We start from the raw sequence: 118,700 nt of genomic DNA on the forward strand, positions 1-118,700 counted from the left end.
TAATTGGGGAAGTTTGCTCACAAGACTGAGTTCCTGGCACAGGAGAGCAGTTGTAGATCTCTACATCACCCTCAGGTCAAATTGGAAATCATATAAAAACAGAATAAAGAAGGCATGAGACCAGGGATGGACGGGGGACGTATCCCACGGGATAATTAAGGATTACGTCAGCTGCAGAGTCTTGTTTTCCCACTCTGGCTTTCCCTGTACATTCCACCCCCTTGCTCATACATTCTTTCTGGCAGAATCTTCTTCAAAGTTCCCTGAGTGGCGTAGAAGTGGTTTTGTTAACATGGAGGTGTCAATGAACAATCTACAAGAGCACTACAAGCACTCCTTAGATGTTCTTGTTAAAATGTTTTACAAAACATATCTTAATGCAAGTTAATAAAGCTTTCCAATAACTAATTCATGTGGTTAAAAACTAGCTCAAACCTTGTTCTCATCTTATCAACAATAGTTATAAGAAAAACATCAAATTAGGAACTTATGGTTCACTTGAAATTTCAAAGAATTTAAGTTTTTACATACCCCATTAGAAGCATTTATATGTGATATATATTATTGTCTGATCTTATTGCTTTCTCAAAATTTTTCCATTTCAATTAATTCTAATTCCTTTAGGAGGATCAGATGCTATTAAAGACTTAATTCTATATATGAAAGTATAGGTAACATCATTCTTTGCAAATAGATGCTTTCTACCCCTAGATATAATGATTACACAAATGAATTTACTTATAAGAGGCTGATTTTACTCCAATTGTAACAAAAGTACTTATAAGGGGATATGTGGATACACTAAATAATAAATTCCCAGTTAAATATAGAAAAGAATATATATCAAATGAATTGTCTATAGTAAAACATGTTCAGTTTGTTAACTATATCCAAATGAAATAGACATTACCCAAACATTTATTCTTCAGTAGGATCACTGATTAGAATGAAATTCAATTCCTTAAAACAAAGTAGATGTTTCTGACTTTAACCTCATACATTAATAAGTTTATATCTTTGTTTCACAAGTTTTTAATTTTTTTTAACCTTTGTCCAACTATTCCCATAGCATTTGAAAGAATGAGATACTTCAGGAAATTAATCTTATATACATGACTATGTAACTAGTAACAGGCAAACGACAGGTCCAAGTACTAATTTGCTTAGTTGTTTGAGATGTGTAATGGCTATATATTCAGACTAAAAATAGTAAATTCTTACATAATAGCATTGTGCTCATATTTTCTACTGATCACCTGCCCTGATGATAGAAGTATGTTATAAAAGGAAAAAGCGAGGAAACGATTGTAACAGCATCCAAACGAATCCTCCAGGTCTAAGTCTAAGGGCATAGAATGACTCAGCTCATGTGTTCCAGGATGAAGCATCCTTAATTCCATTTGATTTCAGGTAAGAGTCACAGCTGAGTTTTTGGTACAACCCATCATGTAGCAAAATTCTGCCTCTTTTATTGCCAGACTCTTGATTAATCAGGTGGGAAATATTCCAATTCGAAAGGAAGTGATCCAATGAGGAAACTGAGTCAAGAGGATACTACTCTGGGCAATGCCAAGGTCATCCCCTCATTCTTTTCCCCAAGTTCACATTTCTTCTCAATAACTTGTAGCAAGTCTCTTGAATGATGGATTTCTAATGTAATAATCCATCAGAAAAATAAAAATAAAAATAAATTAAAAAACAATAATCCATCAGACAATTATACCTGAATTCAAAAAATGATATCCATTACAATCTCAAAAAATTTTACCTCAAATAGCAAGTTTCATTAATCATAATATAGGGGTGGACAGAAATATTATAATTCTCATAGTGATGCACTAAGCAATTAAAGTTTATTAAGAATCTGTCTCTCTCTCTCTCTCTCTCTCTCACACACACACACACATACACACAAGTTTTTATTTAACATCTTATTCTTTCTTTTCCTATTCGAGTTTAAACACATTCTGGTGTAAAGATCAATCATAGAAATCACTTCTACATCATAAACAAACTTGAAAATTCTCAGTAATCTAATTTGTTGTTTAAGAATTTTTTTCTTTTCTTTTTTTCTTAGCAAATAAATCTTGTTTTATTATATTTCTTGGATAATATTTATATCTCCAACTCAAGAGTTCAGTCAGAGCTAATCTTGGTATCTTATTTGCCATTTGCCTCTCCATCACTAACAGCTGCTCTAGAGTCCGTGACCCCATGAGCAATTCCATTAGAATCTGGACCATATCTTTATTGCCTTTCCCATGGTCCACATTTTGATGAGGAATAACCAATTTTGATTGCCAGTCTTTGCAGTTTTAGGCTGGATTTGCCTGGTAGTCCTTCCTTGGGATGATGGGAGGCAGTGCCATTGGCAGGGGTTGGGAGCTTTGGCCAGGATCTTACAAACCATTCCCCCTCATCAGTGGTACGTCACTAGGGGTTTGCTTGTGTAGTTGACGGTATTCTTAAGCAGGGGGAGCCCACAGCCATTCGAACTTTGTTCCATTTTGGACCTTTCTTTAAGATGCGGTTGACAGAGTGTTAAATCATGTCCATCGTGTTAAATACCAATTGAGCTGGAGTTTCTTCTTGGGAATAAATCCTTCTGGCAGCTTAGACCTATGATTTGGTAGCAGATCTGACCAGTGAGCATCTTTACCCACTCCTCCACTTTGTGATGCTCTTCCAGGCACAGACCTGTGACTCTCCAGGGCAGCATTCCTCCACGGGGGTGAATAATTGACCAGCAGAAGGACGTCCGTGGAGTTATACTTGTGTTTCAGGTTCCAACAGTTTGGGCACGGCCCACAGGGATTAGGAGGCTCTGTTGACACCTGGGAAGTTTCCATGATTCGTCCTTCAATAATAGTTGTCTTCCCTTCTTGGAGACCTTGGACCAGAAGCCAAATCTAACTGACTTGAGCAGACCCCTGGAGGAAACCTCAGAGCAGCTGCCCACAGACAGATACCAGTGCCTGGGGCGGCCATTGTGAAATTCATCTTGTTTCATAACTCAAACAAGTTCTTTCATGGGGCTGATGACCTTGCCCAGACATGATTTCAAGAAACCTGGAAATTTTACAAATAAGGGGATTCTACAAGGTCTTTTCTATGTGCCTTTTCCCACGAAGTAACCTTTTTTCCCCCATAATTTTTTCCAATCCCTATTGAATCTAATCACTCAGTAATAACTCTGATTGACAGTATTTTTCCCAAGTTACTGCAGCTCATTTATCTGGAAGTTCTCAGAAGGGCTCTGGCTTGCTCTTTCTGCTCCCTTAAGTTTCTCTTTTTGTGGAGAGGATATAAGATAGTTCTTAAAATTTAAAATGAACAGAACTTACAACACATAAGGTAGAAGTCGTATAATTTACAGCAAAATTTCTTTCTTTTTTTTTTTTAATTAAAGCTGTTTATTTTCCAAACATGCACAGATAATTCTCAATGTTCACCCTTGCAAAACCTTGTGTTCCAACTTTTTTTCCTTTCTTTCATGCACCTCCTTTCCTAGACAATATCCAATATATGTTAAACATGTGCAATTCTTCTATATATATATATCTCCACAATTATAATTCTGCACAGGAAAAATTAGATCAAAGAGGAAAAAATAAGAAAGAAGACAAAATGCAAGCAAACAACAATAAAAAAGTGAAAATTTTACAGTTCCCACAGTCCTCTCTCTGGGTGCAGATGGCTCTCTCCATGGCAAGATCATTGGAACAGGCCTGAATCACCTCGCTGTTGAAAAGTCACTTTCGTCAGAATTGATCATTGTACAATCTTGCTGTTACAGCAAAATGTCTAATTTCAAGACATACCAACCAAAAAAAGTTTTTTTAATTGATCTAAATACTTAATTTTCATTTGTAAGATTCCTTTAAGTATTTAATCAACTATTCCAATCAAATTCAAATACTTTACAAATTTATGCAGTTCATAGTTGCTTGGCTAGAATATTTGTTTATGAATTAAAAACCTTACAGAAAAAGATGACATAGATAAACAGAGCCCTCTCTCTGTCTCTGTCTCTCTCTCCTGAGTTGAACATTAGTCCAGGGACACTCATTCAATTCCAACATTCTCTATTCTGATTCCAACCCAAACTGCTCCCAGCTCCCACTAAAAAGTACCCATATAACAGGTTCTCTTCAGCTCAATCCCTTGCAAAGGACCCAAAAGCAGGAATCACACCAAGGAACCTCTCTCTCCTCTTGGCATAGTTGCAACCTTGTGCCCGTTGAGAAGACATTCTCTTTCAGTGTTATTCCCTTTTTATCTTTCTCACCTATTTCCCTAACAGGACCCTACCCTTCTTTATTTCTCTATTGGGACCCTACTACTAAGGAAGTCAGCCTGTAAAACCTGACTTCTTAGTTCTAATAATAAACTTCTTTTGCCACTTTAACTTTTTGGGTTTGTAAATTCATTTATGAAGGACCTGCACCGACTAGAAGGGGGTTCCCACAACTCCCTGCCCTGAGCCAAACCTCATCAGTTTTTGGTTCCCTGACTGGAAAGAGAGGGGAGGGAATCTCATCATTTGATTCCCTGACTGAACCCCTAAATCTGGACAAGATTAAAAAAAAAAACCTTATTTACCCCCTATTCTGTAGTGGACACCCAAACCCTCTGGGTAGGTTTGGGTCATCGAAGCCCCAGGCTTGAGCAGAATTCTCGGGAGATGCTGCATTGGAATTCCTGTGTTCTGACAAAAGGTCTCCTTTTGTTGCTCTCTATCTCTACAGATATCTAGAGACGGGTGAGGTGCTATAGAATTTGGGGAAAACTGAAGCTTTTTCCTGTCAAAAATGAGAACACCTCTGCTTCTAAAAAAAAACTTTCCTTAAGCAGAGACCAATTCGGCTTGAGAAAAACCCCAAAACTTGAAAGCTTAAGATGCTGATTAGATTTGCTGGAAGGAATCAGACTCCCTCTATCCAGCTCCTCTAGAGACAAAGGAGCCTTCTTTTGCACTTCAATGCACTCCTAAATCCCTTTTTCTCTCACTTGAGCTGAATCCTGGAACTTCTCAGGATCATGATTTTAAGCTCCGCCCTCGGGCAGAAGAAATGGAGGAGACAAAGCTCCCCCAGAGTGAGGAGAAAACCTGTCTATTCTGGGGGCCTCGCCCCTCTTTGAGGGGTCCAAGGGCAATAATTGGGGGATTAAATAGAGAAAACTGGAGGAGCCAATTTTGAGCCCTCATGTCTCTCCCACTCTGCTTTTACATACAGCTATTGGCTCTTTAACTCTTTCTCACCCGAACTAAAATCTGAGACTCCCAGTTATTTTTTTCTCCTCAGGGCAACTTCTGCCTCCTGGGAAAGACACTCAGAGCAGAGGTGCCTCTTAAATGCAAATCCCTCCCAGACTGAGGCTGTGAACCCCAGAGGTTCGGGCTGTAGGGGCCATGGAAACTGTCCAAGAAGACCCCAGTCCCTGTCCTGAGTTTGAGCAGGAGGAGCACTAGAGGGACTGTCTTTCCAGCAAGACAATCAACACCTGGTGGCTGCTTGGTACAGGGGTCAAGCCGTCCCTCTCCCCTCTGCCCTCTTCGACATCCTGCCTTCTGGCAGGAATTTGGGGCCTGATCACCTTCCCCTTTGCTCCACCAGCCGGACACCTGGCAGCTGGTAAAATGGGTGGGGCTTCTCCTGCACTCTCCCTCTGGCACTCTGGTCTCTCCATTCCTCCCCCATAGAGTGGGGATGAGGGGGAAGAGGGGGCCAGGATCTTGAGATCTCTCCTCTGTCTAAGCCAGCTTGGTGATTTTATGGTGAGATTGAGGAGCCAATTCTCTCTTCTCAAACCTCCAGAGGAAATTTTTTTAAAGTACAAACTTTTAGACAGTTAAGAGATTTGGAGAAGTTTAACTGCATTCTTATCTGGATCTGCAGCCCTAGCCTGCAGTGCCTCACCCCTCCCCCAGACCCTGCCCCACAACAGAGAGCAGTGGCTGTTTTTAATTGAAAAGGCCTCAAAATTAACCCTGGGGTAGCCATTAACCCCGGGGTTCAGAACATTTTTAAAAGCCAAAGGACATCAGTGGCTTAGTAAGAAACCTAATAGCCATCAAAGCCTCCTACCTGACCTGACTGTCTGGGTCCATCACACCCTTAATCTCTCCACCTGCTCCCTGACTCCACCTCAGGAGAAATCAGCTTTCCTGAAAATGGAAAGAAAAGGTGGTTTACTCAGTGGTGGTTTTCAATGACACCCTAGATTCTGGGCTACTTAACACTTTTACTATAGAAAGAACTTTTTGCTCCTAGCATTTTCTCTCCTACTTTTCTTTGATTGTCGTTCTATACCCCTGCCAGCAATTAACTCCTTAACTACCTTCAGCTGGGGAGCTCTGTGGCCATGGGGGCATTCAGTGGTGTTAGGTGGGCTTTCAGCATTCTTAAGGCAGCCCACAGATAAGAGCTGATGCATTTCCTGCTAAAGGCCCCATTCTCAAAAGTCATCATCCCAACCCTGGAGGACACCCCACTTTCAATCTGCTCCTGACATCTCTTCTCTCTAGGTTTCAAGCTTCGGATTTTCAACTGTCCTTCAGCCTGGAGAACATGGGACGACTGACTGGGACAAGCACCTCTTAAATATCCTGCTGCCGGTTTCAGACCTCACACCTTCCCTCCTGGCATGAACCCCAAAGGAACTAGGAACATCTCTATGACCCTTGCCAGCTTGAAGCAGTTTCGGAAGTTTGCCCTTTATCCCAAATGAATTTGGGGTGACTGCTGCAGAGCGGGGGAATGACGAGGGGAGCCTGAAACTCTCTCTCACTGTCTCTTTCGGACTTTGGGGGGAAGCTTGGGAAACTTCCTCAGAGAAGCTCTCCCCTGAGAGACCCTCCCCAGGGAATCACGATAAGTGTTTTCATTCTGTTATCTGGGTGGGACTGGTTGAGTCCAGGACCACTCCTATTTAGCCTGAGTTGGAGATTCCAACTCTTTTGAGTTGGAGATTAGTCCAGGAACACTCATTTAATGCCACAATTCTCTATTCTGATTCCAGCTCAAACTGTTCCCATCCCCCATCACCAATTGTCCATAAAACAAGCTTCCTCCAGCTCATTCCTTGCAGAGGACCTAACATGGCATGCCCAGGAACCCCTCTCTCCCCTTGGCATAGCTGGGACTCTCTGCCCTTTGAAATGACATTCTCTTTTCAGCACCACTCCCTCTTTATCTCTCTCACCTATTTCCCTAACAGGACCCTATTTACCTCTCTGTGGGGATTTCTCTGCTAGATCTTTACTTCTCTGTCAGGACCTGCCATTACGGAAGTCAGCCTGCAAAAGCTGACTTCTCAGTTCTAATAATAAACTTCTTTTGCCAGTTTAACTTTTCGGGTTCATAAATTCATTTATGAAGGACCTGCGCTGACCAGAAGAGGATTCCCACAACTCCCTGCCCTGCACTGAACCTCATCATGTGTATGTGTGCGTGAACAGGAAAGATATTAATAGGCAGGCAGTTTCTAAGAATCAGATCTGTTCCAAAGAATAAGCTTTCCCCCCTTCCCCCTCCATTCACTTTGAAATTTCTCAAATCAGTCTCCAAATCTGCCTCTTGATAATCATGCAAATACAGGCCATTTCCTCCTAGAGCTTCAGATTACAGGGCTAGTTTATTTTCATCCCCCTCTTAGAGTCCATGAAACTTCTTTTCAGTCGCCAAATCCTTTAAAACCTTCAAATCCTCTGTTCACAGTTAGTGCAAACAGAATATTACTTTCTTAACTTTCTACCCATTCTCTTCTCATTTCTAGTTGCTTAAATTCTCTCTTTCTCCCATATATATGTATATATCTCCTTCTAGTGGACACTGATTAAAGCCCATTTAAAAACTGCACATCACATTCTGATCCAACTCTTCTCTTACTTTCTTTTACCAATCATATCCCAAATAATCTTCATTTAGTATTTTCTCTTTCTCTCTTATTTACTTCTCTGATACCAGTCAGGAAGGGAGACAGATTCCATTTCTGTTTCCTCTGTACCAGCCTCTGAATCTTCACCTTTATTGCTGACCTCCCAGGAGTGTCTTACCTTACAATTGCTTTTACAGTTACTCAAAACTGCAATCAGAACAGTTTGCTCCCTCCCAGGTGAGCAAAATAACAGGAAAAGGTTTCTAACTTTTCCCTGAAGTTCTCCTAATCACCTCACTTTCAGCTTCTGACCTGGACTTGGCAGCTCAACACAGAGACCATCACAGTAGCCAGCCAACAGGGGCAACACACCATCTGCTCTCCTGGCTAAAGTGAGACGCTGTAAATTTTATTTTTAGGTTAAAAATTTTCAATTTTTCTAAACATATTTCCATATCTGTCACGCTGCACAGGAAAAAACAAATAAAAAGGAAAAAACACAAGAAAGAAAGAAAAAACAACAACAAAGGTGAAAATGTGCTTTAATCCACTTCAGCCTCCATACTTTTCTCTCTCTCCATCCCAAGTCTATTGGAATTGTCTTGAACCGCTCCATCATAGTGATCATCATATAATCTTGTTCCTGAAACACTCCAATTCTTTCATGAAGCAGCACAAGCCAAACTACAGTTTTCCAGTTCTGAACTTAGTCAGCACATCTGGGATTGGCCCCGCCATCCCTCCGCCCATAACCCACGTGGAGATGCCCCCTTCCTTGGGCCCAAGGCAAGCATGGAGCACCCCTCTGTCTAAGGATGTGGGGGACCAGTCCTGGGATTGTCCCTAGGTAAGGTCTCTCTCTGCCCCCATTTCTTTGGTATGACTACACCAATTGTGTGTATAAAAACTGTCTGAAAGAACAGTCTTTCTGTAACAGAAAGCAGAGCAGTCCAGGCCAGAATGGAAATAAAAAGATTTTGTGGGGGGTTTTGGGGGTAATTTACTCATAAAACCTAGTCCTTGGTGACGGGAGGGCCAGGTAGGACATTATACAGAAACAGAACATAAAGTATGGTACCAGGGATGGATCAGGGGCTCATGCAAGGGTATTCAGAGCTTCTTTGCTGTGTATATAAAAGAGAATTTGCATTAACTGTGGAGGCATAGGTCAGCTTTTCAAACTCTGGCTCCCACTGGGTACTTCCTTTTGTGTTATAGCTGGGATGAGTGAGGGGTGTTCCTGGGTATCTGCGCCTGTCTAGGGTCAGAACTAATGGTGTGTCAGAAGCCACAGAGCCCACCAGGAGGGCGGGAGAAATGCTACCCAAGACCTGAGCTAAGAGTCTATTACTATCCTCAGAAACCAAGGTGATGTGGGGGAGAGTCTTGGGGACAAATGGTCACATTTGTTTCTTCTATGTCTTTGAATAAAATATCTTTTTGTACAAGTGAACTGACATTAACTAGTGAAACAGAACTGGGGTGCTTGTCACTTGTACCTATTAGTGGAGGAACACAGCCAATGGGAACTGGAGCTGATGGTAGTAGTGATGAGGGTTTGTGAACCCCTCAAAAATTCCTAATACCCTTAGGGGGTTTCAATTTTTCTAAACATATTTCCATATCTGTCACGCTGCACAGGAAAAAACAAATAAAAAGGAAAAAACACAAGAAAGAAAAAACAACAACAAAGGTGAAAATGTGCTTTAATGGCTCTAGAATGATGAGTACATGCTTTAGAAAAAGAAAACAGAGGGGGACACATATTATGCTACTATATTGCTTAAAATCAATACATACATTTTTAAACAAAATGTAAATACTTGGATTTGTGTATGCTTTTATTTGGAATGTTTACCTTGAGGACAAAACCTGCGAATTAGTTATATTTTATTTTCTTAGTTTACTAATTGTCATCTACAGGGCAGGCAAGACAAGTTAGCAATGGCCCTTAAGACTGGAGGGACATGTCCCAGACAAGCCATACCACTATTTGTGCTCTGGATCTCCTCAAACACGATAGAGACAACCCTTAGAACCTTGATCCCAAGAGCCCTGAAAAGATCAATGTTACCTCCCTCCCAGACACTGGTAAACATCATCTGCAGCCATCACTTAGAGGAGCTTTATCCCCAGTTGAAATTTTTTCTTTTTCTTTCTTCCTCCCTCCCTCCCTCTCTCTCTCCTTCCTCCCTCCTTCCCTCCTTTCTTCTTTTCTTCCCTTCCTCCTTCCTTCCTTTCCTTTCCTCCTTCCTTCCTTCCTTCCTTTCTCTCTCTCTTTCTTTCTTTCATCTTTCTCAAACTCCAATTGGTTCAAGCCCCTACCAGCTATGTCCCTGTCTTTCTAGTGGCCTAATGACTATCCCCCCAGTTCCAGTTAGCCACTTAACATTGGAAAGCTTTTATAAAGAAATAACTACTACAAAGATATAGGTAAATAAATAAAATTTTCCCCAACATCACAGAGACGTGCTTTACCCTATAATGTGTCATTGGAGTGTTATTGGGAAAGATGAGACTCAAAAATTTCGCTCAGTTCCAATTTAGCAATGGTCCTATTAATTTCTTTTCTTTTCTTTTTTTTTTTGGCTAAGGCAATTGAGGTTAAGTGACTTGCCCAGAGCGACACAGCTGGGAAATGTTAAGTGTCTGAGGTCAGATTTGAACTCAGGTCCTCTTGACTTCAGGACTGCTGCTCTATCCACAGCGCCATCTAGCTGCCCATGTCTGTCTTTTTATAACCATTTCAGAATTTCTCAGCAGAGATACTAGTCATTTGCCATTTCCTTCTCCAGTTCTTTACAGATGGGGAAACAGGCAAAGAGGATTAAGTGAGTTGTCCAGAGTCACAGAGCTAAGAAGCGTCTGAGGCTGGATTTGAACTCGTCTTCTTGGCTCTAGTAGCAGTGTTCTATCCCCTGTGTCACCTAGCTGCCCTAATCTGCTGACAGATTGGTGTCTTTTGTGTAATAATCACATGGTGGAGACATGTATTCTTCAGTTTAGTGACAAGGGATGTCTGGCTGTTTCATGAGCAAGATACTCTGTCTCTCAGCTCTGGGCATTTTCTCTGGCTGTCCCCCATACTTAGTATGCTGTCTCTCTCTTAATGACCTCCCTGATATCCTTTAAGTCCCAGCCAAAATTCCATATTTTACTCTAAACTTTTAATTCTAGGACCTTCTCTATGTTAATCATTTCTGATTTATCTAGTAGATAGCTTGCTTTGTATATATTTGTTTGCATCTTGTTTTTCCCCATTAAATTTTAAGCTCCTTGAGGGCAAGGATTCTTTTTCACCGGTTTTGAATCCTTGGAGTTTAGCATAGTGCCTGGTGTTTAATAAATATTGATTGATTAAATGATTGGTGAGAAGGAAAAATTGTTCTGGTTGAGATTAAGCTATTTACCCCTCTAGATATGATGCAGAATTGATATCTCTCCTCATTACCAGCCATCAGAAAAAAAAGTGACTTTTATCCTGAATCTCTCTCCTCTGAAAAAAAGTATTATACCCTAGATCTTAAATCTCTGATATAGATATACTTCTTATAATACAGAAATTTCTTGTAAAAAGGAACAAAGATATGCTCATCACTCAGGCACATGTCCTCCTCTTTCCCACAAAAGTGGAAATCGGTCTCTTCAGGTTATTTTAGATTGCTCTAAATATCCAGTTATACTTTACTGCTTGTGTCCTGTTACTAGGTGTCCTCATACTGAGATTAAATGGATTCTGTTCCATGTTTATTGGACCTATTTAAAGTTAATTGATTTTGTCTTGGAACTGCCTTAGTCATGATTCTTTTTCTTTGAACTTAGTGCAGAAATTCAGCTGGCCTGTAATGAGTTAAGTTGAGAAACCGGTTCTCCTGTTAATCACTGTTCTGTTCTTGCCTCAAGGAAATCTGCTGTCCCCAAGGGATGTGGGTGGACATCAAGGAGTCTGCCCCAAGTTGTCCTTCGAGGATTTCTGCTTTGCCGTTCACAGAAGTCTCGGCAGGTGGATTCAAACAAACACATCTTTCTTGGTTAGGAACCAACCTCCAGCCAGCCATATTGTCTGCCAGGTCTCAGCTAGGAGATATGTAGTGCTTGAGATGTCCCCCACCTCATAAGAATGTCCTCACTTACCCCAAAAGCATAAAAGGAGAGCTGTTCTTGCGGGGGGGGGGGAATGGCAAATCATTGATCCCTTTATTAGGGCTTGTGCTGTTAATAAACTATTAGATCGCTTGGAGAACATGTGCTTTACTTCATAGAGCTTCACTTATGGCAGTATTATCTCCTCCTATTAGAAACATGAGCTCTTTGTTTTTCTGTTTGTATCTTCAGGGCTTAATGTAATGTTTTGCAAGTGGTAAACACTGAATTTCTTTTTCACTTATTTATTCATATATGAGAAGGGGGATAAGTAATTATTATGAACCAGGCACAAAAACTGTACTCAATACTTGGCACATGATTCTGTTTGATCCTATCCTGGGATGTAGGTGCTATTATTATCTCCATTCTATAGTTGAAAAAACTAAAGCAGACAGAAAATGCACATTCATGTAGGGTCAGGTAGCAAGGAAGTGTCTGAGGCTAGATTTGAACATGGGACTTTAGGCCAGTGCTCTATCTGTTGCCCCACTTAGGGGCTTCCTGTCTTTGATGATATACTTGTCTATGGTTTATCATCCCTTTTCTATATACCCCCATCTCCCTCTCACTGCACTTTGAGGGACCTTCCATTTCAGCTCTCCAGAGACCATTGAAGATGGTCTGGTTGGGAGATCATTATATACCTCAACAATGATACTGTATGAGGATGTATTCTGATGGAAGTGGATCTCTTCGATAAAGAGATCTAACTCAATTTCAATTGATCAAAGATGGACAGAAGCAGCTACACCCAAAGAAAGGACACTGGGAAATGAATATAAACTGCTTGCATTTTTGTTTTTCTTCCCGGGTTATTTATACCTTCTGAATCCAATTCTCCCTGTGCAACAAGAGAACTGTTCGGTTCTGCAAACATATATTGTATCTAGGATATACTGTAACCTATTCAACATGTAAAGGACTGCTTGCCATCTGGGGGAGGGGGTGGAGGGAGGGAAAGGAAAAATCGGAACAGAAGTGAGTGCAAGGGATAATGTTGTAAAAAATTACCCTGGCATGGGTTCTGTCAATAAAAAGTTATTTAAAAAAAAAAAAAAAGAAGATGGTCTAGTTGTTTGGCAAAAATCAAGGGACCACGTGCTGCATTCCTTTCTTCATAATGCAGGTGGATGGATGTGAGCTAGTGGTGAGATACTGGTGACAACTGCTTAGGATGGCAGGCAGTGACTGCAATCATTAAGAGAGAATATCCTAATTCAGAGGTGTCAAAACATGTTGGTGACATTGCTGTCCCCCAAACTTTCACTGGATCAGATTAAAAAGCGACTGGGGAATAGTTAACAAAATAAATAAAAACACAATAGGACATAGTGTTAATACGCTTTTCCCTAAGTCAACATGCTGCCAGCAGGGCATTATCTGATTTTAGTTGCCCTTGTTTTTATTTGACTTTGGTGCCCCAATGTCATCACACTTGATTCACTAGAAATGTATTAGAATATTTGCATCTTCTAGTATGTTGCATATAGTAAGTGCTTAATATTTGTTGAACTGAATTTAATTAAATTAAGATATACTGATTGGAGTTCTTAATCATAAAACATCATTAATTTTATAACTTTTTAAGAATAATTAGAGAAAATGCCCAAGTTGAGAAATGGAGTATCATGTTTAAGGAAAAGTAAGGAAGCCAATTTCACTGGACAGAAGACTGTGTTGGGGGGAGGTATAAGATATAGGTGGTTTTTTTAGGGGTCAGGTTATGAAGGGTTTGAACCTCAGTATGGTGACTATGTGAGTGAAAAGGAGGACATTTATGCTATCAACATTTCAGGTGTGATGGAAAGGGACCTGGACTGGATGTCAAAAGTCTGAGATTTGGTTCCATCACTTAGTAAAATTAAGGTCTCAGTCTGCACCAAACCTAGAGGATAATAGCTTAATTTCAACCAGCTTAACTTCCCCTTGCCACTGTAATATTATTACATAAAATAGTCTGTCAGTTCAGAAAGAACTCCCTTTTCTCCTGTCAGATGCTTATGTGATGAATTTCTGTATGTTTACATGATGTTTAGAGCTAGATGGCACAGAGGATAGAGTGGCAAACCTGGAGAAAGACAACTTGATGAGTTCAAATCTGGCCTGTGACTCTGGACAAGTCATTTCACTTGGTTTGCCTGTTTTGTTATCTACAAAATGAGCTGGAGAAGGAAAGACGAGCTGTTCCAGGATCTTTGCTAAGAAAACCTCCAAAAAAGGAGTCCCAAAGAATCAGACCCCACTGAAATAAACAACACAATCACAATGGATTTAAGGTCTATCTCAGTAATGATATTGTGTTTCTTTATTCATTCCCCAAAGGGGAAGATAAAAGAATTTCAATATTGGACAAGAGGGAAACATGGATCTTTGGGTTCTTCTCAGGCAGTGTGCAGATTCTGGGATCCCAAACAAGTCAGACTGCCAGCCAATTCTCATCAAATAGGGGTCATTTTTGGAGGAACAAGTTTGTGGGTGGGGCCGGTTCCTTTGTCTGGGAGGAACTTCCCCTCTAATCCCAGTCCTCTATAAAGATTATTTTCCTATTGGCCTGGTAGAGTGGAGAGGCCGTGAGCCCCATTAGCTTTATGCAGAGGCTGCCTCTAAGGAGCAGTTGGAGAAGCAGAGAGGGCAGCTGTCAGAGTGCGGACTCGAAATCAGGAGAACATCTTCAAGACCAGATCCGGCCTCAACACTGACTAGCTGGGACTCTGGGGAGGTCATTTAATCCAGTTTGCCCCAGTTTTGCCATCTGCAAAACGAGCTGGGGAAGGAAATGGCAAACCTCTTCAGGTCTCTGCCCAGAAAACCCCAAGTGGGGTCAGAGTCAGACAGCTGGGAGAGGATTGAATGAGAACTAAGCTCATCTCAAATCCCAGTAACTAGCTGTTTTACCCAAAATGCATCTGCGAAGGAACACAGACCAGCAGCCTTAACCTACACTCTATTCTACCCTGTCCTCCCCACTTCCCCTGTTCTTCCCTTTCTCTTTTCATATTGTGGTAGCAAACTAATATCTGTAGCAAAAAAAGAATGATTAAAACCACAAATTTGATTCTGAGACAAAAAACTTCTGTGTGGATGTGATTGTTTTCAAGGCTTCAGTTTTCTCAGCTGTAAATGAATTTCTAGGCTGAAACTCAATGATTCAATGTTAATGGATAAATGACTTCCAACATTAAATCTATAGTCCTATGATCCTATGAACTAGAATAAAGCCCAGCTGTTACATGGTTTTGTTTTTTGTTTTTTTTTGCTGAGGCAATTGGGGTTAAGTGACTTGCCCAGGGTCACAGAGCATTAACATAGAGTGTTAAGTGTCTGAGACCAGATTTGAACTGAGGTCCTCCTGACTTCAGGGCTGGTGCTCTATCCATTGTGCTACTTAGCTGCCCCATGAAATAGGGGGGTCTTTTGTCTGAGGGTTAGAAGGAACTCTAGAAAACTAATGGATTTGACCATATTATTTCACAGAAAATATAAACTAGTGTGTCAACTCTGAAAAACAATGTTTATTGTATTTTTTGAAGATGGTCAATGTAGGTATTTGTTTTGTTTAACTACACATATTTATTATGAAGGTTTCGTTTTTTAGTTATTTTCCAGTGAGAGGGATGGAAAGAGAAAAACATCAAATTTTGTTAATTGAAAAAAAAAAAAATCAAGAGAAAAAAAGCCGTCTTCACTGATTGTCCTTATTTTCTCTAATCTCCCTTCTCACTTTTGCAATCTGGGTTTCTGATTTCACCACTCATGCTACTGAACCTTACTCTCCAAAGTCACCAATTTGCCAAATTGAGAGACCTTTTCTCAGTCCTGACCCTTTTCTTTTTTTTTTTTTTTTTAACTTCTCTGCAACATTTGACACTTCCCGAATTCTGCCACCTTTGCAGTAGAGGAGTATGGGGGAGCAAATCAAACCTTACACATTGCTATATGACTGTGCACAAGTCACTTAACATTTGATTGCCTCTATAATCCCAACTGTAAACTAGTTACAACAGCACCCACTTCCAGAGTTGTGAAAATCAAAGGGAACTTCACACAGGTGCTTTATGAATGTTCCCTTCCTCACATTCCCCTTCGTTCCACTGGTGACATTTACACTTCTTTTCTGACCTGTCTGGCTGCTCCAATGCTCCCCACCATGCATTTCTTCATAGAATTTCTCTCCCACATGTACTCTTACATACATTACCTCATCCCCTCTTTTACCTATCTCTGGTAGGATGTTAGAGAAGGTATACAAATCCATTCACATTTAGGTCATAGATCTCATCCTACAGAATTAGTGATAACTTGAGAGGTCAATTTGTCTCCTGAACTTAGGTCCATCCTGTCATTGCCGTATTATTCTGGACAACCGAGATCAGGGACTTTTATAGCTCCTTATGAGATAAAGTGGGGGGCCTCAACAGCAATTCTCCTACACCGTAGTTTCTCTATGGTAGCTAGCTTGGTGGACACACACAGGCAACTTTCTCCTTCCCTGACCCTCCTCAGGATTTCAAGCTGTAGGACACAGGGAGGAGGTAGTATTGGGTTAGCAGATGTGAGGGGATGGAGAGACTTGACAGACTATGATTAGAGAAGGGGATATTTCAGCGCTCAAGCTCTGTGGAGGTAATGGTGAGAACTAAGGGTTAAAGATTGTTTGGCTAAGGCAGCTAAAGGGTGTTGAGGAGACTAATGAACTAGGAGGTCCAGGATATATCAACATGAATAGTGAAGTCTTCAAGTATGAGGGTAGAAGTTGAGGTGAAGAGAACCATAGGCTGCCTCTCAGCTACTAGAAGATCTTTGGGAGAAAGCAGTGCTTTAAGTCTGTATTTGCATCTCCAGGGCTTAGTACAGTCTCTGATACATAGTAAATGCCATATCAGTCTCAGAAATTTTGGATAACTGATGGGAGAATAATGAGTTTTATATTCGAATGTCAACAGTGTAATGAATGACATATAGGATACCCCATATTAATATATTTATTGCAATCCCAAACCCAAAGAAGGGCAAACAAACAATTCTCTGTTCTATTTTCAAATATTGAAATGTTTCTTCTGTTGCAGTGTGATATACCTCAGGTTAATTACTCAAAAGAGACTGTGTTCAACTCAGTAAGTTTCTATACAATCCATTTATTTGAAATGCCAACTATATGTAGGATAAAGTCAGTGTTACATGCTTTTCAGTAACAGTAGAAAAATAGAACCAGTGAAAACCTTTGTACAACTGTAATGGTACTCAAAAGAGAAATGTATTGTTTTACAATGCATCACACAGACTGGAATTCAAGTTTGAAGGTACCTAAATAAAAATACTATATATATATATATATATATATGTATATTTTTAAAAAACACTATGTACAATTGAAGCGTAAACAAGTTTTACAAAGTACTGGTTATGCAGGTTGTAGAAAACACTTGCATAGGACATGAAATCGGTTTAAGAAAATTTTCTGAGCCTTTAACATTGAAGGCACTTGACTTTATACCAGTAACAGCACAACACCAAGAAATGCAGTATTGTAGAATATCCCACCTCCAGAAACACAGGTGGGTTACTATATGCCAACTGTAGATTTACCTTCTTGATCTTTCAGGTACCCCACATCCATGGGCAGGTTTTCCCACCACCTGCACATTTTGAAACAGATACACGGTCATGAACAGCCAAACAAATGATGTTTCCACACCATGTCTAATCTCTTAAAAAGAACCACATAAAGACAAGCAATTACTTTCAAGAATTTTCAAGACAAATAGAATACTTAATAAGTATCCTTTCTATTACAAGGGCCACAGCATCATACTATTCAGGATTATGGAATAAATGACAGGATTTTTTTGCAGGGAGGAAGGGGTTGAAGGAAACAAAGGGAAAAACAATTAAGGGCTTGCCAATACAAAAATTATAAAATAACTAGTGTTATCTATGAGACAGAAATGATAGTTACAACTTCAGAAAAAAGTAATTCTTAGGGCATTAACAAAATAAGAAAAATACTTTTAAGCAGTGTGTACTCTAATCACTTTCATGTGTATTTGTGATGAAGTTTTAAAGTAATTAGTAAACCATGAAGAAGGGAAATTAGCACCCATCACACTACTTTGATTTAAAAAAAAAAACACAAGCCTTTTTCCTTTTGAATCCAATATTAGATTGAAATCTTAGAATTCCTAAACCATCTCATAAGTGCTTCAGGAAACACAGATTTCTCTCTTCTTGCTTCCCCAAATGGGTAAACTTGAATTTCTTCTGTAATTAAACAAAGTTTAATAAAGAATAGTTATTGAGCAAACTGAATTCTGTGTCTTTGGAGATTGAGGTATTAAGAGATTTATTAACCTAAGTTTTTGTAGATGGATACTGTCTCTCCCTCCTCCCCATTACAATGTTTCCAGTTTATACAAATACTGTGACCACTCAAACTTTAGTGTAAAACCTCTCCCTCCAATAAAACAGAAAAGAAAATCCCATAAAAGAGCACTATGATAATAAAAAGTGAACAAAAACTCAAGGAAATTCATACTACAAGAATTACAAGAGTTTGGGAAAGTTTCACACATAATTTCTACAAAATGACTTAATTACAAAGAGCTCTTAGCAAAGCCCTTAATGGTTAGTGATAAATGAAGTGTTGCAAGAGTTTAGACCCAAGATTTACTTAGGGAGAGCTTATGGGCATAGTGTGAAGACTACATTATGCCAAAGGTTTAAAAATATTAAGTTCCACAGACAATTTTTATGCCACCATACGTTGCCATTTCCCCCCTAATGATTGTTTAATAAAATTACAAAATTAAACTAAGAAGGAAACAAACACTAACAGCACTTTCAGGAAGGTAGTATTTTTTCTTCCACATTGAGAGCAACTCTAGTTGTTTACCCATTCTTTAACATGCTATGAATATTGAAAATGGAGATTGTCTGATCGGCCGATTGTCTTATGAAGATCTGTATTTTTGTGATTTGGTTATTTCAAAATGCTTCTGTATCATATAAAAATACCACTGTTTGTGGCCCTTAAATATATACTGTTTTTCAAAAGCAATCTTTTGCAGTAATCTCATTTATCTTATCACAGCATACAAAGATTTAATAGTTGTGTTCAAAAGCCATTGGCACACAGCTATTCAATTGACTCTACAAATTACATACCATAAAATACAGCAAGATAACTGATAATTAATCTAATAAGACACATGCATCACAGACATAGTATTCTTCTGCATGTTATATCACTCTATAGTACCATACACTAAAGCGGTTTTTCCCCATATGAATATTTTAGTCAGTTATTCAAACTAATTCTTAGCTGAAAATGTAGATTTTTTAAAAAGTAAATCAAATATTGAGCAGTGGTCATTTCAAAATAACTTCGGTGATGTGAAAAGAAATTTGTATTAAAAGAGAATATGCAGGTTTCTGTATTAGCCAAAATAATGCATAATCTGAATGGAGACAAGGAAGATTTAAAAAACAACAACAAAAACCATCAGGGAAATGGAACTCTCATTTGCATTACCAGTACAACTCTGGTCTATTTCAGAGCAGCTACTAATAATTATATCCAACTGATTAATGTCAATATATATAAATACACACTAGAGAATAGACTGGAATCACTAACTCCTGTTTTTTGATTAAAGCCAAACTTGTTGTTAGACCTCTAAAGATTATATCATCTACTATATGGTTTAGACCCTTAAGTAAGACAATTAACTGTTATAATTATGTAAAAAAAAAAGCCTGTAAGGCAATGAGTAGGTCTACCTTATAAGTAGGTTAGTGTTTACCCTTGGACCTCTCAAATGAAATATATAACATGACTGAAATCAAAACTTAATAGGAGCAGTCAACTAGACAGCAAAACAACTTGGCAGCGTTTTAACTGGGTATAGTATAAGCACATGTTCCTGTCTTTGTGACTATCTAATGTTAGCATTAAAAAAATGTCAAGAGATATTCCTGAGTGTACATCCACAGGGTATAGTAGGAAAAAATCTGCAGGAAGAACTACAGTTAATCAGGAAAAATCAGAGCTGTTGTCACCCAATAAAAATGTATGTACTTAAAAGTGCATGTAAGTCATTTACATGGTAGCTTGTAAAGGCCTCCTAGCCCTGCATAGTTTAAGAGTGAGTGTGAATGAGTGGATTCATATTTGTAACATATTATATATGATGGAATATTCAGGAAGCCTCTTTTATTTATCCAAATATTACTGCTGAATGTGTGTGTGTGAAATACAAAACTGACACAAATAATATTGAAGAATTGATTAAAAAAAAAAAAAACAAACCTAAAATACCAGTTTATTTACATGGAAGGTTAGGGGGAAAAAACAGTCCTTAGCTCATGTACTGCTCTTCCTAGGGAGAGGATCTTAAAATATCCTATGTGCTGCAATAGTTTGGTAAATGTCCAAACCAGCATCCCCAGAGGAGTTCAAGTAGGACATGTAGTGTGTGATTTTTTCTTTTTTTTTCTTTTTTTTTTTTTTTGGTGATTTAAAGCATTATGCATCACACAATTTCCTTCACATGACATCAAAATTCATTAGACATACATTAAAAACATTTAAAAGTATACATATGCTTATAAACATCAAATGACATCCTTAAGACTGAAGCCCTTTTATTTGTTCCCCATTAGGCAGCAAGACCACTGAAGGCAATAAGCAGTCATCTCACCCCTCTCAGCTGAAGAATTTGCTCTCAGAATCAGAAATCTCGTTAGCAGCGTCTCATGTTAATCTGATAATTTCAATGTTTCAAAATTGGAAGGACTCTGATTTGATTAAGACCCTATTTAGTAAAATTCTCACCTTTTACTTGAATTTATATCGATTCAAACTTAATTGTTCACACAGAAAATAAATTAATAGTTTTAGATTGGGCAAGAAAAAGCTTTTTTCTTCAGCATTCTTCACTAAACCAGAAAACTTCAGGACCCTGGGTGGACACTAGCTGGAGATACTAGCTCCCACAACTTATTTAAAAAAGGATGACAACAGATTCTTTTAGCAGAGACTGACCAGGCAGATTTCTGAACTAAAACTACTACTAAAAAGAGAGGAGCATTTTGATGTGCTGTTCTTTGGAATTCCTATAATTAAAAAATAAACACATTATAACTATTTCATAAGAAAATACATTTCAGTGTGCAACCCATTGCACATGGAAATTGGTAGGTGAAAGGTAAAATGCAAAAGAAATATGAAAATACAGTCCTTTAAATGTGGCAATAAAGTTTAACACGGTGATACAAAAATTAACATGAGTAAAATAAATGTACAGGTGCAAAAAACTCTATCAATTTGTTTTTAAAAAAGTGCCAGCTTGGTTTCTCTTAAAAGGCTTCCTCAACACAACTGCTCAAAACACAAAATAAAACCAGATGCAGCATTTATAAAAACAAACAAACCCTCATAGCATGCTATGTCTAATCAAGATTGTATATACAAAATCTTGAGCAAAATAAAGTGAAACTGAGTTATCTGCTGGCTTTAAGAAACTTGTCTGAAAGTTGTCTGGTTGTGTCATAAAATGGGATGTTTCACATCTCAGGCACAGACCATTTGGAGGTTACTTTTAGAGAGCAGACTTTTTATATAAAAAGTCTGGTTTGCTTGGAGACCTCCTTCCTCTGCTTACTGAATCTTGCCTTTCCAACTCTGTATTTCTCTGGGTTCCATGTTCCAAGGACTCACTGTCTGCCAGTCTCCTCCTGGACCTTTCTTCTGGAGTTTCAGAGCTACATGCAGAGAGTGAAGTTCTATTAGAAGTAAGCCCATATGTCAAATCAGTTTCCATTTTTGTTCGTCCCCTGACATGAGCTGGACCATTACTAGGATTTTCCTGGACAGCTAATGCCAAATCCAACCGTTGGGATGGTTGCTCTACAACATCAAGATGTACTGGCTCATTCTTTTGTCTCTGTTGATGCCCATCTTGAGAAAGCATATATTCTCTCCTAGTTTCTTCTTGCTTTTTAGGGGAGATCTGGTTAGGTAGGTATGCTGACTTTAAGCCACTTGGTGATGCCTTACTGTGGCTATATAAATCTGGACCAAAATATACACTTTGAGGAGGTGAAGGGGTGTGCCTGGTAGGAGCTGGAGTAGAAGGTCTGCAAGCAGCATTTGAGAAATCATAGAAATCGGGGTATTCTTGCTGATTGTCTCTAATATCCGTTTTCTGTTCTAGTGTGTGTTTCTTTCGAGAAGTGTTCATGTGCCTCTGCTGGATACATGCTATGTTCTGGGGAGGTCCCGGTCCTACCTCGGGCACTGGCTGGCTAAGTTCGGTGTCAGCAGCCAGTTCAGGCAGTCTCCTGTCCTTGAGGGAGAGTGTCGACACACCCATGGCAATATCTGGCATCAGCTCATTGAGCATCGGCTGAGTGCACTGCAGGGAAGAGCAAGAAAAAGCCCAAAGAAATGATCCTGTTAGAACTAATCTTAGTATGACAGACACTTCATTTAAGCTATCTGTATTTCAATTTCTTTTTCTGTAAAACGGGAAACTTGGCTTAGATGACTGCTAGGATTTTTTTTCTAATTCTAAGATTGAACAATTTTATGTTCTACTATTTCAATGGAAAAATGGCTTCAAATTAACTTGTGAAACTTGATTATGATTCTATGTTTTAGAAAGAATGACTAACAGAATCTTTTATAGGTTTAGAACTGGGAGGAAGACTGATACACATATTACAAGCTAATCATATTGTATCTTATGTTTTTCTATATGAAGTTTTCTTTTATGGGTCAGAGAATCATGTTTTTAGCCATTAAATGTTCTAATTAAATTCATAAGCCTAATAATGAGCTACAATATGATGTGGTACTCTGTCAAATATATTTATAACCACCTCTTTGAATAAATTTTACTGATAATGTGGCAGTAAGAGGCAATACTTAGAAAAGTTTTCCAAGTTTTTCTTATCGTATGACCTAAAGTAAAACCAATTAGACTATTACAGTACAAAATTCAAAAAGGTCTCATTTTTTTCAAAACATATTTGACAGTTTCAATTACTTTAAATTTTCAAAGCAAATTGATCATGCTGATGAAAAAGCATGCCTGAGGATTTAGAGAAAGTAAGATCTTTTGGATAAAGAATCAAAGACATATATAGCATCATTTAAAATTAATCTTAAATCACATCCTTCTGAAGTATAAGTAGAGAATAGATTAAATTGTGCTTAAAGACCTTAAGGAAATAAAATTTTTAAAGTGCAAATGAACAGATTATTAAAAAAAAAAAAAGCATCTCCTAATGTTCATTTTTTGCTCCTTCTAGGTTAAACTGTAAAACTTACTTTTCTTTAAATAAATGCATCTTATTTTCCTCTCTTATTTTTCCTTTTCTTCCTTGTTAATCCATTTCCTTTCTCCTCTTTTCTCCTCTCCCCCACCCCAGAAGGCCTTCTGAGCACAGTATTAGCCTACTAAGGGCCTCAAAAGGACTTTTAGCATTCTTTACATCTATCTACCCTTCAGGATGTTACTTAACATGACTCACCACTTGCTTCTCAGCTGTCATCACTGTTGGGGATGCAGCGACTGTTTGTCTCCCTGATCCTGTATTGTTAGTGCAGTCAGGTGGTTCGGCTTTGACACCAGGTAAATAGACTGGAGGAGGAACAGCTTTGGGAGCTGTTCTTGTATGAAATAGCGAATGGTTGCAAGGATAAGAAAAAGACCGTGAAGGATGTTGACTGGGGGCTCTTTGCTTCCAACCAACTTTGAACTGGCTGTGAAGTGGAGTAGCTGGAGGATGGTAGGGGGGTGGTGGAGGAGGCAAGGGTGGATGAAAGGCCACAAAAGTATCTAGATCTGTAAACATGGTTTCTGCAGTGGGAGTACTGTTAACGCGACATCGCCCAGACTGTTTCACAGTCAATAGTGGACTTTCATCTCCAAAACGTTCATCAGGAAAAAACTTGTGAGGATTCTACAAAAGAAAAAAAAAAGCTAAAAAATTTCTGGCAATTACTAAACTTCTGAAATAGCTTTATACATCAAATTATAAAAACAAACAACTTAAGAACATTTATTAGGCACTCACAGAAACACAAAACTATCATAAAACAAGCAAAATAAAACAGAAAGATTTTCTAGGTCAAAACCCTAAGAAAAAGTATCAAAAGGAGGTGTATAAAGGGACATTGTGTGGCGGGAGACTCAACTCCTCCCCTTCTCCCAAGGTCAATTACATTGAATATTTTGGTAAGCAAGCCAGCTGTTTTGTTGTTGTTGCAAGATCATAAAAAAATGCTGAATCATTCAAAAACAAGCAGTTCACATTCCAATATAATCTTTGCAAAGATAACAAAACTAAGATAGTACAAAGTTACAGTAAAGAAAAGCACAAAATGAAGAATGTTCCTAAGACTTTCTCTAAACTGAGCACTGACATAAATACTTCAGAATGACATAGGAAAAGCACAAATATGGTATTTGCTACCAAGTTCTTTAATTGGTTTGGACTAATATTTTGATAAATAAAATATGGGAATGCTGCTCTACCGAACTTATTTTCAAAATTTCCAATGTATAACTTTTGTTCAAGTTTCACAGACAAATATTAACAGACTATGTCATTAAATGAACAGGAAACCATAGAGCACATTTAAGATGAAGCACAGATCCTTCAAAAGAAATAAGGAAAAAATTCTATGAAAAGCTCTGAAGAATAAAACTCTTTAGATAGAATGAGAAATAAGTACAATGGAAAGGGAGAAAGTAAGCAGACTAATAATATTTATGCACAGGGAACTCACTAACCAACTTAGGTACTGAAAAAGCCTGGAGTTGGCAAGAGTGATTTCAAATATGACTCAGATATTAGCTTTATCATTTTTGCATAGTCATATAACCTCAATTGTAAAATGGCAAAAATATTAAGGCCTTCCTATCAGAGTTGTTATGAGGACCAAATGAGATAATATTTGAGAAGTGTTTAGCATAGTGTCTGGCACAAACATAAACAGAAGACAGAAGCAACAGTGAATGTAAAAGTGTAACACTGAGAAAATTTAGAATAGGGTTAAGAATGCTGAAATTCAGAATGAATTGGAGGAAGGGGAAAAAATGTTAAAAGATGATACTGGGGAAAGGATCAAAGAAAGAACTACTTAGCATTTAACTTCTTTTATTTTTCTCTACCAAGGAGGTTGAGCTTTATATCGGAAATGATAAAACAAAAGTAGTTTACCACGTCTAGTGTTTTGAAAGCCAGTAATTATGACTGTTGTCAGTCAGTATGTCTGTAATTATGCCAGTAATTATGTCTGTATGTCAGAGACTTCTGAAGAATTGTGGAGGAAGGACCACAGGACTGGAAGGCAGATGTCCCAATATTTAAAAAAAAAAAAAAAAAAAAGAAGAGTATGTACTCTGTAAACTACAGACTTTAATTCTCAGCAAAGCTAAAAGTACAGTTAGTGAATATCAACAAAAGGCAATAGTAACCAAAAAGAGCTTCATCAAGACTGGATCAAGTTAGACTAACCTGATTTTCTTTTTTGACAATGTTACTAGACTGGAAATGTTAAAGATATAGTTAACCAATATTTTAGGAAAGCATTAAACAAAGTCTCAGAGGGAGATGTGGGGCTAAAATAATAATATAGTTAGATGGAGTCAGAACTGGATAGTTATTAATGAAATGAAGTCACTAGTAGAATATTACTGGAATCTGTGCACAACCCTATATTGTTTAAATTTTACTAGTGATATGCATAAAAGAATAGATGGCATTCTTTCAAGTTTGCTTAATAATATAAAATTAGAAAGAAGCTAATACATTGGATGACACGTTCAGGATCCAAAATGACCTTGAAAGGTTTAGGATCCTATGTTCCAAGGTTGTTGTAAGGATAAAGGGAGGTAATATTTGAAAGCTATATAAATACTAATTATTATTTTACGCCTATTCAGCTTGATAGAACCTTTTGAAGCTTGAAATTCAATAGCATTGTCCTTGAGATTTCAGTACATTTCCAAAGCAAAATTAGACCAAAAATGAGGACACAGTGGAGGTTACTGATTATTGAAGAACTGCTGTCTTTTAGTCAAATTAATAACTTTGCTGCAGTTAGCTATGATATCTTTATTCCACCACATGACAGAAAAAACAGATAAAAAACTATGGTTTTCTAGGAAGGCTGCCTGAAACTTATACAATAATTATCATAGTTTCCTATTTTAAAAAATAACTAAAATATTGCTTTCTACCTGTAAAAGCTCTGCAGCAGCATCTGCAAGACCAAACTCTCGCAATACTCTAATCTGAATTTCATAACTGACAGTAGCACCTTCTCCACAGTTTAGAGCATATGCTCTCTGCACTTGCTCAGTGTGACGTAATTCCTGCAGACGTTTGACCATCTCTTTCATAACAAGGAGCCGAGGAACTGAAAACAGAAGAAAATTGGCTTAATAATCACACATATTTTACATGAATTCTCCATTCAAAAAACCGTAAATCTGACTACACTTTGTCACTTACAGGTGGCAAAAAAATAAAACAAGTTTTTTTTTTTTTTTTTAAATGTGGATTTACTTCTTGAGCAATATAATATATATATATGTTTTGGGTAAACTAAAATGGCTCCTTAATTGTGGTATTACTTTTCCAATCAAAACATTATAGCTAGATTCTCATTAGGGAGGATAATGAATCTTGGGAAGTGGTCACATTATTCAAATTTGCTCCATATATTTCCATTGATCTAGAACCATTACAATATTTTACATAATTGTAACTTTGAATAATGTGAATTCAAATACATGAGACTACTTCAGAGGATTCAGTATTCATATGAATCAGCTAGATTTTTTTTTTTTTTGGTGGGGGCCCAACTTCTAATTCTATGTTTTTATTAAAATGTGAAATACATGAACAATTAATTCCTGGGTCCAGTTCTACATCTATGATTCTATGAGTTATAATTTTATAACTCATGCCAAACAATTACCATGACTATATCTTTCCTATAAAGAACATAAATTTTTAAAAATAGATTTGTTTCAGAATCAAGCCTTAAAATAAATAGGTATACTTACAGCTGTATACTTAGGTATACTTACATTCATTCTAAAAATGAATACCAAATGTCACTTGGTCCCCCAAAGAATGCAAGCTCTTTGAGGGTAGAGACAGTTTTGGTTTTGCCTTTTGTTTTCATAGAAAACAACAGTATCTGACACAATACAGGCATTTAATAGATGTTTAAGCACCCACACTTTCATAACTATTTATGGAAGCCAGCAACAATACAAAGGAAATTTGTATAGCTTAAGAAACATAAATGAGTTCAAAACTAGTTTGGATAAACTTATCTAAAATAGAACTAATCTTAAAGGGTGATTCCAGGGAATAAAACTATATGCTGTCACAGCTAGTTGAAGGGAACACCTATCATTGTATGGAGACTTTATGTGTCTAGGAATATACTCTTTTGGTTGACATTCTGGATATATTAAGACAACTGTACTTAACTTTTGTTAACAGAAGTTATGTGCCATAGATAAAAGCAATTTGAGCCCTCCCCATGATAGGTAAAACAAATGACAAACCTCAAACCAAAGACCTGAAGCATCCTGATTCCTAAACTCCCTCAGTATTCCTCTTTCACCTCCTACCCTCCTAGCAGCGAAGCTATATACTAGTAGATCCAAGGATCTGACACAAGCCTACAGCAACACCCATCCCTGCACCCCATTCTTCTCTTCCTCTAAGGCCAGCTTTGAATTTTAAAAGTGAGCAATTTCACTAAGGTTAACAAAATTCATGCTAAAATTAAAATTGGTTAAAGGATAGAACAGACATAAATAAATAAATAATTTCGTTACATATGAATAGCGACATGTAAAAGCTTTACCTGGAATTTCATTGGCTACAACTGAAGGAGGACTGGACTGGTTACTGCTTATTTGCTGGTGACTGATCATATGACAACACTGTGGTACTGCATTGTTTACCATATAAAGTGTGTCAGGAACATTGGACATTCTAACCATCCGTAATCGAACAAGATCTGTCTGTTCCACCATCATTTCATCTAGTACTGACTGAAATAAATCATTCAAAATGAATCAGAATTAATCAAAACATTATCATCACTTAAAAATCATATTTTCTGGCAATTACTCCAGTTATATAAAAAAAGGAAAAAAATATTTTTAGTTTATAAAATTTAACAGCTTTACTAAAAGGTGAAACCACCCCCAATTTCTTTCATTTTAAAATAAACCTTTTGTATTGCTTAGAGAATAGAATTTTAATTCTATTTTTTTCTTCAAAGATGAGCTGTAACTTGAGAATTTGAATACCGATGGATGAAGGAATAAAAATAAAATTAACGAATAGGATGTATAATAAAAATAGGATCAATCATGCAATGGTAGTTTTAGAGCTGGAAAAGGCCTTAAAGCAGTGGTCAGACTTCAAATGATGGAGTTAAGAGATAATATTTTTGCTTTAGCTCTTTCACAATGACATAATCCAAGTATACTGGACTGAATTCTAAGTGAGAAAGTGTCATAGTGAATTATTTTTCAACTCTAGAGGCAGCTGAGAAAGTTAGAAAGTTCTGCAGACACTCTCCTTGATTTTCTTGTTCATCTCCTGCAAGAAATCCCCAAATGAAAATTCCCAGCAATATTATAGACAAAATATGTAACTTTTAAATCAACAAGAAAGCTCTGCAAGCAGCCAAAGAGAAAGCATTCAAATACCATGGAGTCAGGAACATTTAAACATTTATCAGCTAAACTGCAAAGGAATGGAAGGCTTGGAATATGATATTCTGGAAGGCAAAGGATCTCTTATTACAACCAAGAATAATCTACCTAGTGAAACTGAGGGGAAAAGTAGAAATTTAATGAAATAGAAGATTTTCAAGCATTTCTAATGGAAAGACCAGAGCTAAACAGAAAATCTGACATTCAAACACAAGATTAACACAAAAGATATACATGGAGTTAAAATAAAGGGTTAGAATAAAAACTACTACACTTGAGCTTAAGTAAAAAAGGCAAAGGTAGCAATTGTAATCTCAAAGTAAAAATGGCATAGCATCCAAATTCTTGAAAGAAAGGTTAAATAAGTTAAAGAAAAAGAAATTGAAACTATAATATCAAGGGATTTCAATTTGCCCCTTTTAGACACAAAGCTAACCACAAAATAAACAACAAAAAAGTTAAGGAAATGAGTAGAATTTTAAAAGTTAGATATCACAGACATTTGAAGCAAACTGAATGGGAAAGGAATATATCTTCAGCTGTATATGTCACTTTCAGGAAAACTGATCTCATATTAGGACATAAAAATCTCAAAGAAATGAAGTAAAATAGATACATTATTAAATGCATCATTCTCTGTTATGCAATAAAAATTACACTCAACAAAAGATCTTAGTAGAGATGTTATTCTATGTTTTCTACTCATTACAGTATTTCATTTTTATTTTTTATTATATATTGCCCATAAGTTATTTAGCCAATGTCACAAACGGAATAAGTGGCAAGGTTGGGATTAGAATATATGTCCTTTAATTCTAAATCCACTGTGCAACACTATCTCTATACCTAACATAGGAATCAAGAGTAGGAAATATACATAAAATTACTATAAAGAAAATAATATTTTTTGCGTCACCTTTCAAATTTTAATAAAACCTAGCAAAATACAAAATTAAAGTTTATATTAAAACTAACAAAATTAGACTGAACAAAGTTCAGTCTAAATCTCCAGAGACAGTGAAAATTAGTAGAGTTAAGTAGAAGTCAATTTCATTTTTAGGAGCATTTATTTTACTATACCCTATGGGTAACATGAAGACAGGATCTGGCTGCTCTATTGTCTACTTCTGAGACTGAGAAGGAATACAAAAAAAAAAAAAAAACCTGTGCTCTATTGACCTTTGAAAGAGGAATTTCTCTTGAGGGATGGAGCATTCTTTTAATAGACTCCAGAGAAGACTTCATGATCTTGCTTTTTTCTGCAACAGATCAGACTGAATAATTATTTGCTTATCTATCTTAAAATTGCTAAACTATGGGGGAGGTCCAATGAATAGAGCACTGGCCTTGAAGTCAGGAGGACTTGAACTCAAATCCTTCCACAGACACTTATTAAGTATGTGATTCTTTCACTTAACCTTGACTGCCTACAACCCTGCCTTCCCCAACTATAACATTAGTACTATTTTTCATTCTAGTCAGTAAGATAATAGATTTTTTCATTTAATAAAGCCTTTTATTTTTCAAAATACATGCAAATACAGTTTTCAACATTCACCCTTGCTAAACCTTGTGCTCCATATTTTTCTTCCTCCTTCTCTTTCCCCACTCCCTCCCGTAGTCAGCAGTAATCCAATATAGGTTAAACATGTGCAATTCTTCTAAAGATATTTCCATATTTATCATGCTGCACAAGTCAGATCAAAAAGGAAAAAAAAAAATCAAGCAAGCAAACAACAACAAAAAAGGTGAAAATACTACATTGTGATCCACATTCAGTTCCCATAGTTCTCTCTCTGGGTGCAGATGGCTCTCTTCATCCTAAGTCTATTGGAACTGACCTGAATCACCTCATTGTTGAAAAGAGCCAAGTCCATTTGATAATAGATTTAGAGCTAAATGTAAACTTAGAGGTCCCCTAGTCACCAGCCCCTTCATTTTCTTTCCTTTCCTTTCTGAGGCAATTGGGGTTAAGTGACTTGCCCAGGGTCACATAGCTAGGAAGTGTTAAATGTCTGAGGCCTGATTTGAACTTAGGTCCTCCTGACTCCAGGGCTGGTGCTCAATCCACTGGGCCACCTAGCTGCCCCAAATCCCTTCATTTTCAAGATGAGGAAGCTGAGGTCCTGCAAGGTTAACTGATTTGCCCCATACGGGAAGTAAGTGGTACAGCCAGGATATAAAGCCACAGCCTTGGACTCCAAATGTAAAATGCTTTCCAATATTATCACACTACCTATAATTTGTCAAATGGAAATTCTCTTGTCTCTTTTGATAATATAATGCTAAGTAAGAACTCTGATGAGTATTGAGAATGATTTTTTAATAAAAACACAAAAAATTACTCCCAAATATATTATACTTTTATGCTTTATACTTTATATTTTTGTACTTTAGAGAGCTTAATGACTAATATTTAGAGGTAAACAGTCCATGTTTTCTATTCATTACAGTATTCATTTTATTTTTTATTATATTTTGTCTATAATAACTACTAAATGACTAAAGTGAAATTCTTTCCTACTATGAGTACTTATTTGGGGAATAAAGAATTACCAGTAGCTTGCTTTTTAAGGAAAACTTCACAGACAAGTATTAGCAATATATTTCTAAATTTAACAAAGAAGAACATATTGAATAGGGAACCTGCTTAGAGTTGGGAAGACCTAGGTTCAAGTACCACTTCTGATCCATAGTGACTATGTGATTCTCAGGAAGCCACTTACCTTCTTTAAACCTTAGGCAACTTTTTTTCCTTTTTAATTTAAATTAAAGCTTTTTATTTTCAAAACATATGCAAGGATAATTTTTAATATTCATCCTTGAAATATCTTGTATTCCAAATTTTTCCCCTTCCTTTTCCCCACTGCCTCCCCTAAATGGCAAATAATTCAATATATGTTAAACATGTGCAATCTTTTTATCCATATTTCCACAATTATCGTACTGCACAAGAAATATTAGATCAAAACAGGAAAAAAATGAGAAAGAAAATGAACTTAGGCAGCTCTCATGTCTATGTAATCTTCACAGAAAGGGGCAGAAAGATCTGCACTAGTGGAAAAAAAAGTTCTTCTTTGGAAGTTCTCTATAGTAATTAATGAAATTACAATTTTTTCAAAAATGAAGAAACATTTTTTCTACTTTTGCATACTCAAAGACAAAAGAACTTTCTTAAAATTTAATTTTCTTAAAGACAACAATTTACAAAGTAACTAGAGTTGTAATTAGAAAAATGGTTTTTTTGAAAAATCACCAAAGTATTTATAAAAGCCTAACAGATTAAACTTTTCTACAAATTATAAGTAATCCAGCATTTAAAAAGTTTTTCATTACCTTTGCTTCATCAACATAAGGAGAGAATAGTCTTGGTCGAACATATATTCCAGCATTTTTTTGTCGTAACCATGCATTTGACTTTCCACCTTCAGCTGTAGGCAACATATCTGATGGAGGAGTACTAATCAAGCTTCTCTTCAGCTTTTTAGAAAGAAAATTAGAGACTTCGATAAATTACAGGTACTGTAAATGTACCATATAAACTATTTTTGAACTACTGAAATGATTCAAAATTCAGCCATATAGATTTAAAAATATTTTTTAACAAGCAAAGGATGTACCTTAAAAAACAAACATATCCCAAAACGGTTCTTTGGATCTTTGTTTTTTTCTTTCAAATAAGAAGTGAGCATACTTTTAAAATGAAAGAAGTGAACTTTTAAGCAAAAAATGAACTGGAATAACAATTTAATTGATACTCACTTTTTTTTTTTTAATGAATCATGAATGAAACCAAACTTTCTGTTTAAAAAAATGTATTGAATTGGTTTTTGTAACTAAAAACAAATCTATTTGACTAAACCATCAGAAGTTTCTGAACCAAAAATATCATTTTATTTGGTTTCAGTCTGATTTAAACATATAAATCCTCTGCTCCTCCAACCTTACTAAGCAGTCTTTGTAAAGTATGAGTTTTCTTTCTTAGTTTAATTATTTTTTTTTTTTTAAAGAAAAGTCAATTCTTTCCCTTCCATACTCCTCTCCTCCAAACAGGATTAAAAAAGAAAATGCATAAATTTTTATTTATTTCAAAACGTGAAAATGTTTTCTAAGCTATAAAGCACCACAAACTGGGAGGTGGTATTAACAGTAAGTATGTAATAAAATAAAAACTGACATTTAGGTACGACTTTCCAGGTTAGGTCAAATTTTAGTATTCATTAATTTTGAATTGAAAGCATCTCAGAAATCATTTAGTCAACTCCTACATCCTTCCTAAAAATAATTTAGTTATTTAATATTCCCTCCCTGTTAACATTCAAAACAAAAAGAAAATTTTTTTACATGTTTTTAAAATTTTTGAGTTCTAGATTCTCTACCTTATCCCCACCTACAATTAAGAAACCACTTGTGAAGTTATGCAAAACATTTCCATAAAAGTAAAGTTATGGGAAAAAAATCATAGCTCCCACCTTAATTAAAATAAAAAACCTCAAGAAAAAAAATCTGTATTCAGAACACAATTAATTCCTTCTTTGGGTATGAATAGGATTTTCATCATAAATCCTTCAGAATAGTCATGGATTATTATATTACTGAGAACAGCAAAAATCATTTACAGCTGGTCATTCCAGAATACTGCTATTACTTTATATATAGTACATTTCACTTTGCTTGAGTTTATGGAAGACTTTCCAGGTTTTTTGTTTGTTTGTTTTCTCCTGAGAGCATCCTGCTCATCATTTCCAAACAGAAGAATAATATTCTATCATAAACACACATTACAGTTTATTGAGCCATTCTCCAATTGATGGCATCCCTTAATCTCTAACTCCTCTGACTTGAGAAGAGCGTCGCCATGAACATTTTTTGTACATATAGGTAATTTTCCTTTTCCTTTTCTTTTTGAATCTCTTTTGATATTTATGCCAAGTAGTAGCCTTGTTAGGTCAAAAGATATGTGTCAATTTATAGCCCCTCGAGCAGAGAGCATATCTTTTGATCATTTATCAATTGGGGCCTTGACTCTTATTTTTTATAAATCTGACTCACAGTTCCTCGATTCAACTACATCTTCAGATAAGAAAACTGAGGTACAGAAAAGGAAAGTGATTCCTTCAAAATCAGAGTCAATTAACAGGATAAAAATTTTTACCTTCTTATACAGAATTAAATCTTCAACCTAGAGCCAAAAATCGTAATAAAATTTCCTTCATTTTTTAAATTGACCTTACTCATCCTTGAATTAGAACTTGAGCCTTAATGTACCATTAATACATCTATGTACAAGATAAATCACATTCAAGTTGTATTTTAGTTGATTACATTAAAATCTATGACCCATGGGATTAAGAAGAAATTAGCTTGTATTTCTCTCTCTCTCTCTCTTCCCTACCAATGAATGGATCGATGAGAAGAAAATTGACTTACTGCATCACTCAGGACTTCACTGTTCATGGGTAAAATATGTTCAATTCGGACAAAGGGTAATAGAGAAGAAAGTATCTCTCTAAGTTCCTCAATGTCTAGGTCTCTTCTCTTCACACCTCTCTTGTTCACACTATGAGCAGTACCACTTATTAAGTTTGGTTCTGTAGGAAAGAGAGGAAGAAAATTAAAGTAATATTAAAGTAAATCAGGATTTTCAAAAGATGAGATTTATATCTTTTCTAGGGCTTTTATGAAAGAACATATCTTTTAAAGAAAGTACAATGAAGTTTTTAATTTATAAAAAAAAACATGTTAAATACAATGCATGACAAGATGTTAACATGTTAGTACAAAGGGAAAACAGTGTGAATAGTAAAAACTTTAAAAATCATTTTATATTTTATGCGGATTTTGTTTCTTTGCTTTCATTTAGAAAAGTAAAGGGCTCTATCAATATAAGAGAAAGAAAAACTGCATTAGAGTTTTCTCTTCCCCAATGCCCATTTCTGTATTCGAGTTTTACTGAAATGGAAACATCATGGTATGTTTAAATTACTTGAAAATAGAGATAATTGTGTCCCCAGCACCTAGCTCAGTGTCTGACCCTAGGTAGCTGTTTAATAAGACGCTTAAAAAAAATTATCTTTGGACACTGTAGATGTACCAACATAATTCTTAACTTGCCATCACTAATAAATATTTAATATTAGTAAGATATACATTAAATGCTTGTGCCAACTGGAACAAAAACGTCTTTACTGACACCCAAATCATTAGACAGAAATCTCAAAATGTTTATAGGACATCTCATTTCTCAAATGTTTAACTATCCATTACTCTAAAATTGTTCCTTCTTTCAAGTTATCTATGACATCACCATTCGTTCACTGTCTCTAACTTTGGGGTTGACTCTTCACTTCTCAGATTGAATAATAACTTCCAATGATTTCAATTTTGTAACAAGTCACAATTTGTCTCACTGCTCCCATCCTAAGAGAGGGTTTTCATTCTCATTTCTACAGATTATACATAACAACAGAGTTGCAAAAAGGTCTATTGTCTCTACTGTTATCCTTCTTACCATCTATACTACAAATTTCTGAGGCATTGCCATTTGGTCTGTCAATGCAATTACAGGACACTCCTGGGCAGTGCCATCAGCCCTGTTATGCCTTCCTCTATATATTATTTCCCCAAAATGAAATGTAAATTTCCTAAAAGCAAGAGCATAGCTTTTCTATTTATACCTCAAGTTATGGTAGGAGATATATATTAAACCCTACTCCCAAAAAAAGTTAGTCTAGTTTTTCCTTAAAAACCTTTTTCTTTGAAACCATTCATCAGGCTCAAGGGGCTAAGGATACTGATTACCTAAGTACTAAACAGTTACAAGGAGCTCCAGGAAATCTTAGATGTTTGCACAAACTATGAGAGGCAACTTAGGCAAACTCAATGGGAATCAATTCGAGATATTCTAAATGTATATCCTTGTTGAACACTATTCTTTTGCTATGGTTAAGTAAATCTCCTTAACTATCAAATGTCCAGTTTTGTTCCAATATCAAATATAAACTACCGGTAAGCTCTGAACTGGTAGGCACATTAATGTTTAACAAATGCAGTTTTTTCTTTCTGCAAATTACTCCAACGAGCTTTTTCTTAAAGAAAAACAAATACCCCCCCTTCCCCTAACCCAACTAACCAACCAAAATAGATTTGGTTATGTATCTCCTGTGCTAAAAAATATTCAGTGCCTGTTACTGCTATTCAAATAGTCAAGTACAAGCTCTTTTGCCTGGTATTCAAATCTTTCCACGATATGAAGCAATCCTATTAGCCTTTCTAGTCTCATCCCGTATTACCACTTGCCACATTTTATGTTCCAGTCAAATGCTTCAAGATATAAACTATTCTTATACAGTCCATGTCTTAGCTCATACTGTTCATTTATTTGTTCCTGCTCCCTCTTACTTTCATCTACTGATATTATCCATTTTTAAAAGATGAACTCAAATGCTCTCTCCTCCAGGAAGCCTTCCCTGCCCCAGAAATCATGCAGCACTGTTCTGGAATTTTTAATGTATTTATTAGGAAAGTTAGCGATATACAAATATCTCCTTTTCCTATTAGACTAAAAGCTCTTTTAATGACAGAAATGATGTCTTAGTTGAACTTTGTATCTCCACCAGTCCGCAGCATAGTGATCTACAGATCATAGATATTTAATGTAAAATGTGAATATTACTTTATGAACAGAACTCTTTGCTTTATAAAATGGGATATGGAATGCCAATTTTATCTGGTTAGGAAAAAAAGGTTGCTCTTTCCTCATCATGAGAAAATGGGCATTCCAAGAATACTTGAGCTTACAAAATTCAAGGGAGATTAAAAAAAAAAAAAGATGCAACAAATTTGGGAAACTTTGTGTTTTTAATCTACAGGCATGCTTTTTCTTTTCTTTTGCTGAGGCAATTGGGGTTAAGTGACTTGCCCAGGGTCACACAGCCAGGGAGTATTAAGTGTCTGAGGTCAGATTTAAATACTCAGGTTCTCCTGACTTCAGGGCTGGTGCTCTAGCCACTGTACCACCTAGCTGCCCTGGATGTGCTCCCCCCCTCTCCAAAAGGGGAAATATTAATTAACAGGATCTTTGTCTCTCAAGGCTCTTGCAAATAATAAAATTCTATTTTATAAGTATGCTGGATAACTATAAGAGAGGCATTTTTTCCTTTAACCATTATCTTTCTTAAGAATCCTTAATATGAAATTGTGGCAAGTGATCTAGAAAATGCTTTTTGGGGGAGGTGTAGGAGTGGGGAACAAAGAGATGTGGGAAGAGAGGTTTGCTGAATTTTGACCCAATCCAGATCCTGGTACCTATTATTTACTAATATTCAGAACATTTTTTCCTCCTTTCTCAACAACTTCACTGCTTGATTCAGTTTTCCTCTCTACTCCAACTCCTTCTCTCATTCTAATGGACATTTATCTACCCTATCTGTCCTGATGTTCTTTAACATATAATTTTTCTCACTTTACTCAAGATTTCACCTATTCCATTTTAGCAACATACACACACAGGGATGGGTCATACCCTTGACTATGCCTTCACTCATGAGTGTTTTATGTTCTTACTCAGTAAGTCTGAATTTCCATTATATCATCATAATCTTTTGAGCTCTCCCTGATTCCTTCCTTCTAAATCTACTTACGACCCTTAAAGTGACCTCAGAGCCCGCTATCTCCCATCACCGTACTAGGCTTTCACTACTGCTCTGACTATATTCTCCTCCCTTTCCAGTCTTGACTTTTAGAGAAACTAGTTCAATTCTAAAGTCCTTGGTTCCTTTGTCCCGTTGCTGCTTATCATGTCTTGTCAGGCCCCAAACTTGGATTATTTCTGCTGTCTTTCTCCTTTGCTTCTACTTGTACGATGCTAAAAGGGAGAAAATCAAAAAACTTCTAAATGGGCCCACTATAATTTTATGCTAGCTAATCTCAAATGGGATTTGACTTCAGCAAAACAATCCTACTACTCTTGTAATGGACTCCTTTAAATATCTCTTTCCTTTGTGATCATTTTAGGTTTGTCTGTTGGCCTTCTAATTTTTAAAATGTACATGTGATTTATTAACCATCTTTTTTTCTTTTGCTAACATATGCTTATATGTATGTGATTTTTTTTTTTTTCTCCTAGCATTGCTTTAGCATGCCAGAAATTTTAGTATGTTCTTTTTGGTATTAGTATTTTCTTTCACACAATTAGTTTCTATGATTTGTTCCTTGACTCATTCATTATTTTGGATTTCATTGTTAAGTCTTCAGTTGGGTTAATAATGCTTTTTATGTATTTCCTAAATTCATTATTCTTTTTTATCGCATTAGGCTTGGTAAAAGAAGTATTACTATACCTGTTTTTTATATCTGCTTGCAGCATCTTTGTGTTCTGCTGGGTAATCAATTTTTATAAAAGTTTGACAGAGGTGCCAAGGAATATGTATATTCTTTTAACAGTGCCATTTAGAAGATGCCATATGTATTTTCTCTCTAGCTTCTCCAGCCATTTGTTTAATTCTGTATTTTCATTAATTTTTCTGCAAGACTTATCCAAAACTGAGGACAGTGAAATCTTTTGATACTATTCTATTAATATTGTCTTCTTGTAGAGTTCAGTTAATTTTTTTCTTAAAAAATTTAGAAATTAAGACATTTGTGGCATTTAAGTTTAGTATTGCTTTTGTTGTCTATGGTTCCTTTCGCCATAATTTAGTTTCCTTTTATCTTAATGTGGTGGATGTTTTATTTTTGCTTTGACTGAAAGTGTGATGGCAACTTCTGTTTTTCTGGGATTACCTGATCTAGAGTAATTTTCCTCCTCATGCTCTCAATTTTATTCTATGTATTTATAGGGTGGCTTTTTTTTGTTTGTTTGTTTGTTTCTTGTAAGCAACAGACTGTAAGATTTAACTTTCTTAGTCAATTGGTTACTCTTTTTTGTTTTATTCAATTGTTTAAACCCATTCACATTTAAAATTATGAGTTAGGTTTGTATTTTCCTTTATTTGTATTAGTTCTCTTCTCCCCCTCTCCCTTGCCTCCCCGCCCGCCCTCCGTCCCTTCCTCCGTAAATAATGTATTTTTGTCTTTTTCTCTTGTTTTAGTTCAATCTACTTTAAGGCAACCTTATTCCCAAAGGGTCTCTCCCCTTCAACTTTACTATTTTCCCTTCCCATTTGTTACCCACTTCCCTAAGCCTAACTAGCCTAACTCGACTCTTATTTTCTTTTTCTATCTTTTTTTTTGATCTAGTTATTTAATTCTTCCTTTTTTTCCTTTAAGTTAAGAAGTTACATAAAACTCTCCCTTTCAACTTGCTTTAAGCTTTTAAAAATTTCATTTTCTACATGTTTTTTCTTAAAAAAAATTTTTTTCTCCATCTTTTTCTAAGAAGGATTTTTTCCCCCCTCATTCTTTTTATTATTTACCTTCCCTTTTAGTCTATACTTTTAATCTTTGATTTATGGTCTTTATACTTACCTTGATCCTTCTTCAGTGTCTATTACTCATAGAATTAAAGCTTCTGAGGTATCTATTTTGGGTTTCTTCTTCTACACAAACAGTTTCTATGTTATTGCCTTGTAATCCTTCCCTTTACCCGCTTGTTCTTTTTTTCTGTTGTGCCTCACTCTAAGAGATACAATTCCTGCAGGTGACAGAGAGAATATTGCCTCATGGTAGGAGTTTTTCCTATGTCCCTAATTGTGCCGTTTATTAATTAACCTTTGCCCTCCCTATGGTAATTTCCCTCCCTCTATGCCATGAATTCACTTGCTTTGGTACACGGTCTTCCCCTCTTGTGTGTCAGCTGCCTCAAGAACTCTAATTCCTCTTTTTCTGAGGTAGCATGGATGGTTTAAGGATAAATCACAACAAATTATACCCATTTATACAATAACTATTATCCATTTATAGAATATCTCTCTATAGGAGTGATATATCAGTGATGTTTTCTCACTACTCACTACTGAAACAAGATTTCATGATTTCTTTCTGTTTCCCTTCCCATCCATTTTCCTGTAGGCTCTCTTCTTCCTAACTGACTCTAGAAGTTATTTTCTTTTCTGTTGTTAACCTTTGACTTGATGATTATGGCACATCATAAATCTCCCTCTGTTTTTTTCTCCTCCCCACTTTTATGTGCCCTTTGATTCTATAAGTTAGACCCTCAAAAGCAATAGTTCACCTGTAGGTGAGAATGTTTTGAGGATCAGCCCATGTGTCAGATTTGCTTCTACACTTATTACTTGTATACTGATTTCCCCCCTCCATCCATATCTCCTCGTGTAATTTTAGAAAGAAATCTCTTAATGGTATCTCTGTTGTTATCTTCCTGTATTTAAATGCTGGATTTGTTTACCTTTTAAAATATTTCTATCTCCTGGAATAATTGCAAAGCAAAAAATCTGTTCAGGTCTGATTTTCTTTCTGGGAAGAAAAAATTAAAAATCTTTTATCATTATTGGTTAGGCTACCCTAGGTAACATCTTGAGGTCCTTTGCTCTTCTAGCACATTACTACATTCTATCCTGCAGTTTCTGGTGAGTGCAGAACAATTATGTGATATTTGAATTTCTTTTCCTTTATATTTGAAGAGCTTCTTCCTGCTTATTTACTGAATTTATTATAAAGAAATTGCTAAATTTAACCATTTTGTGTCTTGGAGTTTAGAACATAAGTATTTTTCTTTTTTTCTAGAGGCAATCTGTGAATTCTTTCATTTGGCACTTTATTTTCTATATTCAAAAGTATTAGGAGATTTTCTTATATTATAGAATTGAAGGTTTTTTTTTTTTTTGACTCAATTATATTTTTCTGAAAAATTGATTTTAAAATCCTTAAATTATTTCTAAACACATCCTTGTTTGAGATCAGTGTTTTATTTGTATGGAGATGATGTTTTCTTCTAACATTATTGACTTTTTCCTTTACTTATTCCAGACTGTCCTTTACTTCCCAAGCAATTATTATCTCTTTTGTTCCTGTGGTGAGACTTGACACTTTGGATTCAAATTTTTTTATTTTGCCCCCTTTTTTCCCCCCCTGCTCTGTAGTTCATAAAATTCTGCTTCCCAATTTTATTTCTTTTTTAAACCATTCTGGAACACACTGTTGTACTTCCATTTTCTGTTGGGAATACAGAGGGCTCTATGTCTCATCAGGTATTGGTTCATTTTCCTTTGTTCTGATATATTTATTCATAGATCCATGGACTTTTTTACCTGATTCTCTTTTGTTATCTTCTCTGTTGATTTACATTATGAGATTGGGCCTGATGGTCTTGAGCCTACTATGATAGCCATTATGATGGTCTCCCCTTAACAAAAGCTGTAAGTTTATAGAACATATTCATGAAAAAGATAGACAATAATAATTTTCAAATGCTTGGTACATGTACAGCAAACATACTAATGTACAGCTGTGTCCCCTAAATATCACTGTCAACCACTAGTTTGTTTTTCTTCCTGATAATGAAGCCCTAAAATATTTTCTCGTATTGATATGGACAGTGACTAACTGCAAGGGGAATATCCAGAATCAAAGTATAAGAACCCCAGTCTTGGAACCCATGTTGGAACACACTCTCCTCTCTCCAGTGGGAGCATAACTTTCTGCTGGAGTTGATGAATGGACCTATGTCCCTAAGTTGCTCAATGCCGTGCTACCCTTACATAAGTTATACTCTGTTAGTGTCTATATCTGAGTTATATATGGGGTTCCCTCTTTTTTTACCCTTTCCGCTCTTCTCCATTTTCTGCAAAAAAAAAAAAAAAAAAAAGATTTGCATTGAACTGATTCTCATTGTTTCAAATATTATTCTCAGCATTTAAACTCATTAAAAGGTTGTTTTCCCCGATGTCTCTAGTGGATCCATGGGTTTCTCCTTGGACATAAATTGGGTACCTGGACAAGTATTTACACCTATTGACAGCTGCACTCACAACACTGAGGGAATATGACAGTGTAAGTCCAATCATAGAAAGCAAAGATTAGTAGGAGAACTCTATGCCTTCCAGGAGGGACTCCCTTATGCCAGAAGACTGTTACAAAAGTTTATCTGTATGCTCAAGATCTTTAGCCGAGATTTCCTTTTGAGACTTTCAGTTTCTTCCCCCTTCTTATATTCTCTTATTGCTCACTTTCAGACTACCTTCCCTTTGACACAGGTTTCCTTGAGAAGCTATCTTATATATATATATTTTTTGCCATAAGACAACTCACATTTCAGTAGCCTGTCTGTCCCAACTGACTTCTGGGAGGAGGAAGGCCATATAACTGGCTGCAGCTAGATAGATGGTGGCCATTCTTCCTTAGGCACGATGCAGTGTCACACAGTTTCCCTCATTCCCCCTCCTGTGTCCTCCCATACTTCTCTCTGTTCCTCAGTTTTCTCTTCTGTAGCACACTTCTAGCCTGGATAAGCTTCTGCTTTTTGCTTTTCCAAACTCTAGGGGTAGAGGTAGAGTTGATTTCTTTTGCAAACATATGGGTTGACTTGTGTAGCTCTGCACAAGTCGGGGAGGGGAGGAGTTGCTGAATGAGCATGTTAGGGGCTAGTGATTAGTTTTTTCCTTCTAATTTATCACATTGTTATCTCCTTAAGATACAAATGAAATTACTTAATTTCCTGGGCATAATTTTATTTTGGAGAAATTTGAGCATTTGATCTGATCTGAGATCTAGAAAAATGTTGTCATGTGACTGACTCCTCAATCCTACCTAAAACAAGAGTTGTTCCAAACCTTTACTTTTCTCCCTAAGTAGTGTCATGGAAAGTGACACGATTATTTTATGTCTACTGAGAAATTTACTGTATACTTTACTGAAAAAATTAAGGCTATCTATCCCCTTTCATGATTTCATTAGTTCCAATGAGTTTAACCATCTTCTCTCTGATGGTGATTAACAAGATACAGATCTAGCTTGAGTTTCTCTCCTCAAGTCCAATTCCAAATCACCCAAATCACCAATTACTTGAAATGGATATTCTGATATATCTCAAACCCAATATATCCATAATAGATTATGCTCTACTCTCAAACTCCCTTCCCAACCTCCTAGTACTTTTGAGGATATCACCATTCTTTTTTGTTGTGTTGTTTTCACTGTGTCCAACTCTTCAGTGACCCCATTTGGGGTTTTCTTGGCAAAGATACGGAAGTAGTTTGCCATTTCCTTCTCTAGATCATTTTTATAGATGAACTGAGGCAGACAGACTTAGTGACTTGTCCAAGGTCACATTGCTGCTAAGTATCTAAGACCAGATGTGAATGCAGGAGGAAGTTTTTCTTATTTCAAATCCACTGCCCCATATAGCTGCCCTCACCATCCTTCTAGTCATCAACTTTTGCAATTTTGGTATAATTTATGACTTTTCTTTCCTGATCACTCCAGATATTCAATCAGCTGTGAAATCTTGATTATCTCTCACATACTTCAGGAGTATGTTCTTGGTTCTCAGGGTGGGAGTGGGAATAAGGGGTGGAAATGCATGCATACACTTTTAAGTTTAAACTAAACTATTATTTTCTCTATCACTTTCTTAAAACAATGAACAAAACACTAAATCATATCCTTACTTGTAGTTTTTGCTAATTTCCTTGTCTAAATGTTTACACTGAAAATTTAACAATTAAGTCTTTTGTGAACCAGTATGAGCTGGTTCCAATGTACCCCTGCCTTTCTCTCAACTAATACAATTACAGCTAATATTAACACAATCACCACCCTAGTTTTGATTCCTAGACACTTATCATCACTTGTTTGGGATGAGCAGTTTTGTAAAGATCTTCCTCCTCAAGGGTCTCTCTGCTTTTCTACACAGCTGCCAAGGTGATTTTTCTAATGTGCTCTGATCCTCTTCACTGAGTGCCACATTCACTCTATTCTATCCTTACATTGGATGTTTCCTGTGCCTGGAATTTTCTGCGTCCTAATCTCTGATTTTTAAAATTTCTTGTTTCTGTAAGATTTAGGTTAAAGGCCATAACCTCTAGGACACTTTTCCTGGTTCCCCCATACTCTCTAAGGTTATCTGTCACCTATGCTTTCTTTATCTTGTATGTTCTGATTTATATATGTTGTCTCTGTTATAATGTAAGGTTCTTGAAGGTAGGAACTGTATTTGCTGTTTCTTGTTTTTGTTTAAGCACAATGTCTGGATATATATATATTTAACAATAGTTGTTTATTTATCTAAAAGATTACTTATGGGATACTAATTAATAGATATGAGACATTTTCAAACATTCAGAAAATGTCTAGAATATTCTCACAGTATATCTGAATGAAGAAATCAATATTTACTGGAGGATCAAGAGGATATATAGAACTATATACAATAAACTCATAACTTGTCAATCACTGAAAATATAAGAAATTCCTCCATTTTTTGACAAACTCTCTGTGATAGACAAATATATTAGTACCTATATCAAAGACTGATATACAGCATTAAATGTCAGTATACTTCTGGAGAGAACAATAAGGTTATTTTGTCAGCATATTTTCTCAAAAACAAATAAACAAAACCAAGAAACCTCTTACCTCTGTCTGCAATTCTTTTCATCAATTGATGCTCGCCCCATTTAATAAGATATTTAAGGATATCTTGTTCACTTGCCTACAATACAAATATATAGAGCATTTTCATCTAAGTGAATTTCCTTAAGACATATACTTTTTACCTTTTTATGACATACTTTACTATTACAGAAAAAAAAAAGAAATGAACAAAAAGTCAAGATTAGAACAAAGGTAAAACAAATGTTTTGAGAAAATAAAAATCAATTCCAGAAAAATAAGGTCAAATGTATAGAGAGTGGAAGAAAAATGGTCCTCATAGCCAGTCACAGTTTTAACTGTTATTGGTGACTTTACTTTTTTCATCCTCAGTAGCAGAGACTACTTTCCAAAAAGGTATTTTAATCTGATAAGTAGTAAAAGGTTCTTCACGTACTGGATGTTTAACAGAAATCTACCAACTTTGTATGATTTATTAAAAGTTCAACCTATTTTCCAATTTCTGTACTTTTTAGGAAAAGCGACCCATTCTAAAATCAACTAACAAGAATAACAGACTATTCATATCTCTGACATACCTGATGTCATTTGTACAAAATATCAATGGATCGAGAAGTTACTGAACAGAATTTTCAATAGATAGATACAAGGTACAAATAATGAATGACAGATTCAAGACCACTGAATAGCTGACTAACAAGGCAATTTTATAGACTGAGTATAAATATATAGCAAAAACTCCCAGAGAGTTTACTATAAAATTTCAATAAAATTAGTAAAACTAATTAGCAATACAAACAATGAAATGTTATGTATGTACTGTCAATATTAGATAGGGTACAAGGAAAAATAAAATTTTGAATATTTGTTTAATCATTACCTACATGAGTAAGAAAATTTTGTTAAAAAAGACAAACTAAAAGAATTAGTAGGATAAGACAGGGCAAAATAAAAATTGTGTATTTTAGCAAACTAGAATGAATTGGGAATTTCTAGTATTAATTGATTTGGTTATCTTTATTCTAAACCAGTAACAATCATATAAAAAGCCTAAATCTTCTTATTGTCTTAATCCTGGTAATTTATGTTACTGTAAAAAATTTCCTACATTATTCTAAAAATAGGAAATTGCTGGGTATGTAAAGCAATAATTGAGTACTACAATTCCTTTTAGGGTTACATTGATCAGACATGTGTCTATGCACAAGGCTTTCCTTTAGCAATGGAAAAAATGCTCTCTTTGTATAAATCTGCTAAGAGTATATTTGTTACTTACTGATAGCTTGTGGTACAGAGAACATTGGATAGGATATCTGGACAGTATTCTAATCTAGGCCTTGCCACAAAGCAAAACATTTGACTTTTCTAGCCTTCTTTTTAATATCTTCAAAATAAGGATGGTTAGCCTAGACTGTTCTTCTAGCCCTAAAATTCTAGTTATTGCAGGAGTATGAAATTAGGTAGGGTAGGACAGTTTCTGAAGAGAAGTTTATAAGGGTAAGAAATTAATTAATTACCTGTAAGTAGTCAGATTGGATAGTAGTAAGAAGATGATCTTTGTTGAGTTCATAGAAAACATCTGAAGTCATGACTTGAATAAATTCCTCACAGAGGAAATGTAAAGCTTGTCTGTGCACCCACTTAGAGCCATATGGATGAGAACTCCACTTGAGGATAGCAATTAAGGTATCTAATGAGATGCTCTCAGCAATAATATCCTCACAGCCTAAAAGAAAATGTAAATATTTATTACTGATCATAACTACCCTAGGTATTGCATATAAAAATACAATCTTTAGAACTGGTAATAGCACATAAAACAAAAAGTTCCAATAAAACCTAATTGGGTAGATTTCATTGCTTTAAAATGGTCAGAAAAGTTTACCTTGTTCAAAAGAAAACAAAAGGGGGAGGAGGAGAATAATACTTTATATTAAGAAGGTAATCTCCTATTTGAAAGTTCACAGACCTGAGAGCAAAGCATATCATAAAGTATTTAACAGAAATAAATTAGCCTTTTGGGAACATACTTCAGAGTGTTTGGTTAATGAAGACAAAATAGATGATACTTTGTGATTATAAAATCAATATAAATAAAAGCTATCATAATATTAAGGGAATAACACTATTTGGATATTTGCTGTCTTATTCTAGTTAAAAAAAAAATGATGTGATAAATTCGGAGAGACCAAATCAGCAATATGACAAATCAAAAAGAGGAAATGAGAAGAAATGCTACCTTGAACTTAATTCTAATTGATAAATAAAAACTGCTGGATATATAAATATAATTTAAGGAAATCTTGGGGAAAAAAGGATCACATCTGCAACAGTTGGAGGAAGATAAACACTGAGCATGATCAACAACATGTGAATATACCTTAGTTTTTAAGATCTCAAAAAGTTCTGGAAAACAGGTTAAGATCTCTGATTCAAAGATTTATTTTAATTCAAAATATTCACTAAATGCCTTCTTTATGCAAAAATGCAGTACAAATGCAACAGTGAAGAATATATTATCCCTGTTTTCAATAGGCCTATAATCTTTAGGTAAAGATAATATTTTCAACACAAGAATAAATCTGCTATTAAGAGACACAAAGTACAGTTTTCTAAAAGTTTAGAAGACAGTTTCCACCTGGTGGGAGGTCACATCAAGTTTTAGGAAAGATTAGGTATTTAGGCTTTGAAGATTTTATAGGCAGAGATGGGATTAAGGAATGATATGAACAAAGGCACAGAGCACATTCCTGAAAGCCACTGCATGATCACTTGTGAAAAGCATATGCTCTATCTTACTCAGGGATTAGTGTGAGATAAAGCTGGAAAGGCAGAATGGAAACAGTCATGAGGGAGGTAATGACCACTTTGGGGGCTGTTGGCTTTCTTGATTGTTCATCATTCACAATCCTCCCTCTCTGGCTTCTGGGCCTTCCCTTACTTTTAGGATCAGTTTAAAGTGCCTGAAGCCTTTCATGACCCATACAGCAGCAGGTTCGAAATCTCCCTCTGACCCCCAATTGCTATGTGTGCATTTACATAGGTATATCCTGTACATATCTCAGTCAGTAAATAAGCTGTTAAGACAGGGACTGTTTTCATTTTTGTCTTTATATCCTTTATGTCTAGCATATGGCCTGAAATGTAATCAGCACTTAAAAAATGCCTGTTATTTTTATTATCTTATATTTTATTATATATTATTAAAAAAAATGCTTGTTGTCTGAATGGAAAGCTACTGAATTTTTTTTCTTAGCATAAATTTAAAAAAATAAAAAATCATCCCAGAACATTGCTATTACTTTGTACACATTACATTTCATTTTGCTCAAGTTCAGTGAGAACTTTCCAGGTTTTTCTGAGAGCATCTTGCTCTTCATTTCCCATAGAACAATAACAATGCATTATAATCACATAATACAATTTATCCAGTAATTTTCCAATTGATAAATATTCCCTTAATTTCCAAATTTTGCTTTGAGAAGAGATCTGCTACATATGTATATCTTTTTTCTTAAAAACAAAAACAACAAACCCCCGCCAAAAAACTCCAACAACACTCTTTTGGGAATAATAACTAGTAATGGTATTGTGAGATCAAAAGATATGCATGATTTTCTAAGTCGTTCGGGCTTAGTTCATAACTCTTGATCAGTTATCATTTGGGACATGGCTCTTATTTGACTCAGTTTCCTCTACGTTTGAAAAATGAGACCTTATTGCGAAACTTGCTTTAAGTTTTTTTTTTTTTTTTTAACAATTACTACTTAGCATTCATTTTTGCAATATTTTCTGTTCCAAATTTTTCTCCCTTACTACCCTCCCCTCTTCTGATAAAGTTAGACAGTTTGATGTAGTTAATATATTAAGCCACGAAATTTTTTGAGAAGGCTATCAAAGTGATGGCATCAGGAACAGTAAAGAAGGAACAAAGGCAAAAGAAAATTTGGAGAGAAAATCTGAGGCAGTGACAGACTGAACTGAGGATGAAATAAGATGAAGTAAGTCAAAGACAAATTTAAGCTTTAAGACTGGTTATCTGGCATCACTGACAAAAATAGAAAAGATATGAGAAAGAGCTAGTATGGGATGAAGGTGAGGAAAGGAGAAATATGACATTGGTTTTGGATCTGCTGAATTGGAAATGCCAGTGGGAAAGTCAAATTCAGTCGTTCTGCAAAAAATACAGAACTTGGGACAGCTAGGGGGCGCAGTGGATAGAGCGCTGGCTTGAAGACAGAAGGAGCTGAGTTCAAATGTGACCTCAGATGCTCCCTAGCTGTGTGACCCTGAGCAAGTCACTTAACCCCAATTGCCTCATCAAATAAATAAATAAAAATGCAGGAGTAGGACTTGGAAAAATAGGTTGGTACTACAGACAGTTAAGAGGCAATTGGAAATCAGGAAAGAGCTAAATAAACAAATCTGAAAATTATTTGCAGAGATAACTGAATAGCTAGGAGCTAATACTATTTCTAAGGGAGAGTGTGAAATAGGGATAGAGCTTTGGCAAGAATACCCATAGTTAAAAGACAGGATCTAGTAAAGGAATGGTCAGACAGTAGGAGAACCAGAAGAGGGAGTCCAGAAGTGGTTTAAAACAGTTAACAGGAGTATGTGGATAAGAAGCCAACAAAAGGACTGCAGAATATTAGTAAGGTATAGCACAGCAAATCAGTTGAGATTCCATCCAACAATGATGAGCAAAAACAAGAGGAGTATATGCAAGACTAGGTATAGGCAAGATAAGAGAAAATAAGAGGATGAGGGATTCTACAGTAGCAGTAAGTACATCATGGAAATGATTATGGAATCCCTAGGCTGGATAGCAATAAAGAAATGAGGAACTTCTTAGAAAGAAGCTGAAAGACAGGAGAATATAATAAAAACAAAGGTTCAGCAGTAGTGGCAACAACAACAACAACAACAACAACAACAACCCAACAACATGGAGGCTGTGATTAGAAAAGGGAATGAGATTTTTGGATTGAAATGCTGATCATTAGATCCAAAGTCATAGTTAGGTAGGTAGAAGAAATGAAATTAAGGAGGTTAAGCATTCAGGACATTAGAAGAGACCCATCAACAAGGATGATATAGTCAAAAAAACAAAACAAATAAAAAAGACCGCAAGCAATGAGATCTAGAGAGGAAGACTAAATTAGGTGATGAAAATTTATAATTTGGATTTGGAAGTCTATATATGAAGATAGACAAGAACTGTACGAGAATCCAACAATGAAACATTTTACAGAAATAAAGACTGAAATAATAGCAGAAATGTTAATTGTTCATGGCTATATCGAGCTAATATAATAAAAATTATGATACTCTCTAAATTAACTTATTCATTCAGTACTATAACAGTCTAGGAAAGGATTTTTTTCTAATGGATTTAGAAAAAAAAATCAAGTTTAATAAGAGGATCTAAAGTCAAGAATTTTAAAGCAAGCAATGAAAAAAAGGAGAGAAAAGAAAGCTAGCAGCCCTAGTTTTCAACTACTCATCTTCTCAAAGAATTGATGGATCTAAAATAAAGAATGGAGTATTATACCTTTTAGGCATAGTCAAAGTGAACATTTGTTTTGCTGGATTTATGTTTTTTGTTTTTGTTCAAATTGAGAGTGTAACCAACTTAAATTTAAGACTGAGAAAATGACCAAAAAGATCAGAGAGAGGAGAATGGTGATATATCTACAGTGTAGCATGACACATCTATGTTTTGGACATGGCCAATGTGAAAATTTTGTTAATTAAAATTATTTTTTAAAAAGCTAGAGTTAGATATCTAAGGGCTTTAAATGCCAGAAAAATTTTAATTTTAACCTAGACACACACACACACACACACACACACACACACACACACACACACACAAACTCAAGAGCTACCGAGGATTCTTAAGGAGACAAGTGAAATAGTCTTTAAAGAGAGGGACTATTTCATATTTCCATGTATTTCTATCACTTAACAACATGGTAAGGACTTTACAAATGCTTGTTGACTGACTGAAATTGCAAAGAGCAGATTTTATCTGATGTAATGAAAAAATCTACTAACAAGTAGATACATTCAACAATACCCATCTCAAGAGACACCTCTAAGCAAAGCCATGGGACTAATTTACAGAAGATATTGTAAAGAAGGTTCCTGTTCAGATATAGGTTGCAATAAATAGCTTGTGAGGACCCTTATACTGATAACATTCTATGGTTCTGTGAATGTAAGCAATTAACAATCTAGTCAAGGAATATATCAAGGGATGAAATGAAATAAGCTTCATCAAAAAAGGAGGCTCAAATGTTCAAGCACAGGTTGACTGAGAATGTATTAACAATGCTTTAGTTATTTCTGTTGCCAGGGGGCCATTTCAAAGATCCCTTACTGCTCTATAAAAAACAAAATTAGACTTACATAGGATATTAATCTATAACATTAACTAAAATGCTTAGGAACAGATAATTAATATAATTTGCAGGTCACTTACCATGCAGATTTGTTAATTTATGACTACATGGACTATTTCCTTAATCATTTTGTCAATAACGGGACAACAGATTGAAATGATTAAATTACTACTTCCTAGGCTAGGCCACTCTTCAGACAAAAGACATTGTTAGGCTCAACTTTAGGTCGTTCCAGCTTAATAGAATCTAAGAGAGATTAGGCTCTGGTCTAACAGCTTTCAAATCTTAATATAACATTGGAACAGTACTTAGTGGAAAGAAGAGATGACACACATCCATAAAAAAAAATACAATTCCCAAATTATATATGTCAAATGAGTGTGAAGAGATGCTTAATTTTTAACTATTGTTTTATAATCCTTAGTTTTGACACTTGATTGTGGCTCAAGATCATATCGTGTCTCTTGGAATCCTGTTATTGTGTTAAGCTGGGGGAAACCACTTGAGGAAGATTCAAATGAAAACACATGTTCTCAACTAATATAGGAATACGACCACAGAAATGTGAATTATTTAAGTAAGGAATATCATCAGATAAGAACATCACCAGATAAGAACACTGGCTGTTCTTGACATTTGTGGCTTTTAATGACAGAGTAGCAAAATGAACATGTTTGAGTCAATCCCAGTTCTTTAAATCAGAAGAAAATAGCTTAATAGAGAGATAAGCAATATAGAACTATCATAATGAATTGAGACAAAACATACAACTTTTTTTTTTCATTTGCTATACTTGATAATTGTTGGTTTACCTGTTTACATATATAAATGTATTTATTTTAAATTTTAGGTAAATTATTGATCTGAAAAAATTTGATAATTTCTGTAAACATTTCCGCTTATTTAAGAATTTCATTTTAACAAAGAAAAAGTTTAGTAAAAATAATCAGTACACTGATTGCAAAGGACAATGTATACAGTGTATACAATATTCTGTCAAATAAGACTCTTGCACTTCTGCCAAAGCACATTTCATTATCTTCCCTCATGCCACTCTTACAATGTGGCATACAGAACAATATGCATATTGTTCTCTTGCTTCTGCTTAATTAATTCTGTACCTATTGACATACATTTTCCTGCTTCTTTGCAATCCTAATGTTCAACACTTCTTATTGCACAATATATCCTGTTAGATTAATGCATCAATTCAGCCATTCACCAACAAATGGGTGGCCATTTAACTAATTATTCACTAACATAAAAGATGCTACTATGAATATATAAGATCTTTGTTTCTTTTTACATGTTTGTAGGGAACATACCTCATAGTGAAATAGTCCAAGTTTAGTCACTTAAAAAAAAAAATCATAATTTCAAATTGGTATCCAGAATAGATAAACCAATTCACAGCCCCACAGACAAAAGGAATGAGTGTGTCAGACTTCACATAGGCTCAACTTTGCATGGCTATTTCTGGTTTTGGATCATTTTTACCAATTTGCATTATATAACATGAAATCTCAGAGCTGCTTTCGTCTGTATTCCTTTAGCTATTAGTAATTTGGGGCATGCTTTTATGTAGTCACTTATGATATTAAATTCTTTTGAAAAGTATATGAACTGCTTCATATTTCTGATAATCTCTTGGAGAATGCTCTTGGTTATAAATTTGTGCCAATTCCATATATGCATATAATCATGCTATCTCTCTCTCTCTCTCTCTCTCTCTCTCTCTCTCTCTCTCTCTCTCTCACACACACACACACACACAAACAAAAGTATTTTGTTTTAATCATCCAAAACTCACTTTCCTATCTCCAAACTCTATTTTTACTTGAGAAAATAAAAGCAAAACCCATCACCAACAAGTCAGATTAATCAAAACAAATTTCCATATATATATATAGCTAATTTTGCTTTCTGAGGCCTTCACCTTTCCATCAGGCAATGGGTAGCACTTTTCATTATTAGTACTATGGGCATCCCTAAGATTCCCATTGTTTGCCACCTCAAAAAAGAAATACAAATACTTCCTAACATGGATTTGTTTAGGATTAATCCCTCCTTTAATCTACTATCCCTCTAATTCCCTTTTCTATTTCTTTTTGAATAAAATGTACTTTTGTACCTATGTCTGTGTTTATGTAATTTTCTTTCTTTTGACCAGTTCAGATCAGAGTGAGGTTCAAAGGTCAGCTGTTCCCTGATACATCCTCCTTCTTATTTGCTTACAAATATACTTGTGTACTCTTGATTATACGAGAGAATTTTTCCTAATCTTTTCCTTCTGCCCCATCTCTAGTATATTCCTCTTTCCTTAAGAGCATGAAGGCATAACAGAATCACTACTAGACCTTGTCCAATTGAACTCTCTCTATGAACCCTGATGATATTAGAATGTAAGCAGTTTATCTTTGCTTGGTTCTCTACCTTGTTTCCTTTGTATCTATTTGTATATGTTTCTCTTTCTTCTTGCATTTCAACTTCAACGTTTTTCCATAGCTCTGTTCTTTTTACTCTGTAGTCTGGATAAGTTATTCTTGGCTGTAAGCCTATATATTTTGTTCTCTGGAATATCATATTCCAAGTATTTCACTCCCTTATAATGATTACTGATTAATCAAGTGATTGGTAGATTTTTTTTTTTTCAATTTCCATTTTGCCCTCTGGTTCCAAGAGATTTAGTGAAGCTTACTTTGTTGTTTTTTCTTTATCTAGCCTTTTTTTGGTCATGGTAGTAATACAGTCCTATCAATGATTGCTAATTTGTTTTTCCCCTTGATCAATACCTTCAGTCAGATTTTTTCCAGAGATATTTTAGATTCTATCCCCCCTTCCCCCAACTTTTTGACTTTGTTCTTAATATTACTTGTTGCCCCATGGAGTCAGTGGTTTCTCTAATTTTCAGGGAGTTGTGTTATTTGGGCAAAGTTTTGTATGTCTTATGTCAAGCTATTAATTCCCTTTTCAATTTTTTCTTCCATAAATCTAATTTCCCTTTCTAATATTATAATTTTAATTATGTATTTATTACACTATAGATTATATAAAAATACATATTTTTTATTAAAATATTTTAAAACCTCTTTTTGAATTCTTGTTTCATTATCTTCCAGATATTCAAGTTTGTGCCCAACTTGTATTTTTCTCCAAGTACTGTTTATTGATACTTGAAGTCATTTTCTTTTCTTCTTCTTTTTTTTGTTAAGGTAATTGGGGTTAAGTAGTCACTTAACTTTTCCCCAGGGTCATTTAGGAAGTATTAAGTGTCTGACGTTAAATCTGAACTCAGGTCCTCCTGACTTTAGGGCTGGTGCTCTATCTACTGTGACACCCAGCTGTCCTGAAGTCATTTTTCTTCTTTGCAGTTGTATCGTTTTTCAATTAGTTTTTTGTTTTAGTTTTTCCTGATTACATATGTATGTTCATTTTGAAAAAAAAATATATATATGTTTATGAATGTTGGGAGGAAAAAAATCAGAACATGAGAGAGAAAAATAAAAGTGCACCATAGCATGTGTTGATTTACATTCAATCTCCATAGCTCTCTCCAGATGCAGATGATGTTTTCTATATAAAGTTTAGTGGGATTGCCTTGGATCACTGAATCATTGGGAAGAAACAAGTTTGTCACTGTTGATCATTGCACAATGTTGCTGTTACTGTGCACATTGTATTCTTGGTTCTGCTTGTTGCATTCAGCATCAGTTCATGTAAATCTTTCAGACCTTTCTAAAATTGGCTTGCTCATAACACTAATATTCCATTACTTTCATATGAATCAACTTATTCAGCCAGTGTGAAGGAGTTTTTAATTTTAAAAGCAGAGTGTGAAGACGATGCTTCCCCCATCACTTCACCATCCAACTATTTCCCCCCACTCTTCTCTTTTCTAGTTCTACCTTCGCTGATTCTGTTTGTGCAAAAATTTTTTTCTTAAATAACTGAAAGATCTGCATTTTTTCTTTTATGATCAATTTTTTTGATTGAGAACTCTAGTGATAAAGTTCTAATTTGTGGCAATGTTTTAACTAAATGTGGATCATTAAAATTATTTTAAGATAAATGCCACATTAATATTTCTATTTGTTCCACTTTATCTAATTATATGCACATATAAGCAGTTACTATCCAATGGGAAAGGCTTTGAGTATGAGTCTCACAATGAATAATTTTTCTGTTGTCTTAAGACTGGCCTAGCTAAAGTCCAAAAAGTTTTATCACTAAAAAACTGAATATCAAGTGACTAAAAATTAACTGGAATTATAACTAATGAAGACTATATTTCCTAAGTCATGAAGAAGAGGATGGTGATCAACAGGCTTCCCCACTGATAAAATCATGACTCCCTGAAGTACATAAAAATACTGATAATCTCCAAACAAAAAGTTTTCTTAATCATTAATTATGAATAGATGAAGATAGAGGAGTAAGATGTAACCTAGAATTCATCCATTCCTTACTACCTCAAAAACAAAAAACCAGAAAAAACAAAATAACGATAGCAATAAGAGAAATAAATGAAGTTACAAGATAATTCTTATGGAAAAAAAAGATCGTCTCACTATTTCTATACTCTCACTCTTGGGGACAGCTCTGAATTCCTCCTGGTGGTGGTAGCATTAAGGTTAATCTCTTGGTGAAGGTCAGGATCCCCTATTCTCCAGGTTTGCAAATCAAATTAGCCCCAGATTTAAGTGGGAAGTGGGGCCCAAAAAAGTCTGTTGTTGTTATCAATATAGTACTTTGAGGGAGAAAGGTGAACAGACTCAAATGCAAAGATTTCTTGGAGTTTCAATTCATCAGTACGTCAAGGAATCCTACAACTTACTCTTCATGGTGTTGGACCTGTAATTCTGATAAACTCCACTATTTGTATCCCCAAGTGTCTAGCAAGTAAGAGGAACTTAATAAATACTTGTTGACTAAGTGATTTTCTCTGTAGCAATATATAACTTAAAAGGTTACCATTAGCACCTCAAAATCCATCATTTGAGAAAACATCAAAAGCATCAAAAAAAGTTGAGCATCAAAAGTTGATAGAGTAACTAAAAAACAAAAGGAAAATAAATTCTATGACAAAGGAGGGAAAAATGCCTAAAATAGGTAGGTTAGTCATATGTTGAGAATATAAATATGTAATACACAGCTCTCATATTCAACTGTTATCCATATAATGTTAATAGAATTAAAGAAATGACACTATCAAGAAAAAGAGAAAAAGAGTTGAGGGTATACCTGCACTACATGCAAGATTTCAAAAGTAACTAATACAAAAGACTTTTCATAAGTAGATACTTAAGACCTAGACCTATTTTCTGCAATTTGAAAAACATTTTTTCTTGTAGGAACACAAACAAATCCACGATGATCACTCTCTCCACTATTATGTTATAGTTTTATAAATGCAAGTTATAGGATCAGGACAAAAAAATGAAATTTAAGATACAAACAATGGCAAAGAAGAGATAATACAGTGGAAAGAGTGGGAAACAATACAGTGACTTGGAATTGGAGGACCTGGGCTTTGTATACTACTTCTGATACTATCAGTGTGACCTTAGGCAAGTTACTTTTTCTAATTGGGATTCAGTTTTCTCATAATATAAGAGGATTTGATGGCCTCTGAGATCCTTGATTTTATAATTTTACAAAATGATAGAGTAAGAAAACTCCAGAGAACTATTAAAATATTTCTTGTCTTTAGAGAACATAATAAGATTTGGAGTAGGCAATTCTGGTTTGAGGATCATGTTTCTTAATTTTATTATTTCCCAATTTCTGTGATCCTTCTTTGGTCTCTTTGTAAAATCCACTAGATTTCTAATTACAGAAACAAATATATTGAATTTTGAGTTCTGCTTTAAGTTCTTATAGATTCTATTTATAATCCTCCTTTACTTTTTGCCTCATCATTTTTAACTTAAGATTTCTACAATAACCTCATAACTGCCTCCGATCAATTCTCTGATTTCCAAATTGATAACATATACACATGACCAGTCATTTTCCTTCAAAACAAACTCCCTTTTGCCTTTAAAACAAAATTCAAAATCCTGCACTTGTTATTTTACAATTCTCTGCAATTCAGCTCTGACATTACCATCTAGACTGATTTTATAGAGGAACGCATCATACATTCCATACTCTAGATATCAAGCACATCATGCTTGCTGGCTCCCACTCTGCCTTTGCACATTTCATAACTGGTATGTCTTCCCTCTTTATCTCTGTATCTTTTAATACCTAATTCCCTTTAAATTTCAGCTCAAGTAGTACCTTTTATATGAAACCTTTTTTGATATTCCCAGGTGTTTACGTTCTCTTTTGCTACTCAGGAATTACTTTGTGTACACATACACACATAACACACCCATACCATATTCCTCTATAGATTTATATTCTTGAAAGCAGGGCCTATTTGGAATTGAGCTAAATGTGACAATTCTGGGAAATTTTCTTTTACTGTTTCTTGAAATATGGTATCTATATTATCTTATCCTCTCTTCCTATCTCCCAAATTTTCTGGAATTTCAATAAACTTGGGATTATTATATTGTGATCTATCTTTTCAGATTTGCTGCGCGCATACGTATGTATTTTTACTGAGCTTATAATTTAAAGAAAACTGTGAACTCGACAAACAAGCAAATGTTAACATTTCCATGTACAAAGTAGAACAGAAAAATGATTGTGTATTAAATCATGATCGCTACCTCTATTCATGTACAGCTTTACAAAAAAGGAGAATATAATAAATTTAACATAGTAGTATTAATGCTGCTCTCCTTGATTGTGTTCCCTTCTACATTACCACCTTTTCTCTCCAGCATAGTTTACAAATGTTTGATTAATTAATATCTTTCCTTTTTTTGGACAATGTCATCATCATTACTTTTCCCCAAGTTAGGCATAATTCCTCCCTTCTTCTCTTTTCTAGCCATCTCTCTTAACAAATGAATGATTCATGATCAATTTTCTAGGATTATGATTGGTCAGCGTATTGTTCAGTGTTCTTAATTTTCAATTCATGTCCTCTGATGTGCGCTTGTGATTTCACTGGAAGAAACTCTTATTGAAGAACTCCCTGACCAATGTAGATCAGGTTTTGCTTCTAGTGTTACTTGGGAACCAAGACATTAAATAATTTGCTAAGAGTTATAAAGTCAGAGGTTTTCCTGAATTTGAGACCAGCTCTCCAACCACTAAGCCAAACTGCCTTGTCTTTATGTTTTCCAAGAGATATGCAGAAGAATGACGAGTCTATATTTCAGTTGTGCATTATATATGTACTTTATTAGGGGATGGGTGTGATATATATATATATATCAAACTAAATCTCTTCCTATTCTAAGGAGGGGTAATATGTAAGAGAACAAGAAGTCACTAAATACAGGATGGGAGTAGAGGGGTGGTGTTTCACAGAAAGGGAATAAAAGTTCTAAAAAAAAGGAAAGCTGGGGGCCTTAAAGGCAAACTCCATGATTCTGTCAAAATTCAGGTCTGTCTACTTTCAACTATGGTGAAACAAAGAGGAAGACAATTCTGTCATTCATGAATATTTACTTTCATTATCTGAGGATAATAGTTTCTGATCTTGATGTAACAACATGCCCCTCAATAAAATAACATGAAATAATATAAATAATTGCTATGTTGTATTAATTATTATTAAATCAAAGGATTATAGATTCAGAGGTGGAAGGGATGGAGGTTATCTTCTCCAATGTAATCATTTTACAACTGAAAAGATTTGAAATCCAGAGATTTTAAGTGACTTTGCTCAAGATTACCTGGAAAGTAACTGTACAGCCAGGATCTGAACAGTGGTTCTCTGATCCCATATACTCTTTCCTATGTACAATACTGCCCTCCTAAGATAAAGAAGGAATCCTTCAGGAGGTCACTCTGCTACCTAAAAACAGGAAATGAGGTAGAGGCATGGGCCTGGCTTTCTGGTACTTTGTCTAGCCCTGTGGTGGGAAGGAGGTTGTCTCTGATGCCTATTAGCTTCCTTAGAGAATGTGCACTGAGAATAGCATGTTACTCTGGCCCTTCATTTTGTAGAGAGAAACTGGTTATGGCAAATAGGTAGGACTGCTATAAGTGACCCCGTCCTATAGCTGGAAGGCCTCAATCCTTTCCTCTTGCAGTTAAGGCCTCTAAAGAGAAAGGCAAGAGAAATGACAGCTTAAATCATGAGAATAGGCTCACGAAGGAAAGAAGAAAAGTGTAAGAGTACCCTAGACTAAGATCTACTATGTAAAGAGTCATGGAAGAAGGTATGTATGTGTGCATAATATTTGTAATCTATACATGGAATACCCACACAGAAGAAATCAGATGTAATGGAATTAAGTAGGGAAAGGAAAGAGGCATCATAGTAGAATGGAAAACTAGACGTGGGATTTCAGAAATTTCACTTAAGTTCCAGGTCTCCTATCCACTGCTTTTTTCTCGTATATTAAGATTACAATAATAATATCTGCACTTACTTGTATAGTATTGATATGTCATCACTAAGAAAATGAATATAAATAATTCTGTTGCTATAAAGGACCATACAAATGTGCTTCAAGTGAAAAACTGCAAAGAAGTTGCATAAAGGACATCGTCAGAGAAATGTATGACAGAAAAAAAAAGTTGGACCCACCAAATTGCAGAAGTGATATATATTCCCACTTTCCTGAATTGTGGTTCAAAACCCCAAATCAGGTCTCATAACTGAATATGGGGGTTGCAAAATTATGATTATCAGTAAATGTTTGATTTGAATATCTATTTTATGTATCCAGGGTCATGTAAAAATTTCTAAGGCAAAAAGGGGTCGCAGATGAAAAAAATTCAAGAAGTCCTGAAGATGGCTTTGCTGAATTCAAATTAAAATATTAAAAAAAATCTTACACATGTATATGTATGTATATATATATAGTCTCCCCTGATAAGATGCAAGCTCTGTTTTATAATTTTTTGGTGTCTGTATATGTAGTCAGTACATAGCACATTGCCTGACATATACTAGATTTATGTTTGCTGATTTTAGTTGTCCAATTCACCTGAAATACACAGATACCATGAAATTAACTACCTCTGATATTATCTGTGTGACTATAGGCAAATGCCTTAATTTCCCTGGGCTGCCTCTTCTGAAAAAATGAGATGATTGTACTAAGTTTTCTCTGAGATTCTTTCCGGCTCTAGATCTACAATTTTTATTACAAAAAAATAATTAGAAGGCAATCTAGAGAAGGGGTAGGAATTAGAAGCTGAGAGGCTAAGAAAAGGCTGCAATTAGATAGTTACAAACTAAGTTCAAGATTCTAGGAGGAAGAGGTGAGAGTAACATGCAGCCCAGCCATGAGGGGCAGCCCATACAAAGGCAGGGAGATAGGAAATGAAATACATATACAAAGAACAGCATGCGTCTCAGTTTGGCTACAATGTAAAGTGTGTGAAAGGAATTATAATAAGGTTGAAAAGATAAAGTGTAAACTGATGGAGAAAGGCTTTAAATGTTAAAAGTATTTGTATTTAATGCTGGAGGTAAAAGGGAGATTGTGAACCAGAGCATGGGCTATCTGAATGGAAAGAAGGTAATGGATGTAAGCAAGGGATTTTGTGGAGGGAGATTTGGCAACTAATTTAAAATAGCCAAAATGGTGAGGAGTCAAGGTTACGGACGCTAGTACTAGAAAGATGCCCTCATCGGAAAGTGGGAAATAATCAACAGAGAGAAGGCACTAGAATTATGAAGAATCAGAAAAGGCTTCAAGTCAGAAGAAGCCACGAGCCGAAGTTGAGCTAGAGCCAGGAGAGAATTACTTGAGAAGGCAAGAGAGACAGATTCATCTTTGTGCTGGCTGGAGGTTGAAGAAAGCAGAGGCAGAGGCTGAAGAACAAACCTCTGGATCTGGAGACATTCGGAGGGAGCTCTTGGAACCAAGTAGAGAGATAGGCCTCTAAGAATCTAGCTATCCGGGCCCAAGGAAAGAGACAAGACTTGGAAGGAGAAATAAACCTTTGTATTTTTTACCAGCTATCTGCACTTGGGGTAATTATTGATCTGAACTGATACTAAGGCTGCCTCCAGAAAATCTCCTCGAGAAACCTGCTATCACCCAGAAAAAAACCTTCATTTATATTATTTTAAAGAAGAGGGAAAAAAAACACTACAGATTTTAGCTGAGACTTAAAGGAAGCCAGAGACAGAGAGATAAGGAGAGAGGAGATTATCGGCTTGGGGGACAGCCAGAGAAAATAATTGGTGTTGAGAGATGAGAGGCCAGACTTCAGTCTAGAAGTGAGGGAATGGCTAAGATTTAAGAAGACTAAAAAGGTGGGAATAAAATGTTATGAAAAACTTTTAATGCTAAGCAAGGGTTTTACATTTGATTGTGGAGGTGATAGGAAGTTGGAGTTATCGAGTAGGAGGATGATAAGATAAAATCGCCTGGGTGGCTGAATGGAAAATGGACTGGAAAGAGTAAAGATTTTTGTGGCTGGCAGACTAATCAGCAGTTTGTTGTAAGGTTTGAGACGATGGTCTATCCTGGTGTGAAAGCAGTATTAGGAGAGAGAAGGGAGCATTACCAAGAGATGCTATAAAGGTTAAATAAATAGGTCTTGGAAATCTATTGAATATGGGGAGGAGGAGATGGGAGTACATTAGTAAGAGACAGTGCAATATCCAGGATGACAATGAGATTTTGAGTCTGAGTCCTGAAGAAGAATGGTAGTACCTTTATATAGTAATAAGAAAATGGAAAGGGGGGTGGGGGTGGGTGTTATAGGTCAAGAAAATGAGTTCAGTTTTGGACTTTTTTTTTTTGCTTAATTGGGTTAAGTGACTTACCCAGGGTCACACAGCTAGAAAATGTTAAGTATCTGAGACCAGATTTGAACTCAGCTCCTCCTGACTCCAGGGCTGGTGTTCTATCCACTGCACTACCTAGCTGCCTCCCGGACATTTTGAATTTAAAATGTCTACAAGGTATCCAGTTCTATATGTCTAGTCAAAAAGAGGAAAGCTTAAAGAATGATGGATTTGGGGAATGAAGATCAATTCCATTTTGGACTTGCTGCATTTGAGATGTCTACAGGACATGCATTTTTCTGTGTCTGATCATTTGTCTCTACAACTGATGTGGGAGCTCAGTAGAAAGACCAAGGTCATTTATGTGTGGGAGCACATAATCAATCTCTGAAAGAGATTTTTAAATTCAAGCAACTATAAGTCAAACTATAAATAGCCTTGGGTATGATTGATTTAATAGTAATGTGAGAATTAATCTCAGATTTTTACTTGCAAAGAAGTATCTAGCAAGTGATTACAAGCTATGAGAATTTTGTTAGAATAAAATTGCTTACTAATATCAGAGCATCTTAATTATTTCTCAGTTTAGTATAAACTTTAAAGTGTTATGTAAACATCATCTATTATTGATTACACTTTTCAATCCTCTGTCAAAATGTTACTGACATATGGCTTTACAGCAGGATGCAAAATTATGGTCCAGTTTTATTAACTCATTTTAATTCATTATTTGTTGCTCAGATCTGATGATTTTAATGGTCTACTTTTGTATCACTGAATTTTAAAAAATGATTGTTATACTACTCACAACAAAATTCCTAGAACTTATTTTTAAATATTGTTGCAATTTTAGAATAGTCTAAACAATATTGGTTTGATTGCACTGTTAATTGAGTTAGTTTTAATTAAAATTCTCTTAGTGTTGAGTTTAAATAGTAAGGGGAAAAGCTGCACTGTTATTTTTAAAATGCCCTTATGGAAAATAATAGCTGTTGTTAATAACATGATTATAATATATATTTAAAAGAAAAGACTAAGGCAGAATATAATGTGTGTATGAGTGTATCTATATAAAAATAATTAGACTTAGGAGAACTACTGAAGATACCAAAACAGAGTGTGTAGAAGAGAGTCCCAGATAGAAGTCTAGGGTTCTACTCACAGATAAAGTATGAGATAGAAAAGAGAAATCAGTATTACAAAAAACTCAAGATAAGAAAGAGATTCAGGAGAATAGGATAGTCAGTAATAAACAGGAAAATTAAGGGATAACTCTGAAGAGTACAATTTTGTACCAACAGTTTCCTATATTCTATCATATCTTTGTATTCCCACTACTTCCTTTTCTCTGTCTACTGTAGTCTTTCTCTTAAAAGGTTCAGTTCTGGGGCAGCTAACTGATACAGTGGAGAAAAGAGAAATCAATATTACAAAAAACTCAAGATAAGAAAGAGATTCAGGAGAAAAGGATAGTCAGTAATAAACAGGAAAATTAAGGGATAACTCTGAAGAGTACAATTTTGTACCAACAGTTTCCCATATTCTATCACATCTTTGTATTCCCACACTACTTCCTTTTCTCTGTCTACTGTAGTCTTTCTCTTAAAAGGTCCAGCTCTGGGGCAGCTAACTGATGCAGTGGATAGAGCATCAGTCCTGAAGTCAGGAGGATCTGAGTTCAAATCTAGTCTCAGAAACTTAACACTTCCTAGCTATGTGACCCTGAACAAGTCACTTAATCCCAATTGCCTCCCGAGGAGAAGTGGGGATGAGAGGGAGAAGGGTAATGAAGAGAAAGTCCAGTACGAAATCTCTGTCTTACAAGAACTCTGCTCTCCCTAACTAAAAGTGATCTCTGTCCCTATTATCACATGACTATGGATTATAAGTACAAGTCATAGAATCACAGAATTTCAGGTTTGGAAGCAACCTCAGAGATCACCTTATTCAATTGGGATCCAAAAGTTTTGACTCTGCTATATATCTAGGCATAGTATTTAGCCAGTTTTATATATCTCTTATGGAAATTAGGATGTTTGAAGGAGAAGCCAATTTTATTTTTCATTTTTGAATCTTAGTTTTTCACTAGAGTTTAAATATTTCCTATGCTAATCTTATATGACTTTCTACTACATCTCCCTTGCAAATAAATGTGTATTACTGTAGGCAAGAATAATAAGCAATTTCAGCTAAGTAGATCTTAGTTGTAGTCAATTATGTCACTGCAAATATGTAGACAAAACCCCCTCACTATCCTAGATTTGTAACCCAACTCTCTAAGAACAAAAAGTCCTGCCTTTAAAACAGAATCTGCCCTTGTTTCCTTACCCAAAATGAATGCTAGCATTCAAAAGAAATCTGGATTGCTTCTGCTTTTAATAGTGATTAGAAATGAAAGGACATAGATAGAATTAGATAATTTCCAAATCAGATGACGAAACTAAAATAAACTAAAGTAGCTAAAGATAAGCATTATGCATAACCTTGTTGCAAGGATGCTAAAAAATAATTTCCTATAATGTCTTTTGTTATATTTTTTGTCTCTTATTATAGAGTGATCACGCTGCTTTGTAACCATGACATGGGATAGCTATACTATGGATTTTCTAAAGATAATGCTTAAATTTAGATTTATGTTCAAAGGGGTATAAAACCTTTGACTAAGTTGTTTTTTTCCAAAGAGATTTTTTTTTTAAAGGACCTATATGTGCAAAAATATTTACAGCACGTATTTTAATGGTGGCAAAAAGTTGGAAATTAGGGGATATCCATCAATTGAGAAATGGCTGAACAAGTTGTATATAATTGTGATGGAATACTATTGTTATATAAGAAATGATGAGCAGAATGCTCTTAGAAAAATCTGTAGACTTATATGAACTGATGCAAAGTAAAATAAGCAGAATCAAGAGAACAACATACACAGTAACAGTAATTTTGTATGATGATTAATGGGGAATGATTTAACTATTCTTAGCAATGCAATGATCTAAGAGAAGTGAAAGACTGATGATGAAAAATGCTATATACATCTCTATAGAAAGAAGTGACAGAATCTAAATGTGATTGAAGCATACCCTCTCTCTTGACTTTTTACTTTTCTTGTAAAGTCTGTGCTTTCTTTCATAAGATATCTAACATGGAAATGTTTTTGCATGACCGTATATGTATAACCATATCAAATTGCTTACACGTTCTTAATGAAGGGAGAAGGTGAGAGGAAGAGAAGGAGAAAATTTGGAATTCAAAATTAAAAAAAAAATGTTAAATAAGTTTTTTTTACATGTATTTGGGCGAAAATAAATCTGGCCTCAGACACAACACTTCTTAGCTGTGTGACCCTAGACAAGTCACTTAACTCCAACTGTTTCAGCAAAAATAAACAAATAAATAACTCCAACTGTTTCAGCAAAAATAAACAAATAAATAAAATAATAAATAAATATAATGTTGAGTTGGATAGCTTTCTTTCTTTCATATAAATCATTTTGGATGTATCCTCTCATTTAAAGTTCTATTCTGATGTCTCAATGTGGGATGGATATGATCCTGGGCTTTCAAAAGTTGACAGTTTGGTCATGCTTGAATTTGACTAAAGCATGGCTATTGTCTGTCATTTAATTGAGAAGCAGGGTGGCTAGTATCAGAAAATCTAATTCTGTAAGTTAACCATTTGGCAATGAAATTTTTTTTGGCCATAGGAACTTCTAAAGATCTCCTAAGGTAAAGGGGAGGGGGGGAAGGGGGGGGGAACTGGGATCTGTATTGGCAGTAGGAATGCTCCCAACGACAATGATAAAGTCATGAAACTTTCAAAATTGCCTAAAAATAAATAAATTAAATTCATGTCTATTTAGAAAAATATTGTTTACATTCTCATAGGCACAACAAACCAATGATTTGCAGAATCAGCAAAACACTGTATTTAAGTTAATCAGAAGAAAGTGTGGAATCTTCTGTTTGACTTAAACATGATGAATTGCTGATTCTGCAAATCATTGGTCTGCTGTGCCTGAGAATGTAAGCTTCTAGGCTCTAGAGTAGTTATTCTTTAAGCTATTTTATAGTTTCTATACTCTGTATTGCTTTAATGGCTTACTGCTTTGAGTATACCTTAATAAAAGGGATTTATAGTTAAGAGGGAAAATAGATTTAATATAATGGCAAAATTCTCCTATTTTATAATAACATGGCTAATGGCTAACATTTATATAGTGATTTAGGAACTCTGAGGGAAGGTTTAATACTATCTTCATTTTACAGATGAGAATATCAAGGCAAAGAGAGGATAAATGACCTGTATGCGTAGGACCCCAGAGCTATTTAGTTACTTGAAGGCAGTTTTAAACTCAAGTCTTCTTGACTCCCAAAGTTGATAGTTCTATTCATGTAGTCCATGTATGTAATTTAAAAATAAACATGCTTATATCAGGGAGAATGCTCAAAAATATTCAGGGAGCATGAGTTTGGAACCCTGAGAATTTAACTGACTTGCTCAGTGTCATAGTCAGTATATGTCAGAAAGTAGGGCTTGGATTAAAGTCTTTCTAGTTCTAAGGCCACCTGTCTATACTCTGCTACTTCTCATTTTAGAGAAAAATAAATGAAAAAAGATAAAGGAAATAATTTTACCTGACACCAAAGCTTATATTAAATAAAGTATAAAAATGAATGACATTTATGATAAATACATATATAAATAGATAAAAATAATATAAAATGCTATACATCAGAATACACACATACACACACACACACACACACACACACAGAGACAGTTGAAATTCTGGTGCTTCCTCTGTAGAGCTGGATATTTTAGTACTTTTGTGATGTCTCTCTCACTCCCCAACCACCGCAGCTTAGTTAAGGTGATATCTAATAATTAGTTTTGTGATTTTGGGTTATTTATTATATCTATTTTCTTAAAATGGATCATATTGGCATGTTTAGAGAAAGGATATCAGAAAGAAACAATTCAGTCTCTCAAAATATTAAAATGTAATACACAGGAGGAAAAAAGCTTTTGACTGAATAACTACCATTTTTCATTCAGCAAATCTTGTAATAATGAAAAAATAATTTCAGTACAATTCATCATTAAATTTTTTTTACTTTTATGATACTATCAGATGAATATCTTTAAAACTGTTGCATGTAAAATGTAAAGTATGTAAAATCTTATATAAAGATGGAACTTAAAAAAGTCTTGTAAAATCAAGCTTTTCAATCTAGTACACATCTTTTAAATGTACTTGTTATTTAATCCATTTTAAGAAAATCTGAAAACATACTGGTGAGTTTTCACAAACAGTTTAAGTAAATGTCTTATGATCTGTTATTTTCCTCAAAGGGGAAAAAAAAAATCAAGAGTAAGTTTTTTGCATGTTGTAAAAAATCATCACAGCTACTGGGGAGTAAAAGGGGAAGGCGATCGTGGTGAAGGGTAAAAAAAACAAAACCAAATAACAACTACCTATTCCTCTTAAAAAACAAACAAAAAAATCAAACAAAACCAAAACAAAAAAACTCCACCTCAAATCAAAACAGCAGCAGTCCATGGGAATTATACTACATACACAAGAAAGAAAATTGGAAGTTATGTATACACAACAGAAACACCCAAAATTATTGAAACAGCAGTCAAGAGTTTAAGACTATCCATTAGTGTTATATCTTATTTTTTTATATGCTAAGACAATATCCCAGTTGAGACAAAAAAATAAATAAATATAGGAATTAGAGTCAAGGGATCCTTGGTCAAAGCATTTACCAAGTGTTGTAGGTAAGTTGCAATTTTATTTTAAATATTATTGTAATTTGAAGCTTTTTCTCATTTTTAAAAACAGCAAATTTAAATGTAAAAATAATTTGGTTTTACTCTTTTATTTATCTGAAAGACTTTAGAAAGTTAATATTTTGTCTTTCTGATAATGATATAAACCAAGTTCTTACTGTGCCAGTAATTGTCAATTTTATTTTGTGGTGGAATCTATTGAAATAGCTTTTTGCTGAAGAATTAAAAATATTTTTCTATATTCCTCTGAAATAGAAACATTTCAGTACTGATAAAGCTTTAATTTCAGGAAACTTCAAGTTATCATGTTACATTATAGAAATTAAAAAAATATTGTTTTAAGGCTGATAATAATAATGAAAATTAAAATATTTATATTTTAAGCCTACCCATGAACAAACTTGCTTACCTACTTTTATTCTTTCAAATTTTTAAGTCCTTTTAGGGAGGATAACTTTTCTCCTAATGTTACTGATATTACCTAATCTGACTTTGGAGAACAATATAAGTCAACATATTTACAAGAGGAATCCCACTTCCAAAAATGCCTGATAAGAAGTCATTGTTGGTCGGCTTGAAGACTCATTACTTATAGAAAATCTCATATGTAATAGCTAGCTTCTTAACAATTTGTAGTTAGAAATTTTTCCTCTTATAGAGACAAAATTAGCCTTTCAACAACTTCTAACTATTGCTCCTACTTCCTGTTTAGGGCATTTATTCACCTCAATTTTGTTCGTGCATAATAACTTGTCAGTTTAATACAATTATTCCTATTTAAGAACTCAAAATAGCCTAATTTTAATAATGTCCTTTCCTTACCAGTCTTACTACAAAATTTATCTATATATCTCTTAAATTTATGATGGCAAATCTGATCTTATTTAATCTCTGCTTCTTTAGTGCTCTCCCACAGATGTCAACTAGAGTGGTTTTCAACTTTTCCAAACACCACATGGTCAAGGACATATATCTATTCTTTAGTGAAATTCAAGACACTCTAGTTCTATGGAATGAGATCAAGTTTTTATTTTCCTTCATCTATTCATGTATAGAACTAAAAAATTTAACATCATATCATAAGTTTTCATTCAAAATCCTTTTGGTATAGATAAAAGATGGCAGATACTTCTAGTATGGTCCTTTCTCCATAGCATGTGTTCAAATAAATACTTATTAATCAACAAGATAATTTTCATGTTACAAAAAGATAAAAAAATTAAGTTTAAACTTTAGGTTAGATTTATATCCAAAAGATTCTAATTATTATAAATTAAACTGTAATACTGAGCTGAATCATGACATTTCCTTAAAAAGATACATTAAGTAATGACTTAGCTTAAAATATAAACAGGTAAGGGCCACAGACATCTTCAAGAAGTACTATAACAAGCTTTTGGATCTCTGGATATGCTCTATTTCAGCTTTCTTTTGAAGCCAAATATTCCCCACTGCTTAGTAACTGGCACTTTAGAAAGCACATCAAGTGCCCCATTCAGCCTTCATACTACTGCAAATGACAGTCAGTTATAGATGACCAGGCAAATATGCCCCAAACAATTTCCTGAAATCATAACTATAGAGTTCAATATCTAAATTAAAAAGAAAAACACATGGAACTACTGAGTCTGCCACAAATCCTTATTTCAAGGAATATTTATGGAAAATTAAATATTTCATACCTTGTGCAAGCATGTTAAATTCCAAGAACAGTGCTATGTGATAAAGTTCCATTGCTTCTTCAGCCCTAGTCAAATTTGGCTTTCCTGCTACCAGAGCCTGAACTTCACTCAGACTCCCCACAGAAGGGCTGCAGTGCAAAACTGAGAGGTCAACTACATCAGTATACATACAGTTTAAAATAACTTTAGCATATTTTTTTGGTATGATGGACTCATCTAGTATAATTCTAGTGGGAGTCCGCAACGTTCGGTCTGTAATTTCTTCACCAGTCCGTATCCTCCTTTGTAATAAATTTCGAAAAAATGGGGACCGTGCTGAAATAACAGCCTTGTGAGCTCTAAGTTCTTCATCTAAACAGTTCTGATTTCCAACAAAAGCTTCAACTAGTTCAGAGTCTGACGAAAAACTGAGGACAACATCATAGTAACACATGTAGTCAAACAGTCCACGCATATCTACATCAAGGGAATTCGGTGTTCCAAATTCTTCGGTGAGTTGCACTAGTATATCAACATTCTGAAATCTTGAGTCCTCTACTCCAAATTCTCCTGTGTAAAGGTAGTGTAACAAGGCAGAGAACATGGGCATATCTATACCTGCTGTATTGATGTCCATTATTATCTCTGCTCCATACTCTGGGGAGGAAGAAAGCAGGGTCTTAAAGAATGGACACCTTGCTGCTAAAATGGCCCGGTGCACAGGAAAGCAAGTTTCTTGAAATATTAAGTCTACATCTGTACAATACTTGTACTCATAAAGATCAGCCATATCTTTTTGCAGTGTTCGAGCCTCTGGACGGGCCAAGCTGGCCTGCAGAGAAAGCTCCTTTAAGGCTGACGTTCCCTCGTATTCCTCTACTAATGCATTGACATCTCTTACATCCCAACCTGACAGGAGTTCTCGCATCTGCTTAGCATGGTCAGCAGAGCGACTGGATTTCCGACGTTTAATAAATTTCTTCTTGAGAGTGGCAAGGCCAGAAGTTTTCTTTTTCTTGTCTTGTGGCTTCTCATGGCCATGGTCAAGACTATATAATTTTGATTCACATCCATAGCCTTGATGAGAATAGGATGATGTTCCTAAAGCAGAAAATGAATAATTAATGAAAACTGTCTTCCTCTTTCTTTTTCAATAGTCTTTTCGATTATCTTTCATAATAGAATTCAAATCCCTTAAAAGCAATTTTTTTTTTTAATTTAAAAAGGAAACCAGTTTTGGATTTAGTAGTAGCACAGTGGTATTTTTTTTGGGGGGAGAATGTATAATTCACTTTCTACCTCTTTTGTAAGGCAGTAGTGCTAATTTTTATTCAATAAATCATCAACATATTTTCTAATCTCTGGGCAGATACTATTGGTTTGAATTTCAAGAATCCTGATTATATTTGAAATTTAAAATTTAAATAGTTCTACATATGTGCAATTAGTAAAGGGTTCATTTGTAGGATCATGTACATGTAGATAACATAACCAAGTTTATTTATGCCATTTTAACCGTCAACAGAGATTTTCACAGTATAAATATGGCAATGACGACTTACAATTACAGTGAAAATAGCCAAAATGAATGGCCAGCTATGCTGTAGCAGTCTAGCTAGTGTAAAAATTATACAGACAAAAAAAAAAAAAAAAACATTCTTGAAAAAACAAAACAATCAAGAAGATTTTTTTAAAATATTAAAACCTCATCTATTCAGTCTTTGCTAAGAATAGTTCTATTAAATTCACTAAAGAACACTGTTAGAAAAAATTGATGAAGTTACCTATAAATGTTTGTTGGGCCTGTGAATTTCCCCCTACCCTTGGGGAACACGAATGGGGATAGTTAGATGCATTAGCACCCATTTTCTTCAGTCACTCAGGCATTTCACCTGCTGGCTCTTCAGAGGACAATCCCACAATCCATTTTGAGCCTTCAACCCTGGATCCAAAAGTCTCTTTTCATCCATTTCTTAAAATCAAACAAAAATCATTATATTCATTTTTACAAAAGTATATTTAAAATTGCACTTGAGAGAAAATACAAACATTTGCTGGAAAAAATGCATAAAGTTGCAAGTACTTGCACTTGGGAACAAATTATGTGTATACAATTTATAGTATAGTTAGAGTATTACAATATGGAAAAGGTCTAGAAGCTAAAAACAAATATATAATTAAATCAAAGTGATAAATTGTTGCTAACTGCATTTTTTAAAGTTATAAAACAAATCAGTGTTAAGTTAGCAAAAGAATAATGAGTTAAACTTTTGTAGGTACATTTGAAATCTCAGGAAGAATTTTACTTGATCTAAAAAAAAAAAAAAAACAAACCTCCAAAAATTTTATGGATGTATAGAAAAATGTTCCCTAAAGTCCTATGGCCCCCCCCAACTGAAAACATTACAATTCCAAGCAATAAGGAAACTGCTTAAGAATTCCTAGCTATAAATAAAATTAAGTATTAATAAGAGATTTTCACACACACACATCTATGTTTAAAATAATCTTTCATTTATGTCTTTTAGGCTTTTTATTAGAAGAGCAGGAAAGGAAAAAATATTCAAGAGGGAACTCTGAACTTCTGAGCTATTTGTGTTACAGATATTCTATAAGAAATCCTATACTTTTAAAATCTATGATTTTATTGATGTAGATGCTTCTTCCACAGAGGAAGATTACAAAGACTCTATGTTTGGGCAGTCAGATAATCTTTGAAGTTAACTATATCCAGAAATTTGAGCCTCTCTAATTTAGCTAGGATGCTCTTCATAGAATCAATAAGTCTTGTCTCCAAAGCCTTTCCAGGGTTGGATAGCTTTCAAGAACCTGGGATCCATTCCACATGACATCTAAATAGGATTTTAGAGGCTATCAACAGCATATATTTATAATAAACTATTTATAATGCTTAATAATTATATAATTATTCCCACTTAATATATAGAAACATATAAATATACATAACATTATATATATATTTTAATTAGGAATACTTCTTAGATATTTATATTCTTCTAAGTAAATTAAGGTGATTTGCCTTAAAAGGATGCTATTCTTGGGAAATAGTCTTGATAGGACTATTTCCCTCAGTACCCATGCTGCTATTTCTAGAATTATTTTCAATTTTTCTTTTGCTATTCATATCTAATTAGTTGCAAATAATGATGATGATCATTCTCTTTCCCTTCTTAATTCCATCACTTAGAATCCTTGGCTCCTCTCAAAGTTCAGTCCAAATACCAGCTCTCATGGGAGAATTCCTGCAGTTGTTAATGCTGTTTCAAATTTATTTAATGTATAATATACATTATAATGTATGTAATGTAATTCAAATTATTTAATGTATATATTTTTTACTTACTCATTTTTGCATATGCTATTTCCTCACATAATAAATTATAAGTATTTTGAGGGCTAGGACTATTGTTTTTGTAACCTCACTGACACAGTCCCTGGCACATAATAGGTAATTAATAAATGCCCATGGAGTTGGAAGTAAATTAACAATCACAAAAGCTGATTACATATACATATATTTATAGATTTGTGTGTATAGCCATAAAGTTTGCAAAGAACTGTACATACATATCTCATTGAACCTTACGAATAGCCTATTAGATAATAGCAGCTATCATTCCCATTTTAAAGATAAGGAAATTAATATTCAAAAAAATTAAATGAGTAGTCCATGCTTACATAGCTAGTAAATGTCAGTCAGAATTTAAATAAACTTTTCTCACTTCTAACTAAGGGCTATGTTGCATACTTATATCCATCTATATATATATTGATGATTTAAGATGATTTTAGAGAATATTAAGGCTAATTTTCTCCCTAAAACACAAGGAAGCTGGCTCTAAGACTTGATGGGTCTAAAGGGCTCAAAATGAAGCTAAGCAGAAGCTGATAAAGATTCCTGTTGCTTAAGGATATAAAAGACCAACCCAAGTACAGAGTGCTCTTCAGATCTGGCAGCTATTTCAGAATTGTTATTTGCCATATTCTGCCCTGCTAATCAGATCCATTTCTATTTGGAGATTAAGGAGGATATACCTAACCAAGGATACTATTAAGTATTCTTTCATGCTATGGCTAAGTAAGCTTCCTTTTTGAACTACTAAACATTCTATATCTTTTTTTTTTTTTTAAATTAATTTTGAAACTGAACTTTCAGAATATTTTGTTTCAGGCTTGGTCTTCTTTCTACCCATGTCATATGAAGATGACTGCTATATCCAATGGCCTTTTCTTAATTCATGACTCTTCTAAAACCTTTGATACTGTTGACTGCCTTCTTTTCCTAAATAGTCTCTCTCCCTTCTGGTTTTCCTCTGCCTCATTCCTGTTTCTTTCTCTGGACTTCAAAATTATACCTTTATTGCTGCCCTCACCTTGGAATGTTCTCTTTGCAAAACTTGCTTACTTTCTCCTACTAGTAGCCTGAAACCTCCATTTTGTGAAGGGGTTCAACCTAGATTGCTTTCATTCCACTGCTAGCCCTATTCTGGACTTTTTCTGGACCTTGAAATCATGTTCCTGCCCGTGCCTTCATTCCCTTCTCTCTTTTCAAGTTTCTTTTGCATACTGTCTTCTCTTTGAGGGCAGTACTTTCTTTTTGCCTATACATAGTAATATAATATCCTTTCTTCATGAGACACTAATTCTAATTCTCTTTCCAATTTTCCTTTGCTATATCTTTACCGAAGTTATACCCAGTATCATGGCTATCTTCTAAGAATCAGTCTTGGACCTTTTAATTTTATCATTCTACATTACCTTGCTAAGTGATCTTATCTTTTCTCAGAGATTCAATGAACATTTCTATGCAAATGACTTAGCCAGGAAGATATTTCAAACTTAATATGAACAAAACTAGATTCATATTCATTCTTACACCCTTTTCACAACTGTTTAAATATTGCAACTTTCAAAGTCACTCAGGTTTGCAAAATCGGCTTCTCACCTTATATAGTTAGTCTGTTGTCACATTTTTTCACTTCTACCTTCACAAGATTCCTAGTATATGCTTTCTTATCCCATTCATAATAGCCTCTACTGGGGTAAAATCAAAATGTCAAAATAATCTTCCCATTTCACTTTTCCTTTTCTAGGAGAAAGGACAAACAACAATATGTCACCCTACTACTCAATAAATTTCAATAGCTATCTATTACTTCCAAGATCAAATATAAAGTCTGCTATTGGGCATTTAAAGCTTTTTATAAGCTGGTTCTTCCTACCTTTTCCATCTTCTTATCCTTTATTTCTCTTCATTCAATCTATAATAAAATTTCAGTTTCAAAATTTTGTCAAGTCTATCTCTAATAATCTTTTGTATTCATTTCTTTCCACTTACATGGCATCACATTTTATTTCAAGTTCTCTCATTTCTTGCCTAGACTATTTCAATAGCCACCTAACTGATCTCCCTGTCTTTCCTTATTCATTTTTCAAACAGCTGCCAAATTGATATTCCCAAAGCGAGATCTTTGTCATTTCTTGCTCAAAAAGCTTTAGTAGTTTCTCTACTGATTCAAAGATAAAATGAAAACTCCTCTGGCAATTCAAGTTATTTACAATCTTAACTCCAATTCATCTTCAGGATGATTACACATTACTTCCTTCCATGTAATCTACGATGATCTATCCAAGTTGGTCTATTTGCTATTCCCAGCATGATGATATTCATTCTCCTAATAATGTGCCTTTGCACAGGCTATCCTCCATGCTTGGAATACTCTTTTCACATCTGCCTTTTGAAGGAAGAAGGAAGAAAACAAGCATGTGTTAAGTGCTAAGTATATGAAAGGTACTGAGCTGAGTGCTTTAATATTGCTTGATTTGATCTTCTTAGCTTTGGAGGCAGGTGTTATTATTATCCCTAATTTTATGGTTAATTAAAATGAAGCAGGCAGAAGTTAAATGACTTACCTCATGTTATACAGTAAGTATCTGAGATTGGATTTGAATTCAGGTCTTCCTAAATGCTGAGTCAGTCAGCCCTCTATCCATTTTATCTAGAAATCTCTAACTCCCTGGAGATTCCTGATCCTTCCAATTGTTTACATTTTCTGACCTGCATAACTCCCCTGACTTCCACTCACAATTACTTTCTGTATATATTTTATATCTGTTTACATATATTTGATTTAAACCACATTAGGGCGAGGATCTTTCCTTTTTATCTTTTTATTCCTAGTGTCTAGCTGAGTGTAAGTGCTCTATTGAATACACGCTGAACCAAAATGAATACACATAGCATGCAAAACTGAGGCAAAATATTGAGAGAGCTCTCTATAGAATGGAGGCAAGTTGGATTAGACATAAAACAGGCCTTTCTCCCTCCGAGAATTCTCAATTCCTACTAAAACAAAACAAAAAAAAATTTCACTAAAGCTTTGCATATTTCACACCACACTATCTCTACATATGTTGAATTCATTCAAAACTTTTTTTTAACTTACACCACATACACAAAATTTCACATTATATCTTTGTTGAAGGAAATCTTGTAATATACATAAAAAGGATTCCTTGCCCCTTTCCCCCCAATAATTCCAAACATAAAAGAATGTCTTACTTTCTGGCTGTATTTGAAATTTGAAAAAGAAAAATGAAAGGTTTGTGAGAAACAGAATTCTGTCAATGTTTGTAGACGTTGTAGACATGAGAAATGCATCACAATTACTTTTTAGGAATACAAGTAACCTAGTAACCCAAAAATGGCAGTATGACGAATAGAATTTCACTTATTTAGCAAAATGTTACTGAGTTCCTACTATTTGAAAACTACTTGCTATGAGGTAATGAGAAAGATTTAAAATCATTAAGATAAATAATTAGTGTCCACAAGTTTGCTATGCAGGAAAGATACTTTATGGAACAAATGCAAATATAATAAAAAATAAAGTGTGACAAAGTACTAAATCATAAGAAGGTAAGGTCAAGTTATATTAAAGGGAGAATTTGAGCTTCATGAGACAATAAGAATTTGAACCAGATTTAAAGGATGAGTCCTAATTTTAACAGATAGCAAGCATTTAACAAATGCTTTACCATCCAGTGATAAAGGAAATAGAGCTGAAAGAATAGAGAGAATGATCTAAGCTAGGCAAACAAGTTTAGGTTATCTCCTTAAACAAGCTGAGTGCATTTTGGTTGAGACAAAATAGTTATTTCAGGGACTTTTTTTTCTTTTTTACTTTTGTTTTGGGAGACTAAGAGAAGAGTGTGAGAATACACTCTTTTGTAGTAAAAAGCGAAAGAGTTTGTAAGCGACAAAGAGAAAGCAAAGATGTAAAAATGAATAGGCACACAAAGAATACAGAGGAGTTTTGAGATGTGAAGGGAGTGTGTACCAAATTCGAGGATCAAAATTTAGAGCTAGAGATCATCTAGTCCAACACCTTCACTTTAGGGATCAAGAAACCCAAGGTCTAATTCTGTTAAGTAACTTGCCTAAGGCCATGTAGGGAATGAATAGCAGAACTAGAATTTAAACCCAGATTTTCTGGGTCCAAAGACAGCAATCTATCTACTATATAGCCTTTCTAAATGTCAATTTCCTAAGAAGATTATCAACTGAGGTTGGGAACTGATAGGTTAAGATTTAGGAGTGAATGGGTTATGAAACTTCTATTGTGGCTTATGCAACAGAGAATATGGAACTTCTCAGATAACTGAGGATAAATAGAAGTATGTCATAGTTCTTTAAGAATGTCTAGAATGTTAAATCCTTGACTATGTTGATACTGGTAACAAATATTAAGCTCTACAATAAAAATTTACAGCTATATTGGGGGAAAAAAAGAGTATCAAAAGAGATTATTAGAATGGAAGGGACAATGATGATAAAAGGGAAGACAGAACTATTAACTCAAAAAAAAAAAAAAGCGCACCTTTTGATTGTTTTCTTGTCAAAGAAAATAATTTTTGAACTGGAAAGGGCATAAGGGAAAGAAAAAGGGCTAAGAGAGAGTGAAAATGGAAGACAAGTATGGTTCAGTCACCTTTATCGTGTCCAAATCTTTGTGGATTTTCTTGGCAAAAATACTGGGGTGGTTTGCCATTTGCTTCTCCAGTAGATCCTGTCAGGTAATTCTGCCAGATAGTAAGAGGTAAAGTGACTTGCTCAGGGTCAATAGCTAGGGAATGTCTGAGACTGGATTTGAATTTAGGTTATCCTGACACCAAGTCCAGTGCTCTGCCTACTGAATTACCAGATGCCTCAGGAAGACAGTGCCACTTAACTGCTACTGATGATTTCAAATCACTACAACCAAGATAGTGAAATATATGGTGAGTATGATTTGCACTATTAACAATTTCTGAAAGACTATGAAGAATGAGAATGATTAGAGAGAAAAATTTTCCTGTCTTTTTGAAAAGAGTAGTAGTCTACAAATATAGGCTGGGGAACTCAACTCTGGTTTTGGGCAAAACTGTAGAACACAATATTAATTAAGTGAACAAATAGAAAAGAAAGTGATGTACCAATACTGGGCACAAACTCTAAGGGAGATGAACATAGAATCTAAGGTCAAATAATTACCAAAATATTCATAGCAGCACTCTCTGTAGCAGCAAATAACTGGAAACAAAATGTACACTCACCTATCAGGGTATGGGTTAAAACGTTATGTTTTATATTACTATTAAGTAGTATAAAAGAGAACTATGAGAAATTCAGAGAAATGTATGAAGATTAAAATGAAGAAAAATCAAGACAAATTAGACAGACCCAGGAGAACAAACTATATAACAGGAATGTAAATGAAGAGATCATGAAGAGAAAGTATAACTCTGAGTAATAAAATATCAGTAATTATCATGGGGAACAACTAATTTTAATTGGAAGAATACTTTCTTAGTCACAAGAGATTTGGGATTCTATTAGGACAGAATATTTTACGTAGAATATAGTCAAGATGGAGATATAACAATGGATGTTTCTGTTTTATTGTATTTTCTTTGACATACAGTTCACTCAATGAAAGTGAAGAGATTGAAATTGCTGGTTATATTTAGAGATGTAAGAGGAAAAGGTCAAGGATGACTGAAAGGTGGTGAACATGGGTGACTGAAAGGATAATGGTGCCATCAAGAGAAGTAGGGAAATTTGAGAAGGAAATAAATGAGTTCTGATTTGAATAAGCTGAGCTTTAGATCTTTATAGAACCAACAAGAGAAAATGTATAAAAGACAGTTAATGATGTGGGGCAGGAGTTCAGGAATAAAATCGGAAAAGCAGCTGGATAAGATCAAATGTTCTTGAGAGGAATTATCTGCTGAATATGCCAACAGTGAGGGAGTTGAGGGACTGATGTGTCTGATGCAGAAGATAACAAAGATATTATATCTCACAAAACTGAAAAAAGTGACCAAGGGATCACTACTGTGATCTACCAGTACCAATCTGTTAAACCTACTTTCATCTATGGAGGGGAAGATTAATCTTCTACAGTCACAAACTCTGTGACCCCCCCATCACACATTTTTATACCCAAATTCCATTTTTAAAAAATCTTTCAATGGTTTTCTATCACCTCTAGAATAAAATACAAATCCCTGAGCCTGGAACTTTTAATCTTATTTCATATGAGTAACTTTCCAAGGATTTTCTAGTCAATAAATAAACTTTAACCAATAAGCATTTGTTGAATGCCTACTCTGTCCTAGGAATTATGGTCAAGTGCTGGTGAAAAAAGACCTAAATGAATTATTATTCTCAAGGAACTTACAATCTAATGGAAAGGGCTCAACATATTCATACAAAGGATATATAAAACAGATATAATGGTAATAAAGAGAGTAACATGAAAGACTACAGCTAAGATGAGATTCCCTCTAAGTAACAATCCAGCAAACATTGCTTCCAGGAGAGGCAATGATCAATAAAATGAAAACATCAGTTCATAAAATAGCCAGAAGCCTATAGGCATTCTAGTCATGGATGAACTAGATGTCTGAAGCTAAGAAGGACCTTTGTGCCTGATCTGCCAAAATTGCAGCAAGGGGAAAGTCAGCCCCTAGTAAATGTCTGACAAAGAAGAGGGAGACAGGGAAGTTTTCTAGGAGGCCTGAAGCCAATACAATTTTTAGTAACCCAGTATAGCTGAAGCAGAGGACAAAGCCATACCCTGGAATGGAAGGTGAGAGATAAAGGGAGCCTCTACCAATGGGACTTCCAAAAGATCTAAAATTTATTCTATCTTATGTGAGGAGAAGATGGGACCAATGAGCATGATAAATCATCATGAGATAAAGCACAAAAGATGGTGAAGTGTGACCCTAGCTCTGAATCTAGTTCCGTGTGCCAGAGCAGAGTCCAGAAAAATATCAGAGACAGGCCAGGAAAGAAGCATCATCCGAAAATGAAGCAGGCCCCAGAGTACAAAATGAGAAAAAAGCTTCATTAGGCAACTAGGTCACATAGTGTATAGAATATTAGATCTTAAAATTAAGATTCCAATCCATCTTCAGATTCTTACCAATTCTATGACTCTGGGCAAGTCACTAAACCTACTTAAACACTATAAAATGGGGATAATAAAAACACCTTCCTTCCAGGTTGTTTAAAGACTCCAATGAGATGTTTGTAAAGGACTTATCACAGGGCTTGGCATAGGAAGTACTTATTAAGTGTTTGTTTTTTTTTAACTTCCTTCCATGCCACCTAAGAATTCGAAGAGAAGATTGAGTTGGCCTTGGACAGAAGAAAACTCCAAATTCAATGAAGAAATACATTAAGTTAAAAGAAAGCCCAACAGGTAAACCCAGAAGATGAGAATAATAATAAACACAAGCAGAGTCTCAGAAAGAGAATGGCGTGACTACAGGGATTCTAAGAATAGATGAAAAAAAAAACTGAATTAGAGAGATTAAGGAAAATCTGGAAGTATTATACTTTCCTTAAAATATATTGTGAAAAACATGCTCAAATAAATAGAATGGGGCAAACAATTTAGTAATTCCATGATAACAACAAGAAAAATGAAAAAGATTAAAATATTGAGAAATAGAACATATTCATTTAAGAATCAGATGCCTCCAAAACCATGATTCAAAAAAAAAAAAAATCAGGATATCAAATTTCAAAGAAATCATTTATAAAAACAAAAAAATAAAAAATAAAAAATCTGCCCATATCTATGAAAAACAGAAGCAAAGTAAAAATAGAAAGACTCCACCATAAGTCACTGTAGTAAAGTAAAATTTCAAAGTAAAATTTGAAAAAATTGAAAATGCCCAGGAACAGCAGGGATAAAATCCAGAGGTTCTAGTTCAAAGAAAAAATTGTGTAAACAGCCAGGAAAAAAAAAGAGTTCAAGTATCAAGAACCACCATCAAAATTATAGTACAAGACTAAGATTATAATACTGAAAGCATATAGAATGCCTTAGAATATACAAACAAGACAAAAGAGAAAAGAAAAAGGCTTATAACCAAGAAAGATTTATCTTGGAAAACTACAGGGAGAAAAAAACAAAGGAATTTCCAGTATTCCAGATGAGAAGAACAGAGGTGGGTAGAATCTTTGAAAGGAAACACAGGAGACAAGAGAAACCAAGAAAGGTAAATATACAAGAGCAAAAAGGCTAAATGATAATGAAATGCTTACATTTTATCTCTTTAATTTGAGGGAGAACATAAAGAGCCCCTTCAAAACTCCATTCTTCAAAGATCATAGAAGGCTTGAAATGAGGGCCTGGATATAGTTTTGTTCTATTTTGTTAGTTTTAAAAGAGGAAAGAAAAAGGAATACACTGGATAAGAACTTAACTATAATTAAGGTGCACCAGAAGACTAGTATATAAACACGGAGAAGGATTCATATTAGACTAATGATTGAGAAATTTAAAGAGGAACTGAAGTAAAAGTGAGAATAGATCTGTACCAAAAAAGTCTGGGGGGGGGGGTGTTTGGTGGTGACCATCAGACAGGGAATGGCTTAAATAACTGTGGTATATGAACTTACTTTATTGATAGATTACTTCAAAGAAATCTTTGTAGTATGATACCAATGCCAAGTTTAGTGAGCAAAATCTGGAAGAACAAGTTTTACAAGGATAAAAACACTAAGTAAAAACAATTCTGAAAGACTTGAACTCTTATAAACACAATTTTCAATGATGCCTCCAGAGGAATTAGGATTAAGAATGTAATTCACATCCTAAGAGAGAAATGATGGATTTAAAGTGCAGAAAAAAATACATCTATACAATTGTGAATTAGCTTTGCTTATTTATTTGAAGGGTTATTTCTACCAAATCCCCCTTTCAGTTTTTAGTTAGAGGGAGTTAAATAAAGGGAAGGACTAGTAATAGTGATGACCAAAAAAAAAAAAAAAAAAAAAAAAAAAAAAAAGATGACTACTGAAATACTTTTAAAAAATGTACAGGAAAACAGAAGACGTTGCCAAGACCTCACAGCTGTACATGTTAAGGCTGAGGCTCAAAACCCAACCTTGATTACAAGTTTTTGTTTTTTTCAATGATATCACATTGTGTTCTCTCTCTGTTCTTTAGATCTACTATTTTATACTGATGATTATCTCAAAAATAAATCAGGTCAATGTAATAATAACATAATTCATAATTACTTAACAAGGTTATAGTAAATACTACAAAAACCTAAAAGTACAAACATATGAAAACAGTTTCTGCTCAACTAAGTTATTTGTGTTTTTCTAACACTTCAGCAGAAGAACTGAAGAGGTAAAAGTCTTTTCTAAAAAGAGAAAATGTGCTAAATATAAGAAGCTATTACCAAATACTTCCTCTGAGTTGAGTTACTGTAAAGTTCATTCTCAGCTTGACTGTGCCATATATCATTACATATAATTCTGTTTTATGAATCATTATTTCTTATGAAATCCTTGAATCTGAGGCTATCATTTGTTCTATGTACTTAATCATATTATCATTTGTATTTTAGTCACTTATATACATATATTTTCTCCAATATAATACATCTATCAACTACTCTGTGAGTAATACATATAAAACTCAAAGAAGTCTTCTGTTTCAATGTTCTAGGAGTCAAGTCAAAGAGCACGTAAAGTTCTACACTAACTTGTCCTATATCAATTATACATAGAAATAAGCAATTTGCCCATTCGGCAATCTCTTTAGTATAAGTAACTATTTTAAAAGGATTACAGTCATGGGGTCAGAGACTGTCATTTTTCATTCTTATTATCTCCTGTGTTCAGCATAAAGTCTCACAGTAGCCACTAATTAAATATTAGATAAACAAACTCTACATGCATTTGTTGTATTTCCTATTATAAGGTAATCTTGCCATTTAGTGATGGTCTTATTCTTTACTTTTTTGTCTGGCACATAGTAGATTCTAAATAAATATTTGTCTGAAAGGTTGCTGTCAGAATCAAATGAGGGAACATATATAAAATATTTTGCAAACTATAAAGAGGTATATCACTTTAACTTACTATTAACCTGGAAAGGGACATCTTGAATTCTTGTTTTTAGCTCTTCTTTTGATATGTAAGTTTAAGTTTTTGTGTCATATCTCATCCACAAGAACTGTATGTCCTTTCTTCTCTGGGCAAAGGTTCAAAAAGAGCCTTATACATAGTAGGTACACAAATATTTGTTGGTTTGGATCTGCAAATATTTAATATAAAATGCAAATATAATTTATAATTATATCCCATTGCTTACTTTCCCTCCACTTTTCTTTACAATTCTCAGCTTTGTGAAATATTACTTCTGTTACTTCCCTTAAATGACTTGAAAAGGTTAAACTATTGCTTTGGCTGGAGGTTATTTGATAATTTCTAATACTTGGAAAAGCTCCTAGAAATTTAGGGACTGGAGAATACCTACCTATGTTTTCAATGTCTTTTCTATAATATTATTAATAATAATATCATTTATTTTCATTTGTGGGTTAATGAAAAGTTTTTAAAGGCTTTTATCAAGGCAGATAAACATTTCAAAAAACAAATTCTTAGAATGTATGTCATAATTTGCAAGTTTTCTTGTCTTAACTTTTTATATCTCATGTTCTTCACATTAAATAACAATGTTGGGCTAAAAAGATTATCTTGAAGGTATTATGATTTCTAAATGTCAATGTTTGGGAAAATTTTTAAAAATTTGAGTAAAATTTTGGTAGCTTTTTTTGAGGAGTAGGGAGATTTACTAAAATTTTGGTAAATTTACTAAAATTTTTCTTGTTTTTAAATAATAACATTTCCATTTTAGTAGTGTAAAAATGGGGGGAAAATTAAAGAAAAAATGGTAAGACTATCTAATAACTGCCTGAAAAATCATAAATCCTGGACTTTTCAACTAAAACTCTTATGTTAAATGGGTACAAAGAATTCATATGAATTTTTAACTCTCTCCTACTCTTACATTTAAGAGTAGTGTATAAGAATAGGGATTAACCAAAAAGCTGGCAGTAGGAATTTTTTTAACTAGACAAAATATAGAAGACCTAGAAAAAGCACAAACAGTTCATCTGATTTTTAATTAATCAAGAGACAACTAAGCAACTTTTGTATAGTGTTCAATTCAGGTTAAGATTTTAGATGACTTATTTTCAATCTTTTAAAATGAGTTTATTTTCTTATCCATATTAGATGTCTGTCTGTCTGTCGTTCTGGCAAAGGAATTATAGTTAAGTATCCTTTAGTACTATTTAATAAGGCCTATTCACATTTTATCTTTGTCTGGTGATGAAAAGGCATAGGCAAGCTGTGTGTACCACTAAATAACACAAAGCTAAAAAGGCATAAGTCCATGTGGGCAGGGATGAGAGTCAGGAGATACTTGTAAACTGCAATATCCATCAGCTTTGCATCATCCTTTATTCTGTTTTCTAAAGATTCTTTTCCTGCTTCTGACTTCTAATGCAAGAAAGACCATGCTCTCCTCTATCCCCAGGACTCTCTTCATCACTGAACAACTGGAACTGGTCTGAATCATCTCATTGTTGAAGAGAGCCACGTCCATGCGAATTGATCCTCATATAGTCTTCTTGTTGCTGTCTACAATGATCTCTTAGTTCTGCTCATTTCACTTCAGCATCAGTTCATGTAAGTCTCTCCAGGACTCTCTGAAATCATCCTGCTGGTTATTTCTTATAGAACAATAGTATTCCATAATATTCATATACCATAATTTATCTAGCCATTCCCCAACTGATGGTCATCCATTCAGTTTCTAGTTTCTGGCCACTACAAAAAGGGCTACCACAAACATTTTTGCACATGTGGGTCCCTTTCCCTTCTTTAAGATCTCTTTGGGATATAAGCCCAGTAGAATGTGTGCCTCTTATTCTAAGGAAAATAAATGCTCTGTGGTTAGGGGAAAAAAAGGGGGGGGGGAGGGGGAGGAGGAGAGAAATTAGGTGGTATAGTATATAGAGCACTTGCTCTGGAATCAGAAGGAATTGAGTTCAAATCAGCCTCAGACACTTGACACTTTCTGGCTGTGTGACTCTGGACAAGTCACTTAACTCCAATTGTTTCAAAAAGAAAAAAAAAGGAGGAGGGAAAAAATTAAGAACAATTCTCAAAGGGTTGAAAACTTTTGAAAATATTTTGGTTACAGTAATCTTGGAAAGGGACACAGGTAGATTCCAGCCATAAACTACTATTGACAATCCTGACAAACTCATCATACTCTTCCATAAAATGTTCCGCTTGAACTAAAGTTCTCATGTTTAATCTTAGCCATAGAAAAAACATTTTAGGGGACAATTTTAGAGTATTAATAATTTTAAAGCCAAATGAAAAATTTTATAATGTCAAAAATTCAAATGCTAAATATATGGGTCTAAGTAAATGGTAAGAAAGACAGAAGATGACAGATGAAAGAGAATGACAGAAGAGCATACAATACACAGAAGCAAACAAGCATAGTAACTTTGTTTGACAAACCCAAAGAACTCAACTATTTGAGGTAAGATTTAAATTTTCAACAAAACTAGTAGGAAACTTGGAAAATCTTCTGGCAGAAAGTTAGGTATAGCTCAACACATCACACTGTGTACCAAGATAAGCTCACAGTGAGTACATGATAAAGGATGACATAAGCAATCAGTGAAGCATGAAAGAAATTACTTATCAGATCTATAACTACAGGAAGAATTCGCGACCAAATAAAAGACAGGCAGGTTCCCTAAAACTAAAATTGATAATTTTGATTACTTAATATTAGAATTTTTGTGTGTGTGCAAACAAAGCCAAAATTAGAAGAAAAGCAGAGAACTGGGAGAAAAAAAATCTTTTACAGCAAATTTTCTGATAAAGTTTTCATCTCTCAAATATACAGAAAACCGAGCCAAATTTACAGAAATGTCATTACCTAATTGATAAATGTTCAAAGGGTATGAAAAATCTGAAATAGAATGAATGATATCAACAGTTATACAAAAAATGCTCTAAATCATTAATAATTAGAGAAATGAAAATTAAAGCAATTCTGACATTCCAGCTCATCATGCTTATCAGATTGGCTAACATGACAGTAAAGGAAAATGGCAAATGCTGGAGAGGATGTAGAATAACTGAAACACTCATGCCCTGCTAGTGGAACTGTGTACCATTCTAACTATTCTAGACAACAATTTGGAACTAGGTCCAAAAGCCTATATAACTATGCATGTATCCTTTGATGCAGTGATGCTGCTATTAGATCAAACCCGAAAGGACAAAGGGAAAGGATCCATATGTAAAAAAACAAAAAACAAAAGAAAACATTTGTAGCAGTTCTTTTTTTGGTGGCAAAAACCTGAAAATTGAGGGGATATTTGTCTAATGAAGTATGACTGAACAAGTTGTAGCATATGAACGCTGTAATACTATTTTGTTGTAAGAAAAAATGAAGGGGATGATTTCAGAAAGAAATATTAAACTGACGCAAAGTGAAGTGAGCAAAACTAAGAGAACACTGTAAACAATAACAGGAACACTATAATGATAATCAATTGTGAGACTTAGCTAATTTGATTAATACAATGCAGGATAAACAGTATGCAAAACTTATAGCAGAAAATGTTTTAAAGCAATTCCAGATAACTTTATTTTCCTTCCCAATAAATAACCTATCTGTACTCAGTATCAGATCAAATGTTAACTTAATCTTATTTTTAAATTAAAAATTAAATTAGATACTAAGAGCTCATGAGTTTTTATTATAAATGTGAGAATTAAAGTAATTCTTCAAATAAATGAATAATTTTTGCTAAAAAATATAAGGAAGCTCTTTTCTAACATATGCTAAATTTTAAAATGTGAATTCTCAACACTAACTTCCATTAGCATGTATTTACAAAATGATCCAACTTTATGTCAATAAGGTAAGGAAAAAAGTTGATTTTGTTCATTTTACTACCTATACATACTGTCATTAAGAGCTCCTTTACTTTTTAAGGACTCAAAATATAAAATACAATTGTTGTAAATATCAAAATCCTAAAAAAGTGAAGATGGTTATTTTAGGATCATAAAGGTAGAAGGGAACAATCGAGATTGTCTAGTTCAATCCCTTTATGAAGGAAGAAACAAACTGGGATTTGAAAAGTAAAATGACTTGCTCAAAGTCACACAAGTAGTAGAATTGGGTTATGAACCCACTGTTCATAGCACTATCATTTTCCCCTTACTTATAAACCTCCCACAAAATTCTTAAGTCAACTTGGATTTATTAAGTATATAAGTGCTAAGTGCTAGAGATACAAAGAAGAAAAAACCAGTTCACAAGAACTCAGATCAATGGGAAGACAGACACGCCCACAAGCAAATAGACACACACATGAACACGCTTGTGTGAGTTATAGATTGGGAGCAATCTCAGAGGCAAGTCACAAAGATAAAGAGGTGGGAAAGGCTCAGAAATACTGTATATATTCTGATCAAATCAATACTCCTCCAGTTTTTCAGATAACTAAAAACTATTTGCTTGAATATCTGGGTTTAAAAGTGGACAGATTTGAGAAAAAATTTTGTTAAGAGGAAAAACATTTTCAAATTCTAACCAACAGTAGGATTTTACTTATTTTGCATCTAAAAGCATTCTCATTCAGGAAATTAATATTATACTAGTCTTAAAGGCCAGAAACCTTATGGGACATGAATAAATTTTTTCTCATTTGTTCTTTCCCTAAATATAATGTTACTTCATTTTATTAATTTTTCTGAGGTAACATTTACTATAACAAATCCACAAAAATTTTAGTTCCTGATTTTTTCTTTGAAACTTATAAAGTGGGAGCAGCTAGGTTGCACAATGAATAGAGCACCAGTCCTGAAGTCAGGAGGACCTGAGTTCAAATTTGACTCAGACACTTAACACTTCCTAGCTGTGTGACCCTGGGCAAGTCACTTAACCCCAATTGCCACAACAACAACAACAACAACAACAACAACAACAACAACAACAACAACAACAAAAACACATAAAATGAAAAGACAAATTATAACTTGATAATGTCATTGTTAACAGCCCTTTCTATCAATTTCTAAGGTGGAAAGCTAGAACAACAGCCCTGAATGGGAACAATTACTTTTCAAGTTGCACCATATTTCCAGTATCTGTATTCTTTTGGGTATCAAATATTAACGAACTATAATCGATCTTTAAATGAATGGAAAAATATGGAATGTCACCTACATTTTTCTAGCAAAACCAATGAAGCAAAAGTTTCAAATTTGTCTGAAAAAATACCAATCTGAAAAAAGTTAGGTTTTATATGGAGGTATAATGTCAATTATTTTAAAGTTTAGTTCACTGTTTAGTTTGGAACAGGAAAAAATAAGAATATGTTACCTCTTGCAATTACAGCAAACACATGGGACAACTGAGGTAAGTACTATGGTTGAGTCAGGTAAACCACTCTCTCCTGTAGGGAAAAGGAGCTAGGGTAGACATGAGGAAAACAAATACAAACCTGAGGGCAGGGATGGATCAGGAACCAGGTCTTCTTAAAGATGCCAAAAATCTAAAAGGGCACAAACAGAAGTTGGAAGCGTGGGTCCAAAGTAGATTTCACATTACATAAGATTATGAAGCACATTTCCAAAAGCCTTGGGGGCTTTGTCTACTGAAATTCACCTTCCCTTTGTAAACTACTAATATTACCCACCAATGACCTGTTCTAATACATCACCCATTGTGCCCCATTGCTACTCTGGTAAGCTTCTAAGTTTGGATATTTCCATATTGTTCCCCAGAATGCTGGGATTTGGGGGAATATCATTAATGGAAAGTTCTTTCAGTTGAGGACTTCACCTTCCCAATCTGAGGGTATTCACTAAGTATTCCCCATTTCTCCCTCATTTCGTGTCACTCAGATATCATTCTTTCTCCTATCTCTTTCACTTCAGTTTCAGTGAAGAAGAGGCTTTCTTCTTGCCAAAATCAACTTGTCTCCAGGAAGTTATTGATCCCATCCTTACTATCTTCTCTAGTAGACTAGTTCATGGATCATTTCTACTTTCTCTTCTATCTTTAAGTTCTCCCTAACTATGGCTCCTTCCCTGATGTCCACAATTCTCATACTTCTCTTATCCTTAATAAATTCTCATTTGATCTACTAGGCTAAGTGGCATATTAGATAGAAAAATACACTTTCCTGAGAAAGTGGTATATATTTAGTGCATTCATTTTAATTCTTACCCTCTTCTAACTCCCATGTAATATAGTTTTCAATTTTATCATTTTGCTTTTTCTAAAGCTAGCAATGATTTCTTTCTCAAGTGCCAAACCCAACAGCCTCTTTTTAATCCTCATTCTTCTTGACATCACTGCACCATGATGACTGTCACTTTCTCCTATTGAATACTATCTCTCTCCTGAGTGTTGGTGATGCTGTTCATTCCTAGTTCTTTTTCTACCTAATAGCTCTTCTCATCTTTGCTGTGCCTTAGGCATGTTATTTTCACTGATGAGAGTGTTCCAAGGTTCCAATCTGGGTCCTCATTTTTGCTTCTTCTATTCTATCTTGGTGATTTCACCAGTTCCAATGGATTCAATCATCTATATATGCAAATAATTCCTAGATGTAAATACTCAGCCCTATTTTCTTTCCCGACCTCCAGTCCTGCCTTTTGCATCTGCCAGTAGCTACCTTGAAATTAATATAATCAAAACAAAACCCATTATCTGCACTTTACTTCTCCCTATTCAAACTATTCCTCTTCCCAACTTCCTCATTACTATACTACTACCACTATCCACATTACTCAGGTCACTTGTCATCTTCAACTCTTCATTCTACTATTATCAGTTATCAAATATTACAATTTCTTTTTCTATAACATCACGCTTATATATCCCTTTTCTTCACTTGTGAAAACCTTGACTCTCATTTGGGCCTTCCTGCTTAGACAAGTCTTCTAATTAATCTTTCTAAGTGATCTTTCACATAATACCAAACTGATTATTCAAAAGCATAGATCAGATTACCTCAATCCCCAGTCAAACCTCAGTGGCTCTTTTGCTTTGGGGATTAAATATAACACCTCAGTATAGTTTTTAAAGATCTTCATAAGCTGACCTCTCATATACCTTTTTAGCCTTCTTATACTTTATTCTCCTCCATGTACTCTGATTCAGCACTCTGTAATTTTGTACTTGCTATCTCCTGAACCTTGAATGATTTACCACCACACCTCCAACTCAAGTTTCCCTGGCTTCCTTCAAGATTTGGCACAAATTCCATCTTTTTTTCAGAAGGTCTTTACCAGGCCTTCCAGTTACTAAAACCTTCACTTTCAGATGTACTTCTACAACACAGAATATAGCAGGTATGTACTTAGTTATTTACATTTTATTTCCTCCATTAAAATATTAACTCCTAGAAATCAGGATTGGTTTTTTTCCCTTTTGTATCTGTAATACTCAGCACAGTGCCTGGCATATTATACAGGCTTAATAAATGCTTGTTGACTTCATAAATAGCATTTATTAAGGGGGGGAAGGCTAAGTGGCATATTAGAAAAATCGGACTCAAAGGCAGAAGTCAATATTTATTAAGCATCTATTATGATAGGCAATGTATGAAAATCTGGTTATACAAAAAGACAAAAAATAGTTCCTGTCCTCAAGGAGCTCACAATGTTATGAGGGAGACAAAATGCAAATAACAATGTGACTGAAATTGAAGGTCATAAACAGAAGGAAGGCACTAGCACTAAGGAGGGGATTCTTGCAGAAGGTGAAGATAAGGCAGAGAAATCTGATATGAGAGAAGTCAGTAAAAATGGCGAGTGTGAGAAACTGCAAAGAGGCCAGTTTCACTGAATATGCATCAAAGAGTATGGTGTAAGAATGGAAGGCAAAAAGAACTCAGGTCATGAAAAGCTTTTTGAAAGACAGAGGGTTTTATCCTTAATCCTGGAAGTAATAAGGAGGTGCTGCAATTTACTAAACTTGGGAGGGGTGTGTGTGTGTCTGTGTGTGTGTGTGAGAGAATTTGACAAATGAGGAGAGAGTGCAACAGGGAGAGACTTTAAACAAGGAAGTTACAATAGTGCAAATGTGAAGTGATGACTGCCCCAGAGCGGAGGGTCATTTCAGAGAAGGCACAGGTATAAGAAATATTGTGAAGGTAGAATCAAAACTTGGCAAGTGACTGGAATGAGAGTGATGAATTGAAGATGATGATCAGATTGACAGCTTAGGTGACTAAGACCTGGGTTCTGTGTGGTCTGATACATACTTACTGGGCAAGTCATTTGAACTCGCAGTACTTTTATGGCAATTTTCTAATACTGTAATTTAGTGACAAGATCTATTAGCAGAGGGAGTTTCCTATTTGCACAAATGTAAGTATATATAAATATACACCAAATAAATGCAAGGTCGTTGGTTCTTTAGGAAGGAATCTGAGCAGCTAGAAGAAACAAGAAAAGCTTCATGTAGAAAGGATATCTTGAGCTAGGTCTAAAAGGAAATCAAGCGTTCCTAGAAATGAAGGTAAAGAGACAGTGCAAATCAAACATGAATTACAAAGGAATAAGGAGAGGAAATGAGAGTGTGTAGATCAAGTGGGACAATATGGCTGTACTGAAGCCTGAAAGGATAAAAAGAGCTAGGGTGTGAAAGGCTTCAAATGAAAAACAAACAAACAAAAAAAGATTGTATTTGATTCTAGAGGTAGCAGGGAGCCACTAGAATTGACTAGGGAGATACAGGAGGTAGGGTTAACATTAGCCACTCTTACTTCAGGCTTGATACTGGGGGGAAAGTCATCAACCATTTAACAAGAGGATAACTGCTGTAACACAACAAGACAACATACTTAACTTCTCTGGACTTAGTATCCCTTATCTGTATTTGAAATCATATCTATTTATCTATCTATCTATCTATCTTCATTATCAGAATAAAGATAATGAAGGACATAGTTATTCACGATCTTTGGAAATCTACTAACTTGAAAGAATCCTAATTGCACACAGATGAGATCTTTTTACATTTTAAAGTGATTAGGAAGCTGCTTTGAGGAAGTTGTGGCCTATCAGTTATTGGGGACAGCTTTGTCTCCTTTAAGGGAAAGCTAATCCTTGTCCAAAGATTAACCTAAACCTAACCCATGTTTGGGTAGGAGAGGAATGGGCAGAAAAGCTATATTGGTGAATCATTGGTAAATAAAAGTCCTCTCACAGAAAATAAAGGAAGGTAAATTAAGTGATTTACTTCTCATAGTTAAGCCACACCAAAATAACAAGATGTGAATGTACTATATATTTTAGATGTTAAGCTTTTATTTGCCATAATTTTTCTCAATCTTTTTTTTCTTTTCATTATTCTTCTGGTAATATAGAAGATTACATTTTAACGTATTTTTTTTCTTTAATCCCCAGCAATTTCTCCTTCTTGATGAATTGGGGGAAAATCTTTCCCCATTTTTCCACAATTGTGATAAATAACAACTTTGAGTTAAAGCCCCCCCCCCAAATGTTCAGCTATAGGTACTGAAATTATTTAATTTAAATGGAAGCAGCTATTAAGCAAGTTTAGTTATCTGTCTTGACACTTAATGAAATTCTACACTATCTAAATTATAGATTTAGTGCTACACTAAGTACAAAATAATACCAAAATTTATTTGGAAGAATAAAAGATCTGGTGGTTTCATATCCCGTAGTCCACTAAACCCCCATCAAAGAAGTCCAAGTATATATTTCAGGGTACATGTGAAATTAGATAGAGAAAACAAATTATATCTTTATTTTCATTAACTTCTACTTGAAATTTAGCATTTTTTTCAATTATGAATGTATAACAAACATTATTTTGAGAAAGATCCATGGGCTTTTTTTTTTTTTAATTAATTTACCAGGGTGCACATGACACATACACAAATATTAAGAAATTCCAGTCTAGAATTGCAAGAGAAATAATGAAAAAAAAATTTTTTTTTACAGGAATAAAGAGGAAGGCAGAAGAACATGATTAGATTTTAAATTATAAAGCAACAGTCACTGAAGCTATTTGGTACTTGTTTAAAAAAAAACAGAAATGTAGATCTGTGGAACAGACAAAAGTAGCATGATGTAGAAATAATGCAACAGAGCAGCCCAATGTTTGATGAATCCAAAAAATACAAATTCCTTATATGTGATTAGAACTTTGGAAAAAACTAGAATGAAGTTTAGCAGAAACTGGCTTTATAGTATTGTATTCAATTCTCTACAATAACCTTTAAATGAATAAATAATCTAAAATTAAAAGCTAAACCTTGTTCCCTTCCTCACAACAGAGGATGGGAGGAGTTCATTTTCATCACTATTGGAGAAAATTCTTTAAAAAAAGGATGGAGTTTATCATAAAAGACAAAGCAGTCCATTTTGAGTATATAAAATTTAAAAGCTTTTGCAAAAACCAGGAAAGTGATTGTCGGACTGTACAAAGAATCTCTGCATCAAATATTTCTTTATATGTCTGATACTTAAGATCTTTGTGATATTGTAACATATATATATAAGGCCAAGAAACATTCCCCAACAAATTAAAATATGATTTTTAAAAATTCTAATTTTTTGTATTTGATTTAACATTTTCTCCCTGTTACATTCAAAACGATTTTTTTTACATTTGTTTTTAACATTTTTGAGTTCTAGGTTCTCTCCCCTTATCTTCATCCACAATTAAGAAACCACATGTGAAGTATGGAAACCACATTTCCATAAAAGTCAAGTTATGAAAGAAAATATAAACCTCCTATCCTAATGAAAATAAAAATCCTCAAGAAAAATTAAGTTAAAAAAAGAGAGAGATGGAAAGAGACTTCAATGGATAGAATTTTTCATCATAAATCTTTCAGAGAGTCATGGATGATTGTACTACTTAGAATCACCCCAGAAGATTGTCATTACTTTGTACATAATACATTGCACTTTGCTTAAATTCATGGAGGACTTTCCAAGTTGTTGTTGTTGTTGTTTTTTTTTTTTTTTGAGAACATCCTGCTCATTTCCTATAGAACAATAATATTCCAAAACAAACATATGCTACAGTTTAATGACCATCAATAGGCATCTCCTCAATTTCCAATTTTTTTTTTCCTCGAGAGCTGTCATAAATATTTTTTATACATATGGGTCATTTTCCTTTTTTTTTTGGTGGGTGAATCTCTTTTGGTATTCATGTCTAGTGGTAGTGATGTTTGGTCAAGAAACATGCATGAATTTAAAGCCCTTTGGACACAAATCATAAAAAGAAAAGAAATTTCAAAAAGCTACCATCTATCAACGTTGTATTCAAGACAATAGTCTACACTGAGAGAAATGCAAATTTTATCTTTCAAAATAAAATTTTATTTTTTCCAATTAATAATTTTTTTCTTCCATTCTCCCACTGGGGGGGAAAAAAAAGTAAAACACTTGTAACAAAATGAATAATCAAGTAAAACAAATTCTCACAATGTACTTCCCATTCCACATAGCGACTCTGGCATCTCTTTTAGGAGGAGGGTAGCATGTTTCACATTAGCCTGCAGGAATCATGGTTGGACATTTCAGTGATCAAAGTTGGTAAGCCTTTCAAAGTTTTTTGTCTTCACAATATTATTGTACTAGTCTTTTGTCTGCACAATGTTGTCATGGCATCAATCATTCTCTTGATTTTGCCTACTTCACTCTGCATTGATTTACACATATCTCCCCAGGTTTCTGAAACCATTCCTTTTGCCATTTCTTATGGCACAAATGTATTCTATTATACTTTTGTCATAATTTGTTCAGCTATTCCCTAAATGACGGGTGCCAGTTTCCAGATACAACAAAAAGAGCTGCTATAAATATTTTTGTACACATGGGTCCTTTTTTTCTTTTCTTCAATCTCTTTTAGGTTTAGTGGCATCACTGGGTCAAAAAATATGTGAAGTTTAGTAATATTTTGCATAGTTTCTAAATTGCTTTCCAGAACGGCTGGACATATTCAAAGTTCCAATAAAAGTTCATTTATGTGCTTGTCTTACCACAGATTCCTCAATATGTCATTTTCCTTTTTTGTCAATTTTGCCAATTTCATGAGTGTAAGTTTGAAGAAATTCATCAATAAAGGACAGAAATGGTCAATGTTAAGAGTTGCTATGGGAAGACTGATTCTTCAGTGGCTCTGTGAATTGGTCTAATCATTCTAGAAAATAATTTGTAATTATAAAAGAAAAGTCACTAGACTGTTCATATGTTCTAACCCAGCAATCTCACTCCTGAACAGTTAAAAGAGATCAAAGATTCCACATATTTTAAATATTAATAGCAGCATTATTTGCAGGAGCAGTCAAAAACTAGAAAGTGGTCGTTATCAAATAGAAAATAGCTGAACCATTTGCACAATATAAATTAAATATAGTGTTCAGTAAGAAATGATGAACATGAATTCACAGAAATACAAGACATATGTTGATACAAAGTCAAATAAACATAATATTATAACCATAAAAAGAGATTAAAAGGCTGATGAACTTTGATTTAACTGTAAGAACCAATCTTGATTTCAGACACATAAGGAGGCAAAAGACAGACCCTGCTCTCGAGTAGCTTAGAATCTATTCGAAGAAATAATATGCAAATATATTCAAAGCAAACTATATACAAGATAAATTGGAAATAATGAACAGAGAAAAGGCACTAGAATTAAGAGAATTTAGGGAAAGCTTCTAGCAAAAGATGGGATTTTAGGTGGAAATTGAAGACAGGAAGGTAAATAGTCAGAGTATAGGAAAAACAGCATTTTAAGCATGGAGGAGTATCAGAAAGAATGCTGGGCTTAGAGATCGAGAATCTCGTTTGTCAAGAAGGCCAGTTTCACTAGATTAAAGAGTATGTGTCTAGGAAGAAGATGTAAAAAGACTGGAAAGATGGGAGAGGTTGAGGTCATGAAGAGATTTAAATGCCAAACAATATTTTGTATTTGCTCCTGGAGTTTATTGAAGGGAGGGAGGGAAGAAGAATGGTGACATGATTGTACTTGCACTTTGGTGACTGAATGAAGGATGGAGCTGGATGGGTAGAGACTTGAGACAAATAGATCCAATAGCAAGGCAATTACAATAGTCCAGATAGGAGTGCTGAGATCTGCATTAGAGAGATGGCAATGTCAGAAGAGAGAAAGAGACACCAGAGAGGTTGCAAAGGGGAACCAGACAAGTCTTAACAGCAAACTGGATATGGGAGGGGGAGGGGAAGAGTCTGGGATGACACCTGCATTGCAATCCTGAGGACATTGGAAGGATGGTATGGTCCTCTACAATAAATAGGGAAAGTAGGGGAAGGAAACAGTGTGTGGGGAAAAATAATGAGTTCTGTTTTTGGGCTTACTGAGTTTAAGATTCTTTTGGATATATAGCATAAGATGTCTGAAAGGCAGTTGGAAATGTGAAACTAGAGGTTAGCAAAGAAAATGGACAGGATCCATACGAGTTGAAAAAAATCAACACATGAAGCAGTATAGAGGAAGAAAAGAAAAGGTCTCAGGATTGAACCCTGAAAGGACATCTCTGGTTAAAGGGTGTGATCTGGATCCAGGCAAAGATAAAGAAATAAGGGTGAGAGAGGTTTAAAAAAAAAAACCGGGAGAAAGTGGGGTTCCTAAAACTTAGAGAAGAGAGTAAAAAGGAAGAGAGGATAATCAACAGTGTCAAAAGCTGCAGAGAAGTCAAGAAAAATGAGAATTGAGAAGAGACCAGAAGATTTGTCAATTAAGAAATCATCAGTAATTTTGAAGAGAACAATTTCAGCATAAATAAATAAATGATAAAGTTGGAAGTTGGATTTTAAAGGATTAAGAAGAGTGGGAAAAGAGAAAATGGAAGCAATTATTATAGATGATGTTTTTGAGGAGTTTAGTTACAAAGGGCAGAAGTGATACAGTACAGTATCCCTTCTAATGAAGGGATAGAAAATTCAAGTGAGGGTTGGAGGACTGGGAAGATGTGAGCACATTTGTAGGCTGTAGGGAAAAAGCTTGGAAATAAGTGAAAGAAAAGAAATGACAAAGGGACAATCCATTGAAAGAGATTGGGTGGAGTGGGTTCACTTGATATGAAATAAGGCCACCTCATCATGTGAGAAGGATAAAGGAGGATAGAGTGGCAGAAGGCACCTGAATGACAAAAAAACAAGGAAAAGGAGAACAAAAGCAAGCTTATAGTGAATAGTCTTAATTTTTTCTGCAAAATACAAGGCAGTGTTATTAGATGAGAAGGTAAGGAGGAAGGAGACCTATGGGAGATTTGAGGAGAGATGAAAAGTTTTAGAAGAGCTGCTATGGAGAGTAGTATAGTGAACTGATAAGGGAGGGACAGAAGGATTGCCAAGCAGCAGTAGGCTCAGTTAAGATTGTATAATATAAATCTGTAGTGAACCTAGTCAGAATGATCCCATGATCCCTCCCCTGCTCCTGCCCCCAACTCCCTTCATTTTTGTGTGTAGTTGGGGTGGAATGGAAGAGTAGCTCATGAGAAAAGAATAGATTGAGAACTGAGTGGTTAGGGTATTTGAGGGAAAATCAATATGTATGTTGTCTCCTAGTCTCCTAATATGTGGAAAAGAGTTAGAGAGAAAAGCAAAATTATAAGCCAATGAGGAAGGAAGGGGAATGACCTCAGTGTCTATAGACAACAGAATTTTGTTTGGTTGGTAGATATGAATAACATAACCTTCAAAGGAAAAGATGTTACTGATTGAAACTAGGGGGAGAATCTGGAAATGGCAATAGGAAATCTAACTTCTCTGCCTCAACCAGTGAGTCAAGGAAAATGAGTTAAAGTACAATACTGAAAAGGCTGTGTCATCTGGGAAGAATCAGGTTTCTATTAAGTGTTTGCAGATGGAAGGAGTGGGAGAGAATAATTAAGATGAAGGAAGTTTATTGCCTATGGAACAGGCACTCTAGAATGCACAGTGAAAGAGCTGGGTGGTGTTTGGTGTGAGATAGACTAGGGGGACAAGAATGAGAAACTGTGTGATGGAATGGAGTTTGGATGATGATCTATAGGAACTTAAGAGACATTGGGAGTGGGGCAGCTAGATGGCACAATGGATAGAGCACCAGTCCTGAAGTCAGGAGGATCTGAGTACAAATCTGATTTCAGATACTTAATTTTTAGCTGTGTGACCTTGGGCAAGTCACTTAACACCAATTGCCTCAGGGAAAAACACACACACACACACACACACACGTATGCATGAGAAGATCATGACCAGATATGGGAATGTTCATCACAGAATGTGTGCCACTCTTTCCAATGAAGGCTGAGGATCACACTGGAAGCAAACATAAAATGAGAGGAAAATAGATAGGAAACTGCTTCCCAACTCCTTCTCCCTTCAGAGATTGGAGATTAGGTAGAAAAAGGGCACAGTGGGAGATGGAAATTGAACCTGTATATCAGGAGAATTCCGGTTCCCAACCAACTTTCCTCTTCCTCTTCCCTCAAAGGACAGCTGTATTAGGAAATGAGAGGACTAAAGTAAAAAAGTGGGTTACTCCTCTTTGTTTACCACACCCCAATGGGAAAATTAGGCTGGCAACAAGACATAGTTGCCCTGCCCTGGCACAGAGAGAAATCATTGCTTTGGGTTAGATGGATACCTGGTCCAGTCCCTCAAAGCCTTTCCTCAGGGGACACACTGGGCCCACAAAGAGACAGAAGACACAAGATGCAGTCTAAGGATTTATGGCTCCTCTTCTCACCTGGAAAGGCTGGCAATATGGTAGCAGCAGGATGTGGTAGTCACTATGCACAGAGAGAAGTCTTTGGGGCAGATGGAAGACATCTGGTCTGTCCTCTTATAGCCTTTCTTCAGGGGACAAGCTGTATGTGCCCAACAGAAGATGGAAGGCACAAAATATCTGTGTAGTTTAAGGTCTTCTCATACAAGAAGGCTGGCTATGAGAGAGCGACAGGAAAGACTAGTTCTTGTTCAGTCTGCCCACAGGCTAGAGGGCATTATATACTATGTAATGGTGAATTTCTACTAAAAAGTAACGAATTAAGTTCATTCCAAACTGTTCAGTCCAAAAATGTGAGAAATAATAATCTGGAAATCATAAATGCACAGATTTAACTGTAAGGAAACTAGTTGGACCTTTGGTACATGAGTCCTGAACATAATACTGATGAATTAACTAATAGATCTTATTGTGTTTTAGTAGCTACAGTTGATAGTTTATGGAAAGGCCTACGAAGGAGATTGAGTTAGATTCTTCACTTGCCCAAATTAAGGCATTTGCTACAGTGTATCTGTCCATATATTGTGAAATGTGAGAACATACTAGTAAAGTTTGAACTAATAAATAATGCTTTGACATAAGCTGATCATATCGATATCCTAAGCTCTTAAAACGTATACTAGTGATGATGGGATACTGTACTCCTTCAATATAGTGCCTCCACATCTTAAATGAGGCCTGTCTGATGTTTTCAAATAACAAATAATTTTCTTCTAAATCATCCAACTTGTGAGACTAGTACTCACCAGGCCAACACAGAGGCCAGGAGCTGAGTAGTTGGTAAGTTTCTTAATGGTAAGAACAATTTTATTTTGTCTTTTTATTTATCCCTTGCACCTAGTACAATACTTAATATACATGTATTAAATAACTAAACTGAATGGCTATCCTGGCAATTTTGGATGCATCCATTTCCCCAACAACCTGTTACAGCAAAATGTCTACTTGCTCTGACAGAATGGAAAACCAAGGAGAAAAACTGCAGCTAATATCTGTGAACATAAGGAATAACTTTCAGAATTTTTTTTTTTGAGGAAGAGAGCCTCCATTACAGTATGACTGGCATCTTGAATTGATCCATAAAGATTCTTATCCTACAACACACCTTGTGAATTCCATTTTCTCCTCAAATGAAAATCTCTCCCACTTGGCAACTAACTGGCATTAGTACAGGGTGCTGAATAATGATGCTCCTGGATTGGACTTTATGTACAATCATAAGTCTATATATCCATCAAAAAAATATTTATCAAGCACCTATGTGGTTAGTAATGTGCCAAGAATTGTGCAACATTTTGGGAATACAAGTCCTAAGTACGTAGGAATAAAACAACTCCAACTTAAAAGGAACTTACATCCTGGGGGTGGTGAGCAGAGAAAAGGAGAAACAAGTAGACATTTAAAAAAAAAAAGGTAGCATAAATGTAAAATGAATAATACAAATATAAAGTAGTTAAATACAAATCAGCTTGGGAGCAGAAAAACTAACTTCACTTATGCCAAACCAATTCTAAGAGTACTGGTGCCAAAGGAGGGAACTCTGGCTTGAGTGACATTTGGGGGCTGGTGGACATAGCATACATCTATTCCACATGATATGTGGAATGGAATCATCACAAGCTCCATTCAACTGTAATTATGCAATGGCAGCTAGCTGATCCTTGGTACTAGATGAAAGGGAATGAGAAAAAGTAAGCTATACTGAGGCTGAATATTTCATAATATTTTACCTCTTGGACCCTCTACAACAAAAGAAAAAATTTTCAATTGTTTAGATTAAGGTAGAATGGGATTTTGAGGGTACTCATTCTAGATTAGAAACAAATTCATGGATTCTCCAAGTCTGGGACTAGGATATTAATGGGAGTCATAATAACCAGGGGCACAAAACTATATGGATGCATTACTAGAACATGCCAAAGTGATTAATAACCATCCTAGACTCATCTAGGTGTCCTTTGACACAAAAGTTACAGACCCCTGATTTATCTATCTATCTATATAATTATAAATTACAAGTTAATATGGTATACCCCTGTGTTCTGATAAATCCAACTTTTGGATCTCATGACTATTCGTGATCAATTAACTTATTTGTGTGTGACATGTACCCATTGGCAATTTAAAAAATTCAAATACCCTGAAATCTATTCAAGTGCCTCTTAATCTAGATTAAGGGTTCTAAATTTGGAATCTATGAATCTATTTTGCTTTGTTTTTTAATTTTGACAACTAAATTTCAGTATAATTGATTTCTTTTCTTATTTTATGTACTCAAAAATATTATTCTGAGAATAGTATATCTGCTTCACCAGAACTGTCAAACATGGTTTATGACACAAAAATTGTTAAGAACTCCTGGTCTAGGTGGTATTAGAATATTCTACCCCTATGTCTGCCACTCCAAAGGCAATGAATCATTAATCTCTCCAAATTTTTCAAGTTTTGGTTTTTTTCTCACAAAGTAAGGGGTGGCTCAATAGGAAGCCGGCTCTACTGGGAAAACTTAATGAAAGTAAGCTTGGCCTTGGTCACAGCGCAGAGCATGGAGCTCAATGAATTGCAAACACCAAGCAGAGTATACTCTGATTTATCTCTGTCCATTCAATGAAAAATCCTGTGAAGACATGCTGACTTAGTTATTAAATTTGGGCAAATTACTTAACCTCTTTGTCCCCAGTATGTTAATCTTTAAAATGAGAGGGCTGGATGAAAAGATCTTTAAGGGCCCTCTTGACACCTGTAAATCATGGTTTTTTTAAAAAATAAGGTAGTTCACAAAGTTTGGAGCTCCTCAGCTGTAGGCTACAACTACAAGGCCTCTGGAGCCCTCTGCTGGGGGACTTGCAAGATAGCAAGCAGTTTCACAACTGTTGGCTATAGGTTAGCCTAAATACTGTATTACCCTCTTTGAACAATTATCTATCTTTCCCCCCTAAATCAGAGACCTGCAAGGGATCCAGTGTCAGTGAAGTGACAAAAGGATACAATAAATCTTACCAAGATTTTAATCTGCCATACTAGTCTGTGTTGTCCCCTGCTTTTGGATCATCAGTGAGTTCTAAAAAGTAAATCTTTCTCATCATTTAAAGACAAAAATTTAGGATTTGAAAATAAGCCAATTTTTACAATAAAATTTCTTGCAGTTAAAAAAATCCAACATCAATTGTTTTTGTCACTTTAATTATTTGTTACTTTGGTGGAACCTCTATTTTTATTTATATATAATTATCTTTTCCATTAAGGTGGACTATTTTTTTTTTTAAAGTTTTACATGCCTTCTTATTAATGTCTTTTTGGAAATGCTTCATCGGAGATCCATGTGCTGAAAGCTTCTATTGATTATAAAGACTTCATATATAACTTGCTTTTCAAATTACCATTAGCATGAAACAATTCTGACAACAAAAATCAAAGAAACTGGTATTTGTCTGCCCCTCTTGTACAGTCTAGAGTCATATTTCTAATTTTATTAATAGAAAAGTTAGTGCATGAGAAGAAACAATGGCAATGATCAACTTCAATTTCTACATTTATGTATTTGTCTTTCAATATAACCTCGACAGAGAGACAGGGTAAGAGGGAGGGATAGAAGGATGCAGGAAGCAGAAAAGAGAAAGAGGTGTGACTTGGGGGTGTTCGAGTATGTGTTCAAGGACAGGTTCTGGAGTCAAGAAGCCCTTTACTCATCAATGTATTTAACCTTTGGATGCTCCAACACTATAAATTACAGAGCAGTTGCTGAATTGTATAGGATAAGGAATTCTTTATTAGAGGCTCGATCTACCACTAAATTCACAGGTCCTCACAAAAAGAAACAAATAAAACCCAACATTGTTTAATGTGGCTTTGTATTTCATTTCAGTGTTAAAATGAGTGAAAAATTCTAATTGAAATTTGTACTGCTTAAATCAAATAAATATGTGCAAACAGCATATAGCTATATAATTTCTGTAGGTCACAATAAAGAATTAGCTATATTACAAAGTTTGAGTTAAACTCACTATTTTCATACACATACACACAAACGATTTAACAGCTTCTATATTTTGATCCAATAATTTGACCAACGGCAAAGAAAGTTTAAATTAACAATAGAATCTGGATGCTAGTAAGTACAAGATGTGTTGATATGTGGAAAAACACACAGAATAAAGCTAGCTGGAAAAAAAAAAAAACAGCATTCAAAAAAGTGTGAACAGTTTCCAAGCATATAAAAACAAAGGTGCTAAAACAAAGATAAGAAAAATATCACAGGATCACAGGTTTGGTACCAGAAGAGATCTCAGAGGCCAACTAGTGTGAACTATTCATTTTACATGTGGAGAAACTAAGGCCTAGAAAGGTTCCCTAAGGCCAAAGAAAGAAAAGAATTATAAACTTTGTAAATTTTTATTGTTATTTTTTTCTTTACAATTGTTTCAGTTCATCATTTAAAAGTCTCTCACTCTCCTTTGTTCATTTTTATTGCTACCACCTCATTTTTTAAAGCCTTGATTAGTCTTATAGGCTAATCGATCTCTTCCCTCTTATCTATTCTCTTCAATTTCCAACCAAACTTGCAGTTATCCATCAGGTGAAGAAACTACTAAGGTATAGAAAGATTGTTAGGATCTAAAAGCAAAAAAGTGAATGGAAATAAAAATGATTCCTTAAAATACTGTATGCCAACCCTCCAATGATACAGGAAGCTCCTAGAAGGAAGATTGTGTCAAAATTTGTGCATCCCACTTAAACTATCACCTAGTAAGCAGTAGAATAAACAGGATGCATTCAATACTTGCTACAATGACTATAAGCTTCCCAAACACAGAAGCAATATTCTATCTCAATGTCAGTCAAATGCCAGTTTCATCTTTCATTAATTTATTTCTGTAGATCAACCTATATGACTGGCATAAGAAACTTGCTATGACTCGGCACTAATAAATATGAAACTAGTTGGTGTAAAAGCTGAGAGAAATGCGTATTTGAGAACATCTTATATTTCCACTAGGGCCACATGTTTAAGAGTTCATTATAGGGGGCAGCTAGGTGGTATAGTGAATAGAGCACCAGTCCTGAAGTCAGGAGAACCTGAGTTCAAATCTGGGCCTCAGACACTTAACACTGCCTGGCTATTGTGACCCTGGACAAGTCATTTTACCCCAATTGCCTCAGAAAAAAAAAAAGTTCATTGTAGAATGGAAGTGATGTTGGATTCTCAAAGCCAGTACAAGTTCTGGCAAATGCCACCAAACTTTGAGTACCAATCTGGCAACAGATTCTGGTGTCTAAGAGCCTGGTAACTAAGTTTTTTGACCAGAGCAAGGCACAAAGACCATCTATTTAGGTATAGTGAGGTCTGTGATTTGTGTCAATACTCCCAATGATGAATTAATTCTATTTTAAATACTATGAAGAGATATACTTTAAATACTAGAGGAAAATCAACTTAGAACTGTTTTTTAAATGTTAGCCTGTGGAAAGGCATACATATTTCTTTCAAATCTTACTTATATCAGTCTTTATCTTTAAGTAATTAATGTTTAGGGCCTATATAGACTACTGAATATCAAAGGTTAATTGTAATAGTAAAGTATGGTTTTACACACACACACACACACACTGCAAACACTATCCAACCATACTTGTGAAGTTATAAAATTTTTTAAAGAAAATTAATTTAGTTTAGAAAATTCAAGTGAAGAAATAAACTTAATAAAAGAGCACCCGCGCCTGTGTGTGTGTATGTGTGTTTTCACTCTTGGTCACAAGGTGAACTTCTGAATTAAAAAAAAGGAAGTCTGTTCCATTTTTAAGTTTTCTCTTTGCATACAAAAAAAAAATCAAAGAAAAGTAGTATTTTTAACATAAAGATAATGTGGTGGAATATAAAGATAATGTGGTGGAATGTAAAGAACACCGAAGTGGAAAACAGGAGACCTCATTTTAGTACTTGCTAAACCGACTGCCAGCCATCTCTTCAACCCTAAGCAAGTCCCAACCTCTGGAGAACTTGGTTTACTTCATATATAAGTAAAATGAAACGGGCGTATAAAGATTTCAGCTAGTTCTAAAATCCTGCCATGTATCTATCACTATCTTTCACATATTCTTAAAGTTTGGAAAGCTCTTCCTTTCTCCTGAGAAAAAAGTCAATAATTCCATCAAGTTAAAATATATAGTTGGTATTTAGGAACAAAAGATGATGATTCAGTTAACTGGAAATGCTCAAGACCCCGGGGAAACAGGCAAATTCTAGTCACGTTAACATTCTCAGCACGGAAATGAGTGCTCAGACATAGACTGCCGAGCTTTTGCTCTGTAAATTAGGCCTAAAAGTAACTATCACTATGGCATATTTAGTGCCTGGATGCTGATAACACTATGACAAGGTAAAAGCAGCAGCAACAGCAGCAGCAGCTTTTCAGGGCTCTTCCAGGAATGGTAGGAAAGTTCTCATTCTCTGGATGAGCCTGGGATCACAGGACTGCCGAGACCGTGAAAGACTGGAACATCAGCCGTACCCCAAGTGCTCCCTGAGTGCCCCCTCCCTCTCCCACCTGTCAAAACCCAACTCCAGCTGGACACCCCTCCCTCTCCCCAGCGGGGACGCGAGGGGACAACGATTCAACTTCTATCCTCCTCCCGCCCCTCCAAGTGTCCCAAGGACCACCTTTATCAGGAGAATCAAAGAAACCTTCCGGGGTCCACACCCCTCCCCCCGCACTCGCGCTCATCTCGGAGGACCGGACTTCTACGCTCGCCCAGCCCCCCCTCGGTCTCCTCCGCCCCTAGACCCCGAGCACAGCCGCCGGCGAGAACCACGCTCTTCTCCATCCCCCAACTCGAGCCCCGGACCCCGACGGCAGCGAGCCGGGCTCGGGCTCGGGCGGGCAGCACCACCTCCTCCGCTCCGATTCTCAGTCCCGCTCCCTTCCCCAGAGCCCCGCTGCTGCACGCCCCTTTGCCCACCCCAGACGTCCAAGACGCCCATCGCCCACCCGGCCCCGCTCTCCGCCTCAGCTCGACCGAGAGAGGACCCTTACCCCGCAAGCTCCTCCCGCCGCTGCCGCTGCCGCTGCCGCTGCTCCCGCTGCCGTCACCCCCGCCGCCGCCGCCGCCACCTCCCCCAGCGCCGCTGTCCGCCCCGGCGCTGGCACTCCCGGCCATCCTCCTCCCGCCGCCGCCGCCGTCGCCCTCTCCGCTCCAGTCACACACAGGTTCGGGATCCGCGACTGCTTCGGGTCCCCCTCGCCGCCATTTTGACTCCTCGAGAGAGAGCGGGAGGGGCTCACTCGGCGCGGCCCTCGGGGCGCCTGCGCGGCGCTGCGGAGCCGGCCGGGAGGGAGGGACTAAGAGAGGAGGTAGAGGCCCCTCGCCCCGTTTGTCCGTCGCCGTCGCCGTCACGTGGTACGACGCTGGCGGGCGCGTCCCAGCAAGAGGGAAGCGCGTTCTGGGAGCAAAAAGGAGGCATCCAGGGGGCGGAGAGTGCTTTCCAGGGAAGGGGAAGAGGGAGGCGTGCGGCAGTCGGATGGTGGAACCGATCTCTTTCTTCTCTCGCTTCGTTTGCAGTCTGTGCTCGTCACGAGTTGGCTTCTCTAGGCCGAAAAGTAGAACGTTGACTAAACATTAGAACAGACGTTCCTCGCTTTGTCCCCAGAAGCGGCTTTATCGTGATCATTCATTCATGAAGTGCAGGGAGCCCTAGTCAAAGAGGACGCTGCCTTTCCCTGGAAAAGTGACTTTTTTTTTAAGGACAGGAATTCCGCTTTGGAATTTTCCTAGACAGATTTCGACTGCCGTGATTTTTAGGCACCTAGCTATATGTTCAGAGAGCAAGCGCTCTAAAAATACATGGTTTTTAGGTTGCTGTCCATTTGCGTGTGAAAGAACCAAGGATCTGAGGGAGTCAGGGTTGTGATATTTATATTTAACAACCCGGAGAAAAAAAATTTAAAACTTGTTTTTAAGTCTAATCTGCATTTTTTTTTTTTTTTTGCATATTTCGCTCCCCTCCCCCCATCACTTTTTAAAGTGTAAGTAAAGAGCAAAACGATAAAAGCATTTTCAGATTTCAGAGGTGTGAATGCTAATGTTCACAGTGAAATATTTTAACAATCAGCAATCTTACAAACCTAGTTGAGTTGGCTCCAATTTGCCTCAGAGAGAGCTGAAATGACCCAAAAGGGACAGAAACCTAAATCTGATTCCAAGGTCTATGCTCTTTACATTACACTGTGGGAACCTTTCCTTGTTCAGATAACCTTGCATTTGTACATATTTAAGACTTTAGAATTTTAAAAGGTACTGGTTTTTCCTAGACACCCACCTAAACAAATATCAAATTCATAAAGAGCATGAAATTATAGATTGGTTTTCTCAGTGACACCAGGAGATTAGTGTAGGAGCATAATTCTTCATGATTCAGAACTCAAAATGTGCCTAATTTTTCCTCCAACACACCTTAATAATTTTCTGTTTCCTGTTGGTTAGACTATAGTTAATTGTGACTTGGTGGAGAGAGCTTAATTTGGGTCAGAAAGACTTCTGTTCAGATGCTTTGGTCAAACACTGATTATATGATCCTGGGAAAATCACTTAAATCTTATCCCATGCAACTCCCCCAAACTGCAAGTTGCCAAGCAGGTTTTGATCTGCAACGGTAAAAGGAAGGGGCTTTTTAAATGAGAGAATTGTAGCTCTGGCCTAAAACAAAACAGTAAACCTTTCTAGGTTCTCCCAGCTATTAGAGCTTTTTTCCTTTATGGTTATTTTCCATAAAATATTTGTATATATATTACATTTTGTCAATAATAAATACTTATTAAGCAACATGTGCCAGGTACTAAGGATACTGTGATATGCCTTGAAGATACAAAAAATAGAAAAAAGACAGCCGAGTTAACAAACAAGATATTTGAAAAATAGATTGCAGATAATAGAGGGAGGATAGTAGCATTAAGGAGGATGGAGGAGGGATCCAGGAAATGTTTCCTATAAAAGGTGGCATTTTTTGCTGAGATTTGTAGTCAATGAAGCCAGGAGGTAGAGATGAATGAGAGCTATTGCATATGGAGGATAACCAAGGAAAAGGTCTGGAATGAGGACATGGGGATTCTTGTTTGAGAAACGTAAGGAGGTCAATAGTACTGGGATGTAAAGTGTAAGAAAATTGGAAATCTTTGAATGCCAAACAGAATTTTTTATTTGATTCTGAAGGTGGTAGAAGATTGGAGCTTTTTGAGTGTGCACTTTAGGAAGTTCACTGTAGAGTATGGATTAAAGTAGAGAATGGATTGAAAGGGGAAAAAACTTGAAATTTGTGGTAGAAAGTGGAAGAAATTAATACTAATAATTAATCTGTGACCCACCCTTTTCCTTCTAGTTCTGTTAAAACCCCACTTCTAAAAGTCTCTTCCTAGTCACTCTCTTGAAGGGCATGGGTAAGTAAGTGATAAGATTGTTTCTAGCTTCCAATGTACATGCTTATTAACTTTGGATGGGCCCTTACCCAATTGGGAGACCTAATTTCTGTGTAAACAGAATCCAGCTATATACAATAGAATAAAATATAATATATAATAATAGAAATAGTATTTATCATTTACATAGTGCTTCAAGGCTTACAAAATGCATTTGAACATATTTGCTTATTTGATATACATAGCATCCTTGTGCTATTATTAAGTGTATTATCCTAATTTCAAATCTGAGAAAACTGAGATTGAGAAAAGATAAAATAGGCAAATTAATACCTTCTTTTTTGAAGCTATAAATTAGTGCTACCATTCTGGAAAGGATTGCAAATAAAGTGATTAAAATTTCCATGGGGAGCATGAAACAAGTAGGATATGAGCAGGAAACAGTGGTACTTCTATGAACAAAAGTTCACAGATACTGGTCAGGTCAAACCAGGAGACTAACCCCAACCTGACCTGAACAAATTATTGCTGTACAACTCCTTCCTCTAATTTATCTTTCCATTCCTTGAGAATATCGAGAGTTGTTGAGGGGAAAGGAATCAGTGGCTTAGTAGGGCAGGCCTATCAAGACAATCTGGTAGGTTAGATTGAAGATTGGAATGCATAAGATACCTATAGAACTTCTAATAGTTAACAAAAGAAAGTTTACCTAGCCAAAGCTAGAGAAGGATATTCAGGGAAATGAAAGAAGATTTAGCTAGAATGCAGCATTGATTCAAATTATACATCTTCTTGGCTTCTGTATTGCTCATGATGATCTGCCAGTCAGAAGCAGAGAATAGAAACAGAAAAACAGATAAGGCATCACTAATGTATGTCAAGGTGGTACAGAGGTGGTACAGTGGATGGAGTGCTGGGCCTAGAGTCAAGAAAACCTGAATTCAAATTCAGCCTTAGACACTTATTACTTGTATGACCTTGTGCACATCATTTATCCCTGTTTACCTCAGTTTCCTTTCTGTAAAATGAAATGGAGAAGGAAATTTCCATTCTAGTATCTTTACCAAGAAAATCCTAAATAAGGTCACAAGGAATTGAATATAACTTAAAATTAACCAGCAACAAGACTTTTGCCTTTTTTTTCCCCCAATCAAAACCTGCTGCAGAAGGGAACTTCTAATGAGGAAACTGCCAATTAGAGTATTAATTGTACTATTATAGTTTAAGAAAGTTGCTGAAGATACTAGATAATGGTGATTTCCTTACGGTCACACAGCTAATATATATGAGAGGCAGGACTTAAACCCAGGTTTTCATGAATCTGAAATCAAGTCTTTATCTACTATACCACAAGAAAGTGAACATGACATACTCTTCCTTTGCTGCTGCCATTTCATGGGCTGCTCTGCAGACATTGACACTTGTGTGATTATTGATAATTCATACTACACTTGTTCAACATGTCTAGACAAGGGCATATTGCTCATCTTGAAGCATCTGAAATACCCCAGGAGATTTGATCTTATATCTCTTTCTTCAATGTAGACCCAATTGACTATGCCCATATAGTTTTTAAAATTTCACTAAGATCACTAAATTTTACAAATGAGTTGTCTTTTTACTTTCTTTTATTCTAATAATCTTATTATATAACTAACCACTTAAAGAGTATCTATTACTAAATTATAAAGAATGAACATGAGAGATTTATCTCACCTTTCTAATTTCTAAAAATTAGCTCTTTGAATCTAAGACCATGGGGAAGTAACAGAAGTTGGAGATAAATAATGAAGTACTACATCAGATTATAATCAATTCTATGCAAGATATATGAAGGCATCTGGTATCCCCAAACTCCGAATTGATGACTTTCAAAGCTATCCATATGATTTTTGAATGTGAGCCAAGAGAACACTCTGAAACTGATATAAAATGGGTTCTAATAACTCAAAATAACAATAAATATGCTATCAACTTGAATTGCTTTCTAAAAAAGATATCTTTTCGTAAACCATTGTAACTGATGGGGGTGAAACTGTGTCCTCTTTAATCTGTAAAATAATCACTCTGAAATTGTGTCCCCTTTGATTCCTGGCCTCCCAGACTCCAGAGAGTCGAGAAGAAGGCATATTTTCCAGGCTGGGCTTTTCTAAGGCAAATCTTCGCCTCCTCCCTCCCTCCCTCCCATTGGTAGCCAGATCATCATTCAGGAAGCCTTCAAAGTGATTTTCATTCAGTTGAGAGATCTGGGTCTGATATTGAGTGGCTTGAAACTCCAAGTACCTAGGCTTGGGGGCATTGGCTTTCTTTTCAACTGGGAACCTTAGCCTCAGTCTATGGATTCTAAAGTCTATATTTTTGCAGAATGTCGGAAGCAGGATTATACCTTTCAAGGAACCTCTCTCCTTGGCATAGCTGCCTGCTAGGACTCTTGCTGACTGTGAAGAGATGCTCTTCTCAGTGATAACCCTTTTGTTATTTCTCTGCCAGGACCTTGCCACTCAGAAGTCTGTCTTCCTAGCAAAGCTGGCTTCTGCAGTACCCACAATAAACTTCTCTTTTGCCAGTCAAACTTTTCAGGTTTGTGAATTCTTTCACATTGGACCTGCAGCGCTGACCAAAAAGGGGATTCCCACAACTCTCTGCACTGCTCCTAACTGCAACTTAACTATTGTGAATCAGTTTCTTCTTCTGAAGAGAATAGAACTATAAACAACATAGAGATCACAGAACACTAATACACAAAGTCCTATTAAGAATAGTGTAGGATGCAGCTAGATGGCACAGTGGATAGAGCACCAGCCCTGAAGTCAGTAGGACCTGTGTTCAAATCTGACCTCAGACACTTAACACTTCCTGGGCAAGTCACTTTAACCCTAAATACCTCAGAAAAAATAATAATAATGTAAAAGTGAGTAGAGCACTGCAGAAGTCAAGGTGATATGAAAAATATTTCTTTACCTGTGAGGATTAATTCTGATGGAATTTGAGATTTTGAGAACAACCTAGTTAAGGGCCTAATCTTAGTGGAAATATATACTCTCATTTCAATATCTTCAAGGAAACTTAAAGCCAGAGAATTTTATCACTCACTGATAAATATTCTAGGGACCCTGAGGTTTGAATAGAAGGCTCATTGGAGTCAGCACACAGCTTTTCAGTGTATATGACACCCTGTATATAACACCATCAGGCGTGATGCCACAGATCCTACTCTAACCACTGATGTTTGGGAGGGAGCCACTGCTACCTATTGAATTCACACAATCACAGAACCACAGAATTTATGTGCTAGAAGGGACCTCATTGTTCTAGCCCAAAATAATCCCCCCATCACATACCCACAAGTGGTCATCTAGTTTTTTGCTTAAAGACTTATGAGAAAAAATTCACCATGTAATGATGCAGCTAAATTGTTGTTATTATTTTTGAAATTAAGCCTAAAATGATTTCTTTGCAACTTGCTGGTAGATCTGCCCTTTGGGATAAATAGAACAAGTCTAATTTTTTTCCCCTCACATTACAATCCTTTAAATATTTGAAGATTGTATCATAGATCCTTTTGTCTTTTCTTCAGACTAAGTACTTCCAGTTCATTCAACCAATCATCATATGACAAGTATTCAAATACCTTTATCATCCTGATTATCTTTCATTGGACATTCTCCAGTCTATTAATGTCCTTAAATTGTGGTGCTTAGAACTGAACACAGTACTTTATATTAGGTATGACTAGGACAGAGTATATCGGGAATATAATCTCACTATTCCTGGAATTTATATCTCTCTTAATGCAACCCAAGATTGCATTAGCTTTTTAATTTTTGGCTGCAATATCACACTGCTGGCTCATATTGAGCTAGCAATCTACTAAACCTTGCCAGATTCTTTTCAGAACAACTGTTGCCTATCTCTGCTTTTTCCATCTTAAGTAGGTTTTTTTTTTATACTTAAGCGTAACACTTTACATCTACCCCTGTTGAAATTTATCTTATGACATCTAGCCCTATTGAAATTTCATCTTTTGAAATATCTTATGGCATGCAATGCTATAGTGCTTAGAGTCTAGCCTATTTTGATCCTGTCATTCACTGTGTTAGCTACTTCTCTCAGTTTTATAAGTTCTGCAAATTTGATAAGCATATCATTTATACTTTTACTCAAGTCACGATAAAAATATTAAACAGCATCAAGCCAAGTATAGATCTCTGAGGATCTCCACTTAGAATCTTCATTGGAAATATTCTGCCACTGGAAATATTTTGACATTAAGTCATTGATAATTACACTTTAAATTCAACTATTCAACTGGTTCAGTATCTTTCTGATTGTATGACCTAATCTCCATCTTCTCTACAACAATAGAAAGATATTAAAGAGAAATATATTAAATAGGAAATAGGAATATATTAAATATTAAATGTTTTATTTAAATATGAAGTATAGATGTTAAATAGGATATTACTTTATTAAACGCTTTGCTAAAATCTTGGTAAACAATATTTGCATCATTCCCCTCATCTATTAGATTAGAAAACCTATCAAAAAAAGGAAATGAAGTTATAATGGCATGGTCTATTCTTTCTTTTAATCCCCCTCCCCCTAATTACAAGTAAAAACCATACAAAAAATTAATATTTAAAATTTTTGAGTTCCAAATTCTCTCCCTCCTTTCCTCTTATCCTCCTTCTTCCCACCCTTATCTCTTATTAAGAAGGTAAGTAATTTTTGATATAGATTATATATGATATGGCCTATTCATGATGAAACAGTGCTGACACTTTGTAATCTTCACTTACCTTTTTAGATATTTGCCAATTATCTCTCTAATGCTGCTTTTTATGATTTTCTTAGAATTTGAAGTCAAGTTTATTAGCCTGTGATATACAAACTTTTTTTCCTATTTATGAAAACTGGGACATTTGCTTAATTTCAATCTTGTAGTACCTCTCCTATTTTCCATAAACTTTGAAATATCCCTGATGGTAGTATTGTAATCATATCTACTAGTTCTTTCAGGACCCAGTGATGTAGTTCATCTAAAATAGGTGACTTGAATTCATCAAAGATAACTAAGTGATCTCTTACTATCTCTTAGACTTATTCTGTAGATCATTGCCCTGTTAGTCATTTTTTATTGTCATTTCTAGTGCCAGGCAATTTTACTTTGCAGAGAAAAATAGAAGCAAAATGATAACTCCTTTTTTCTGCTGTCCATTGCATCTATCCCAAGCTAAGATGCTATCCCTTCTCTGAGCTTCCTTTTTCTGCTAAGATAACTAACAATAAAAAACCCCCAAACCCAACCTCTTTTTGTTGCCCTTATCTTCTCTTTTTGGCCTCAACTCATTTCTGAGAGTTAACATCATGACACTATTTTTCCAGGACCAGTAATTCTTAGATTCATCTTATATTATCCATTCGAATTTCTATCTATACAGTTTTTTAAAGTCCTAAATGCTTCAGACAAATGCTATTTTTCTTCTTCAAAGGATATGTGTTCTTTTGTGTCTGCAGTATTTCTCTTGAACATCTCCAATGCTTCTAGGGATAACCATTTTAGTCATCCATGTGGTCCTGTCTACTTTTCCTCTGAACTCCCTGAATAATGTTTTCCTAAAATGGTATGTCAAAAAATACTCAGATTTTCTTCTCTATCTAAAGATCTAGAATGAAGTGATTCCTTATCCCAAGGTTCCCATTATTATCATTCTAGTAACCAGTTCTTCCTATTAGTGAGACAAACTAAAAACAGAATATCTTCTCTTTTTGGCTGCTTTGCCTTTCAAAGAATGGAATTATCACTAAGACAAGTCAAGAAGTTATTCACTGCTTTGTTATTGGTAGCATATGTCTAGATATTGAAATCTTCCATCACTACTATCATGCCTCAGTGCCAGGCTGGATATAGTACAGCCAAAATTCTCATATATTTCTTTCTGTCCAAGTGTTCTGTAGTATATTTTAATGACAAATCAGTTTTGTTTTTCTCTTTTTTGATCTCCATCCAAATATTTTCCAACAAGCTTCCTAACTTGAGTTCCTGGATATCCTCATATGAATATAGCTTCTTAACTTAAAATGCTACCTTTCTTATCTATCCTGTTTCTTTTGAAAAGTAATACCCTTTTAGAGCTATAGGTCAAGCATGAGTTTCATCTCACTAAGTCTTAGTAGTACCTATGAGATATGAAAATTTCTTCCTTGAATTAGGACCTTTAATTTCTTTTTGTTTGTTCAAATTTTGTACTAAATTTTTGGTATTTGTGTATAGGCATGAAGCCTTGAGGTTTAATAGTGACTCTTTCCTTGAATTTTGTCTCTTGTGAATTTCTAGCTACTATTCATCTTCCATCTTTGTGGCTGCTCTCTAAAGTATCTAACTTTGGGGATATATGTATGCATAATACACATATAGCCACTCATAGATGCATACAAATAAATATAAATGTATATATATATAATCGTGCCTCAATTGCACGAGTTAGAAAAAATAATTGCCCCCATAGTCTTCAGTTTCTCATCCATAATTCGTAAACTTGATCAAGACTTCAGTTTTCTTCCAGTAGTGTCATTTGTACTCAAATAAATCACCAAAAGTGTGTGTGTGTGTGTATGTGTGTGTGTGTGTGTCTGTGCACATGCGCACGTATGTGATTTTGGGAAATCTTCCATGTCTTCAATATATGCTCTAGGAGACCACAGATTATTGTGATCTGGAATTTCAGAAGGCGGGGTGTATAGACCTGAATGTTATACACATTGCTTTGCTGAGAGATTAGTTGAAGGGAGCTTACTAGATGTTCCATTCAAAAATATTTGAGGGAAGAAAGGAAACAAGTTTATTAAGCAGTTACTATGTTCCAAGCACTGTTCTAAGCACTGGAAACACAAATACAACCAGAAACAAAGATAGTCTTACCTTAAGAAGCTTATATTCTAATAGAGAAAGAAAACACAAAAAATACTTGAAAAAGTGGGGTAAGAGGAGAGGGGAATGAAGGTACCCAGCACAAGGATATGATTTCTATGTCCAGAAAATTAGAAATGGGGTTTGGAGGGGAATGAAGGCAGGACAGTCTGAACCCTTTCATAAAATGGAAGTTTCAGAAGAAAATTACCACTGGAGAAGAGATAAGGTTGGCCTTGGGAAGCAACATTCCAAGATGAGCAAGCCACTGGGATAGTAGGATGCTCCAAGTGAGGAGATCCCCAAAACTCTGGAGGAAATTCTAGGATAGGACAGCTATAAAGTCATGATTTTTGAATTCCAGAAAAAGTCAAGAACAGGCAATGGCCTGACTCTTAAATTTGCTTTTAGGATCTCCAGCCAGGGATAAAATTCTTGCTATCAAGTTTTGTTATTCAAAGAAAACATATATATAAAGCCATCTCATGGAAATTAGGTGAAAGATTGGGTAATCTCCTGGCCAATAAAATGACTCTTGAGAATTATTGACATTTTGAAGACGTGATACTTCATAACCACATTGGAACATGTGTTAAGAAATAGAAAGTTAAATAGACAATGGTTTCTGAAAAGATCTATTCATCAATTGCAGATGGTCAGTTAGTGATCTATTGGGAGAGGCTGTAGGAGCAAAATTTGAATGAAGAAACTTCATTTTAGTACTTTTTTTCTACTAGTGTTTTATTTTTCAACAGTTACATGTAAAAACATTTTTTAAATATCCTTTCCCAAATCTATTTAAAGAAACAGAATGAGAAAAAAGTAAAACAGAAAAGGAATACAAGACAAAATAAAACAAAATAAAAGAGAACATTGTCATGCAGAACATCAGGGAAGATTCAAAATATATAACAACAAATACTAGTTCAAGAAAGCATGTATATTAGTAGAATAAATTATATTTATGAGTATCCATCTTTACTTCCTTATAAATTGTTCTTTTGTTTTCTGCTGCACACTTTTTTTACTTTATTCTTTTTCTCCTCCCCATCAGGCTGTAGTTAAGAATGGATATATTTATATATACACATCTATATATATGTAGTATGTAGACATATATGTTTGTATGTATATATATATATATACATATATACACACACATATACACATACATATTTCCTATCCCTGCTGACCCTCCCTTGCTACTTGACCTACTTCTACCCATGAATCTCTCCCTTGTCTTCTTCCCTGTTTGCTTCACTGTCTACCCATCACTCTCTCCTTATTTTCTTTATAGATTTTGGAGGGTGCTCATCCTTCATAGTATATATGTAAATCTTACCTATTTAGCCCATTCCTGATGTGAGTAGGTTTTTATAACTATGACTCCTCCTCCTCCCTCTAATGCATCTGTGTCTATTCTTCCTCTGCATCTCATTTATATGACATAATTACTATTTTTATCTTAACTCTGCCCTAATCTTTCTTTTGAATTGTAAATCTTAAACATATGCTATAAATTTCCCATATAAAAAATAGAAACAATTTATCCATGTTAAGTTCCTTGAAATTGATCTTTGATATTGACTTGTATATTAAATTTTCTATTAAATTTGGATTTGGTTGATAGAAAGTCCTGAAAATCTGCAAATTCATTAATGTCCATTTTTTCTCATTCAATTTTATAGATAATTTTTGCTGGATATGGTATTTTTGACTGCAGGCCTACTTCTTTTGATTGCCAATAGATATGATTCCAGAATCTGTGGTCTTTTATTGTGGCTGCTGATATGTCCTATACAATTCTAATTTTATCTCCAACATATTTGAATTTTTTTCCCCTTGTTTCTTGACCTAGGGGTTTCGAAATTTAGCAATAATGTTCCTACGTATTTCTCACAAAGGATATCTCGTTCTGGTGGTGGTGGGTGGATTTTTTCTATTTCTACTTTCCTTTCGTGTTTTATCACTCCAAGACAATTTTCTTGGATTATTTCTTGCATTATTGCATTGGTTTTATTTATACAAAACCTTTTTAACTTAATGTAATCAAAATTATCCATTTTGTATTCAATAATGTACTCCAGTTCTTCTTTGGACACAAATTTGTTCCTTCTCCTTATCCACAGATCTGAGAGGTACCCTTTGTTCTTCTAATTAGCTTATAATAACACTTATTATGTCTAAATCATGAACCATTTCACCCTTATCTTGGTATAAGGTGTTAGGTGTGGGTCATTGCCTAGTTTCTGCCATACTAGTTTCCAATTTTCCCAGCAGTTTTTGTCAAATAGTGAGTTCTTATCCCCAAAGCTGATGTCTTTGGGTTTATCAAACACTAGATTACTATAGTTATTGACTATTTTCTTCTGTGAACCTAACCCAATCCATATGCATGTTTTGAAAATAAAAAGCTTTAATTAAGAAAAAACACTAGAGAGCAAAAATAAAAGTTTGAGCTCCAGATTCTTTCCCTTCTTCCTCCCTATCCAGCCCCCATCTCCCACATTGAGAATGCCAACAATTCAATATAGGTTATATATGTATGGTCATGCAAAACATTTCCATCTAGCATCATGTTGTGAAAGAAAATACAGGACACCTCCCCAAAAAAACTTTCAAAAAAAATAAAAGTTTAAAAACATATGCTTCAATCTGCATTCAGACACCATCAGTTTATTTTCTGAGTATGGATAGCATTTTTCATCCTAAGTCCTTGAGAGTTGTTTTGGATCATTGTATTGCTGATAATATGTTATTCACAAGAATTGAGTGTATATGCTTTTCTCTCTTTGAGCCAATTCAGATGAGAATAAGGTTCACTCATTCCCCTTTACCTCCTTTCTCTTCCCCTCCACTCTGAAAACTCCTTCTTGCTTCCTCCATGTTATAATTTACCCCATTTTATATCTCCCTTTGCCTTTCTCCCCTCTCTCACCTTTTGCTTTTTTAAAGTATTGTCCCTTCATATTCAACTAACATCTGTGCCCTTTGTTTAATATATACTTCTTTTTCAGGGTCCTGATAATGAGAAAGTTCTTATGAATTACAAGTACCATCTTCCTATGGAGAAATGTAAACAGTCCAGCCTCATTAAGTTCCTTATGATTTACCTTTTCTGTTTACCTTTTTATATCTCTCCAGCATCTTGTATATGAAAGTCAATTTTTTTTTTATCCAGCTCTGCTATTTTCATTAAGAATGCTTGGAAATCCTTTATTTCATTGAGCATCCATTCCCTTCCCCCCTTCCCCCCCTTTAAGATTATAATTAACTTTGCTGGGTAGGTGATTCTTGGTTATAATCTCCTCTGCCCTCCTGAATATTATATTTTGAGCCTTTTGGTTATTTAATGTAGAAGCTGCTAAATCTTGTTATATTGACTCTTCATTCCTTAAATCTTGAACTATTTCTTTCTGACTGCTTACAATATTTTCTCCTTGATCTGGGAGCTCTAGAATTTGGCTAAAATATTCTTGGAAGCTTTCATTTTGGTATCTCTTTCAGGAAGTGATAGGTGGATTCTTTCAATTTTACTCTTTGGTTACAGAATTTCAGGGCAGTTTTTCTGGACAATTTCATGAAAGATGATATCTAGGATCCTTTTTTAATCATAATTTTCATGTAGTCCAAGAGTTTAAAAATATTTCTTCTGGATCTATTATTCAAGTCAGTTGTTTTTGGAATGAGGTATTTTACAGTGTTGTCTATTTTTCTGCCTTCTTTTGGTTTGCTTTATTGTTTCTTGATTTCTCATAAAATTATTAGTTTCCATTTGCTCTATTCTAATTTTTAAGAAATTATTTCCTTAGGCTTGGAGAGACTTACTTGAACTGATGCTGAGTGAAATGAGTAGAATCAAGAGAACATTGTATACAGTCAACAAAATTATATGATGATCAATTCCGATGGACGTGGTTTTTTAAAACAGCAAAATGATTCAGGTCAGTTCCAATGGTTTTGTGATGAAGAGAGCCATCTGTACCCAGAGAGAGGACTGTGAGGACTGAGTATGGATCACAACATAATATTTTCATTTTTTTTGGATTTTGTTTTCTTTCTCATTTTTTTCTTTTTGATTTTTCTTATACAGAATAATAAATATGGAAGTATGCTAGAAGAATTGCACATGTTTAACCTATATTGGATTATTTGTCATTTAGAAAAAGGGGTGGGGAGAAAG

At 35.1% G+C, this 118,700-nt stretch overlaps 1 protein-coding gene, 1 long non-coding RNA gene and 1 pseudogene across 4 annotated transcripts; 1 reads left to right on the top strand and 2 right to left on the bottom strand.

Annotated features, from left to right (window-relative positions):
• Positions 1-2,140: 2,140 nt before the first annotated feature.
• Positions 2,141-5,691, bottom strand: LOC127546651 (39S ribosomal protein S18a, mitochondrial-like; annotated as a pseudogene).
• An 11,451-nt stretch (positions 5,692-17,142) lies between these two features.
• Positions 17,143-88,031, bottom strand: BTBD7 (BTB domain containing 7). 3 transcript variants are annotated; one of them, XM_051977371.1, is made up of 12 exons: positions 87,903-88,014; positions 70,760-70,947; positions 68,997-70,076; positions 45,815-46,023; positions 44,322-44,397; positions 34,218-34,378; positions 32,124-32,267; positions 27,926-28,115; positions 26,277-26,455; positions 23,560-23,991; positions 22,314-22,439; positions 21,695-21,786 (listed from the first exon to the last, which is right to left on the bottom strand). In XM_051977371.1, the coding sequence occupies exons 2-12, from the start codon at positions 70,839-70,841 to the stop codon at positions 21,781-21,783; spliced, it is 2,685 nt and encodes an 894-aa protein (XP_051833331.1). In that variant the 5' UTR covers positions 70,842-70,947; positions 87,903-88,014; the 3' UTR covers positions 21,695-21,780. The 3 variants fall into 3 exon arrangements, with proteins under 3 accessions (XP_051833330.1, XP_051833331.1, XP_051833332.1); XM_051977370.1 differs by having other exon boundaries at positions 17,143-22,439; positions 87,903-88,005; XM_051977372.1 differs by lacking the exons at positions 21,695-21,786; positions 22,314-22,439; positions 23,560-23,991; ... (2 more) ...; positions 32,124-32,267; positions 34,218-34,378 and adding an exon at positions 38,513-41,529 and having other exon boundaries at positions 87,903-88,031.
• On the top strand, positions 79,626-96,844 carry LOC127549391 (uncharacterized). The gene is made up of 3 exons (XR_007950569.1): positions 79,626-79,747; positions 80,453-80,552; positions 92,386-96,844. It is a non-coding gene; the product is annotated as an uncharacterized LOC127549391 (long non-coding RNA).
• Positions 96,845-118,700: the final 21,856 nt, after the last annotated feature.

Source organism: Antechinus flavipes, chromosome 2 (genome assembly GCF_016432865.1).
Source record: "Antechinus flavipes isolate AdamAnt ecotype Samford, QLD, Australia chromosome 2, AdamAnt_v2, whole genome shotgun sequence".
NCBI lineage: Eukaryota > Metazoa > Chordata > Mammalia > Dasyuromorphia > Dasyuridae > Antechinus > Antechinus flavipes.

What these genes read in the sequence shown, in the direction of transcription:
- BTBD7 (XM_051977370.1), bottom strand. Translation starts at nt 70,841, where the DNA reads ATGGGTGCTAATGCATCTAACTATCCCCATTCGTGTTCCCCAAGGGTA. An exon ending in GAAAAGAATTGCAGACAGAG is followed by an intron (nt 34,379 to 44,321) that starts GTAAGAGGTTTC and finishes TCTTTCCTACAG; the next exon opens with AACCAAACTTAATAAGTGGT. An exon ending in CTGCTGCAGAGCTTTTACAG is followed by an intron (nt 23,992 to 26,276) that starts GTAGAAAGCAAT and finishes TTTCTTTTGTAG; the next exon opens with AATCCTCACAAGTTTTTTCC.